Source organism: Rhineura floridana, chromosome 13 (genome assembly GCF_030035675.1).
Source record: "Rhineura floridana isolate rRhiFlo1 chromosome 13, rRhiFlo1.hap2, whole genome shotgun sequence".
Classification (NCBI taxonomy): Eukaryota; Metazoa; Chordata; class Lepidosauria; order Squamata; family Rhineuridae; genus Rhineura; species Rhineura floridana.
Window position 1 is genome coordinate 25,276,231 of NC_084492.1, and position 144,179 is coordinate 25,420,409.

The window sequence follows — 144,179 nt, forward strand, 5'->3', positions numbered from 1 at the left end:
GAGAAATGTATGATGGCTAGGCACTTCCTCCACGGTTGGAGGCAGTGTGCTTCTGAATGCCTGTTGCTGGAAACCGCAGGAGGGGAGAGTGCTCTTGCGCTCAGGTCCTGCTTGCAGACTTCCCATTGGGGCATATGCTTGGCCACTGTGAGTCCAGGATGCTGGACTCGATGGGCCTCTGTCCCAATACAGCAGCAAGATCCTTCTTACGTTCTTAGTTCTCCACCACAGGCAACATTCAGCTCCCACTCCTCTTTCCACTCCCCTCCTCCTCTTCCTCCTCCTTCAGCAGATTCATTTTTAAAAACATCAAATAGCAGAGTAAATATTTAAGTAAAAACTAGTGTAAACTCTTGGCAGGTATGCCACGCTAAGTAGCACTCATTTACTTTTAAGTAATGAAAAGTCAATATGCTGGCAGCTCATCTTTGTCTTCATGCAGAGTGCAGCGCCTCAGGCTGGTCGACATGTTCATTTGGAGCTTGGTTTTCCGACAAAAGCATTCATCCTGGTTTGCCAGTCACAGAGATAAGATCGTCGTCTTGCATTCCAAGGAACATGGGAAGCTGCCTTGCATTGCGTCAGACTCAGTACTGCTCCATCGAGCTCAGCGTTGTTAACTCGGAGGGGCAACAGATCCCCAGGGCTTCAGAAAGTAAATTTGCCCAGCCCTTTTTGGAGCCACTGGGGACGCTCTGACTGAATTGCTCCAGAAGAACCAGCCCAAGTCCTATGCTCATGGTCACTTACTCGGTGGTGGTTGGTGCCCATTGGGACTGGTGGGGTGGGAAGCAGGGAGGCCAACAGTAGGTAGAGCCAGAGATAAATGACTGGTGGAGCCAACTCATTCTAGTCTGGCTGCCATCCTCCTCCCTGCAGAGGTCTGCAAAGGCAACACTGCGATTAAGGAGGAGGAGGGAGCCAGCAGGCTAGACTGGTTGCAAATAAGAAGGCAGGCGGCAGGTCGGGGCTGGCTGAGAGCAGAGTGAGGTTGGTGGGGCGGTGCCTCATGTGCCCTCATGGATCAGCCTCCACTACACTTAGGCTAGCTTTTGCCAAACTGGCACCCTCCAGGTGTTTTGGACTACTAACAAGTAGCCCAAGGTTTGTCCCTGGCTGTCAACATCCTCCTCCATAGCCTCAGTGCTGCCCTTGTAGAACTGAGCAGGGACAAGGATGGGGGCAATCAGACAACTAGAATTAGTTGGCCCCACCTACCATTGGCTCTGGCTCCACCTGCTGTTGGCCTCTTTGCCTTCTGCCCCAACAGCCCCAGTGCATACCAGCCACCACCGAGCAGTGATCCATGAGGGCCAATGAGGTGCTGCCCTACCAGGGCAAATAGGGGGCTGCCCCACCAGTGTCAGTCTGCCTTCTCACTTACATTCAGTCCAGGGGGTGGCCCTGCCTGTCCCTCCTCCTTAGTCTCAGCGTTGCCCTTATAAAACTCAGCAGAGAGGAGGCTGGAGGCAAAACTAGCATCAGTTGGCTCTGCCTATTATGGGTTTTGGCCCCACCTCCTATTGGCCTCCTGCCTTCCGCCCTGCCAGTCTCAGTGAGCACCAGTCACCACTATTAGGTACTTGGTTCCCAAGCCATTATGAACCAATTAGGCATTTATTTATAATGTTTGCATGGTTTGGTTTGCAACGTTTAGGGGCCTTGGGGCAATTCTCGGGAGTGGAAGAGATGGGTTTCCTGGGACATTGCCAGACATGGGTTTGCACGCATTCATACGTGTGACTCGTTTTCTCATCTGATCGACCTTCGATGGCTAGCTGGGAATGTATGAACTGACTCCAAAGGGTGTGTGTGTTGGGGTGTACAATGAATATGATAGTATCTGTGATGCCAGGAATTGGAGATTGGCCATGACTCCAATAATAATAATAATAATAATAATAATATTTAATTTGTTTGTCGCCTATCTGGCAATTAGTCACTCTAGGCGACGTACATTAAAAGAGATAAAATACAATAATAACAGATGTAATCACATTAATAACAATAGATAAAATACTGGACAGTCATCAATACATATAAAAGCAATTATAATAACAACATACGATAAATGACAGAATCATGGTGATTTACCCAATGACCTCAAAGGCTTGCTGGAATAGCCACGTGTTCAGGGCCTTGCGGAATACATCTAGGGAAGGGGCATGTCGAAGATCATATGGGAGGGAGTTCCAGAGAGTGGGGGCCACCACAGAAAAGGCCTTCTCCCTAGTACCCACCAACCTAACTGTTTTGGTTGGAGGGATTGAGAGAAGGCCTTGAGTGGCTGATCTAGTTGGGCGGCATAATTGGTGGCGGTGGAGGCGCTCTTTCAGGTAAGCTGGGCCGAAACTGTACAGGGTTTTAAAGGTTAAAACCAACACCTTGAATCGGGCCCGGAAAACAACCGGCAGCCAGTGTAGGTCAAACAACACTGGCGTGATGTGATCCCGTCGGCGGCTGTTGGTAAGTAAGCGCGCCGCCGCATTCTGTATAAGCTGTAATTTCCGGGTCGTTTTCAAGGGTAACCCCACGTAGAGCGTATTACAGTAGTCCAATCGAGAGGTGACCAGGGCATGCACTACGAGCGGGAGCTGTTGAACAGGGAGGTAGGGTTGCAGCCTACGTATAAGGTGTAATTGATACCAAGCTGCCCGGCTCACAGCCGAAATCTGAGCCTCCATGGACAGCTTGGAATCAAGAACAACCCCGAGGCTGCGGACCTGGTCCTGTAGGGGCAACTTCACCCCACCAAACACCAGGTCAACATCTCCTAACCCTCCCTTGTCTCCCACAAGTAGTACCTCGGTCTTATCAGGGTTCAACTTCAACCTGTTCCTGCCCATCCATCCACTCACGGATTCCAGGCACTTGGACATGGTCTCCACAGCCCTCTCTGGTGAAGATTTAAATGAGAGATAGAGCTGAGTGTCATCCGCATATTGGTGACACTGCAGCCCAAATCTCCTGATGATCTCTCCCAGCGGCTTTACATAGATGTTAAATAGCATGGGAGAGAGGATAGAACCCTGTGGCACACCACAATTGAGAGGCCAAGGGTCTGAAACCTCATCACCCAATGCTACCTGTTGGTGCCTATCAGAGAGAAAGGACTGGAACCACCGTAAAACCGTGCCTCCCAATCCCAAACTCTCCAGGCGATCTAAAAGGATACCGTGGTCGACGGTATCAAAAGCCGCTGAGAGATCCAGGAGGACAAGGAAGGTGAATTCTCCCCTATCCAGTGCCCTCCTCATATCATCTACCAGAGCGACCAAGGCTGTTTCAGTTCCATGTCCAGTCCTGAAACCCGATTGGTATGGATCTAGATAATCCGTTTCATCCAAGTGTGTCTGCAACTGATTTGCCACCACTCTCTCAATGACCTTGCCCAAGAATGGTAAGTTTGAAATTGGGCGGAAGTTGACAGAATGGTATAGTAAAATATGGGATTATGTCAGAATTATCATATTATGTCAGAGATAGAGAGCAAAATTTTGGTCAAGTCCTTTTTATGTTAAAATGGAGTAAATTTGTGGATCACTGTCGAGTAAATGATTTATCCCCAAGTGTTGAATATGGATCCTCGGTGTTTTGAATAAATCTGATTTTGATTCTAGGATGTTTTGTTTCTTTGTGTTTATATTATATTTGTGTTTCTGGAATTAACAACATAACAATAAAAATGTCAAAAAAAATGTGATGCCCATTCACATGTGCAAGTTATTACTTATGCTCCAATCCAGCGAGAGGTTTATAAGCTCACAGAAGCAACTTTCGGCACGGCTACTTGGATGGGAAATTGCCTGTGTACGTGGGAACTACATGTATCTGCTATGACTGTTGGGGCTGCATGCATTTAACCTCCTTTTAAAATGCTGAAATACCACCAATCCATCCGCTATTTGGAAGACAAAACAAGAGGTTGGATGCAGACATCCTCTTTCCCTGCCAAGTTGCTGATTGGATGAATTAGCTTTTTAAAAATGGGCTACATACATACATGCAGCCTCAGCTGATCCATGTGTGTATTGCTGGATTGGAGCCTTAATATTGCATCCAGTAAGTGATAATCGGGCAACACAAACCAGTTCTGGGACCGAATGCAATGGAACAGATGGCTGCAAAGACTCCTATGGGTTCTACCCACTCCCCCATGATATGCCAGGGTAGACTGCAGAGGACTGGGGTCATTCCCTGCTCAGCCGTGAAGCTCATTGGGTGCCTTTGAGGACAGCCACTCTTTCTCTCAGCCCAACCTACCTCACAAGGTTATTGTGAAGATTAAGCAGCGGTGATGTAAGTAAGTTTAATGTTGTAACCATAGGTCATAACACAACAAATCAAAACATAAACAAGAACATTAATACATCCAGTAAGATCGGGGGAAATGCGGAAATTCAGGGTCCCTTCATAATAGCCACAGCCACGGCCCTTTTTAAGATTATGCAACCTTCTAAAATGATAAAATAATCTGGCCAGACTTGAATATTTTTCTGCTTCTCTATCACTGTCACCATTTGACTGTCCTTTTTCACTGTCAGAGACATGGCTTGAATTATTGAATTCAGTGTCCACTCATTTCTCTGCTGTTGCTCCCAAACTTCTTGATGATGTAGATGGGATGCTATCTTAAGGATTTACAGTTTCTTCATCTGCAGTTACAGAATTCTCACCCTCCACAGCTTGGATTTTTTAATTAGGAACTAATAGGAACTCCTTTCACTTTGATTGGCTCCAATCAGCAGAAACAACAAAGAATCGAGTTAGAAGACCCCTCTCAGTAGCTAACACACTCTTTTCTTTCATGCTGATTGGTTCAGAGGATGCTGGAGTCATAGGGACCTTGCTGGGACCTGTGTCCCCAAAAAGTAAGGGGTCTAAGATCCCCTGAGACCCTGGACAACTACACCCTTGAGTACAGCATGTAAAAGCATCAAAACATCATACATCCAAAAATTAATAAATAAAACTAAAACTGTGAATTCAAAATGTCAGATAGTTACAGCACTAAGAAAATTATTAGTGGTGGTGTACACCATCCTGAGTTCTTTGAAGGAAGGGTGGGATAAAAAAAATCTAATTTTAAAAATGGCAGGCGCCTCTCAGTACACTCTTAACATGGGTTTCTCATTTCTCTAATCCCTTGATCACATGTTTAGGGTGGATTTCTTTCTAGAAATAGGGTTTCTAAGTTGGCCTGAGTCAACCTTCACCAGCATGCTGGCTGGGGCTGATGAGAGAACAGGGTGCCTTCCCCAGTATCAACTATCTTGGGCCCTACAGTCAGCAGATGGGGCCTTCTTGATGCCGCTGCCACAGGGTGCTGCCAAGTTGGCATTGACCTGTGACAGGGCCTTTCCAGCAGTGGTTCCCCATTTGTGGAATACACTCCCAGGTAAGGCACAGCTGTCTCCCTCATCATTGACTTTCAGGAGGAATGTAAAAACATTCCTGTTCATTCAGGAAACCCTGAAATCACTAGCTGAATGTTTTATACTGTTTTTAGGATGTGTTTTAAAATGGTCCTTTAGTGTTGATGTGCTTGCAAACCTGGGCTCCTACAAGAGGAATGGCAGGATATAAACTGAACATAAATAACAACAACAACAACAACAACATGCACTGTATGGCATAGGACTGAATGGGTTGCCTTTTCCCACAGAACCTTTCTTTCTTGATTGCATTTATATCCCATCTTTTCTCCAAGGACCTCAAAGTGGCGTACATGGTTCTCCTCCTCCTCATTTAGTCCCCACAACAAGCCTGTGGGGTAGGTTAGGCTGAGAGCCAGTGACTGGCCCAAGATTACCCACTGAGCTTCATGGCTGAGTGGGGATTCAAACCCTGGTTTTCCAGGTCCTAGTCCAACTATAACCTAGCTTTTTTCAACCTTTGAGTCCCTAGATGTTGGTGGACTACAACTCCCATCAGCCCAGCCAGCATGGCCAATGGTCAGGAATTATGGGAACTGTCATCCAGCAACATCTAGGAACACAAAGGTTGAGAAAGGCTGCTGTAGCCATTACACCACACTGGCTCACACTAGGTGTGGTAAGGAATATACAGGAATACCCCGCATTAACGTAGGCAATGGGTCCAGAGCGAGTACGTAAACCAAAAATGTACTTAAAGTGAAGCACTACCTTTTTTCACTTATCGATGCATGTAATGCACTGCAATCATCATATACGGGCATAACTGATGTAAATCACTGATGGCAGCGAAAACAGTACGTACTATACACGAGTTTGTAGTTGGAAACTGATCAGGCGGTGGCGTCATGCCGTTAAGTGTCCGTTCTTGCGAAGCGAGCGGACGTAAACGGGAATGGCGCTACTGTAAATGTGTCCGTACTCGCGAGTGACCGTAAAGTGAAGGTCCGTATAATGAAGGTCCGTATAGTGGGGTATTCCTGTAATCTCAGTGGGAATGCTGCCACAATTCAAGTCACCCACCTGGCAAAAAAAAATAAAGCTGTTGTTAATGCTGAAGGAGTGGGGGTGGGGAAGAGCGAACATTTGCCCCCCTTTTCCCGTCCCCTCCCCCCCTTTTTTTGCATTATGCACAGTGGAAAAGTTGGGGATGGCTTTGATGGTATTTAATTAAATATTTGGCAGTGTCTAATTAATTAAATATTTAAACATTAAATACTAAATAGAATGTGATATCTGCTGCGTGAGGACATTATATCTCAATAGCCATTAGTCATTTAATAGAAGTCAAATTGGTGCTCGAAGGCTCCCCTCAGCTAAGTGAAGTCTAAAGTGTAGGCACTTTGCAGCTTCATTAATAAGTAACCAAAGCTGGATTCAGACTCCGTCGCGGTACAGCTAGTTCCTATTAATGGAAAATGTTAATGCTTCTCTGGCTGAGGCAAGTCTCTCCGATCCAGATGGAAGAGAGGATGTACGCGGGATGAATTGATGCGCCCTGTCACATTGAAAGTTCTGTGGCAAAACTTTTATCCCCTGCAGGGATGAGCAGTCACAAAAACGGAGTCCTGAATTGTATGCGACAAGAAATTATTCTTATTTATTACATTGGTCAGTTGCTTTTTAGAAAAGGAAGTCTCAAAGCGACTTAAGAGAAAATGCAACAAATAAAAGCAATTGAAAGCCAGGAAAATGTAAAACAATGAACCATAGAAAATGCATAAAATGCTCATCTGAAACCATATGAACTGAACCAGTTGAGCTCAACCAGTGGCGTCTGGCAGCTCCATGTCAGTAAGGCAGTGGAATCCACTCTGGGTTTTAGTCCGAACTTTGAAGTAGCTGTCCAAGGTGCTGAAACCCGGAGTAGATTCCACAGCCCCACTGGCATGGAGCTACCAGCCACCACTGAGCTGAACTGCTGCTATGATTGAGATACTTTTGAACTTCCTGAATTGTTTGGCAATGTTGTGCTTCATCTCCCTATGTCCTGAAATGGTAATGAGCTGTTGGCCAGGCTGGTTCAGAGGTTATTTATTTGCTAGGAACTATTATCTTTACTGCTGAATTGCTTACTGTTGCATTCTCATTTGCTGTGAGTTGCCTTGGGCACAGTCCTCTGAAAAGGCAGCATACAAATAGACTGATTGGTTGCTTCTGGCTGTACCTCTTTCTAATTGGCATCCCCAGCAGTGAACAGCCTGATGTGCCTTTGCATTTTAGACTGACCAAATGAGCCAATCATGCAGACAAGAGAAGGATGCCACTGGGGCAGTAAGAACATAAGGAGAGCCTGCTGGTGCTGGATCAGGCCAAGGGGCTCCTTAGTCCAGCATCCTGTTCTCACAGTGGCCAGCCTGATGCCTATAGGAAGCCCACAAACAGGACCTGAAACCAAGAGCACTCTGCCCTCCTGCAGTTTCTAGCAACTGAGGGCCCATCCATACAACTGTGTAATCTGCAATGATATTGCTTTGTGTCCTCATTCATTCAGCATCGTCTATATGACGTTGCAAGCTACTACGGATTTTCGCATTCACAAATCTGCATTAAAAATACCACCAAAAAACCGACATGCTTTCCTGTATGGATAATCAATCGCATTAACCTCCTTGTGCTCGGACACAATTCAGCGGACTTTCCTGCAATAGGGGGTCTACGGGTGTTCCTCCATCATATGCCAAGCCCCCTGTCTCCTTCCCACGCAATAGCACATCCACAAACCTGTGCATGCATGGGGATTATAAAAAAAAGATATACGTTTCTGCACTCCTTCGAAAAAGCATGCGAAAGGCAAACAACCTTTATGGAAACGGGTGGACTTAGGGGAGTGGCCAATGCTAAAGCAATTTAGACCAAAAAAAGCCCACATGGATGGATGCTTGATAATCGGGTTTTCACAATAATCCGACCACAAACAGGACATGTATGGATCTCAAGGCCACCAATCGATTATGGAAAACATGGATTTTGCGTTTAGGTATGGATGGGCCCTGATATTCAGAAGCATACTCCCTCTATTGGAAGTCTGCAGAGTTACACAGTAGTTGCAACATATCAGTCTGTTAAGGCCACAGGTAAAGATGATAAATAAAAGTTAAGGCGCATTCATTACTAAGATTCATATCCATCTCTCTGAGTGGCAGCTCAGAGAGGCACACCCTCACAACATGGAGGGAGAACAAAGGAGAGTGTGTGGCCTGGGAAGAAGCAGAAAGAGATGTTCAAACAAACAAGGTTACAAGATGGTCAGTGAGGGGAACACAAACATTACTCTTTCTGTCTAGCACCCCCCACTGGTGCAGGTAACTAACGACAAGCGGTGTTGTCTCATTCCAACAGCCTGCAGCCTTGGAGGGAGAACATATCCATCATGGCTAGTAGCCACTGATAGCCTTATCCTCCATCAGTTTGTCTAATTCTCTTTTAAAGCCATCACTGCCTCCTGTGGAAGTGAATTCCATAGGTTAACTATAGTTAACTCACTGCTTCATGAAGTAGAACGAGGGCAACAAGGGCAATTTAACAGGGTGCTGTTTTTACTGATTTGCATTTTGTGTATGGAGGATTTAATCGCTATGTTTTAAATGGTTTCATTTTTATAGTTAATTACATTTGAATTTTAACCTGCATGTTTTATATATGTTTTTAACTGTATTTGTTTTAATGTTGGTAAGCTGCCTTGAGCCCCAGTTCTGGGGAAAGGCAGGATATAAAAGGATTATTCTGCCTGCCTGCCTGCCTACTTACAACCAGTCCAAGAGGTGCCACTGCCTCCTTAGTCTCAATCCATGTGTGCACCATACAAATCAAGCACATGGCTTCCCCCAAAGAATCCTGAGAACTGTAGTTTAACCTTCACAGAGCTGCCAATCCCAGCATCCTTAATAAACACCAGCTCCCAGCATTCTTTGGAGGCTAGTGGAGGAAATTGTGGCCCTCCAGATATTGCTGAGCTACAATGCCCATCCACCCCAGGAAACTTGGCCAATGGCCAGAGATGACAGGAGTTGCAGTTCAACAACATCTGGTGGGCCAAAGGTTCCCCACACCTGCTCTGTGGAAAGTCATGGGCTTTCAATGCATGGTGTGTACGCAGCCTCAGTAGAACTCAGCAGGGATGAGGATGGGGACAAAACTAGAACAGGTTGGCTCTGCTCATCATTGGCTTTGGCTCCACCTAACCAATCTCAATGGTCACCGGCCACCACCGCTCTTGGGTCTCTGCTCTGGACTTACCTCCTTTCCCTGGGATCCCCTGAAGATGGGCAACCCTTTGGGAGACATCAGAGTAGAGGGCAAATATGGTGAGAGGGAATGCAGGGCTATCTGTTTAGCCCTGCCTCCAAAATCACGTTGTTCCTTTGACTCCTACTGTTGCCCTACCGTGCTGAGCCTACCTTCTGCTGTGGAGAGCCATCTCAACACATGGAGCTAGAGTGACCTTCAGCCACTTACACTCACTCTCAGCCTAACCTGCGAGGATAAAACAGGAGGAGCAAACTGTATAATCTACCTCGAACTGCTTAACGCTGGGGCAGAAATGTAACAAACAAGAAATTGGGAGGAGGAATGAAAAGTTGTGCAGGTAGCTAGAGAGTCTTTAATCTTCCGTTGCCTCTTTCATCATCTTCCACTGGTTCTTCCAGTTGACCGAAACCAAAGGGACCACTTTCTTTGCTGACAGGTATTTTAAAGGGAGATTGATTAACCCTGACAGATTGGTAGTGGTAGAGGGGAAGTTTATTGGTTGAATTAAAGCATCACTTTACTGGGGTATTTTAAGCTGGCAGACCCAAGCATATGGTATTTCAAGAACAGCGACTTCAGTGCATATGCATTCCTTCACAGAGAAAGCATCAGAAGGAGAAGAGTGTAAGCATTTTACTAAGCCTGCATAATCGTGCATATGTGTGTATGCGTGGGGGAAATAAGCGGAAATGAACTTCACACATAAAGGGATGGGGGGGAGGGAGAGAAGAGGGGAAAAATGACACAGATTTATTTTCATCTCTCAGGCAGTCTGCCTCATAGTAACCGTGAAAGCTGGGGAGATGTAAACTTGAGAAAACAAGAAATATTTTAGTGAAATCTTCTCAAATGTATGGAAAAAGAAGCTAAAGTTTGTGGCAGCTTTGGATTAAGTAGGAGCAGGGGCAGCTGGTGGCTCCCATGTCAGTGGGATCTACTCCGCATTTTAGACCGAACTTTCAAGGAGCTGTCCAAGTTGCTGATACCTGGGTCCCCTGTATGAGAGGGGAACCTGTGGTTTTCCATATGTTGTTGGGCTCCAGTGCCCATCAACCCCAGCCAGCACAGGCAATGGTCAGGGATGATGGGAACTGTAGTCTAATGACATCTGGAGGGCCACAGGGCCGCATCCCTGGTCCAATGGGTAAGAAGTTGGATTTTAGAAAGAGAAAGACCAGAGCTAAAGTATCACCTCTACACAAAGACCCTTTGTGTGGCCTTCATGATTCTCCTATCATCCTCAATCCCTCATCTACAAAGCAAAAACAATTATTACCTAACAGAGACATTCCAAGAGTTAATACATTGGAGAGTAAAATGCTAGAAGGGCTACCTGAAGATGTAATAATGGAATGGCCAGTCAAGAAAAGTGGCCAATCAGTTGCATGACAGGGAACCTGTGTCCATCTGGAAGTTTTTGTACTCCAACTCACATCATCCCTGACCATTGGCTATGGTGGCTGGGGCTGATGGGAGTTGGAGTCCTAACATCACCTGGAGGACCACAGGTTCCCCACCTGTGACTTAGATGAAAGAATGGGAAATGAGAGTGCTGTATGAAATATTTCAGTAAAGGTAACAAGAAACCAAAAGCCAGTTCAACTCATCAAGGATGAAGGATATTTAGACCATATTTGATTGTGGGTAAAAACTGATGTCCCTCTCCCAAACAGAGAGCCGTTTCTCTCTTTGGTTATGACATTGAAATTAGACAAGGGCCTAGCATTCTTGCTTTCTAGGTGGCTGTTAATAATGCACATTGATTTTGTGTAATTTGATGGCTGTGTATACACCATATATTTAAGGCACATCTAAAGCACTTTATTTCCCCCGAAAAAATCCTGGGAACTGTAGCTGGTTCAGGATGCTGGGAATTGACTCATTCTTGATACATTCCAGTCTGGGTTCAGCCCTGGTTATGGGACTGAATTGGCCTTGGTTTCCCTGATGGATGACCTTTAGTGGGAGAAGGACAGGGGGAGTGTGACCCTGTTATTTTTACATGATCTCTTGGCGGCTTCTGATACCATTGACCAAGGTATCCTTCTGGGCCAACTTGGTGAGATGGGTATTGGAGGCACTGTTTTACAGTGGTTCCAATCCTATCTTCACGGCTGTTTTAAGAGAATAGCACTGGGTGATTGTCTTTTGGCCTTCTGGCAGTTGTGCTGTGGGGTGCCGCAGGGTGCCATCTTCTTTCCCATGCTGCTTAACATCTATATGAAGCCCTTGGGAATGGTAATCAGATTTGGGGCAAGGTGTCAGCAGTATGCTGGCGATACCCAGCTCTATTTCACCTGGACTGGTGATGGTCTGGCTGAGGGCCAATAAACTGAGTCTGAATCCTAGCAAGATGGACACGCTGTGGGTTAGTGGCTCCTGAGTTCGCACAATCGGTCAGTTGCCTGCTTTGGATGGGGTCATACACCCTCTGAAAGAGCAGGTCCATAGTCTGGGGGTGCTCCTGGATTCATTTTTGTCGCTAGAGGCCCAGGTGACTTCAGTGGCTAGGAGTGCCTTTTACCAGCTTCAGCTAGACAGCTGTGGCCATTTCTAGACTGGGATAACCTAACTACTGCTGTCCACGCACTGGTAATCTCCAGGCTGGATTACTGTAATGTGCTCTATGTGGGGCTGCCCTTGAGGTTGGTCCTGAAGCTGGCGCTGGTGCAAAATGCGGCTTTAAGACTGCTCACTGGAGCAGGGTATCGCCAACATGTCACCCCTCTGCTGAAAGAATTGCACTGGCTACCTATTAGCAACCGGGCTAAGTTCAAGGTTCTAGTTTTGGTGTACAAAGCACTATGCAGCTTGGGACCAGTCTTACCCCTTATATACCCAGCAGATCAATACTCTCTGCAGGTGAGGGCCTCCTGCAGATACCATCTTATCAGGAATCCCCTTCCCTTAAATATTAGACAGGCACCATCTCTGTTACCTTTTTGGGGCCTACTGCAAGCCTTTTAAGTAGAGACCTTATCCCAGTCTGCTTCTTTGTTGGAATTGCTTTTTAAGATGTTTTTAAAGCTTTTAATAAGATGTTTTTAAAGATGCTTTGTTTTAATATGTTTTTAAGAATGTTTTTGTTTTAATTTATTTTGAAGTCTGTTTTTATGATGGTTTAAAGTGTTTTTAATGCTTTTGTTTGCCACCCAGGGCTCCTACTGAAAGGAAGGGTGGTGTATAAATTAAATAAATAAATTGTAGCTCTGTGAGGGGTGTTGGGATAAATCAGGGTAAGGCCTCAGTTAAGTCTGTATCTAATATCACAATTATACAATAGAACCAAAGTTGCAAAGCATCACGGGCCCAACTGGCAAGTTTCGTTTCTTCACTGTGGGAACGTACGTGAGATGGTGCCTGCCAGGCTGCAACAATGTTCCGGACGAGATAATCATTCAGCTGTCCTTGACTGTTTTATTTTCCTGTACTCTGTGTATTCTCAAACTCCTTTCTTACCATGCTGTTTTCCTTTGTAATAAATGATTACAGTCTCCCCCAATGTGTCAATATCCCCTTAGAAGTGTGTAATAGAATATTCCTTGAAGATAGTTCTCAGGGCCATATGTATCGCTTTGTATATGTGTCTTTCGTTTATGGTGCCCCAAAGTGTTACTTCACCCCAACATACCATTCCTTATCTCAGGATGAGATGGACATGGGTTCTGATTTTCAAAGAGAAACTTCCTGACTTTGATATGTAGCAAGTGATATGTAGCTTAGGCCTGTTACTTTTCTCTTGTTTTAGTTACATTTTGTTTATTGATAGTACGTTTCAGAATACTATATATTGTCATGCTGAACAATAAAGAGCTGCTCTCATCCTTGCCAGGCTGTTGTGCCCGTGTGAGTGTGAAAGCCCTTTTTGATCAAGAAGTTGTCTGTGTCTTACTTGATATCTGGGTGGCTCTTAGTCAATGAATAATTAAGATTCTATCTCAGCTCGCACTCCTGCCCAGGTGCTTTGAGGTGAGCAGTGGGCATTCTTCGCCACTTCAAATTTCTCAACAAATTGGGGGCTCATCCGGGATCAAGTGCGCTCCCTGGGCTCTGTGGGAAACTCTGTATACACACGGTCAGGCGCCAGGAGAGATTTCTCTCCCATCCGTGTCAGAGTCAACCGCCGATCTTACAGGGTAAGGCATAGCTGAGAATTACTTATCCCACCAGATATCATGGGTCATACGCACAGTAAAATGTGTGACAATGCTGATGCTGTAACCCCTTTGAGTCTTATGTGCAGGTTCTGGGACGAAGGATGTTTGCCAATCAAGACAGGTATGAAAAAGAAAGCCATGGTAAAGTTGTGCGTCAAGGAATGGACATGGATGACTGCGGTCGGGGCCCCCGAACATCAGTGGCCTCAGGATAGATCCTTTGATGCTGTTTGCTTATCCAGGGTAAGAAAACAGATAGATACGGACCACCCCAGTCACTCTGATTTCTGGCTCCTGTGGCAAGCAGGAGCGCAGAAATGGACTGGCATAAAGGTAATGATTGGAAGGTCTGTCTCTGGAAACAACCCCCCCGGCTATTTTGCCGACGACCCACCTAGACGGCAGGTAATTTGCCGATCCGTTATTCTGTCTGCCCCACCGCCATCTCCTCAGGGTGGCGGATCCCCGCAGGGACAGATGGACGACCCGGATCCACGGGTCCACGTTCAGTACGCCCGGAGGAGCAGATGGGGCAAGTGTGATGCTCCCCCTGGTAGTCCATGACCAGCCTTACCTAGACGCCCATGGGCTACTGCACCATGTTGCCCTGGTGGAACACAAGGCATGGCTGGAATGGGATCTCAAGGAATGGAGCCTACTGGAAGGTACGTTTGAAGAAAAGCCCAGGAAAATCCAGAGCCTCTTGCACAGGCTGTTCGTGAGCCACAACCCCACTTACAGCGACGTCAACTACCTCCTGGACCGAGTACTAACAGGTGAGGAGCGCAGCAGACTTTGGGCTCTCAAAACGGCTTGGGCAGTTGAGGACCTGACCAATCGGAGGTCATGGGACAGACGCACCGACGAAGCCGCAACTTGGACAGGTAATGACTGGACAGCAGAGAGAAGGACCCAGCTTAGGGATGACAGGGAGCGGCTCCTTTCCCACCTGAAGCAAATGTCTCAGAAACCCCCTAATCAGACCAAATTTATGGCTATTAAACAAGAAACCACTGATCCCCCGTGCAAATTTTGGACAAGATTGTTGGAGGGGGCCAGAAGCCATACCAATTTGAATCCAGAAAAGCCAGAGGATCAGCCGTCCCTGGTCGCGTCTTTCGTACACCAGGCGCTGCCCTATATTAGAGACTATTTCCAACATTTCAGACCAGGGTGGGGAGTGGAGCCGATCACTGCAATTCTGGAGGTGGTGGATGTGGTTTGGGAAAACGAGAAGGAGAAGGGGAAGAAAAAGGAAAAGAAAGAACAGTATCAACTGCTGGCCACGGCAATACGCGGTGGTCTAGGGATTTGTTTTCCCAGAGGAGGAAGGGGTCGGAACCAGCAGGGACAAGGCAGAGCACAGACAAGGCAGACATGGGGAGGAGGAGACCGGGGAAGGGGGTGCTTCCGATGCAGAGACCTGGCGCATTACAAATGGGACTGCCCACTGGCAGCAGGAGACTTTACCCAAGATGGGTATGATAATTCTTTTAGTTTTTCAGACACCAGTGCACTGCCTCCCCCGCCACCACCAAGCGCGCCAACTCAGCAACAACAACCGCGGCAACAGACACCGGCCGCATGGAACCAGCTGGGAGCAACACCATGCCGTCCCCCTCAACAATGACTATCTAACGAACAGCCGCCCGGCGCTGGAGGGGATTGGGGAATGCTTGCCTTGTTGTCTCTGGCCGGCACCTTTCTTTCCCTGTCTTCTCCGACGACCGAGCCGCTCCTGACAATGTGGGTCAAGGGCGTTGAGTTCTCCTTTCTCGTAGACACCGGGGCGACCTATTCCCTCTTGAATAAGGCACCACGCGCTTGGCTCACAAAGGATTCCAAGCTAGCAATGGAGATGGGTGGGGTTCCACAAGCACTGTATGTAACCAAGCTATTGTGGGTCAAGTGTAAAGGGAAAATGTTTGATCATGTGTTTCTGTTTTCCAGTGCCTGTCCCATCTCCCTGATGGGACGTGATATGCTTTGTCAACTTGTGGCTACTTTAACCTGCACTCCTGGCGGGTGGTGGGATTGCTCCTCAGTGTATTTGGGATAAGGGAATCAACGGCCCCCTTAGGAGATCTAACTTTGCCCGAGGACTTGAGCGATCTGCCCGTCATTGTGGGGGACCAAAGACACTGACGTGGGACTGTTGAAATCAGTGCACCCTGTCCGATTACAGGTAAAGCCATCGCTTCCCCCGCCTTGCATCCAGCAGTATCCCTTGTCTTTAGAAGCGAGGGAAGGCATATGGCCCATCATAGAAGGATTCATACAAGAAGGGATCATACGTCCGCAGCGCATGCCCTGCAACACCCCAATCCTGCCCATAAAGAAGCCCCCCAAGAAACCAGGAGACCCAGTCAAGTGGAGATTTTGCCAGGACTTGCGCGCTGTGAACAAGTATGTAGTCCCTCTCCACACAGTAGTGCCAGACCCAGCCACCACTGTGAGCCAAATACCATGGGACGCCCAGTGGTTCACCGTAATTGATTTAAAGAACGCTTTTTTTTAGCATCCCTTTGCACCCAGACTAGCAGTTCTTGTTCAGGTTCACCTGGGACCACCGCAGTTTCGTCTGGACCCGAATTCCACAGGGCTACCGCGATTCTCCAGGAATATTCAGCCAGTGCCTAAAGGGTGACCTGGAGGACTTCAGCCCATCAGAAGAATCCAGTGTGGTGCTGTATGTGGATGATGTTCTATTAACCAATGCAGCGGCTGACAGATTGCGGAAGGACGGTAAGGAGTTTTTACTCTACCTACTCTCCCGGGGACACAAAGTAGACCCCAAGAAGATACAGTGGGCCAAACAGGAAGTATCTAGGTTTTCTCCTCACCCCAGAGGGCAGACATATGGACCCCGGCAGAGTGGCGGCAATCCAACAACGCCCGTTGCCCTGCACCAAGAAGCAGTTACGAGGGTTCCTTGGTATAATCGGCTTCTGTAGGCAGTGGCTACCGTCATGCGGGGAACTCTGCAAGCCCCTACATGCCCTCACCGCAAAGAAAGCCACAGATCCCCTCACATGGGACCCCGATTCTATTACGGCATTTGAGCGGTTAAAAGAGAGCATAGCCATCTCCATCTCTCTGAAACCGCCCAATTACTCCAAACCTTTCCAACTATTCGTGCATGAGCGAGAGGGAGTGGCCAGCAGAGTCCTAACACAGAAATGGGGTCCCAACCACTTCCCAGTTGCCTTCTATTCACAGCAAGTAGACAGTGTGGCGAAGGGTACCCCGTCCTGCACATGCACGCTCATGGCTGCAGCACTGCTGGTTCGGAAGAGCAAGAGCCTCACTTTAGGACACGATACCGTCATCTGGACTTCACATGCTCTGTCCGCATTACTCAGGAGAGGAACCACACAGGTTTTCTCAGCACAACGCCAGCAGCAGCTAGAGGCAGAGCTCCTCGAAGACCCTAAACTGACGTTCGAAAGATGCGGGCCCCTTAATTCTGCTACCCTGCTTCCCGATTTGCCTGCACCTCCAGATGACCATGATTGCGTGGCTGTCATCAACACCACCCTGCAAGTAAGACAAAACCTGTCTGACGAGCCTTTGCTTAACCCAGATCTTGTCTTTTTCACGGACGGGAGCTCATTTTACAAGGATGGGATCTGATATACGAGATACGCCATCACCAACCAGTGGGAACCGGTGGAAGCGGCCTCCCTGCCAGGACGATGGGGAGCGCAAGCCGCCGAGCTGTACGTGCTGACAAGGGCCTGTCAGTTAGCAGCGGGTAAGACCGTTTCCATTCACACCGACAGCAGGTATGCGTTTGGAGTAATTCATTGTCATATCCACCTCTGGAAATACAGGGGATTTCTGACCGCGGGAGGGAAGCCCATACAACACTTACCCCTAGTGCAGAAGCTCCTGGATGCAGTGCAGCTGCCGACCGAAGTGGCGGTCGTACATTGCAGGGCACACACGAAGGAGCAAGATCCAGTGACTTTGGGCAATGCCCTAGCTGACCGAGTTGCTAAGGAAGCAGCCCTGCTGCCGCTCGCCCTCCCCACGCTAGCCCTCGTTACTGATGAATTCTGCCCAGCAGACAGCACCTACGTGTCCAACCAAAGAGGTGCAGAAATGGGAAACGCTGGAAGCCAACCACCACAATGGCTTATGGATCATGCCCGACGGGAGAGCATGTCTTCCTCGCTCCTCTTACTCAGTAGCAGCGGCTTGGCATCATCAAAAGGGGGGACATTACGGGACTCATGCCTTAGTAGACACAGTCACCAGATATTGGTACGCTCCTGGAATCCAAGCGATATTGCGCAGCAGTTGTGAAGGCATGACACCTCTGCCAAGCGAACAGGCCCGCCTGGCCCAATAGGGCACCGAAAGGGGGGCGCCCGACAGCCGCTGCCCCTTTCCAACACCTACAGATGGATTTTGTAGACCTACCAAAGGCCATGGGTAAGAAGCATCTCCTTGTCATCGTTTGCACCCTCACTTCATGGGTGGAGGTCTACCCCACAACCAATGCTACTGCCCTCACCGTTGCGAGGCTCCTCCTAAAGGAAGTTATTCCCAGGTTCGGAGTGCCTGAAACAATCGACTCAGACCGAGGAACACACTTCACAGGGCAAGTACTGACCCACGTGGAAGAGGGATTAGGCATTTCTCCCCTCCTACACACCCCTTACCACCTGCAGTCCTCAGGTAAGACCGAGAGACAGAATCAAGAAATTAAGACGTATTTGTCTAAATATACACTGGAAACAGGGTTAAAGTGGCCGCAGGTGCTTCCTCTTGTATTGTTTCACATGCGTACTTGGCCCACCAGGGCTCTGGGGTTATCACCGTATGAATTGGTGTTCGGGCATCTGCCCTCCAAGGGTGGGGCCTTGCTGAATCCAGATGTTTCCCTTCTGGGGGGGACCACATGACAACCTCTCAGTTTCTTTCCTTACATAGCAGGTTGCAGGAGCTGTGGCGCACAGCCCGGTACTCACAGACCGTCCCGCTGGAGGAGCAGGTCTATCCATTCCAGCCCGGAGACTTCATATGGGCCAAGAAGTTTACCCGGTCAACTCTGCTCCAGCCAAGATACACGGGTCCACACCAAGTTTTGCTAACTACCCAGTCGGCAGTATTCCTGGAGGGCCGAAAGTCGTGGATCCACCATTCACATGTCAAGCCAGCCGTGACGGATTTCAGCCCTCTGGTCGAGTCGGACTCCAGTCCCGGAAAGGAGACGGAACTGCTCACATCAGAAACCCCGATAGTGCCGAAGCTGCGTTTACGACGAGATCCAGTGACTGATTTGTGGGCACCCAACACCGTTCCTTTCCGCGACGCAGAGCCATGATCGACAGCAGCCACCTCCTAGCTCCGAAAACAGTAATTTTGATTCTCCTCATGTATACAGGACTGTTTTCAGTCACACCCCTCTGTTGCCCAGATGGAATAAAAATTTGTACCGCAGCTGATTACAATATGCCCCCAGCAGGGACACGAATGGGACTTCCTGACCCAAAGGTCCCAGGAGAATGCCCTGACCCATACATGTATCGCATCTTTCAGACGCACAATCAATCCTTTGTTGTTGATATTGCCGGATGGAAAACCAGGTGCCAGAAAGCAGCAGTGGTGTTCCAGCACAGGTACTTGGGCCCTGAAGTTACGCAATGTGTGCGGGCGGAAGTGGCATGGGCGATACACATAGCTCTGGGTTGTGTTCGGCCAAGGGGACTAGCCAGATACTCTCCTTGCCCTACAAACATGGATGCCTTCTCAGTGGTTCAAGAATATTCCATGTTTACCTATAGGGAGAAAGGAACTCCCAAGCCAAAGTATTGCATTGGGCTGGAACATACCACGTTACAACACCTTGAGGGAGGTAAGAGAGAGGGGCCTCACGGCCAGACACCAGTCTCCCCCGGAGGAACTCACTCTTGCTCACCAGCCCTCGCCACCCCCTCTGATCTATCAAGGAGATTGCTGGAAGGCCAACGTCTTTCTCTCCCTTTTAGCGGCTACGGCACCAAAAAATGGCACATGCTACGTGTGTGCACCCCCCCCCCACGGAGCGGCAGGAGTTCCCCAATAGGCAATGTGTCAATATCCCCTTAGAAGTGTGTAATAGAATATTCCTTGAAGATAGTTCTCAAGGCCATATGTATCTCTTTGTATATGTGTCTTTCGTTTATGGTGCCCCAAAGTGTTACTTCACCCCAACATACCATTCCTTATCTCAGGATGAGATGGACATGGGTTCTGATTTTCAAAGAGAAACTTCCTGACTTTGGTATGTAGCAAGTGATATGTAGCTTAGGCTTGTTACTTTTCTCGTTTTAGTTACATTTTGTTTATTGATAGTACGTTTCAGAATACTATATATTGTCATGCTGAACAATAAAGAGCTGCTCTCATCCTTGCCAGGCTGTTGTGCCCGTGTGAGTGTGAAAGCCCTTTTTGATCAAGAAGTTGTCTGTGTCTTACTTGATATCTGGGTGGCTCTTAGTCAACGAATAATTAAGATTCTATCTCAGCTCGCACTCCTGCCCAGGTGCTTTGAGGTGAGCAGTGGGCATTCTTCGCCACTTCAAATTTCTCAACAGGGGCAAACTACGGTGCCCAGGAATCTTTGGGGGGAGTAATGTGCTTTAAATGTATGGCATGCACACAGCCCCAGACTTGCTTCTCAGCTGCTGTGTATGTATGTATTTCTACTATATATATTTTTGTGCTATTTTTATTGTACACTTCTAGAGAAACATTAGTTGGAAAATGGTTTAATAATTCTTAAGCAAGTAAAACCATGAAGGAAGCAAGGATACTTTCCTTACTCTTAATGTTCTCTGCCAGCACTACTACTCAGGAATCACTTTACTATGTTAAAATTTAGCTTATATCAGAAATGTACTCCGCGTTATGTAAAGACATTGAATGGGCTATACAGGAGCTGATCTGTGTTGAATTTGCATGTGGCTATTTTGATTTGAGGTTAAGGATGGCTTACTTGGGGATTAGATTAGCTCAGAAACAGTGTTAATGTTAACTAATCCATAATGACCAATCTAGTTTAATTAACCCTGCCATGATCCCTGCACAAAGATGGCTTCGTCAAGGGATGCCTGTGGCACATGACCTACCAAACCAAGAAACAGAGAATAATTCACACAACAAATCAGAAAAACAACAAAAACATTGCTCACATATGATGTAAAACAGATTCACATATCTCTGTGCTGCCATATCATAAAACATCAAGGTGGTATACACCACTAAAACACAGAACATCATTTTTAAAAAACCCGATCATCATCAGGTGACTGGCTAATCAAAAATCAAACAGCTGCAAAGGCCTGTTGGCAGAGAAAAATCTTCAAGGGATGCCTAAAAAGCAAAGGAGCCTGCCAAACCTCTGCTGGAGGAGCATTAAGAACACAGGACTGGCGACTTCCGGGAAGGGTGACTTAGCCTGTGCCTGCTTTTGAGACGGGCTCCTGCCTCAAAAGAAGCTTATTCAGATATATCAGTCAGATTTTTTTTTTTTTTTTGACTGATTAAACTTCTCCCGGGTAGGGAGAAACGAAGAGATTAACCTCAAAGCCTATTTTTGTTGGGACGACCAGATCTCATTAATTTATGGGACGAGGTCCAGCCGACGAAGGTGGGACGGATTTTCAACAACAAGCTCTATCTGATAAAGCGAACGTTCATCTTACCTTCTAAGAGAGAACGCACTAACAGGCAAGCACCCTTCTTTCTATATTTTTCTTTTACTTGACTTAAATTGTTGCTGTTTAAAAGAGATTTGCCAGATTGATCGGTTTTTGACATCTCACTGGGGAGCCATAACTTCTCTCTGCTACTCACTAATTAATAGCTTATCTCTGTTTTTGTTGCAAAAAGCTGTCCTGGATTTGCATTCTAAAGATATACACAGAAGAGGGATTTCTATTCCAGATTTTTATTTTGAAGAATATTATATTGTCTGAGACTACTCTCTTTTTGGTCTATTTTATTTTGTCGAATCTGTTTTCTAACGACGCCATTAATTGTTTCGATCCTGGGAACTGCATTTTGTTTACTTAAGCATGGAGAGATAAGGCTGTCTGCTCTGTTTATACTGTGATGTCACCAAGTTTGGAGTATTAACCCAATTGTTGCTGAAATAAGAAGTGGTTTTCCTATATTTTTCTTTTAAAATGGCAATTAAGAAAGTGGCTGAGAATCTGGAAATAACTATGTTTCAGAAAATAATGGATGAGATTGAGATAACGAAACAAAACCTGCGACAGGGTTGTAAGGAGCTGAAAATTGAATTGAGTAAAATGACGCAGGAGATTAAAGATATAGGGGTCCCTGTGAGAGAGGTGACCCTGGAAGGGGTCCCTGTGAGAGAGGAGACCCCGGAGATTGGAACAAACGTGGAACAGGAAAAAGATTTGGAGTCTATGGACTTTAGAAATAAAATCTATTGTTTGGAGACACAGGAGATTAAAGATATAGGGGTCCTTGTGAGAGAGGAGACCCTGGAGACTGGAACAGGGGTCCCTGTGAGAGAGGAGACCCTGGAGACTGGAACAGGGGTCCCTGTGAGAGAGGAGACCCCGGAGATTGGAACAAACGTGGAACAGGAAAAAGATTTGGAGTCTATGGACTTTAGAAATAAAATCTATTGTTTGGAACTCAATCTTATCTCTGAAGAAATTAATGAAGATTCTAGAGATAAAGTTATCAATGGCATGGATAATCTTCTGGACTGGAATGATGTGATGGAGCCCAATATAGAGAAAATCTATGGAATTAACTGCAGCCATGTGACAATGGAAAAACTTTCAAGAGATGACCCAGTGTATTTTGAAAAAAAGAACAGAGATATGATTTTACAGCAGTATTTCAGCAACCTATTTAGAATGGATGGCAAGAAAATATTTGGGATAGAGGTAATTCCCATCAGACTCTTACTATATGACTATGGCTTTGACAGCAAGATTATTATGGAATACTGATAATGGAAGATTGGATACTGAAATTACTGGACTTAACAAGACTACTGAAGATGGAAGATGGAAAATGGAACTAATAGGGATAATAGAACAATGGCTACTGAAATTACTGAACCTAACAGATTCTGATGTGATGGATTAATTGAAATGTTTATTTTGACTATGGTTATGACAATAAGATTATCATAATTAGTAATGAGATGGATTAATCGATATGCTTATCTGGAAAAAAAAATTGATAGATATATTTCTTAAAGAATTGAAACCTCTCTTTGACTTTTTGTGGAAAGAATAAAGTAATGTTTATGAGATTTGATGATTAAGTAAGATAACTACTGGAGGAAAGTGATTTTATAATATGACTTAAGAGACAGGATTGTTATATATTATAGACTTATAACTGATTTGATCTTTGACAAATGGGAAGTCAATATTTTACTCTTTATTTTTTATTTTTATTTTTTATTTTTTTTTTGTTTAACTATTTTTGATTTTGTTTTTTGTCTTTGAATGTTTTATGATTTCGCCTTGTATGTTCTATGAAAATCTGAATAAAAATTATTGAAAAAAAAAAAAAAAGAACACAGGACTGGCAACACTAAATCCCCGACTTTTAAAGGAGGGCAGCTGGACCTCTAACACAGTTGGGCCTCTAATAGCTCTCCTCTAGATGACTGCAATGATTGAGCTGGGATACAAGGGGTCAGGTGGTCCTTAAGGTACCCTGGACCCAAGTTGTCCAGGGCTTTGCATATTAACACAAGAACTGGTCTCCTTCTGTCTGCAACTCAGCATTACCAAAAGGCCATTATTTAAGAGATGGCCAGGTCTGTATACGTCCCCATCCCATATTTACATGCAATATTGCAGCAGTTATGCAGCTGATCTCTGACTTCTCCTTTTCGCCTCAACACGAGACCCAACATTGTTTCCATGCTGAGCTGTTGACTAGAAGAGAGTTGGAGCAATAGTCAGCATTAAGAAGTCAGTCCACAAACATACAGTGCTATTTGCTCTGCAGGAAATGTTTATTTATCACATTTGTGACTTCTCCAAGGAGCTCAGGTATGCATTGGGTTAACTCTCCTCACGGACTCATTTTGCAGATAAAAAGCGATGAGAGACAGCAACCAAGCTAGGGTTAACTTAGTGCACTTTGTAGCTGAGCAGGGATTTGAACCCAGATCTAATGAGTCTAAGTACGCTGGCAGCTAGTAACCACTGAACTTAGTGGGGCAGCCAAGGGAAGGGTCACCGGAGGCAGGATTAGTTTGGTTTTGTTTTCTCCTCATCCTCCTCTCTTGCTTAAGACTCTTAAGCAATGCCATAGTACAATTACTTAGCATCTAACTGTGAGACTCTCTAGCCATGTATTATATTATTATTGTTGTTATTATTTCTACCCCACCTTTTGGCCAAAAGCCCTCAAGACGGCTTACAAAAACATAGGCACAAGCATAAAGCACAAGTATGTATATCTATGCCAGTTTAAGAGGAAGTGAAAACAGCTGCATTGCTTTTGCCCAGGTCCTCTTTTCAGTGGTACATAAAAAGGGGGGGGGGATTCAAACTCGGAGCAGGTACATAATATTGTGACTACACATCAATACAAGGACACCATGCTGTTTCCAAGATCAAGAGGACGATAAGATTGTAAAGCTATGTTTTACAATAAGCCTTTGTAAGGGATGGACCTAAAAGTATGATTATTCAAGACCTTGGCAGATCAGTCAATCAGCATCCTGGGTCAAATTCTGATCATCAGAAATGCGATACTGCAGGTGCTGCCTAAATGTATCCATTCTCCTTCTCACTGTCCTGCCCCATTCATATAGAAAAATACCAGGAAACTAGGCTATTTGTTTATTTAGAAGTCACACCCTGACCTTCCAGTGCATCTGCATTGCTCAGGGTGGCTTACAGCAATTAAAAGCAAAACAATCCCATAAATGTTATGGCATATAAAACAACAGTATAAGAATGTAAACAGGCATGGCAGATAAAACCTTTCTACAATTATTAGCCTTATCCTCCACAGATTTATCCATCAATGGCTACTAGCCACAATGGCTATGTTCTACCTCCATTGTTGGAGGCAGTATACCTCCAAATACCAGTTGCTGGGAATCACAAATTGAGAAAGTGCTTTTGCTCTCAGATCCTGCTTGCATGCTTCCCACGGGCATCTGGTTGGCCACTGTGAGAGCAGCATGCTGAACTAGATACGCCTTTGGTCTGACCCAGCTGGGGTCTTCTTATGCTATTGTTTCCACAAGTCATAGTTAACCCTAGTTTCGACACAGCAAACTGTAGTAAATTAAAAAAACAAAAACAGAACCAAAAGCTTCCAAGCTTCTCCTCCTGGCCATGCCAAAGAGGTGGGGCAGCACATGAGTCCACAGGGAGATTAGGCTCATTCTTGTAATGCTAAGCTGTGCTTCAGTGTTACATCCAAGTCAGCCCACTCAAAGATGCCATCCAGTTCTCTAAATTCCAAGTATACAAGGCTTACATCTTTACATAACCACACACAGGTGGGGCTTGTGTATTTTTCTAATAATGCCCCATCTAGAACATTACCCCTTCCCTCCCAGCACGAATTATGGCAAAGTTTCATTTGCATCAGGGCTGTGGAGTTGGTACACCAAACCTTCGACTCTGACTCCTCTGTTTTTCTTCTGTCCGACTCTGACTCCACCCAGAATTGCTTCTGACTCCACAGCCCTGGAAAGGGCTGTAAACGTCTTTTTAAATTGGAAGCTCTCATAGGAGCATATTTATCGCTGCCTGAATATGCGCTGATCTTGGCATCACAGCATTTGTCTTCATCTGGGTCCTGTGTCATGCACTGACACACAAAATGTTTTCCATCTTGAGTTATGGTGAAATGCTCAAATACAGCTGAATTCATGGGAATATTCTTTGACATTTTGAATTTATATTTTAAAAAATTTCTCAATCAAAGCTGGAGTTGGAGTCGGTACATTTCTACCGACTCCAACTCCACCCAAAATTGCTCCCGACTCTGACTTCGACTCCACAGCCCTGATTTGCATGGTGCATTCTCATCTGAGATTTGGCCACTTCTACATGCCAACCTTATATTTTCTTGTTGTATCTGGAAATCAACGATAAGCAACATACAAAAGTTTACATGTTTTATTTTTTTAACCAAATGTCTACAGTTATTTACTGGTTCAGTGATGTCACATAGAGGCTTAAAATACCTTCACTTTCTATTTAACCCATGCCAGAAAATGTCCGCAGTACCTAAACTTGTTTAACTAGGTTATGGATCATTCTGTAAACATTGCAGAGAGCAGCTGTAGCTATCTCTCAGTTTTTGAAGACATAAAACTGCTTGGCTGCCACCAGCATAGCAGCCAGCATGTAATTCCCAGCCAAGGCTATACATAGTTCGTCTTCTCCCGCACACTTTAAGAGATTTCAGCTGCTGCAGTTCAGAAAGGAACAGAGCCTATGCCTACAACCCTCACAGTATGGGATTCAGAAATGTAGGGACAGGGGTGTATCACTGCGTGGACAAAAGGGCCAGAGCAAAACACATATCAAAGAGTTTATCCTTAAAAAATGTGACTTGTATCAACACAAAGAAAATAGTTTTAAAGCAGGGGTGGGGAACTTTTTTCAGCTTGAGGGATGCATTCCCTTCTAGGCTACCTACTGAGGGCCACATTCCAGTGCTAGGCAGGGCCAGGCACAAAGGTGACTGGAGCAACGAATGTTAATTTACTCACACATTGTTCTCTATCCTCCATCCAGGAAAGGAAGAAGCATTAGCAGAGTTCAAAGATGCATTCTAAACAGGTAAACACACTTCAGGGGTCAAAGCAGGGCTGGTGAAGAGAGTGGCTGGGGAAGGGTGTGTAGCCTGGGGTGAGTCTCAGGGGCCAGACAGATGCCTGGAGGACTGCATTCAGTCCCCAGGCCCAAGGTTCCCCATTCCTGGTTGAAAGACCCATGATGTGATTGGACTAATAAAGTCTGGCCCTGTAAGCTACCTGGATGGGAGACCACTTAGGAAACATACAATTGTGATCTCTGCAGACAATAGCTGGAACATACATGCAATGAAGAAGCTGATGGGGCAAATGCGTTTGCGGACAGTGTTATACAGGCACCATCGCAACAGAGTTGGGATCAGATGCAACTCCTGCATAATACATGCAGAGTTGATGGCAGACATGCATTGGCTGCCATGTAATACACAAAGCTACTGTTTCAGCAATCAGTTTATACATCTTCCCTGCAGGTAAGACACATATCCAGAAAAGGCGCCGAGAAATATATCCTTTCCACAACAATTGCCAGGGCCGATTTAGGTTACACAAAAGGCAGAAAAATATTGCAGGTCTTTAAGAGCACACGCATGCACACACACACACAAGGATTCCCTACAGTAGTGAATGGTGCTGCAATGCCAAGGACTAAAATTGAACCAATATATGCTATTAATCACATGTGTTTTAGGATGACTTGTAATCATTTAAATGGGACTTTCCAGGCCAAGGAGCTGGCGAACTGGACCCTCCATGTGAACAGGCTTAAAATTAAGCAACAAAACCAGAGCTATGGTGTTTCCCAAACGTCTTCAGGGAAACAACAGGCCATTGGCAATTAAGGCAGCAGCATCTGAACTATAGTCTAATAGGATTTTATGTGAATTTGAAGATAACACAACCCCTGTCTTTTGCATAGCTCCTGCTAATTGGTAATAAAACAATCAAGTTGTCAGCTTTCCACTTACAAATTTGACATTTATGCTCATTCTATTACTGTCCAATTTACAGTCACCTTCTGAAAGTCTGATATTTGTAAGACACAAATGGCATAGACATTCCAGTTTTAAAGAACTATCTAAATTGGGAAAACATGCAGTTTTTGCATTATAACCTTACAAGGCATCTTGAGAACATTGATTGCCAAGTTCTAATGTTGGAGATAAAAAACGTATTCCTCACTGGAGGAGGTGGAGAGAGTCTGGAGCCCTACCCTTTATGGATGGGGAGAGTCCACCCTCCCCATTACAGCTCTGATCCAAATAATTCACCTCCCCCAGAGCTGCCATTAGCTGTGAATGGGAGAAACATACAACCTTGAATTCTGTAAAGCAGCATGTAATACTGATAGCACCAAGTGTTTTCCTTTTTAAATGTTTTACTTCCGAAACAGTTAGCTACCATTCTGTCCTCCACCTTCAAGACCGATTACATATGAACACAACACTGCATAAGATGCAGCTGATAATAGTTTATTTAAAAATTAAAACACATAAGAGCATTTATACAAAGGGTTTTTCTTTAAAAGGATCAAGTTGTAAACTAGGAAGTCTAAGAAGCTTGCCTTCTACAGCTAGCTCCAACTAGAGCATGTTTAGAGCCCCAGAAGTGCAGAAGGCAGAGCCCCTTCTCTTCCCACCACCTCTCCAAGTCAGCATATCAAGTATCACCCTCCTTAGCAGCAATCCAAGCAAATGCTTGTTGTTTTGGGTGGCTGGTGTACTCGATCAGTTAATTTTTTAAAAAGTGTCCAATAAAAATAATGCAAGTTTCTTCCATCATAATAAAAGTGAAGACTTTCCTTTCTAGAATGCGTAGGACGGTTAGGTCAGTCAGTCATTGGCAGCATCTCACAGTGAAGAATCAAGAATTGAAAAGGCACTTCAGCCAAGAGGTCTTCAGGTTGAGCAGCTTGCAAAGTTACAGCTGTTTGGATGTGAAGGACAATTTCTTACTGCTCTGAGGTGGGGTGAGGACACCTGTGGGTAAAGGAGAACTCCTGTTCTTCTCAGCCAGTGCGGCTTGTTTTACTTGAACTTTGTCCTAGAAGAGAAGAACGTGAATGATCTACTGCCTATTCATGTGTCTAGCACGTTTGCATCATGTTTAGGTTTTAGGAGCAACTCCATTACACACACAGAATCCCAAAAAATACACGAGAGGGACCCCAATCCTTCCCTGATTGACCATATTTTAAAATGACAAGTGCCAGATATATGTACAGGCATCCCAGCACAGAACAGTGAGATCAGTCCTGAGAAGTCAATATGTAGGTGAACTGACTTAAGGATTAAAATGCTACTCCCCCATTGCTACAGCTCACACATTATTATCACAAAGCACCAGCAGTTGCAGCACTGGAAATGTGATTTAAGTCTATGCCAGCTGTAGAAGTGGCAAACCCAACAAACTGCTTTACAATCTTTTCCCCTTACCTTGAAAGGCAAGGCAAATCACTAGTTCTAACTTAAAGGATAACAGGACAAGTTTGCATAGCTTTCTGTAGCTATACTGGATTTGAACGGTTTTTTCATATGAAATTGCTTTTGTAGTTAACATTATTATTAATTGCTTCAAGACAATTCATAGGAAGCAATCCATGAATTGAAGGTTCCCCCATAAAAACTCTGGGAATTGTAGCTTGTTAAAGGTCCTGAGATACCCATATTGCCCACAGAGCTACAATTCCCAGAGTGGTTAATCAATCCCTTTCTCAGGGACCTCTGGGAATTGTAGGCCTGGGAGGGGAATCAGAGTCTCCTTAACATCTCTCAGCACCCTTAATAAACTAGTTCCCAGGATTCTTGGTGGGAAGCAATGACTGCTTAAAGTGGAATAATACTGCTTTAAGTAAATAGTGCAGATGGGGCCCAAGTGATGCCTTTCTAGGCCCCAATTTATCCTAGTCCAACTATATTTGCCTGGGCTTTGGCCAGAGGCTGGGAAGTCACCGGCCATACCACATTACAGGAATACCCCGCATTAACGTACGCAATGGGTCCAGAGCGAGTACATAAACTGAAAATGTACTTAAAGTGAAGCACTACCTTTTTTCACTTGCACCGCCACTGTGCCACCTCTCCTTCACACGGAGCCTCAAAGCCCTGCACTAAAGCCTCTGCTGCTGCACTGCCGCGCCTCTCAGCTAATTGCGATCGCGCCTCCCAGTTGATTCGCAGTCACGTCTCTTTCCACCCCCCACTGAAAGAACAGGCCACAACCAAAGGTTAAGTGTCCGTTCTTGTGACGCGAGCGTACATAAACAGGGGAATGGTGCTACTGCAAGTATGTCCGTACTCGCGAGTGTCCTTAAAGTGAAGGTCCGTATAGCGGGGTATTCCTGTACTGTCCTCTTTGCATTTCAGATGTATGCTTTAAGGAATTTCTAACATTTGCTCTCTTACATCCAACTTTTTGTTCTCAAGCTATCACTCCATGAGAACACTTACCAGCAAATCAAAGGTGTTTATGTGCGTTTGTATATTGTGCAAATCTTCGGAAGGGATGCCTCTGAAGTGTTTGAGTGGCGAGCTCCCCACCTCCCTGATAGCCACAGCAAAGGGAACCATCCATTTCACACACTCCCGTATATCACACAACTCATAACCTAGAAAATTAAGAAGAAACCTGCCTTTGTAAGTCATGCCTTTAACTTGACCTTAACTGTTAAAGTTGATTTGCTTTTATTAAATGCAGCTTACCTGAAACCTTCTGCATCAACTCACAAGAGGAAAAGTGATATAAAGCAGAAGCAGCTAAAACGCCGTAGGTATATTCCAAAGAGCCAGCATCCAGCACGCAGAGATCCAAAAGCTACAGAAGGAAGACAGAAAACTTAAAAAAAAAATCCTAAACAGGTGACGGGAAACATTTGAGGGTAGAAGATGTCCTTACCTCAGCTATTTGCACAAATATATCTTGGGGATATTGTGGTAATAGCACCTGATAGATCTCATTTAGATAAGCAACCTGCATGTATATGTTTAGCCAGGACACAACTGTGAGAGGACTCAGATTCCAATTGAGTGCCTAGAAGAGAACATGCGCATCAGGAGACAGAGCAGGTTTCTTTAGCACTCAGATTAAACACACTGCGCTTGCCTGCTCTTCTCTTCAAACACAAATGTCATATGGTTTAGGATTGACAACATAGTTGGCATCTATTGTAACAAACAACTTTTATACAAAACCATATTGGAGCCCATTACAGTCTCAGTGGCACGGACATGGAGACTAAACAAATAACCTACAGGGTACCTAAAGGCCCTGTTTACACATCTGTAAGAGTCTATGCCAAAGTGTAGTGGGGAGCAGATCAGGTCTGGATTTCACATATTGATGAAAGTATGTACAGGAGACTCATGTGCATTCATTCCAATGCTGTGATGCCAAACCAATGCTTCTAGCATGCATGTAACATTTGCTTTAAAAAACACAATGTGGATTTGCATCAGAGTGTAGAGGCATGTCTGGAGTTTTTCACACAGCACATAGTTAAACTATGAAATTCACTCCTCCAAGTGGTAGAGGGGAACCAACTTGGATGGCTTTAAAAGAGGATTACATAAATTCATGGAGAATAAGGCTATCAGTGGCTGCTAGCCATGATGGCTGTGCTCTACCTCCAGAGGATATACCTGTTCAGAGGCAGTACACCCCTGAATGCCAGTTGCAGGAATCAGAAGTGAAGAAAGTGCTGTTGCGCTCAGGTCCTGCTTCTGGGCTTCCCATAGGCATCTACTTGGCCACTGTGAGAACAGGACTGCAGACTAGGGAGCTATTGGCCTGGTCCAGCGGGCTCTCCTTATGTGGCAAATGCAATCCTGCTGCCACACTGCACACTCATATACCATTTATGAACATATAAATTTGAGAGCTAATGAGATGTAGTGGATAGTTTTTCACTAGGAAGACCAGGGTGAAAATCCCCACCCAACTATGAACTGTACTAGGTGACTTTATGCCAGTCACTCTCTACCTAACCTCACACAGGGTTGTTGTGATGATTATTAAGAGGACTTGGAGGGGGGGAAAGGAATCTCATGTACTGCCCTGAGGTTGCATTTATACCTACTCACTCCTAAGTACTAACATGTCATTACTGCAATTTAAAGAATTACAATACAGACAGACTTGGCATCATTTTAACCCTGGACTTAGGAAATGTACTACAGGCGGGCCCCACTTATACAGCAGGTTCCATTGAGGACCCCCGCCATAAAGCAGAAATCGCCGTAAAGCAGAACCCCATTGAGTATAATGGGGCGCATCGCGCGAAAATGCCGCAAAATCAGCTTTAAAACGGGGAATGAAAGCTGCTGCATTAGCGGAACGCCGGGAACCGAAGCGCCGGTAAGCGGGGCCCTACTGTACTGGCTGTCAAGATGCAGTGTCTTTCATGCTGACCTAAACCATTTGAGCCTTCTCAAAATGGACAGGAGATTTCTATCTACGTAGCTATAAGAGAATTACTGATAACAGAAGATAAAATATTGAAAGAGATATGGCACTGGCTAACGTGCATGCTTTTGGCAACAAAAAGTGGTGTCTTTACATCATGGCTACTAGATAAAAGTGGCTTGGGGAATATTTTGCCTAAGGCCTTGAAGATGGAAACTTTTAAAAGCAGCCCATACAGTCAGTTCCTTTTGGTCTTTACAAAGAACACACACATTGAGTCGCATCTACCTTCATAACGATGAGTTCCATACTAAGAATTTCTTCTTCAGTACAAGCCCCGTCTGTAACATATGCAAACTGATGCAGCTTTGGAGGATAGATTTCCTGAAACATGGAAGACGAGACATCAATACATTGTCAACTGCTGTGTTTAAAATCAGCTGTGGTAAATGGCAAAGCCAGATGGCTCCAGACACTGACAGCTATCAATACCTACATTTTGAGTAGCAGCACTATTTTTATCTACAGGGAGATTTCTTGAGCTAAGATCAATTAGGCCAAGCAGTAAATGCAAATATCACGTGGTAGCAACTTCACACAATAGTTATTGTCAGTAACACATTATTTGTCATGGATCATAGCCTTTTATGTCAAAATGCCCAAGAAGGCAGGTGACAGAGCCTTTCACTTAAAAATCTGTGTGAAAACAAAACCTTGCTCTTTTTCTGCAGTTTCCAGCCCCCTATCTATTCATTTCTAGGTTATTAGCAGCTGCAGCGGGGAAGGCAAGAGAAAGGAGGATATTATAGCAACCAGGCCTGGTACACAAGAGTAGATATTCTTATCAAATTTACAAATATGTATTATGCAAAAAAAGTGCTTATACTTATCATACATCTTTCAGAATGTCAACAGCACTGAGGTGTGTGTGTGTGTCTGTTTGGCTCATCTTATAATAGTGTGCTCTCTGGGATAAAGCAAGGAGAATAGCAACTTTTATGTTATTTTATTGGGCTTTAATGATGAAAACCCCCACAATTTTAGTTGCTAATGCTAAATATAAATACTGCCTTGGGTGCTTTCAGGTAGAGAGGCAACCTGCAGGTACCATAAAGCATAATTAATTCTTGGAAAAGTAACAATGTTTCAGCTATTTGAATGTGGCATATTCACTGTAGAATTTAGACAAGAGGTTAGGACTGCACTGGCGTGAGGCAGAACATATTTTTGATAACACAGATTGTTACTAAAAGGAACATAGGAACCCATGCCTTCAAAAATGTGTTGCACTCTTAAAGCAGCCTTTTCCAACTAGGTGCCACCTAGATATTTTGGGCTTCAACTCCTATCAGCCCTAGCCAGCGTGGTCAAGGATGATGGGAGTTGTGCTCCAACAACATATGGAGGCTACTAATGATTCATCCAAGCTTAAAAGTCTATTTTAGATATGAAGAATATCGTAGGAGCAATTAGGGAAGTCAATTTGTGCAATGCTAACATGAAAAATTCTGCAAGAGCAGTATGACAGACTGAATTCAACTAAGTCCTACTCAGAGTAAACCCAGTGAAATTAATGAACCTAAGTTAGCTATATGTATTAACTTCAATGGGTCTACTCTAAGTAGCATTGAAGACCACCCAGAGTAACAGAAAGGATTTTCTTATGATTCTATACTGTATCCCATCATGTTTAAAAAAACATGGCCCACATAACAATATCCACAAACAATTTTTCAGCTTTGCTTTCACTTTAAGAGTGCAATCTTATGCATATTTACTGGAAAGTAAGTCCCACCATATTAAGTGGAGATTGCACCACAGTAAATTTTTAGGATTGCAAGGCAAGATTCTTTTTACCTCAAGCTTTGCAGCTATGAATAAAGATGAAATCCCAATAAGTTGCAGAAGTGTCTTTACGATGTTCTGTTGAGTTGCCATGAACCGATCAAAGAAATCTTGCGCCAAATAATATGTCTCTCTATGAAGCTTGTAGACCTCACAAACCTGTAAGAGATAGAAGGATGTTACTCTGCTTCTGAGGTCCATTGCTCCATGACACAATGATTAGAATCTGACAGGAATGCATACAGAATAGATTTTATAATTTAAGTTTGCACCACAGCTCGTAAAGACCAGAAGCCACACTTTCAGTCTTGTGGGCACAAGCCTGAGGAACTTCCTCCCAACTGAGATTAGACAGGCACCTTCCTTGTTGAACTTCAGGCACACAACTAAGACTTTCTTGTTCCAGCAGGTATTTTAAGGTACTGTTTGGTTTTATGGTAATTTGACTGTTTATGTATGGCTTGTTTTTATGTACACTGCTTAGAAATGCAAACGATTAGGCAGTATATAAATAAATAAAACACAGCTATGTTTTGCTTCCCTAAAAATGTTTATTCCTTGACAAGCAGGGCTCATCAAAGACATTTGGGTGCCTCAGGAAAAAGGCAAGATGCCTCCCCGCACAACGGACAAAAGCCAACCTGACTGGAAGTTGAATCCTACATCCTGCACTACGCTTGAGGGCAGCCAGCTAGCTTAGGGGCAGAGGGCAGGCTGCATAACACATGTAGTTCTGTCTACTCCCCGCCTTTCATCATCTGCCCCCTTACTCTTCTTAGGATCAGCTGCAAATTCAGATTAAAATCTTTACTTGCTTGCTCATCACCATGAAGTTTTCCTAGGATCCATAGTACCTCTGCCTTTGTTTTAGAAGCAGTAGTCTGACCTAAACAATACCTTATCTGTTCAATCCCTATGACATGAGAACAGAAGGAAAGATCCTATGGTATCAACATAAAGCTAAAAAGCCCCCTCTCACCCAAAAAAGCTGGCAAGTGCAAAAAGGACTGGAATGAAGAAAAACATCCCCTTCTAGAGGAAATAAGTGTACAGCAATGTTTATCATAATAAAAGGATGGAACATAGACTGCAAATATTTTTCATCATTCCCCCCTCTAATATTAACAGCCCTCTTCACAGAAAAACAGTTGAAGTGAACAAAAAAAACCCAAACTAAGTCAATGTATGTTTCTCAAGCAGCTCAAAAACATACACTTTCCTATAGTGTTACTGCCCAGTGCAGAAAGAATGTTATTTCCTCTAGAGAACAACTCTATGGCTTCTAGAATACGACAATCACAAAATGATTTGTTAAGTCGACTCCATTTTGCCTTGCCAGAGCCAGTGTGATGTAGTGGTTAAGGTGTTGGACTACGACCTGGGAGACCAGGGTTCAAATCCCCTCACAGCCATGAAGCTCACTGGGTGACTTTGGGCCAGTCACTGCCTCTCAGCCTCAGAGGGAGGCAATGGTAAAACCCCTCCGACTATCGCTTACTATGAATACCCTATTGATAGGGTTGCCACAAGTTGGGATAGACTTGAAGGCAGCCCATCATCGTCGTCATGGCTATCATATAAGCAAAAGCTAAAAGTGCCAGGAACTGGAGCCTGACTGTTGGGACCAGTTTCCTCTATTGAAATGGAGATGAGTATCCTAGCACTCTAACAGCCAGGAAAATAGAGCTCCCAAGCATAATAAGCCAATGTCTACCACACCGAATCCAATCATGTTAAAATCCTGCCACTCGCTGACAGATAATACTGAGCCCTGTGCACTGTTGCGATTACCCAGCTGTTACTTGCTTAGCCATCAAGCATCTACATCGTCCTTTTCAAAGGTTAGCCCCTTTTGTTTTCCATGAGACTTTATTTTTTTTATATAAGAAGGATCTTAGTATTTTTATTTTCTAAAAAGAAGGATGCCTGCAAATTCCTGTGTATGCTATGCTTTTGATAACAGTTTTCCTGGCAGCCACTTTACAAAATTCCTCCTGAAGCCCCTGTCTGGGTGCTCATCTGTGTACCCTCTCCCACTTCCCACCTTGCTAGGAGCTCCTGATGCCCCCTTGCCTGCATTTAGCCTATCCTGAATCAGCTCTACCAAATGGACAGCACTCTATCCTATGATGGGAATAGAGCTAGGAGTGGCTGACTGCTACGGACCGAATTCCCGATTCATCCTTTGTTCCTAAGGAAAGAACTCAAGACAGGCAATTTGATAACAACCCTGCACAAATGCATTATTTGTTCCAAATGTTAGCAAAAGAAGACAATCTCACCTCCATTAGCCAGTCTAGGAGAATCACCCGCATTTTAGGTTGCAAGAGTGGGTGCCTTTGCATATATAGTTTATCCCTCGCATATGCATGTTCTTTCTTTATCATGTTTTTCCATACTTCATCCCTATTTGCCCAGCTTCAGGAGGAGGAGGAAGAAAGAGACAATGTCAAAAACTAAGTTTAACTGACAAAAATAAAACAGGAAACCAGGAAATTAGGGGGAAACATACCCCAAAACAGGCAGTGGTGACTCTCTAGATGAAGCAAGGCTTTGGTGCATGAAAGGAGTGAACTTTGGGCTCCCCAGCTCATCGTCTTTGTCTGGTGTGGGGATCAGCATATGGGGATGTGTGCACACAGCATAGTTTGAAAATGGCTATTGAAGACAAAAGGAGGAAGAGCCATTAAATTTCACAGTTATAAAGTTTATTGAACAGTTGATTAATCCTCCACACAACAAATTTCAGAAAGAGTAAAAAGGATTATTTTCTTATAACTTAACTGTTTTTAGCCACTGCGCTCAAGGATATGGCAGATTACCTTTCATATGTTTCTCTCTGAAAAGCCATTGCTGCTTCAAAAGAGACAAATGGTCACAGCAACTCAGCAAGTGGCCTTTTTAAAGAATACTTATGACACTGCATTTGCTATGCCAAACAAAAAGATATTCTGCATGAAAGTCAGGCTTTCAGTTTCAGAATCCCATCTGTTTATTTTCCACCTGATGGCAATATCCTTGATAGTGGAAATCAAGGAACAGAGGGATTAGGACTTCAGGTGGGAAGGAAACAGATGGAAGTCCAGAACAGTTATCCTGTTTTCTCAGAGTTCCTTTGGTAATGAATACACAAAAGAAAGAATGCAGGCTGCTTTAAAAAAAAATAGGGCTGTTACCTTGCAATACACACAGAAGACAGCCTTAAAATGTATGCATTTGGCTGTCTCATAATTACAGTAGATTTAATCTACACAGAAAACTATGGATGCTAAATGCAAATTGGCACCTAAACTATTACTTGCATTTTATGATTGTATGCTTTGCAAAATTATACTAATGTGAAGCTAGCACATCAAGGGGGATGTGGACTACATTAGCTTAGCCACTATGTGAAAGGAAAGAAGTACAAGGCACTAACTTAAGTATATGGGAACTTCAAACTGATAATTGTAGATTATTTTGTAGACTGGATATAACACGAAGCATAAGCAGTGCACCAGGATGCTTAAGCCAAAGGGGGGAAAAGTTATTTCTAAGCTTCAGAGTTCGTTTACACACATGCACACAGCCCTTAAAGCTTTTTCTAAACAGTGGCCTCTTCCAGAACACCTTTAAAAACTGCAGCTCTCTGCTTAATCATAATGAAAATTGTATGTGCAAGGATTTACATGGGAAACAGCTCAAAATCGTGTATGTCTGTTAAACTACACCACTAAAAGTTACCATTAGGGTGTGGGATGAGTAAATGGTGATTCAACATGAAACCAAAACATTTTCCAGACCATCTTTTTCTGCACTCTGTGTACATGAGTTTGTTTTCTAGCAAAAACTTGGAAGATGTCAGATTAGGCAGAATGGTACTTTAAAAAATCCAGCAATAAGACCTATCTGTATTTTGATTTGTGCCAAGATTTTCTCCAGACAGTTTTGCTCCCTTCCTCCTCTTCTTCTCTGTATGTTTATGTCCCTAAATGATCTACTTTGAAGTTACAGTGGACTTGTGCTGGCAGGAAGCCACAACCTCTTTAGCTGGCCAGAAGGCTACTTGGAACAAGGCAAGATGCCAAAAGCTTAGGAAGTCATTTAGCACCTTAGAATCTGAATTAGCATCCCAAACCTCCTCCGCTATGTCAGTAAACCATAAGCTTTCCATCGATACCTTGTGGGTGCAGATGAGCGGTCTCAAAACCTTGGCAGAAAGGCAGGATAATGCCTGCAGCTTGTAAGGTGTGATAGTTTCACTTGTAGATATATTAGGAGTGAGATTTCCTTACAGGGTTGGCCTACTTTCATCTGCAATATCAGGCATTGTCCATTTTCTTGAGCCAGATCTAAATTATTCTTTGTCCTAGCTGGGCTAGGCAACATAATCCATCCTTTCCTACTCTGACAGTACTAGGCCTTACAACACAGACAGTGCCGAAGAAGAAGAAGGGTTAGCCCTGCAGCATTCACAGCCCACAAGGTGCTGCTCTTTGGTCTTTCCAGCTTTGGAAAGCTGGAAGAAAGCAAGAAGAGTTTCTTGATCAAAGTACAGCCTTCCCACCATTCTGTACTCAAATGGAGGTGCAACATGAAAAGCAAAGCATCACTTCTACTACAGGCACCATCACCAGGTAAGTGCATGGGATAAAACCAGACAGCTGGCACCAAGCAGAAAATTACTTTCAATGCATTATAATAGTAACCAACCCTTCTAAAATGCTTCCTCCATAACCTCAGATTCTCAGCAAAAATAGAAGTTCAAACAAAGTTCTCACTCCAAAGGAATAAGCAAGGTTAAGATGAGTTGGGTGAATCTCATGTTAGATGCTGCTGGGGGACACAATCAGAGGGCAACATCTGGATCACAAGCCTTGGAATTCCCCCCTCAGGTTTCAGCCACATCGGACAACATTGGCATTTATACAACAAGCTTCTGTGTTTCATGGTTGTGGAGAAAATTTTTAAACACCAGCTGTGGGTGTTACCATCTTTCTGACTGAAGCAAGTACATTTTATATGTTTAATTCAATTATATAACCACTTATGCTTTTCACTTATGGTCCCTAGTGCAGGACAAGTTACCCATCCTGAATTAATTCTCACGGTAAACTCACTCATTGTGTGCATATTTATCATTTGAATAGATCAGGCTCACCTTTTAGGCTAACTTTTAGATCAGCTAGGCAGAGAAGGAGACACATATTTTTACAAACAGGCAGATAACATGGTGAATGCAACAAAATTACTAATCTTTATCTAGCTCAGTTTATCTACAGAGTCTCACAAAAACTGCCGATTTCAAGTAATCTGTTACAATTTATTATAAGGTTTGTATTTATTGATTGATTTATTCTATTTATATCCTGCCCTTCCTACCAGTAGGAGCCCAGGGTGGCAAACAAAAGCACTCAAAACACTGTAAAACATCATAAAAACAGACTTTACAATATATTAAAACAAAACATCCTTAAAAACATTAAAACAAAACATCTTTAAAAAATTTTTTAAAAAAAGGTTTAAAAACCTATTGAAAAGCAATTCCAACACAGACATAGACTGGGATAAGGTTTCTAACTAAAAGGCCTGTTGAAAGAGGAAGGTCTTCAGTAGGCACTAAAAAGATGACAGAAATGATGCCTGTCTAATATTTAAGGAGAGGGAATTCCAAGGGATTGATGCCATTACACTAAAGGTCTGTTTCCTATGTTGTACGGAACAGACCTCAAGATAAGATGGTCTCTGCAGAAGACCCTGACCTGCAGAGCACAGTGATCGACTGGGTGTATAAGGAATACGATAGTGTTTCCGGTATCCTGGTCCCAAACTGTATAAGACTTTGTACACCAAAACTATAACCTTGAATTTAGTCCAGTAGCTAATAGCAGTGCAATTCTTTAAGCAGTGTGGGTGACATGTTGGCGATACCCTGCCTCAGTGAGCAGTCTCACTGCCACATTTTGCACCAGCTGCAGCTTCCGGACCAACCTCAAGGGCAGCCCCACATAGAGAGCATTACAGTAATCCAGCCTAGAGGTTACCAGTGCATGACCAGCAGTGGTCAGGCTATCCTGGCCCAGAAATGGCTGCAGCTGTCTTACCAGCTGAAGCTGGTAAAAGGCACTCCTAGCCACTGATGTCACCTGGGCCTCTAGCGACAAAGATGGATCCAGGAGCACCCCCAGACTACAGACCTGCTCTTTCAGAGGGAGTACGACCCCATCCAAAGCAGGCAACTGACCAATTATCTAAACTCGGGAACCACCAACCCACAGATTCTCCATCTTGCTAGGATCTAGACTCAGTTTATTGGCCCTCATCCAGCCCACCACCAACTCCAGGCACCAGTCCAGGGCTTCCACAGCCTCTCCCGATTCAGATGTTACAGAGAAATAGAGCTGGGTGTTGTCAGTGTACTGCTGACACCTTGCCCCAAATTTCATTATGACCGCTCCCAAGGGCTTCATATAGATGTTAAACAGCATGGGGAACAAGATGGTTCCCTGCAACACTCCACAGCACAATTGTCAGAGGGCCAAAAGACAATCCTCAAAGCTATTCTCTGAAAACGACCATGGAGATAGGATTATAACCACTGTAAAACAGTGCATCCAGTACCCATCTAATCAAGTAAGTCCAGAAGGATACCATGGTCAATGGTATCAAAAGCGGCCGAGACATCAAGTAAGAATAACAGAGTCGCTCTCCTCCATCCTTCTCCCAATAAAGGTCATTCATCAAGTTGACCAAGGCCGATTCAGTACCATAACCAGGCCTGAACCCAGACTGCAACAGGTGAAGATAATCTGTTTTATCCAAGAGTACCTGCAATTGCTGCATCACAGCCCTCTCAATCACCTTCCCTAAGAAGGTGGTATTTGTGACCAGGTGGTAGCTGTCACAAACCAATGGATCCAGGGTGGGCTTTTTCAGGAGCAGTCAGATCACCGCCTCTTTTAGGGAAGCTGGAACCACTCCCTCTCACAATGAAGCATTGACCACATCCTGGATCCACTTGGTCAAGCCCTCTCAGCAAACTTTAATGAGCCAAGAAGGGCAAGGATCAAGAGGATACATCGTCACAAGCACCTTGTCTACATTATCAGGCCGCATCACTGAAACCAATCCCAAGAAGTTGCAGCATACGTTGCACTGGACACCTGACTGGGGACTACAGTAGATGTGGATGGGACATCAAGATTGCCATGGAGGTAAGCAACTTTTCCTCGAAGTACCTTGCAAACAATTCACAATGGGCCTCCGAAGGGTCTAAAACTCCATTTCCTAGAGTTGATGTCAACAGACCCGACAATAAAGAAAAGCTCCACTGGACAGCTACTTGAGGATGCGATGAAATGGGCCTTCTTTGCCACCCTCACCACCACACAGTAGGCACGGTTATGTTTTCCTTTTGCCCAAGCAGCCTAAAGCATGTCTTTTGCCACTTCTGCTCTAGTTGTCGTCCAGCCTGTTTCATTGCTCTTAGCTCACTGGTGTACCAAAGTGCCATCTGGGCTCCACAGTGCCGGAGGGCACTTGGGGCAACCATGTGAAGAGCCCGATGCACCTCACTGTTCCACAGTGTGACAAGGACTGCAACAGGGTCACCTGCTCTATCTACTGGGAACTCCCCATGGGCATTCAGGAATCCTGTAGATTCCATTAGTCTCCAGTGGCGGACCATCTTTATCCATCCACCATCCCTGCAGGGGAGGATCGGAGCCTTAAGTCTAAACTTCACCAGCAAGGTATATGTCAAATAAATAAACAGAGCTAGTTTGAGAAATGGCATACATTTTTAGATATGACACAATTGTCTCAAGAATTAGACAGACACTTGCTGAAAATTCTGCTTCTGCAAGGTGGGTGATATAACCACCCTTTCTTATCTAACTATGTAATATTTTACTAACCCATCATGTAGCATCATGTCGGGGAAGGGCGCAGTGGCAGGGCAGCAAGCGTGTGAGGGAAGCAAGGGTGGCTGGCGGGGGGGGGCAGGCAAGCATGGGGGTGTGGAGCAGGCAAGTGACTGGGGGGGAGGGTGAGCAGCTGGGTGGCAAGCGGTAGCAGGAGCCTGGGCAGGATGCAGGTGAACATCCTAGGTGGGGAAGCAGCCTAGGTGTGTTGGCTGGAGACACTATTTGTTGAGGGGAAATTAGCAGTGGGGGCAGTGATTCGGGCAACAACACAGCCCAGTAACAGGCAAGGAGTGTTAGCGGGCCCATAGTATCTGGTGCCTGTCCAACGCCTGGAGGCACTGGGGGGAATTGCAAGGGGGCATGGCGAGAGGAGTTCAGTGCCTGGGGGGTGCATTTGCAAGTGTGTGTGTTTTGGAGTTCCTGTATATGTGTGTGTGTGTTTACAACTGTCTGGGGTGTGTGCATGGGGGGGGTCCCTCTGTGTGTGTGCATGCATGTGTGTGTGCATGCATGTGTGTGTGTGCGTTTGGGGTCAGAGGTTGGCAAGCAAAGCAAGCAGGGGGCAGAGTCCTCCTAGTTATCATATCAAAAGGTAGCAACTTTGCAATTAAAAGCTCTGACCTTATGTTAGGCTGAAGCAAGCAATGAACTCTGTGCACACTGTAAGTGGAATGGATAATGCTTCTTTGCTCATCGAATAGAGAGTAAAATATTGTAAGATATTCCGTTCAAGAATACATGTATTTCAGTTTATAATTCTGTGGTGATTTTTGGATGCTTCTCTAATAGCTGGCCATGTACTGCTGAAACAAGTTCCATTCTCATTAGTGGCTGAATCCAATTCATACCAGAAAGTAACATATTGGAACTCACACCATAGTCTGCGGAGCTGCTACTGAGCTACCAAACATTGGTTTCATAAGCCTAGAAGATAACCAGCACAATGCATTACTGCAGAAAAGCACTTTATCTATAGAACAACAGATGCTGTGGCATCAGCTTTATCACTGAGCAAAAGGTGCAGGGCTAATGCATTTCATGCAAACGTAGGCTTTTGTGCAACTTGTGCTTTGGAAATCTCGGTAACCATGTAGCTAGTTGAGCTTTTATCTACACACTGCTGAAAGGAAAAGGGGTAGGTGAAACAGTTATGTAAATTATTCCTATAATTGCCACACTACCTGAACTATTCTGCGAGGGTAGACAGACAATTGCAGTTGCACTTAACACAAGATAACATCATGTTGTATGACATATCAAAGGCCTATTGCACACATTATGGGGTGGCATATTTGGATTTGCTATCATGAATGTACTCATGTGGGAGCCAAGCTCTACCACTGAATAGCAGCCTGAAGAGTAGACATGTTTTTAAACATGCTTCCTCACTCACACTTTATGTTTTATGTGAGTACCCAAAATTTTATTTATACACTTTAAAATATAGTATTTAAGGGGCTTTAAGAAACAAGTTGGTCGTTTATTTCCATTGAAATTTCACCAGGTTGGCCAAGGTTTGAAATTCACCAGGTTGACAACTTTGCAAAACAGGCCAGGTGGAGGAAAAGACCAGATATTATGGTGAAAACTAGTTAGCCCCCTCTGATCAAATCTGAGTAATTCATTCTGTATCTCGCCTATGATGACAGAAGGAAAAGAAATTCCTTCCTCATCCAGAAAGTGAACACTGAACAGGTAGTTGTGGAAAGAGGAATCTATAGCAAACAAAGCCCATCTGCTTATGGTAGCATTAGTCTCCAGACCTCTAGCAGCCTTAATTGGTAAGATGTACCACATTAGTCCACCACAGCCTGTGGACTAAAAAACAATGAAGCACCATTTTCTGATCATTATTTCCAGTTTTAACTACGACCCTGAAAACTGTCAAATTAGACAAAGGAAGCTGATACATTCTTTTCAGCTTGAGCCAAATTTTATCTCTGTACAAAGATTGTGCAGGTTCATTTCAACAATCAAAACTGGGTTCTGCATAGTCCTATACAGAACTATGCATAGCAAAGATATGGAAATGAAAAAGAGAACTTTTATTTTAAAAAATTCAAAGCCCAATATTTTTGGTTTCTCTTTCAAGGGACCTTAGTATTTTCACTGACAGATCTCAAAGCCCTGGGTTTCTAAGTGATGTTGTTAAAGTTTAAAATTTGACTTGAACTTCCTAGTCAAGATTGTGGCTTCACTGAGATCATCTAGGAAAGTCATAGTTAAGGGGAACTATGCTTTTGAATCATGGACATCCAGATCACATCTCAAGACACTTGACCACTGCATTATACTATCATATCCTCCAACATTTCACAGCTTTCAGATAGGGGCATGCTTGTATTGTATCCAACCTATTCTCATTCCAAGGTCAGTTTGCACTGCTCAAGGCTCTGCTATGTTGTATTTACTCTGAAATGGTCTGTTCTCCTCCAACTGAAAAGCCAAGACAGTGTTTGGTTTTTTTGTTAAAGATATTCTGGGAAAAACATAATCATCTAACAATAGGTTATTATAGATCAACCTATACTTCAGCATGTGCACTATATGAAGTGCCATCTATGCAGTGCATGATGCCTTAGGGTTCACGTGCATGCACTTATATGAAAGTGTGCTAGACACAAGCAGCATCTTCCACCTCCTTTCACTGATAAATGTAAAATCTAGAGGCTCTGGGCAGAAAGCTGAACTCTGAAAAGTGTGAGCTTCAAGAACGCGCACTAACATCACTGTCCCTATTTTATACTACCAGAGATACCTTGTTAAAATGATGTAGAGGGGACAAACAGCAACAAATAACTATCTGTCCCTGGGAAACAGGGGCATTTGGAATAGATGGTATCCTCCAAGACCAAATTGGTTTAAGGCAGGGATGGGGAACCTGTGGCCTTCCAGAAGTTGTTGGACTCCAGCTTCCACCAGCCTCAGCTATCATGGCCAATGGTCAGGTCTGATGAGAGTTCTAGGCCAGCAATAGCTGAAGGGCCACAGGTTCTCTATCCCTGGTTTAATGCTTTAAGACCCAATATAACTATATAGATTAAAATAAATCAGTATCATTGTGTACCAATGCACTGACCAAATGATTACCTGACTTTCATTCTGTTTCTTCCTGGTCATTTCTATATTGGAAATTTCTTCATCTGGATCCTGTAAAAACTACATGGGAAAGAATGAAGTGAAGGTTACAAATCTGCAGTGAAGGCACACAAAACAGTGGCTCTGGGATTATACATCTCCCTCCATTGGTTTTAAGCTTTCAACGCTACAAACGGCTACTAATCACAATACCTATGGTCTCTCAGTAGTTGGAGGCAGTGAGCCTCTGAATACCAGTTGCTGGGAACTGCAAGAGAAGAGAGTGTTGTTGCACATAGGTGCTGGTTGCATGCTTTCCGTACGCATCTGGATACCAGTGTGAGAACAGAATGCCTGACCCAACAGAACTTTTCTTATGCTCTTATGTTCTTAAGGCAGTTTATAAACCTTTGTTATGAAAATAAAGAAGTTAAAACACAACTTCTACAACAGGCCAACCATTACTACTATGGGTTTCATCCATTCTGGGAAGGGAGAATCCATTAAAATCTACTAGCTTGCACTTTTATACATAGTTATGTTTAATCTTGATTAAAGTTGATGGGCTAAAGCTAAATGCAAATGGAACAGCTTAAGGAGTTTGTACTTTGTAGTTCCCATTGTGCTTACTGCAACTTTTTTAGTCGTGTGGGTGTGTGATAACTCGTTTGTTCACTGAATATTGGAGTGTTTACATCAAGAGATTTCTTTAGGTGCAACTGACAAGAGTTGGTCAATAGATCAATCAAGTGATGGTCAAGAATGTTTAAAGCATTAGGAACAAAAATAAGATACTTTTATCAACAGGTTTGATACTTTTGCTAGATACAAAAACAAGTTAGTTATGCACTATTATGAAACAATGAAGTTAACATTTTAAAAGCTATTAAGTTTCTAGACGAGAGTTCAATTTTTCTCAAAGCAGATAGCCAGCACATAGAGAGCATACTCCTTGGTTTCTGTAGCAAGATGAGAGTCATAGATGATCCTAGAGTCCAGATGATGGTTTGTGTACCTGACTGGAGATGCCTGCAGTTATAAGCAGGCGGACAGTAAGTGAAACTTTGTTCTGGGGAAGGTCCATAGCTCAGAGGAAGAGTATATGCTTGGCATTCAGGTTCAATCCTGTTATCTCCGGGTATTGCTGAGAACGTGCCCTAACCCTGGAAAACCAATGAGCTAAATGGACCAACAGTCTAACACAGCCCTGGTTCACACAACAGATACGCAAAACTAGATAAAGGAAACCAACTTTGGTTACAGCTCATAGTTAGGAAGGCAGAGGTGTAACCACGAGCTCCTGATTAGGAAAACATGCTAAGTCAAACCTTGGCCTGGCTCAGTGCAATGCTGGAGGTGGCACAGAGCTCCTCTCTGGGAGCATACACATTCACACAGGCTCAGTAAGCAATACTTTGGCTTATGGTGTTGAGCAACCCAGCCTACAGCATAACATGGCTTCCTTTGCTCCTAAACTTGCACATGACTTGCCACCTACAAAGTGGCATTCTTTGTTTTATAAAATATTGAATCAAAGTGAAATAAGACAATGAATTGACCAGCATGCGAACCCTATCTGTTGTTGTTGTTATATGCCTTCAAGTCAATTACAACTTATGGCAACCCTATGGATCTTTTTTGGATATATTCATCGGGTTTTCGTGGTAAGAGGTGTTCAGAGGTGGTTTACCATTGCCTTCCCCTCTAAGCCTATGGCACCCAGTATTCCCAGGCGGTCTCCCATCCAAGTGCTAACCAGGCCTGACCCTGCTTAGCTTCCGAGATCAGACGAGTTCAGGGTAGTATGACCATAGGCAACCCTATCTTTAGGAGTAGTTAATTTCATGGAATAGGCTTGGGGTGGGTGCAAATCACAAGGCTGCTTTTTCAAATGGAGATACTCTTCCATTACATGACTTCATTAAGGCAATGCCCTCTGATGACTGGAGAGGACCTCTTTCCTTCCCTAGAACTGCATGCACTTACAGTTGCAACATCAGCTTTCCTCTTGCGGGTTTGAATAGTAAAGTCAGCAAGCGCCTCATCGTCAGTGGGTGTCTTCTTGTCCTTGTGATCACTGCAATGAGTTGAAGATTCAGTCCTATATCATGTCAAATTCCTGTTTGCACTTAAGAAACATTTATAAAATGTATGTGTGGAAAACAAACCCTTTCACCCAATTGTTTATGCATTTCTGAACATATGGCATTAAGAGAGTTTTTCTTCTATTTGCTAAAGAGAGTTCCAGGTCTACAAAGCTCCCTTTGAAACAGGCCATGCAAAGGGTTGGAGTATGAAGGAACATACAACTCACCTGGCCTTGGGCATGGTGGCCTGGAGAGATCAACACACGGCTGACTTGGACCTTGAAAAAACAAGAACAGCAGCAATGAATCAAATGCTTCCAGTTCAAACAAATGTCTCAGTTGTTAGGGTGGCTTGGTCTAAAAAAAAAAAAAACATTCATAGGAAGAAAGGGTGATAATATACAAATGATAAAGGCTTAGAAAGGCAGGAGAGAAAAGTCTTGATACACATCTAGAACACAAAAAGGGAATAAAAATACTTCCATAAAGGCTGCAGGCCCAAATAAGCCTTCTGCTGTAACAGCAAGGCGATGAAAGAAGAATGTGTGAGTGTACATTAGGAGGTGGGAAATATAATTAAGAAATGGCATGCAGATTTTGAGACTTCATTTTTTTACACCTTAAAAGAGTTACTCAGGAAAGAGGATGTCACCCTGCACCCCCCATGAACTGTACCCATCCGTGCTATTCCATGTGGAAGCAATGAAGAGAAACCTTGACCAAGCCATCTCCCAATAACCTCTCCCCAAAACCCATGGTAATATAAACCCAGTCACCACCTATACACAATGCACCACGCTAACTGCACCCTATTTATAATAGGATTCCTCCCCCCCAAAAAAAACCCCAGAGAAAAAAAAAAGGGGGGGAAGAGAAGACTACCTCTCTTTTTTGCAAATTACATCCTCCACTTGAAATACCTATGAGGGGAGGAGGAGTAAATCACCCCCCCCAGTGCCCCTGGAAAAATCCCTGGGAAACCCCTTTTAATCCAGATTCCCAAAGGGGGGGAAAGTCTTATTCCTCCTCGTTGCTACCGCTGCTGCTTTGAGGACCTTACCCGAGGCGGAGGGCGACCACCGTTTGCGTGCGTGTGTGTGTGACTGTCTGTGAGCCCCTGTGGCGTTGGCGGGCGGGACGCAGGAAGGCGGGCTCGTCGTCGTCGTCCTCCTCCTCCTAGCTGGGCCTGGGTTGGGCGCTTCCTGACAGAGCAGAGGCTCCCGTGTCGGGCTAGCGCGGCCTTTTCGCGCACAGGGCGGGCCCAGGCCCCGAAAGGGGGCATTTAAGCCTTGCCAGGGCAACGGCGCCGCTCTCGGCGCGTGAAAGCCCTCAGGCGGACCCCCGCTTGCCCCCAGGCCGGACCCAGGGCAGGCGTGGGCCCCGGGGACCCCCATCCAGGTGAGCTCGGGGACTCGGCCCAGGCTGGCTCGGGGGGGGGGAGTGGAGCAGCATGAGGGCGTGGCTTCGCGGGGGCGTGGCTTGCGAGGCGACGACGGCGACGCTGCTGAGCGGGAAGAAGTGGCCGTTTTCTCTCCTTTCGGGAGGGGAAAGTGAGGGGAGAGGAGGCGGAGGAAAGTCTCTTCAGGAACCCAAAAGGGGGGGAGAGAGTGTCGTTAGGTGATTGATATTGAATGGGAAAGGCGAAAAGGAGAGTTTTATAAGATTGCTACTTTTCTCCCCGTTCTCCTTGACCCCATTATTTTATCCCTCAGACTCGCAGTGCTTCTGGGCATGTGCAGAGTATTAGGGCTGACATTGAACAGGAAGAGGATATTGAGGGGGAAGTGGGAGGAAGGGGCGAAGAAGCGTCTCTTCAGGAACCTGAAAAAGGGGGAGAGAGAAGGATATGGTAACGGTGGGAAAGAGAGAGTCATGAGGTGACTGATATTGAATGGGAAAGGGCACTTATATAGGATTTCCACTTTTTAGTTCTCCTCACCCCCCGATTCCTTTTCCTTCCTCAGGCTCGCAATGTCTCTGGGCATGTGCAGAGTAGGGCTGATATTGAGAACTGAGAGAGCATATTGAAGGGGAAAGTGGGGAAGGGGTGAAGAAGATTCTCTTCAGTAAACCAGAGGTGTGTTAGGGCGGAGAAAGATATGGTGGGGGAGAGTCATCAGGTGACTGATACTGAAGGGGCACTTTTATAGGATTGCCACTTTTTTTGGTTCCCCTACCCATATCTTTCTTTCCTGAGGCTTTCAGTGCCTCTGACCATGTACAGAGTGTGACTGCTATTGAATGGGAATTGGGAGAGGAATCATTTTTTGTTGTTGTTTTTAACAAAAAAACACTTTCCATCTCCAGGTACTGAGTGCCTCCTAAGCATGCGCAGAGTGCAAGTGAAGTTGAATGGGAATGGAGAAATTGCCACTTTTTTGTTTTAACAAAAAATATTCAAGCCCTGCAGACTCTCAGTGCTTCTGCCGAGTGACACTGATGATACTGAATGGGAGATGGCAGAGTCTCTTGTAGGACCACAGCTTTTTTGGCTTCACAAAACAAATTCAAGCCCATCTCCCTCAGGTTTTCATTGAATGGGGACTGCAAGTGTCCTGCAGGATTACTGCTTCTTGTTACATAAAAAAATTAAATAACTGGCCCTTTACACATACTTACTGGCGCACACATCCTTGAACAGAATGTTTGCTACTTACAGAAAGATTACAAAACAAAAAATAGCACTTTACTTAGGATTTTCTTCCTCTGTCCATGGTCAAACGCATGCTGTGTCCACACACATGCATGTGCGCGAAGGGAAATACCTTCTATATAGTCACCAATGTACTTTGTTTATTTCAGAATTGTCTCTCAGGCGAAGCCCTCCAAAAAATACCTCACATTAAAAAAAAAGGGAGGTTGTTTAAAAATATTTGTACAATCTGAAAAATAACAGCCCAGGAAAGTGCTTCTCAGAATGTGCTCGTACAAAAAGCACCTTTAAAAATGATGTATATGAGAAAGGTGTTTATATTTATTTAGTTAAAATAATGCCTTTCAATATTATTTTATTCCTACATTCATCATACAGAACCCAGGGTGGCTGACAACATTCATAAAATGCAGCATATAAACAAAATCCCATTTTATAATAATACATAATAACAATGGCATATAACAATCAGCAGCATTCAAGACACAAACAAAAAGTGTTTCACACAAATTAGTTAATGGACCATTCCTGTTATGCTCCAAAGGCCTCCAAAAATAGATGGCAGTCTATATAAATAATGTGGGGGACAATTGGATCTGTACTAGGAAGGACATTCAAAGATGGGGTGCCACCATTGATAAGGCCCTGCTTCATATAGTACCCTCTATTGAATCATATTAGGGGTGCCACAAGCAGATCCTCCCCTGCAGATGTCAAAATGTGGGTTGACCGGTACTGGGGAAGGTGATACTTCAAGTATTTGGGTCCTAAGCTGTTCAGGGCTTTGTATGCCAGTACTAACACCTTAAATTGGGCTGGGTAGCATAGTGCATTGCCCTCAGGATTGGTGCAGTTGACCCCACCTCATTGCCACAGACAGACAAATGGGGAGTGGCATTTTGCAGTGTGGTGTAGTGGTTAAGGTGTTGGACTATGACCTGGGAGACCAGGGTTCGAATCCCCACATAGCCAGGAAGCTCACTGGGTGACCTTGGGCCAGTCAGTGCCTCTCAGCCTCATGAAAACCTTATTCATAGGGTCGCCATAAGTTGGAATCGACTTGAAGGCAGTACATTTACATTTTTCTGGACCAGCTTCAAGGGAAGTGCCACATGTGGCACATTGTAGTAGCCCAGCCAGGAAGTTATTGGAGCATGGGATACTGTAGCTAGGCTATCCTTGACCAAGAATGGCCAACCGCATCTGGGCATAGGGGCTCCTCCAGTGATTGACTGGAATGTACAAGTATCCCAGACTATGCAGTTGTTTTATTGAGAGTGCTTCCCTATCCAGTACAGTCTGTCTACCCAATTCCCAATTATCAGGCCTGAAAACCACTTAGTTACAGAGCTTCTGTCTTATCAGGCTTTGCCTTCCAATATATGTTACTGAGCACATGTAGAGTGTCCTTTCCATCTTTGAAAGGTACCATCTTTTATAGATGCATTTATATAAAAAGTATAGAAATAATACTTGTTCTAGCTAATGAAGTTGCATTGTGGTGCTACATACCAGTTGCTGGGGAAGAACAGCCAGAGAGATCTGTGGGCTCATGCTGTGCTTGGGGCCACTATAGGAAACAGGATGTGGGACAAAATAGGCCTTTGGTCTGATCCAATGGGGCTGCCCTTATATTATGGTAAATTCTACTCAGGCCAGTTAAATTATGGTTGGTGGCAGCTCTTGTCTTTTTGGCTGATGGGCATGAGATTTTCATTCAGGTGGGTGGTGAATATATAGCTGGGACTTAATTTATGGTAAACCTCAGTCTGGGACTCTCCTTTAGTTGATAAGAATAGGCCATGTACTATGTAAAGCAATTAAAAATGTACCTGAGCATGTGCAGAGTACCTTCTGCTGCAAGCATTGATTGAAACACAAAATGTATCTGAGATTAAGGGCTACAGTTTTTCAGAGGATACAAGGGAACCTGGGCATATTTTTTAAAAAAGAAATCTATTGCTGCAGTTTACTTTTTCCTATTAAGTTTAAATATATATAAATTGAATGTTTGCTGCTGAACTTAGAACAAGAAACTGACCAAATTACAGAAAAAGTAGCAGTATAGGAATTCAGTATAAAATGAGAGTTAAGAGGGTTTTGAAGGTCTCTCGAAAGAAAGCAAAGAAACAAACCTAGACCATTCTCATTTGCAAGATGCTTGTTTTGGGGCTTATTACCTCATTAAAGAAGTTGATTTGTCATAAGCTTATGAAAATATTTCCGTCCTAGATCATGAAGTTTTTGCAGCTTTTTGGGCGATTGAGATCAGTCATCATTGGGATGGTCCATGTGAAAGCACTGCCAGGTGAATGCCTCATTTTTAAAGTATTTAAAGAAATAGGAGAGGGAAGAATACTAACAAGTGCTAGTATTATGGTGAGGATGTTCTGTGCTTCAAAAAAGCCAGGAACAATCAGTTGCCCTGGAATATTTAAAAAGGATGCAAGGTTAATTGATGCCTCTAATAACCCAATTATCCAGATGAAATACTTACATGGATTCTATACTGCCTAACATGTTGCTCTCAGAAAATCATAAATATTAAAGAGATTTTACAAAGCGCTAATTGTATTGACATTGTTCTTTTTAACCTGTATTTTAGTGGATGAACCTATGCAGGATTTGGTTCCAAAATTCTGTCCTGTTACAATGTCCAGCCAATAGTATGGCCATGAGAAGAAGATCAGAAGCTTTTCCTTCCAGTTTTTTAATTAACCACAGTTTAGTATTGTGACTGAACTGTAAACTGCGCTTCATCCTAACTGTGATTTGTTGAAATAAGCCAGCTTCCTAACCCAGCATTTGAAGTTGCCTTGTTTCAGTGACCCATAGTTAAGATTAACCACAATTTGTCTTGGTTTAGATGTAATACAAGCTGCAATTAATCAGAAGTGGAAGCTAAAACTTCTCATCTAGGTGTAGGAGGGGAGCAGGCCAGCCTAAGACTCACTGTTGCTCATTTCTGTTATAATAAACCATAGTTTAGCATTGCATCTGAATTAATCCTATATCATGCTTTATTAGCTAGCGTAAGTACAGTTAGTCCATAAGAAGTACTGTCATTTATATATGTGCCTTATTCACTTTTTCAGTTATGGTGACTAAATTGTATTAATATGTAAGGAGGCAGTGTGTAGGCGTTCCAGAAGGGGTGATAACCAACATGTGACATTTGTTTTTGTCTTTGGTTGGCCATATAACAAGGGAGGTTAACTTGAACACTTTATAGAATGTCCATAACCCTGGTGACACCAAAGGCTACAGTGTGTATGTGTATGTGTGTTTATATGCATATATGTATCTGTCTATACCACAATAGCATCTTTGTCTTTGCAGGAACACCAGGGAGTATATTGCCCTTGTCTCAGATCACTGAAGAAGCCTGTCAGGAAGCTGAAATCTATAGGGCTGCAGGAGTTGTAAGAGCTCTCTCTCTGTCTTTCTCTCTGTCTCTCTCTCACACACACACATTTTTAAAACTTGACAGCTGTTAATATTTTAAATGGTTGAACTTTGTGCATAATACTGGATTTGTGATGGTGCATTAGAAATAGAAACATAAATCCATGTTGTGTAAATAACTAGGGGTGTTGCCGTGCACGCTTCATGTGCCAACCCCACCCACAGGTGCATGCACGCATGCACACACACAGAGGCACTCCTTTCTCAGACCCCCCCCGGCATCCCTACCCCACAGCAGCACTAATCCCCCCAGGCTCTGCTTTCTCCAGACCTCCCTCCAGGCGCCCCTGCCAACCCTCCTCTTAATACCCAATGCCTGCAGGCATTAGCTGGCAAGTGCCCACTCATGCTCTGGACCTACTTACCTCTCTTGTTTGTGTGCCGCTGCATGCCCCCACTACTGCCCTGCACCACCGCCCCTTTGAGAAACAGCAGTGCCAGGCAGCATGCCTAGGCCACCACCACTGCAGGCCCTGCCACTGTACAGTGCACCTAGGCCCCCACCACTGCCCCTCCAAGAAACTGCACCACCGTGTAACATATCTAAGCCACTGCTGCACCTAGGTGGGTTACCTGCCTCCCACACACCTGGGCACCAACACCAATGCCACCATCTAGGCTGCCTTCCTCCCCCTCCGCCTTCCTTCCCCCCCCCAGCCTTAAGACCAGCGTGGCTTGGTCAGCTTCCCTCCCCCTCCTCCGCCTTCCTTTCTTCTTTCCTTCTCCCACCCCTTGCCTTAAGGTGAACACAGCTCGGTCAGGCTGCAGTTCGCAACGCCATCTGTTTGTGGCCAAATGAACTACATTGTGATGGTTAGGGGCTTACATTTTTATGTATATAAAGTTCATCTCAAATAGCAATCAGTCAACTTGTTGAGGACTTTATAAAACAATAACAAATATAATGTTTTTTAAAAAGTACTGAAGGGGATGTTGACATGGCCTGGAGTACTGGGTGGCTCATTTGCCTACCTGTCTTCTGATGCAAAGCATGTTGTTGCAGGAATAACAGTGTGTGTGCAAAGTCATATGGGGTCATTGCATGAATTCTGCAATGATTTTCATCTAGAATTGTCACCTCATTGTGAAACATTTTAGATCACTCTCTAAAAATCATGAAGTGGCTTATCAATCATATGATGTAATAAGGGTTCTTTTTACTTAGGTTTCAATTTCTTTTGACCCCGGATTTATTTATTATCATTTATTATATATACTTATAACCCATTCTTCATTTAATATTTCAATCCCAGAGTGAAGAACAATGAAATAAAGTAACAATAAATATTTACTGAAAAAAGATAATAGACCAAATATACATTAGCAATCTATTTTCAAGTGATAACTGGCTGCCAGAGTTGTACACAGGACTAAAAACATGTTTCTTATTTCTAAATTCTTGGCTCAGGTTTCTAGAAGTCCAAGAAAACAGATTACTGAGATAGCCTTAGCACTGCTTTTATATTATTATCATTATTATCATCATCATCATTAAATTTGTATGCTGCTTTTCCACGTAAATGTGCCCAAAGCAGCTTACAACACAAGAGCAGCAACAGAAGAATACATATCATTGCAACAATCTAGTACTAATTCGTTTCAAAATATAATATAAAATGTAATCCCAATAAACAATTTATTTCAATAGCACTATTTTAAATTCATTACATACAAGTCATTAAAACACAATATCAAATGATAATTATTAGCTGAAAATGCGTAAGTCGTATATCTATCAAGTATGGAACTCTAGACAACCATGTAAGAAGAAATCTCATAGTGGTGGCCCTGTAAAGGTCTGACCTATGGCAATCATGCAGCCCATCTGAATGCAAACCAGATTTTCACATGTGTACTTTTACAAAGTGTATTATGCATCATGCTGTCCAGGAAGCAAAACTTTCTAGCAAAGGTTGAAGTGTTCCTTCATGAGAGTTTCCACTCCTAAAACATAGACAAACACAATGTGATGATTGGAAGATATATGAACACCTGCTGTAGCTTTCTTCCTCACATTTCAACAATGTACCCAGTTCAGAGGATTTTTTTTCATTCATTAACCCATCTCAGTAGAGCATGCCAAATCCAGCATATGTGATTGTAGCTCCCTGTATCAAAGGTATCCGTGCCATTCATGGAATAGCTTAATCATAGCCCACATTGCACAAACAAGTGATCCAGGCTATATCTTATGGGGAGAGGTAGTTCTGCTTCTGTCCCCCACAGATAACTAGCATGTAGGGGTATTCCTTTTTCTCATGATATCAGTACAGTTGAGTGCTTTTTTTTTTTTTAAGAGTTCACAAAAGTGTGAAGCAGGCATGACAGAAGGGCCCATTTCTCATGCCTTGCAGATGTTAATGCTCCAGGTTCATCTAGTTAAAGAATCTTGGGTGCTAAGGGAGGGAGTTACCTCTGCCTGAGAGTTGTAGTCCAATACCATTTGGAGGGCATCACATTAGGTGTCTGTCTGTGAGAAAATGAAAAAGTACATGCTAGCAAGTTAAATGCTTATGAATTTTTCTCAAAAGGATTGAGCTAGCCCACTGATAAGAACTTCTCCTTTTGGGAAGAAGGACAAGATAGAAATTTAATAAATAATAACACTAACTTACCTCAAAGAAGCACTGTGTGTGCTCTTAGCATTATGAGGGGGTTTTCTCAACATCTGCTCTCAGTCAAGAGCCAACAAACTGACCTAAATGGGCCAATGGTCTGACTCTCTCCAAAGCACTTCATGTGTTTATTAAGCACATACAATTTACTTTTACTTGCTGCAATTGCAAGTACTCTTGGATGAAACAGATTATCTCAACCCATTCCAGTCTGGGTTTTGTCCTGGTTATGGGAATTAATCAGCCTTGGTCACCCTGATGGATGACCTTTATCGGGAGAAGGACAGAGGGAGTGCGACACTGTTATTCTTACTTGATCTCTCAGTGGCTTTTGATACCATTGACCATGGTATCCTTCTGGGCCGACTTGGTGAGATGGGTATTGGAGGCACTGTTTTACAGTGGTTTCGATCCTATCTTCAAGGTTGTTTTCAGAGAATAGCATTGGGTGATTGTCTTTCAGCCCCCTGGCAATTGTGCTGTGGGGTGCCGCAGGGTGCCATCTTGCCCCCATGCTGCTTAACATCTATATGAAGCCCTTGGGAGTGGTCATCAGGAGATCTGGGGCGAGGTGTCAGCAATACGCTGATGATACCCAGCTCTATTTCTCTGTAACATCGGGAGAGGCCATGCAAGCCCTGGACCGCTGCCTTGATTCGGTGGTGGGCTGGATGAAGGCCAGTAAACTGAGTCTGAATCCTAGCAAGACAGAGACGCTGTTGGTTGGTGGTTGCCGAGTTATTGATTGATTGATTGATATATCCCGTCCTTCCTCCCGGCAGGAGCTCAGGGTGGAGTTCAGATAATTGGTCAGTTGCCTGCTTTGGATGGGGTCGTACTCCCTCTGAAAGAGCAGGTTCATAGTCTGGGAGTGCTCCTGGATCTATCTTTGTCGCTAGAGGCCCAGGTAACTGGCCGTTTCTGGACCGGGATAGCCTGACCACTGTTGTCCATGCACTGGTAACCTCCAGGCTGGATTACTGTAATATGTTCTATCTGGGGCTGCCCTTTAGGTTGGTCTGGAAGCTGCAGCTGGTGCAAAATGCCGCAGCGAGACTGCTCACTGGGGCAGGGTATTGCCAACATGTCAACCCTCTGCTGAAAGAATTGCACTGGCTGCCCATTTGCCACCAAGCCAAGTTCTAGTTTTGGTGTACAAAGCCCTACACAGCTTGGGACCAGGATACCTGAAAGATCATCTTATCCCTTATATACCCAGTCAATCATTGCGCTCTGCAGGTGAGGACCTCCTGCAGATACCATCTTATGAGGATGTCCATTCTGTACAATATAGGAAACGGACCTTTAGTGTGGTGGCACCTACCCTGCGGAATTCCCTACCCTTAAATATTAGACAGGCGCCATATTTATTATCTTTTTAGCACCTGTTAAGACCTTCCTCTTTCAAACAAGCCTTTTAATTCGAGACCTTATCCCAGTCTGCGTCTGTTGGAATTGCTTTTTAATATGTTTTTAAACCTTTTTTAAAAAACAATGTTTTAAAGCTTTTTTTAAAGATGTCTTGAAAGGTTTTTTAAAAAAAAGTTTTTAAAGATGTTGTGTTTTAATGCATTTTAAAGTCTGTTTTTATGATGTTTTAAAGTGTTTTTAGTGCTTTTATTTGCCACCCTTGCTCCTGCTGGAGTAAGGGTGGGATATAAATCAAATAATAAATAAATAAATAAAATACAATGTTTGTTCAAGATATCTTTCTGTTATCATGCTGGTGGTCACTCCTTGGATGTTGACGTTAAGATTTTGTGGAGCAGTGGAGCCTAACTTATTAAAAAGCAGTACAGCACTTGTTGGTACTGTTGCCCCACCACAACTTCCCTGTGAGAGATCTATCGACAAAAAGTAGACTTTTGCTGTGTGTATTTAGAAGGCAAGACCTGAAAGGTCACTTAGAGCCAGAGGCAACAACAGTCAGGTACCAGTGACTTGAATTTCCATTGGTCCTCAGGTGTTGCAGTAATTTCCATAGGTCACTAGATTTTTAACGGGGTGTATGTCCTTTTAAAAGGTCAGGGTATTCTTTACACATTCCATTGCACCCTGTATCCCTGCACTGTCTCACACATCCTCTTCAACCTGCCTGCAGTGAACATATAAATTGTTGGTAGCCTTCAAGCAGAGCTTAAATGGACTATAGTTTCTGCTTCTGGTGTTATTTCTTAGCTGCTTTTTTATTGGCGCGGATTGTTTTTGACATTAGGCATTCTGTATAGCTTCATAAAGTCACACCACTTTACAAGCAAGTAAAGTTAAGCAAGCGGGTCTAAATTTAATCTGAAAGACGGAAATGGATAAAAGGGCAAAACGTGGAAGAAAGTTCACTGGGTGTATGAAGATAGGAATTGGTGAAGATATGTGGGAAAATAGGGGATAAGGTCAAAGATGAAAATGTAATAGGTTTACACGTGGCCTTGAAGTACAGATGAAGAAAGAGTTATGTTTAGGTATTTAGTTCTGAAAATACATGTGGTTACTTATTTGTTTGTATCCTACTCTTCTCTGTAAGGAGCTTAGAGTAGCTTATATAGAAAGCATTTTTGAATATTGTGTACAGTTCTGGTTGCTACACCTAAAAACTAATATTGTAGAGCTAGAAAAGGTTCAGGAAAATGTGATCAAAATGATCATGAGGCCAAACAACTCCCTTCTGAAGACAAGTAACATCATTTGGGGCTTTTTAGTTTAGAACAAAATGCAAGTAAGGGTGACATGACAGAGGTGTATAAAATTATGCATAGTATGGAAGAAGTTGACAGAGAAAATTTTCTTTCTTTCCCATAATACTAGAAGCTGAGGTCTTCTAGTGAAGTTGGATGTTGGAAGATTCCAGAGTGAACAGACAAAGGGAATTACTCATTCACGCAGTGCATAGTTAAACAATGGAATTTGCTCCCACAAGATGTAGTCATCATGGCTAATGACTTGGTTGACTTTAAAAGAGATGTAGACAAATTAATGGAAGTCAAGGCTATTGTGGAGAGCTGGAAGCAGCTGATGCTGTCCTGGCCCAGCCAGAAGTAAATATAGCAAGGCTGGAAGTGATGTCACATAGCTGTGGCTGCCCACTGAAGAAGCTCTTGCCTCCCCTTGTGGGCCATAAAGCAGGAGGATGGCAGCAGACAGAGGAAGAACATACCTGAGTAGGAGATTTAGTGTTACGGTACTTTTTCTGTAGCATATCTGACAACAGAGGATCAAACAGCAATGCAGAAGGTCAGAAAAATCAGGATTCTTTGTTGGTTGTACTCAGTTGGCAAGCCAGGAAAGTGAACCCTTACTGTAAGAGAAGAGGAAGGAAGGTATGGGGTGTTCCACTGGGAAAGGCATACAAAGGGGAGCCAGGTGTACATAACAGAGGAATACTCAGTGATGAGCTTCCTTTGGCTTGGGAATAAAGGACTTTCGAGCCTACTCTGAGTTAAGAGGTAGGACTGGGGCACTAAATATATTCTTAGGATTCAGCCCCCATCTTTCTCCCAGAGACTTTGGGCAGCTATCAGTGGCTGCTAGATGTTGGAAGTGGGGCAAGAGCAACACAGCGCAACACTAGATATGATGGATGTATACTATGTCTGGTGTCTGAGGTAGTATGACTCTGAATACCAGTTACTGGGAATCACAAATGGGGAGAGTGCTGTTGCACTGAGGTCTTGCTTGAGGGCCTCCCATAGAACTGGTTGGATGCTAGTCTAGATGGGCCTTTGGTCTGATCCAATAAGGCTTTTATTCAGATATGCTTTCCCATCCAGGATTCGTTTAACATAGGTAGTTGAAGCATATTGCATGAAGTTGGAATGTGTTTTTTTTACATAACTTAACATCTTATATTTTTGATCTGCTGTGTTCATGTTTAATAAATGTCATTTCATATCCTGCCTGATGAAGAGTTCTGGATAACTCAAAAGCTTGCTTGCCAGTTTATGACATTTTAGTTGGTCCTAATGAAAATTTTACCCTGCTATGAATTTTGGATTTCACCTAATTCTGTCACTACAGAATCCTTTCAGATGATTCATACACCATTTAACGCTGGTGTGTTACCGCTGATTTGAAGGGATCTGTACTAATGTGATTGGCTTATCACTTGCCGCCTCTTTTTTTTTGTAGCTATAACTTTCCTAGCCCCTTTAATTTTTTTGCTGAAACTGTGAAATAGAATAGAAAGGCTTATAAGTACATCTTTCTGTTGCAAAGTGGTATGTAGACATGACTGATGAAAGCAGATCCTTAGGGTTTTGTGTGCATTCTTTAAATAGAAGGTGGCTTGTTTGATGCATTAGTGATTTTTTTAAAAGAACATAATAAATATGGAAGATTTATAACGTTGGAGCATATTAATGAAAACAAGTGAATGCTCAGACATGATGCCATCTGTGCTGAAAAATTGTAGCTGCTATATGCTTGTATTGCCAAACACAATCAAAATTGCCATGACAAGATTATATGCAGTGACAGATTTAGAGGAATTTAGAACCTTCTCAATGTTGCCATGTTCTGCTTTCATTTTTAAAAGGAGAGAAAATATACTAACATTATCGCTTCTGTCAGATCACTGAACATCTTGCCTCATACATGGCCTTTCATAAAACACCAATGTTACTGGAGAGGCTGCCCCCCCCCCCGATTGTTATGATGCTTGCCCCCTAAGCTTTTTCAGTGTCTTCTAAATTTTTCATGCAGATATTATGAATGGTATAGAGAGAAGGAATCTTTTCCCTTCTCGCACAATACTAGAATTCTGGGTCACCACCAATGACACTAACAGGCAGGAGTTCAGGACTGACAAAAAAAAAACTTATTACATCATACGACACATAATCAACTCAATGGAACTAATGGTCATAAGACAATGCAATGATGGCTAGTATCCTAGATGGTGAGGAATTTGGTTTAGCTTAAAAAAAGATAACTAATTTTTATCTAGTGTTTACCTATGTCAAGTCCTGCATCAAAATACTACATTGTGGAGTACTTCTTTTTGGGGTTCCAGCTAGACAGTCAGCCATGGGGTCAGTTTTCCATGGCCACTGAGCATGCCCAGTCTTCCTTGGACTGTTTTGCGGAGAGGACTGTCCCCTTGGCTGCTTTTCCTAAAGAATCTCCCCCCCCCAAACCTCTTGCTGCCACCTCCATATGCATGGGTAACACACAAGAAGGAGGTAGCAGATGGCTTTGGAATGCATTTGCTATTGATATATACCAGGCTTGGGGAACCTCTTCCACCCCAAGGGCTGCATTCCCTTCTGAGAGCTTCATGCCAATGATGGTAGAGGCCAGAAGTGGAGCAAGGGATCCAGCTCTTAGCTTTGTACATTTATATCTCAGCCATGCAAAAATGAGAGGTTTCTACACATACACCGTTCTTTCCAGGCAGTCAAGAGGCACAGTCACAGTTCAGGAACACATTCCATCCAGGCAACATTTAAAGAGGGCATAGAGCAAGGCCATTGATGGGTGTAGCCTGAGAACAGTCCCATGCACTGAAAAAGAAGGCTGCATTCACCCCCTGGATGTGAGGTCCTGTCCCCCCACCCTGGGTATATAGGATAGTTAAATTAAACCTCCATACACAGAAGTATCTTGCTAGGCTTTGTGATTAGACTGACAAGATGGACCTTGGTCTGAGGCAGCAAATCATCCTAGTCACATGGGCCAGCAAGATACCTTCTGGCACCTGATAAGAAGGACATGTTGGCAATGAATGGCCTGCCATTGTACTCTGTCCCCAGCATAAGGTATTTTAAGTAATACACCTTGTGTATGAACATTCTGTTGCTGTACAGTTTTAAAAACCTATTCTATTGCTAGCACTTAGACCAGATCCAGTAGCATGAAACCCTATCCTTGCATAATGGAAAGGGAATAGCCATGCTGCTATTCTCACTTTTTTCTTTTTTTAAAATTGGATTGAATGAATGTTCCAGTGCTGATTTTACATGGTTGAAGAATGCATAGAAAACAAGGATTTTTTTAAAAGAAAAAAACAAGTGAAGCTTTCTAAAACAGCAAGACAGTGGTGGAGGATGGCAGTGACTCTGGTTCCTTGTTGCTTTTGGCGCTTTATATATTTTAAAGCTATTACTTAATGAGCCCTGCAGTAGCACACAGGGGTAGAACGTGGTTACCAAGGACATACATTAAAAAATACTTTTTCTCATGCAAGTACAAGTATTTGATAGAATTGTGTCCTATGTACTCAGTGAAGATGGTTCTTCTCATCATTTTGATTTTATTTAATTTTGGTCAAAACCAACCCACACACCATTTAACTGCAAAGTTATACATGTCTACTAAAAAGCAAGTTCCATTGAATTCCATGGATTTACTCCCAGGTAAATGACCTTAGGATTATAGCCTAAGTCACAGTTTTTGGTTTACAGAAAAAAATTAAACCATCTCTGTCACAGGTAGCCTTAGTGGCACAGTGCCTTCTACCAACTTCAGTTGGTGGCCCAGCTACGCCCCTATCTGGACAGGGATAACCTGGCTTCAGTTGTCCATGCTCTGGTAACCTCCAAGTTAGATTACTGCAATGCGCTCTACATGGGGCTGCCTTTGAAGATGGTTCGGAAACTGCAGCTTGTGCAAAATGCAGTGGCCAGATTGGTAACAGGGACAAGACGGTTCGAACATATAAAACCGATTCTGGCCCGCTTGCATCGGCTGCCTGTATGTTTCTGAGCTCGATTCAAGGTGCTGGTTTTAACCTATTAAACTTTATACGGCTTAGGACCACAATACCTGATGGAACGCCTCTCCTGATGAACCCACCCATACACTACGCTCAACATCAAAGGCCCTCCTCTGGGTGCCTACTCTGAGGGAAGCTGGGAGTCTGGCAACAAGGGAGAGGGCTTTCTCAGTGATGGCCCCCAAATTATGGAATGATCTTCTTGACGAGGTGCACCTGGTGCCAACACAGTTATCTTTTCAGCATCAGGTCAAGACTTTCCTCTTCTCCCAGGCATTTTAGCATGTGTTTTTAAATAGCTTTTTAAAAATGTGTTTTTAAATTTGTATATTTGTTTTTAATGTTTTTAATTGTTGTAAACCGCCCAGAGAGCTTCGACTATAGGGAGGTATATAAATGCAATAAATAAATAAATATTTCATTAAAGAACCATTTCTTTTTGTATGGATTTATAGTAATTGATTTGGCACAATGGTGGTTCTGTCTCCTGTGCTGCTAGTTCATGTGGACTGGCAGTAATCCTTGACTGCATTTCTGATTGGCACTCTAATTCAGAGTTCTGATAATCTCATGGCTTTTTGTGTAGGGAAATTTAAAAAAAAATGCTAGGAGATCAGGGTTCAAATCCCTGCTCACTCATGAAGCTCAATGGGTGACCTTGGGTCTGTCACAGCACAATAATGAAAATAAACAGCAGAAATATAGTCACTTGAGGGAAGTAAGAATAAAATTATTTGCACAAAGTTAAACATAAGCCATCTTCAAATTCCACAAGGAAGGGTTCCAAGGGCTTTTTGCTATTATGTCATTAAATTGTGCTATGCAATGTGCTGTGTTATGGGGCTTAAACTTCCAAATAATGTTTTCTTTCTGCTTCTTTAGTTGACGGCCTGATCGTATAGAGATGTTGTGTTGTAACATAGGACATCCATGCAAATTTAGCAAAACACATTTGTAGAAAGTGCTATATTTTTGCTATAAAAATATAAAGACAAAGTCTTGAGATAGGAATTGGTGCATCAGCTAGCTCAGTTCCAGAATATATGGTATTTATTCTGTAAGCTAAAATATCCTGCATTTGAAATGAATACTGTCTTATTAGATGGCATCCAAAATGATATTTTGTTTAAAAAACAATAACAATGTAGGAGCCAGAACTGAGTTGAACAATCCTGCCTGGTCCATGGTAGGGTAGGGTAGAGTGGTAGTATGTGCTAAAATACACAATTAAATATCTGAGAAAAGGAAATAGGCTTGTTTTAATTAGGCCTGTGTTCTTTAGCTGCTGCCACCACCACCCCATGAAGAAGCTACTACAATAAAATATAAAATCATATTGATTTTCTAATGGGTCTATAAATAGTATACACAACTGGCTGTACTCAGAGGAGTCACGTTAGAGGCTTTCATTTTAATTTTTTTTAATAAGAGGCATTCTTACGTTTTCACCTAAGTGCTGTCAGAAGACTTTTAAGACATTTAAAAATAATAATGGTTTGTTGTCTAGAATTTTAGCTGTAAAAGGTGGAGCTGTGTGCTCTGAATCATAAAGGATGCCGTGCTGGTTTATAGAATTCAATAAAAGGGAAAATAGTCTCCATTTAGCATTTCTGAATCCAAATATGAGTGATGTTTTCTTCCTGTGTTAGCTAATGCTATGTGGAAGTGGAGCAACAGTTTGATCCAGTGGACAGTAGTGAATTCCATTTAGGATGAAGTATGTGTTCATCCATTTAGGATGAAGTATGTGTTCATGAATTGCATGAACAAGAAAAAAAGGGGCAGCGCCAAAAATGAAAAAGGGGAGGCAAAGCCACAAAGCAATGCCTCATCATCATTTAAATATAACGAGGGGTGTAGTCATCCAGGGTCTCTGGAGGTCTTGCTTTTTTGGGAGCCAGGTCCCATAGGGTCCCTATGTCTCCAGCATCCTACGAGCCAATCAGCATGAAAGGGGAGTATGTTAGCCATTGAGAAGAGACTTCTAACTTGCTTCCTTGTCTTTTCTTGCTGATTGGAGCTAATCAGAGTGAAAGGAGTTCCTATTTGTTCCTACTTCAAAAAGCCAAACTGTGGAGAGTGAGAATTCTGTAACTGTAGAAGAGACAGTGAATCCTGATGATAGCATCCCATCTACATCATCAAGCAATTTGGTAGCAGCAAGTGTTAAATGTGTAGACTGAATTCAGTAACTCAAGCAATATCTCTAACTGACAAAGGACAGGCAAATGGTGACAGTGACAGAAAACCAGAAAGCAGCATTCAAGCCTGGCCAGATTGTTCTACAATCTTAGAAGACTGTATAATCGATGAGGGAGGTGTGGCTGTGAGGGGCATTGCTGTGACTATTATGAAGGGACCCTGCACTTCTGAATTTGCCACTACACTACTGAACGTAATATAGTCCAAGTGAAGAGCTGCAACGACAGTGCAAGAGTTCTTTTGACTAGAATATCATTGACTAGAATAATCATTTTCACTAGAAGTCAAAATGTGTTGGATATGCCAAATACCAGGAATAAAATCTTGTATTCTTACGCCGTTCAGTTTGTGAGTGTTGTCTCTTTATGGAGCCAAAACAGCAACAGCCCTGCACAAGAAGAATGTATTAGCAGAATTGGGGTACCCTGAGGGTTGCAGGAAGGTATAAAATAGTGCTAAAGGGAACCCTCCCTACAAAACAACAGCTCATTGAGCACTGAGCTTGCCTACTACCCACAGGATGCTGACTGATTGTTGACAGAAAAAATCCCATGAAAACTGTGTGGGACAAAAAATGGAATGGAGTGGCAGAAGAGGATGAAGAGAGACATAGGTGCCCACTAGAGTTGCCAGGTTCAAGCCTGAGACTGATCCTGTATCTTTAGGAGAAGAGAAAGTCAGCCAAGTGCAGGGGTTCTTGCAACACTAATAGGAAAAACCACAAGATGGAATTCTGCCTTCCCCCTGCACAACTTTTAAAGATACAGAAGACCTCTTGGTTTCCAGGCCCAGCCTCCAAGAGGTCTTCTGTATCTTTAAAAGTTGTGCAGGGGGAAGGGAGATTTCCATCTTGTGGTTTTTTCCCATTACAGTGTTGCAAGAACACCTGCACTTGGCTGACTTTCTCTTCTCTTAAAAGATACAGGATCAGTCTCAGGCCCTGAACCTGGCAACCCTAGGGCCCACCTATTCATGTGGTGTGCTTAGCCTTTTGCCTGAGAAGAGAGAGCTTTCAAAGCTCCCTGACCCCCAGCACATTTTCACATAACGTTTTCTGTGGGGGCCCCACTTGTCCCTTTCTACTGTGAGCATCTCCTAGTTTTGGTTATCTTGAGCAAGTTACATTCACTCTGCCACATTCACTCTCCTGAGTATAGTATCCTGCCTTGCATGACTGTTGTGAGGATAATTGAGTTAATTATTGTAAATCACTCTGCATGACAAAAAGGACTTGAATAAGTAACTGCTATTAATAGACTACAGTACTATAGATAGAAAGGAGCTAGTTAGATTTTTAATCTGCTGAACCTCTAAGAAACTCAGGGTGGATTGCATGGTGTTTCCATCCCTACCTTCACCTAATCCTGTGAGTTAGGTTTTGCTGAGAGAATGATATGTTTCTTTTTTTTAATCTCAAGAATTGGAAAAGCAGTTCAAAAACAAGAACCACCAGCTGTTCTGAATAAGCATCTTCTCTACTGACTTAATTCATTTTGGTTATCAGATCCCTCAATTATTACAAGTGAGCTAATGCCCTCTATTTTCTTGGAATAATTCAGGCTTGACTTGGTGGCACATACTTGAAAATGAAACATTTAATATATATTTTTCATTCAAAAGGCGTATAATTGAGCTCAAAGTTAATTCTTTATGATTGCTTTACAAAAATCACAGTTGGTCAGCACTTTGCAAGCAGGTGTTTGTATTGGCAGAGTCACTCTCACTAATAATCTTTTCTGTGGAAGGAAAACTGGTATTGAGGTGTTTGTTTTTTAATCCTCTAATATTACATCCTCACCTTAAGCTTGTTTGCTGGTATTTCTTCTTCAAACATACAGGGCTTAAATACCTATGCTTTATTTGCTGTTGAAACCTATCCCAGTTAACATGAGTTTCCCTAATTCTGATCAGAAATGGATGTAGTGACCAGCCAGCTTTGGATAACCGTATCTTAGCCTGAGATATTAATGAACTGTTTTGTCTCTGAGCTGCCCTTGCCCTCTTAACATGCTGCAATAAGCCAGAAAGTTTTCAGTAAACTAATAGCTTTCTGTTCAGGTTCAGAACAAGCTGGTAACCATAGTTTTCCAGTTCGGATGTAGTGGGAAAAATATATTTAACTGAAGACTTCTGGAATTAATTGTGAGGTGCCGAGAAGAAAGAAGGGATGGGACTTCATGTACTGGCAAAATTAATTAATATCTTTGCTTATTAAAATTAGAAACAATTGTCTGAATGCATCCAGTGAGTATGGATGTCTGAGGTGTGCGTGGCAAGACTGAATTTACAGTTAGTTTAAGTAACAGTGGATTGCATATTCGTTTTAAATTGTTGTAGCTGGAGAACACAGAATCATCACTTCTTCCTCCCCCCTCCCCCTATATGCCTCTTCCATATCCTCCTGTGAGTTGTCTTGCAAAGAAACCCAGTGGTTTTTTCTTATTTATTTATTTATTTATTACTTGATTTATATCCCGCCCTTCCTCCCAGAAGGAGCCCAGGGTGGCAAACAAAAGCACTAAAAACACTTTAAAACATCATAAAAACAGACTTTAAAATACATTAAAACAAGAACTTTAAAAACATTTTTTAAAAGCTTTGAAGACATCTTTTTAAAAAAGGTTAAAAACATATTGTTTAAAAAAGTTTTAAAAACATAGTAAAAAGCAATTCCAACACAGAAGCAAACTGGGGTAAGGTCTCAACTTAAAAGGCTTGTTGAAAGAGGAAGGTCCTCAATAGGCACTGAAAAGATAACAGAGATGGCTTCTGTCTAATATTTAAGGGTAGGGAGTTCTTGCAAGCTATAAATGTGGGCAAATTAAGCAATCCAGTGTATCCCAGTGGACTTTTTCTTTTCTAGTAGTTAAAAGAGAGAAGTCTTAGGATCCTGTATAAGGCTCCAGGTTCAGTGCTAGGTAGACAGATGCTGTGATGTGGTGTTACAATGCAAATTTCCTAAGCATTATCTACAAATCTGTTCACTATATGCAAAACCCTCTGCTTATTTTTGAACAGCTCTTCTGATTTTAATAGGCTTCCTCTATATTCTGACAGGATGGCTTGATTGTAGAAAATATGCATGATCGGCCATACACAGTTGGTGTTGGTCCAGAAGTTACTGCGGCCATGGCAGTCATTTGTGCAACTGTGAAACAAACATGCCCTCTTCTCCCAGTGGGTGTTCAGATCCTTTGTGCTGCAAATCAACAGGCTGTAGCAGTTGCTCTTGCCGCAGGTAAGTGAAGCGACTAGGGATTGCTTTTGGTTTTGACGCTCTAAGACCTCAGAGTAAATACTGTAAAGACACTGACAAGATCTGAACCTCCTCCAACACGCCAAACTTTTCTGCTAAATCACTTTGAATTTTATATTCCCATGTAATGTGTATTTTTTTCACAGTTAGCCTTCAGAGGGAAGAAAGTTCACACTGTCATACCTGCAGAGTGAAGGGAAAGGCAGGCTTCAAGCTGATGGTAGAAGACAGTGATTCATTTGAGAAAGAGTATCTAAGGCTGCAATTCTAATCCCTCTTGCCTGGAAGTAAGACCCATTGAATTCAACGGTATTTACTTCTGAGTATACAGAGTAAGGATTGAGCTCTAACATATTTTGAGTAGAGGCTTACTTGGTGTGTCTTACAGTAATACAGGTAATTTTACCCTTTTCCATTGAGGAAGACCAGTTGTTGGAACATACTGTATATTCTTCATAAAATAAATTGCATTCTAGCACCAGCTTGAGGCCAACCTTTTGGTGGTGTGTGTTCCCCCATCTTGGCTTAGCTGCCAACTCTTAAAAATCCAAGAGATGAACGTTTGTGCTCTGTGCTCTCAGTTATGAGTGTCCGGCTCACAAGCCCAAAGCAGGCATCATGTTCTCGATCTCACAATCCTCCTTCCTTCTCAAACATGAATTGCCCTCTCTATGCCCTCTTCAGAATGAACCATGGTGCAATGTTACTCCTGCACTAGTGTTAATGCTAAGCGTGGTTAGCTTTGACCAAGGTATGCAAACTGGCTTCCTAACCATGGTTAGCGTTAACACCAGAGCAAATGTAATCTGGCAGCACGGTTAGCTCTGAAAAAGGAGAAATAGTTAGGGAATAGTAGGGAATAATTTTGCTTACTTGATTTTAACAATGGATCTTTTTTCCATACTGTGAAGCAAAGCACATTATAAGTTCTTATTCTGTTTTGGAATGAACTCCTTTCCCATAACCATATTAACAGTTGCTTTACACCTTTTCATGTTAAATATCCATTGATGGCTTTCTTCCATGTAGTTCCATAAAATGGTAGGGATTAATTTAAATCATTACCATTTCTCATCTAATTCCAGTTATACCTCAGGATATCACAGTAATCTGCCTTAATGAACTATTACACCTCTGTTGAATTAATGAAATTCACTTAAGAATAAATTAAATTAACCTGAACTTAACGAGAATCACCATAGGCCAACGGATAGTGTCCATCCTACATTTAGATCCTAATTTTAGCTCATCTTAAGGTGTTGGACTATGACCTGGGAGACCAGGGTTCAAATCCCCACATAGCCATGAAGCTCATTGGGTGACCTTGGGCCAGTCACTGCCTCTCAGCCTCAGAGAAAGGCAATGGTAAACCTCTGAATACTGCTTACCATAAAAACCCTATTCTTAGGGTCGCCATAAGTTGGAATTGACTTGAAGGCAGTCCATTTCCATTTTCCATGCAGTTACTAGGTGTCCTTATATCTTACTTTTGGTCCCTTTCTAAAAAATGGGAATGATAGTGGCCTACTCCATTCACAGGCCTGTTGTGAGGATAATGGAAACATGCAGTTAAGCACTTTACAAATGTTGTACATCTGATATTAAGTGTTGTGTACTAATAAGAACTCTTTGTGGCCCTGTAAAACATACTTTATTAGTATGTGTCAGACAAAAGCAAAGTACTGTATATTTAAACAAAAAGTCAACTTTGTTTATGGCATGAGCATTAATAATATAAATTGCACTAACACAGCCGTGGTTTTTGTCTGCTGGAATGCTGGTTTAAAAGTTTTAGCACTTCATTTATGCTGTGTCTGATTCAAGAATGATAGGAGATTAATACTAAAACCATGCATTACTTTCATGCAATCCTTTTAATGTATCTTGATGCAAACTGTGACTGATGAATCATCTTTTACATCTAACATCTGTTTCCTAGATTGGCACTACTTTTACTTATTTCATTTTACTTTACAAAATTGATAATGCCATTTTTTCCTCTTTCACTGTTGCAGATGAATGCTTTGCTTTACTTAAACTACTAGGATCTTCAGTCATTAAGCAGAAATGATTAGACAGCAGATATATCTTCATATTAAGGTGCACTGTAATTTTAACTATATTTTCCTCATTTCTGTTTAACATTTTTCCTATGATTTTAGAAAATGCTACTTGAATGATTTTGCCCTTTTTCTGCCTTGGGATAACACTCTGATCTTCATTTATTTTGATTTGAATTGATCTCTGAATTTCTTTTCAACCTCAGTACAGTTTCCTATAATTTAGAATTATATATGGATTTTCACATATATGGATAGCTTTTCACATCATCCTTGGGTCCTGATTCTGTGCATATTTAGTTAGAAGTCAATATAATTGAACCGAAGGGCAAATGTGCACATTTGAGTAAATGTGCATAGGTCCAGGCAGCTGTAAGACTCCTTATGAGGTGTCTGGAGCACAGTCTAGTCATGTTTTGTTGGATGAGTTTCAGTCGTTTCAGTTCGAGGACGTGGACAAGGTGCTTGGACAGGTACATGCTACCACTTCGGTACTTGATCCTTGCCCCTCTTGGCTTATAAAAACCAGCAAGGATGGAACAGGTGGCTGGGCCAAGGAAGTGATAAATGCCTCTTTACGAGAGGGAGTGGTCCCTGGCTGTCTGAAAGAAGCGGCGGTGAGACCACTCCTGAAAAAACCTTCCTTGGACCCAGAGGACCTTAACAACTATAGACCAGTAGCAAATGTTCCATTCTTGGGCAAGGTCTTGGAACGAGTGGTTGCTGACCAGCTCCAGGCGCTATTGGATGAAGCCGATTATCTAGATCCATTTCAGTCGGGTTTCAGACCTGGTTTTGGCACTGAGACGGCCTTGGTCGCCCTGTGTGATGACCTATGTCGGGAGAGAGACAGAGGGAGTGTAACTCTGTTGATTCTCCTTGATCTCTCAGCGGCTTTTGATACCATCGACCATGGTATCCTTCTGGAGAGACTTGCGGAGTTGGGTGTTGGAGGCACTGCTTGGCAGTGGTTCCGCTCCTACTTGGCGGGCCGTCTCCAGAAGATAATACTTGGGGAACATTGCTCGACCCCGTGGGTTCTCCAATATGGGGTCCCGCAGGGTTCGGTCTTGTCTCCCATGCTTTTTAATATCTATATGAAGCTGTTGGGTGCGGTCATCTGGAGTTTTGGAGTGCGTTGTCATCAGTACGCTCATGACACGCAGCTCTACTTCTCCTTTTCATCTTCTTCAGGTGAGGCGGTCGAGGTGCTGAACCGTTGTCTGGACGCGACAATGGACTGGATGAGAACTAACAAACTGAGACTCAATCCTGATAAGACTGAGATGCTGCTGGTGGATGGTTTCTCTGGTCAGACGGTGGATACATACCCTGTCCTGGATGGGGTTACACTCCCCCTAAAGGATCAGGTTTGTAGTTTGGGAGTCGTTTTAGACTCTTCCCTATCACTTGAGGCCCATGTAGCCTCGGTGGCACGGAATGCATTCTACCAACTTCGGTTGGTAGCCCAGCTACGTCCCTATCTGAGTAAGGCGGACCTTACATCAGTGGTTCATGCTCTGGTAACCTCACGTTTGGACTACTGCAACGCACTCTACGTAGGGCTACCTCTGAAGACGGTTCGGAAGCTACAGCTAGTGCAAAATACAGCGGCCAGACTGCTAACAAGAACTAAGCGGTCTGAGCATATAACACCTGTTCTGGCTCGCTTGCACTGGCTTCCAATATGCTACCGGGCCAGATTCAAAGTGTTGGTACTAACCTATAAAGCCTTATACGGCGCGGGACCATGATACCTGCAGGAACGCCTCTCCCGTTATGAACCGGCTCGTACACTACGGTCTACTACGAAGGCCCTCCTCCGGGTCCCGACCCATAGAGAGGCCCGGAGGGTAGTTACAAGATCTAGGGCCTTCTCAGTGGTGGCCCCCGAATTGTGGAATAGTCCCCCCGAGGAGGTACGCCTGGCGCCGACATTATTATCTTTTCGGCGCCAGGTTAAAACCTTTCTCTTCTCTGAGGCATTTTAATTTAAGTTATTTATGTAAATGTTGTAATTTTTATTTTAGATGGTGTACTTTTATATTTGTTATATTGATCTTGTAATTTTATTATTGTATATGCTTCTATGTTTGCCACCCAGAGAGCTGTTTGCTAGTCGGGCGGGATATAAGCTGAATAAAATAAATACATGTCAAAGCTAACAGACAAAATTATCCCTTCAATTCACACAGCTAGTTACAGAGTCAATTTATCAGTCACTAGGCCCAATGCAAATGTAATGCTGTTCCCTGAAAACCATAGTTTGCAAATGAGGGCAGCTTTGGGACCATGCACTTGCCTTCAGGCAGAAATTCCTCCCTTATTCCTTGTCATTTTTAATCATTATTTAGCATTATATGTACATCAATGTTAACCATGCTTATTGCTAAACAAGGCACCCATATTAACCAGGGTTTCAAGCAGGATTTGCAAGCATCAGTTTAGCAAACTGGGTAGTGCTAACCAAGGCTTACATCGGTTCAGGTGTAACATGAAACCATGGTTAAAGGTGACAAGGAAAGAAAGGGGAATTTTCACTGAACGAGAGGAGGGAATGCATTCTGAGAGATGGCTTCTTCTTTGCAGGAGCCCAACACTGTGTTTGCACCAGGCCTTGGCAGCGGATGAAGTTGTGTCAGATGTACACAAATCAAAGTCAGTTATGCTGATTTAGACGATTTACCCAAATAGTGGAATAATACAGGAAAAGGTATACATCTACCATTGAGCTATGGCCCTTCCTGCCAACCTACAGGAGACATACCACTGTGGTGTCTCCTTTGGGTTGGTGGAAAGGGCTGTAGTGTAATAGCAGAGCATCTGCTTTGCATGTAGAAGTGCCAGATTCAATTCCCAGCATCTCCAGTTAAGGTTTGGAAAGACCTCTGTCTGAAATCCTGGAGAGCCGCTGCTAGTCAGTGTAAACAGTACTGAGCTAGATAACCAATAGTCTGACTTGGTATAAGGCGGCTTCATATGATCCTTCCTATGTCTTTAGGCTGAAAGGCAATGTATAAACACTTTGGAAAAATACATGTGGGGGGGTATGAGTGTGTGACTCTCTCTCTCTCCCTCTCATACACACACATTTATGGAGGCCTGATTTAATGTTTCCAGTGAATTCAAAAACAAGACCGTCCTTAGATTGGGGTAATTTGAGTTAGACCCTCTCACAATAAGTGTTCACAAATAAAGATTTCCAGAAATAACCATTCTGGCCTGCTCTTCATTAACGTTACTCATGAATAGTTAAAAAACCTTGCGGTTTAAGAATGTAGCTATAGCCACAGCTTTTTCTATCAAATTTCAAAAAGCAGGGAAATTGGGCAGCTATAGCGAATGCACCAGGGGAGCAGGAGACTTAACCTCCTCTCTGAGATATTGTACTGGCCTACACATTTGTCAAAATGCAAACACAATTTGGGTTGGTCTTTCACAGTCCAATCCACTTCCTGTGTAGCTTGGAAGAATTTGGAAATATATGCCTCTGCGTATATGGTAAGTGTTGGCAACACCTGCAATCAGCCCAAGTAACAGAAACAAGACGTGCTGTGCTTTGCTGTGCTGGTCTCATTTTAGTAGGAAGGAAACAACAATATAAAGACAGTTGATGTAGTTCAGATATTCACTTGTAAATATGTTTGATTTACTTTGCAATTTAGTAAAATTTCCTATGGTAAATGCTTTTCTTTTGCTTCTGTTTCTGTGAATATGTGAAGTACAGCAACACTTTATTTAATTTGCATGAAAAACGTCCATAAACAATTGTGGAATAATGGCACTGACAATTGTGCAGAATAGTGTCCAGTGGGCATGAGGAGTATCTCAGGCTGCAGGTAACACTGGGAGGTAAATTAAATAAAAATATGCAAATTTTAAGTGTGCTCTGTTTTTAATGGACCATGCCCATCCTTTGTTAACTGGAGTGGTTTAAGCATAGCAGGCTGAACACATGCGTCTTTGCCAGGCCAGGTTCTTTTTTCCCAACAGCTAGATTCATTGTTTAAGTTGCAACATATTGTAATCAGTCCGATTTTATATCAGAGCTGCAGCTTTGGGTGCACCTGTTATTGCACCCAAAATAGAAATAGAATATAACCTCCAACATGAGTATGCTGGCTGTGGCTGATGGGAGTTGTAATTTAAAACAGGTGGAGGGCACTCTGTTGGGGAAGGCTGCCCTAGTTTCTGGCTGTAAACAGAGAGAAATAGAAGGTAAAGATCACATGGGAAGAAGAAGTGGGCCTCTATGCACAGCTAAAGAACAGAAAGTGAGAAGGAAGAGTCTGGCTAGGAGAGGACACCTACCTCAGTGGGGTTCCTTTGCAAGTTTTCTGAGAATGGTGTGTGTGATCAATGGCAAAAAAGTTAAAACACTGCAAGTGCAGCAAAGTAGCCAGGAAGGGCAGCAGAGGCCTCTTCAAGCACCAAGTGCAAAACAGTATTCACACACACACGCACAAACACACAAACGAGTCTTCTCTTACCTCCACAGTACTTCGTCTCCAATCCGCTGCTGCCTCCTTCACCTTCTTCATCCAAGGGTTGACAGGTCAGAAGCATCTCAAACCCTGAAATTTTTGGGGTGGGCCCGAGTGATGTCGTGGGGTGAACCCTAGTGTGACTTCCTCCTCCCCCCCCATGGGATGCAGCTGGATGCGAAGCCGGGGGTGCAACAACAGGCCCAAATTTCCCTTCTCCGGAGTCTTCCTGGACTCCAGTGATTGCTGGTTGGATGATGGCAGCTGTGGAATACCAGGCAGTCTGCCTGAAGACAGTTTGTTGGCCACGAAGGATCTAAAAAATCCAGAGTAATGACACATGTTGACAAGAGGAGGGAGCAGAGGCAATAGATAAGTGATGAACTGTGTTGCATTTCTTGAGTTACTTGAGAAGAGGGATTGATTATTAAACCACTCTGGGAATTGTTGCTGTGTGAGAGTAACAGGGGTCTCCTAACAACTTTCAGCAGCTTAACAAACCACACTTTCCAGGATTCTTTGGAGGAAGCCATGGCTATTGAAAGTGGAATAAATGTATGTGCGAATGTAGCCTATGAGTTGTAGTGTTATGAGAGAGGGAGAAAAACTATTCACTGACTACTTTTTCCAAGCCATGCATCATTTTATACATATTTTATGTATATGCATATACATACTTGATGCATAATGTCACCTCTTACTCACTTTTTATCTAATTAAAACCTAATTGAAAACATACCCTCACACACATATGCCCTGTTCACACGTTATAGTCAATGAGCGTACAGTCTGTATACTTGGGTACACAAAGCACCAGAATGGTGATGGTGGGGTAGTTTCATTTAACACGGTACAATGTGAAAAATCCATGCTGGCTATAGTATACAGCCACTCTTGTGGATGTATAACACCAGTAGCTTTAAACCTTTCCAACCCCAGAACCTAGCCTCTATGAGCACTGGAAACTTGGCTTGCTTTTAATTCTTTAGCATGTATGCCAATTTCTCTTTCTCTCTCTTATACTCCTGTCTTTCATTCTCATCCCTGTCTCTGTTTTTTTATTACCTTTTTTATACTTTACTATAAAAAAAGAAAAAGGTAATGCCTCTGGTATTAATCCAGCTAGCGTGTGTGGGTGTGTACCAGGTGTACCAGGCCATGTACCAGGTGTGAGGAACTTTTGAGCCTCCGGATATTGCTAAACTACAACTCTCATCACCCCCAGCAAGCATAGCCAATGGCCAGGTATAATGCATTTGGAGCACCCAAGGTTCCCTATACCTGGCTTTCATTGTCTGAATGTTTAATCAGGTGTACTTTTTAGTTATGCTCTTTTATTCATAGCTCTGAAAATGATATCTACAAAACATAAAACGTCTGAAAAAAGAAATGTTTATAAACCTGACTTATGAGAGAATAACTCATCACCGCATGAAGATAATTTTTTATAAATAGATCTTTACTGGTCTGTGATTTTATTTTTGTTCCTATATGCAAAACTGCCACTTTAAGTTAAATGTTAAATACTTTAAGTATTTAATAGATATCCTGCTATCTAAGTGGCAAGCACAGCCCATTTTCATTGCTCTGCTTAAAGCTCAGTGTAAAACTATTATGGAAATAAAATCTCTGCACAAAATCCAGCTTTCTTGTAGGGATATAAGTTCAATGTAGTGCCACTTGAATTTCTTAGGTGTTTACATAACATCAACCTTAATTGATGTTGTTCATTTGTAAGAACCTAAGTTACCTCAGACCATTCCTGCAGATTAATCTGCTTTGGTTTTGTGCAAAACAGATTCCAAATGCATTTCCATCATGGTTGCATCTGGTCTTCAATTGCTCTCACATTGCACACACATTGTAATTCTCGACTGTTGGATTCTTTGGGCTGTTAATCGCTGCCCTAGGCATGGAAGTACATTGTTCCCCCCTGCCTCTGCCCCTGCCCCAGTTCCTTCTTTTAAAAAAACAGTTTCTGTGCAAAAACTGTTTTGAAGGGCTCTAGGGGAGAAAAATAAGGGCATAAAGGATTCAGTGAAGAAATAAGAATAGGAATAACAATTGATACTTCACACCCGAGAAAAATAACATCAAAGAGCCAGCAAGCACTTTGAGGAACCACTGCTTGCTTACGTGCTTGGTTATTTATTTATTTATACATACATACATACATACATACATACAATCATTTAAAGGCTGTCTTTTTGGACATGGGTTACTCAAGGCAGCTTAATTTTAAAAAAAATAGCGGTATTAATTATTAAAAGCATACACCAAATAAAACAATATAAAATTCCTGCAAACATAGAAGAGCTATCCATCTTCACACAGCTCTCCAACAACAAAGACCTTATTTAGGAGAAGGTGGCCCAGTTTTCTTATTTTATTTTAACGGGCCCACATTTGCAGCATGGGTGAAATGCACCCCTGTAGCGAGGGACTTCTACATTCTATGGGACAAAAAAGGCCCTGATTCTTATCCCAGCTGAATTGACCTTGCAAAGTTAATATCACAACTTTGTTGCACAGTTAAGCATTATTTTCTGTTTCTTGATTTGAGGGATTATATAATAGCAGAACATCTTGCTTTTTTAATGCTAAAAAATAATTTATGTCATTGTCTTGTCAAAAACTGCATACCATCTTGATTATTCCTTGTTTCTGAGTGGGAATGGCGGAGTTCTCCCATGTCTGAAATGGTTTGCCAAGCTTTGTTCACAACTGCTTCATTATTAACAGGTGTACCATGTGTTCTTCGGCAGTGCATAATTTCCTGTGCATAGATCCTGATTTAATTAACTACATCTGTTTGAGGCTTCACAGAATGATGCATATTACTGAGTCTCAGGAACATTTATGGAGGTGATAAAGATACAAATATAGATGCTTTCTACACTGTCGCTATCATTTTGCTATCTTTTTGATAATGTTCGGGAATACACAATCCACACCCACCAAGTCTGGATTAGTTTCCCCCCCCCTCAAAAAACCCCTTGTTGTTTCTTTAGTATCTGATTTCTTGATGTAATAATTAACATTCATTACATGGAAGTTAAATTCTATTCTTTTGTGTTCTCCCTGCATCTGGTCAGTCTTCCTACTGCAGTGCTGCACAGATGGCTGGATAGTTCACTTGGTTAGAACCCCGTACAAAGAACACCAAAACATGGATTTGATCCCCATATGAGCTGGAAGTTTTACTTCAGGAAGGGGCTATAGTTTAATGATAGAGGATATACTTTGTGTGTGTGTACAGAAAGTCCTAAATTTCATCCAGGAAATGTCCAGTTAAAGGTACCAAGTCTGGGGATGTTCTTTGTCTGAAACCTTGAAGGGGCTCTACCAGTCAAATTAGATGATACTGGACAGGTGAACCAATGGTCTGACTCTTGCATAAAGTTAATTCCTTATATCAGATTGCAGGGCAAAATCTGTTATATTAAGGGAGAACCTATCATCATAGCAATTGATGCTGGAGTGGTCTTTTCCAGAGGCAGAAAGAGAGCTGTGGAACTAGCACATATAATATCCTTAAAACAATCCTACGAAGAGCGTATTGGAAAAATGGTTGGATTAATTTAGTTGGATCTAGTTCCTTGGAGGCAGAATTGACTAGATGGCCTCTTAAAGCAAGGGCAGGGAACCTTTTTCAGTCCAAGGGCTACATTTCCTTTTAGGCGACCTGGGGGCACATGCCAGTGTGGATGGGGCCAAAGGCAAAAGCTGATGGAGCAACAAATGTACTTTTTACCTTTGTGCAGTAGGCTAGTTTCTACACACCCTCACACACCCATCTATCCTTCATCCAGACAAGCAAGAGGCATTCTCAGAATTTAAGGACAAATCCCAGCCAGCCAGAAACACTTTGGATGAAAAACAAGAACCAGTGAGGGGTGTGTCCTGGGGAGAATTTCAAGGGCCAAATGCAGAGGCCTGGAGAGACACATTTGGGCTCCAGAACTAATGTTCCCGACCCCTGTCTTAAGGGAACAGCTGTCTATTCCAGAAGACCAAGATGCACAACTCTTTGACTCACAGAACTTTGGGTAGGGTTCTTGCTTTTTTCAAGGGTTTGTGCTTGATGACTTCTGAATCAAAGATTTGTAATGGGGGATCAAATTAGGCTATTAATGCCTATTCCAAGAGACAGTGGCTTGCCAGTGGTCACCTAGCAAACATCACAGCTGGGCAGTAATTTAATTTTGGATCTCCTGTATACACGCTCAACATGCTAATGTACCACTCACCTTTCATAATGTATCCCATTTGTGTTGGGATAAATGTGGTAACTAACTGTGATTGACTGTTTCTTTCTAGTCCTCATTCAGCTTTATCCCGGTATTATTGCCATTTGCAGGTCTTGACTTTATTCGAGCTGAAGGCTTCGTTTTTGCTCACGTGGCGGATGAGGGAATTCTAAATGGCTGTGCTGGCAGTTTACTAAGATACCGGAAGCAAATTGGAGCAGAACACATTCAGGTTTTTGCTGACATTAAAAAGAAACACAGGTAATTAGCAATCATACTAAAAATGTGTTTGAAACTTATATTTGCCAAACAAATGGTCTGTCAATGAGTCAGCTTCTGCTTGCATTGAATTTTTATGGCTATCACAACTGACAAACATCCCATGCTTTCCAGCTGAGTCTTCTAGCAACAGATCAAGGGCTCTGTCATTGAAGCTGTAAATATTCTCACTCCCAACTTAGCCTTTTAAAGTAATGAGAACTTGGGAAATTTTGCAATAGAGGAATGCACAACACTCAGGTCCTGCTGTCGGCTTCCCATAGGCATCTGGCCTCTGCAAGAAAAGGATGCTGGATTAAATGGGCCATTAGCCTGATACAGTAGGCTGTTCTTATGCCCTCAGTGCATTCTGGGATATAATCAGGGAATGTGTGAACAAAAAAGTCCTTGTGGTCAAATCACCACATATTTACAACTGGACAAGTTGAATATCTGGACACCTGCAACAAGTACATTGATGGAGGATTGGGGTTCACTTGATTAGTGCTTTGCTAACTTCCTTGATTTATTACATTCTGATGGGGCTGAAAAGCTGGCCTGCAGTTCTTTTGAAAAGGGAATGGTAGGAAAAGATGTTTTAACTACTACAGGTATGACTGCCAAAAGTAAACAGGTTGTGTTTCTGCTGTTGCCAGTGCTCATGCTCTGACAGCTGATGTCAGTGTAGTAGAGACGGCTAGGGCTGCTGAATTCTTTCTGGCTGATGGTGTCATATTGACTGGAACTGCAACTGGCTTGGAGGCGGATCCCAAAGAACTGGAAGGTAAGAACTGTGAGGCATATAAGCTCACTATTACTAGAGAGAAGGCATTCACTTGCTAGATTATGAACTCTGATAAACCCTTGACTCAAAATTCTATAGAGGTACTGTTTGTTTACATACATTGTATTGTTATTATTTATTAATGAGTGAAAAAGAAAATGGTTGCAAATTTCTGTATATAAAACATGACATGCAACATCAGTTACAGTTTCAGCTAGAGGGGCTGTATACTATAACAAGCATGGATTTTTCACATTTCACCATGCTAAATTGAAAATACCCCCCATGCCATTCTGCTGCTTCCCATAAGCTAACTTCAAAACAGCATCTTATAAAATGTATAGTTCTGAACTCAAAAACGCTTGCTTAACAACCCTCTAATTTTTAATGGTGATACACAAAACACTTGAGAGAATCCAGAAAGTGTGGAACTATTTTACTTTTTTCTGTCAGTTGTCTTATATTTTGTTGAAATTAATTAAAAATCAGCCATGTTCACAGAGTACCTGTAATACTATTACTGTACTTTGCCCCATACTCTGATCTTCATCTTCTGCAGTTTAAAAGTTTAAAAAATTGCATGGCTGATTTTTAATTAATTTCAGAAAATTAACATTGGAGTCTATGATAGCGCAGGCATGCTCAGTAAGAACCAACTGTCAGTGTCCTAAAAGCCAGACTAACAGCTATTTATCAGGGGGAGAATTACATTTTTTGTATGTTTGTTGCTGCTGTTCTTTGCTTCTTTCCTGTGTTACTACTGCTTCTACAGAGAATCTAATGTAGAAAATTATATTTCTCTCATTATTCATCCTAGATATCTGTGCCAAATTTATTTCCATTGATTTCAAAGCCTTTTTATTGGCCAATGTCATATGATGGTGAAGACAGCCTTTTGTGTTTCAAACTGGAGGTTATATTCTTTTTTGGGTGCATTTAACAGTTAAATCTGAAATTGCAGCTTTGATGTAAAATTAGACTGATTGCAATATATCGCTACTTAAGCAATGAATCTAGCTGTTGGAAAAAACAAACTTGGTCTGCCCAAGATGCATTTGTTCAGCCTGCTATGCTTAAACCACTCCACTTAAGGATGGATGGATATGGTCAATTAAAAACATAGAGCACACCTAGAAATTGGCTAGAATATATTTCGCCTCCCACTGTTTTATCTTGTGCAGACTGAGACACTCCTCAAGTCCATTGCAGACTGTTCTGCAGAATAGACAGTGCCATTATTCCACAATTGGTTTTGGAGGTTTTTAGTGTAAATTATGCAAAGTGTTGTTGTACTTCAGATATTCACAGAAACAGAAGCAAAAGAAAAAAATTAACATGGGAAAAGTCACTAAAATTGCAAAGTAAATCAAACATATTTAAAGTGACTATCTGAACTATATCAACTGTCTTAATATTGTTGCTTCTTCCCTGCTAAAACAAGATCAGCACAGCACATGTCTTATTTCTGTTATTTGTGCTGATTGCAGGTGTTGCCACCCTCACCATATGCTCAGAGGCACATGTTACCAAATTCTTCCAAGCTACACAGGAAGTGGATTGGACTGTGAAAGACCAACCCAAATTGTGTTTGCATTTTTACAAATGTGTAGGCCAGTACAATATCTCAGAGAGGAGGTCAGGTCCCCTGCTCCCCTGATGCGTTCACTATAGCTGCCCAATTTCCCTGCTTTTAAAAGTTTGATAGAAATATCTGTTGGTTGTACGTACATTCTTAAACTGCAAGGTTGTTTTTTTTTGCCTATTAGTGAATATTGTATAATTCAGTTTTGCCTCATTTTATTCCATATAAAGGATATGTTACCAGTAGTATACTTTCTATAACCAGCTGTGGCAAATGTTTCAATTCTTGTCAGGTATAAGTAGCTGTCGTAGAAAGCAGATAACTATGGAAATGAATGTATATATTTCTCATTTCTCTTAATTAAAAAAAAGAAGAAGATGGAAAGGCTTCATTTCTGATAGCTGTAGCTCATGAATGATGACATTCTTCATAACCTTTTTTAAAAGGTTATTTCTAATGAAGGTAAATTAAGAACATAACTCTTAACATGAGAAGAAATAGGAGATTTAGCTTGGGAACTGACATTCTAGCAGGAAGAACAACATCTGCAGGAGTGAAGTGCAAATAATAGAGACTGGACACCAGTGGGAGTTTGGTTTTGCAACTTCCAAATTGATTTTGCATTAGTTCCAAATGCATTTTGCATTAGTTCCAAATGCATTAGGATTGTCCTAGGACAAAGTAGTTGGGGCAATAAATGCCTGATGAGTTTTGATGCAAGATGCTATCCCTGGGGCCCTTTCTTGGGATAGACATTAATAGCCTGATTTGATCCCTGCTTACAGTTCATTGATTCATGAGTCATCAAGCACGACCCCTTGAAGAAGTAAAAATCATACCTAACATTCTCTTTGTCAAACAGCTGGACATCTTGGTCTTCTGCAATGGATGCCTGTTCCTTTAAGAGACCATCTAGTCAGCTCTGCCACCAAGGACTAGATCCAACTAAACTCATTTAAGTATTGATCTAGTATGCTCTTCAAGACCTCCACTGACTTAAAAAAAATATTAAAAATACCCTACCACACTTTAGGCAATGTATCCTAGTGCTTTGACAGTTAATAAGTTCTTCCTTATGTGTAGCTGAACACTTGTCACTGTAATAAGTTATATTCTAAATAGTTTGAAGTTTCTGTCTCTCCAGGGTAAAAAAGAAAATGGCCTGATGCCCCCAAAACCAAAATGAGCCTCGAGGAAGACTCCCAGTGGCTACAGAAATGTAGTTTTACAGAGTAATCCTAAATATAGAAGGGTGGTGTAAATTGCACTGACATAATTTACATTGGTTTAAGTTATCCTTATTCCAAATTCTGTTCAGGAGGAATTTGATTTACACCACCCTTTTTGCCAGGGTTGGTAGGTCACGTGACCCAAACTGAAAGGGGTTTGCTGTAAGTCTCTCCTTGCCCTGTCCCCCCCCCACCATGCCCCTGCTACGTGCTCCCTCTCCTCCCTCTCTCTCTCTCTCTCTCTCTCTCTCTCTCTCTCTCACACACACACACACACACACACACACACAGAGGAATGCCCTTTTTGGAGACTTACACTGGCATAAGTTCCACTGGCTTCAGTTACATTGGCCGACCCCAGATGAGCTGGGATGAGGGGCTTATACCTCTCTTTGGCTCAAGTCAGGGTCAGGGACTTATGCTGGTGTAGTCTTGGCTGAGAAGGTAAAGATCCACCCAATCCAAGCTCTCTTATCCTGGTGGATCTTTGGTTTGGATTATGCCATTGGCCAACTTCCTGTCTGCTTTCTTCCATCTTTCCCTTATTTTTTGCCTTTTATCATCCAAGTTATTAGCAAAGTGTTGCAAATGCTATGAAATCTCCAGTGCAGCAATCAAGATACATAACCTGTATTATGCCTAACTGACATGGCTTCTTCTGACTATGTTTTGTTGTTGATTTCCTTGCCATCGAATTTGGGTGTTTCAAGCACAAAGTGTAATCAACCTTGACAGTTTTCATTTTTCTTAGGAAATACTGAGAAGTGGGATAATAGAAAGATGAAGAAAACAATCCACCAAATGTTGCTGTTGCACACCTGTATGGGGTGGGGCTGGGGAATCTATGCTGTAATTGTTCCTGAGTGTTGTCTCAGTAATATGTGTGATCTCAAAGGTAACCAGCAGAGCTGCGTCCTAGTGCTATATTTCTTAATCGTGAAAATGAAGCAAAAGTGTGTGTGTGTGTGTGTGTGTGTGTGTGTGTGTGTGTGTGTGAGAGAGAGAGAGAGAGAGAGAGAGAGAGAGAGAGAGAGAGATCTATGACAGCAAGTGGAGACTGTCTGTGCCATTGGAACCCTGCTGCTGCTTAAGCGTACATACAATTGGATTCCTTTCATCATATAACAAAATAAACCCATTGCCAGCTTAAGCCAATTTGTGTTTTGATCTGATCACTTGTCTCCTTGAAAGCTGAACTGAAAAGCATTGTTATGTTTTTTTGTCCCCCTTTTTTTTTTTGCGTTGGTCACAAAAAAGTGGGAGTTGAGAAGCTGTATGCCCTTGTTGTGTTTGCTGGCTCTCTTTCAAATTAATGGAGCAATTAAAAAATACAATGTGCTACACTGCAATTTAAAGACAGTATTGTGTATGGTGTAGTGGTTATTGAATATGTCTTGTTCTAAAGAGGAATGCTAATGCTTAAGAAGTTAGCCTAGGAATAGGAAAATACAGGAGTTATTTTTTGGAGTAGGAATGGGTAGTGGAACAAACCAGCAAGAGGCAGAGTGCAGAGGGGCTCATAGCTTTGTTAAGGAGAGGCTATAGCATTGGTGGGAAATCTCTGCCCTGCCTGCAGGCCTAATTAAGGTCACCAGGCCCTGGAGGTTGGTCCACCAGGCTGTTTTGAGTGAACCACAACCATCTTTCTTGTGCCTGACATCAAAAGCCCACCCTGGACCCATTGGTCTGTGAAAATTATCGCCCAGTTGCAAATACCCCCTTAGAATTTGTCTAACCCGCCTGGTTGGCTGCTTCGGTTTGGCAATCCTGAATGGCCATACGCAGGTTGATGGCAGCGCAGAGTTCACCTTCGTCTCGGGCCGAGGTAATAGCGTGGTCGACTATGACCTAATTCCCCCTTCCTTGATGTATTTGATCTCCAATTTTATGGTGGGAAATAGACAAGACAGCAACCACCTTCCCTTAAAATTCTCGCTTTCGCTTCCTGAGAAAGACCTTCTGATAGCCAAATGCAACCCCGAGGATAAAATTCCATCCCTTAAACATTGGAGAACGAAATGGTCAGTAGGAATGTTATGCAAGACCTCCCTTTATCTTGACTCCCCTTCGAGGTTGAGTCTTAAAAAGCGCATAACAGACGCTTTTGACTCTTGCTCTGCTCTGTCTGCTTACTCTTTACTGACTACTGCTCTGAGCACAATATTAAAATCTAAACCCCTGGCCTCAAAGCCACAATGTGCGCTAGGCCTTTCCAGGTGGTTTGACAAAGCCTGCCTAGATGCTAAGCTAAACCTCAGAAAGATATACCTTCAGTATAGGAGAGAAATTTTAATTAGTTTCCCCCAGAATATTATACCATCAAAAAACAATACAAACACCTGATATTTATTAAAAAGAGACAGGCAACTTTTGAGCACTGGAAGGCCTTAATAAACGCTTCCCATATCAAAAGCTCCAAAATTTTCTGGTCCCTTGTTACTGATGCCCTAATTTCTTCCAATCCTACTCCATGTAACCTCCCTGCTAACATTTGGGAACAGTATTTTGCTGACCTGTTTGAGGGCCAAAAAAACCAGTCGACCTATCTACCTTGTGCGGACCGCGCCGCTTTACCCCCCTGGCCTCCAGTTGCTCAGAGCGAGATTAAGGCTCTGATCAATGCCCTGAAACCTGGCAAGGCCCCCAGCCAAGACGCCATCCCCCCAGAACTATTGAAATCTCATCAAACCTGGTGGGCCCCCCTGCTGGCTAGTCTATTTACCTTGATTAACAATTCGGGCCACATCCCAGCGACCTGCCTCGAGGCCATTGTCATCCCTATTTATAAGAAAGGAGCCAGAGACGATCCATCGAACTATAGGCCCATCAGCCTCCTCTCGGTCGGTCGTGGGCAAGCTCTATGCCAGTTATTTAAATTTAAAGCTGACCTGCTGGCTTGAGGAAGAGAATGTTATAGGCTGGGAACTGGCACGTTTTAGGAAAGGGAGATCTACCCTTGATCACTGTGTCCTATTAAATCATATGGCAGAAAAATACATGGGTTCTCGGGGTAATGGCTTGTTTGTCGCCTTTGTTGATCTCAAATAGGCTTTTGACGCCATCCCACGAGACAAACTTTGGGCTAAACTTCACCATACTAACATCGACAGCAGACTCCTCTTTCTTATTTATAGTCTCCATTAAACTACAACTATTCGTGTCTGCTGCGGTGCTGATGGGACTTTAACAAATCCCATTCCGGTCTCCAACGGGGTCAAACAGGGCTATATTTTAACCTTTAACCTTTTCCTAAATGATCTCAGCACTTGTTGCCATTCGCCTGGTTTTCATCTCCCTAAGGTGGCCAACCAAAACTGCCCCCTGCTGCTCTACGCAGATGATGCCGCCCTTCTCTCATTGTCCCGAATAGGCCTAAAAAGGCTATTGCAAACTCATTATCTATAAACTTTGATAAGACTAAAATCTTAGTTTTCTCTCGGCGCCTCCCGGTATCCGAGTGGACAATTAATGGTCGGAAAATTGCCCCGGTCAGACAGTATAGGTATTTGGGGGTTATGTTCCATTCCTCCCTTTCTTGGTCCTCTCATATATGCTCTGTGATCCAAACTGCCTGGAATACTTCTAAAGCCATTTCCTGTTTTTTCTTCACTAGGGGCGGGCAGTATATACCAGCTGCCTCCCAAGTTTTTAAGTCAAAAATATTTCCCCAACTTTTATTCGGTGCCCCCCTCTGGGCTCCGAGTTTTAACTCCAAAATTGAATCTATCTTATCAACCTTCTTAAGACAAATTTTCGGAGTCCCCCGGTGTGTCCCAACTGCTGGCCTCAGGCTAGAGGTTGGTCTGTCTTCACTTGAATCCCACGTTTGGGCCTTAACATTCAGATATTGGGTTAAACTAGCATACATGAACCCTCCTTCTGGATTTTTGCACTTTCTCTGGATCGACGCTTTTTCCAGCTCATGGTCCAAAGCTCTCCTTGCCAAACTAGCCACGTTGGGCTTCTCAGTAGACTATCTATCCTCACTGGATCCTGAGACAGCCAGATGGACCATTGAGACCCGGAATTAAGGACAGATGTCGACAGAGTTCGCTGTCCAATGCTGCCAAAACTTGCTTCCCTATTTCCTCTGGACTAAACTTCTCCTGTCCTCACCCCGCCCCTTATCTGGAATATCTGACTACACCCAAACTGTCATGCTTTCTCCAGGGCCCGATTTAATTGTATTTCTTCCTCACTCCTAGCAGCCTGCTACCAGGGCACACCGATAGATCTACGTTTATGTCCCTGCAAGAAAGCAGATGTTGAGTCTTTGTCCCATGTCTTCCTTGTCTGCCCATACTATTGCGCTGAACGCATCAGATACTTAAATCCAATCCTAAAAAATCTTCCTGGCAGGGCCAAAACTGCACTATTGCAACATCTCCTGGCCGGCCTAGATAAACCAACGTTGCGAAGTTCATTTCCGCTGCCCAACTGATACGTATGAAGACCCTTCTCCCTCCTAGTTAACTAACTTTTTGTCTATTATTCCTAAGCTCCATTTGATATATACATATTTTATAACTATGGTTTTTATTATCTGTATAATCAATTGTATTGGGTCTATGACCGCACAATAAAACTTGATCGATTGATTGAAATACCCCCTTCTTAGGGAAGGTGATTGAGAGGGTTGTGGCACAGCAATTGGAAGTACTCTTGGATGAAGTGTTTTTAGTGCTTTTGTTTGCCACCCTGGGTTCCTACTGGGAGGAAGGGTGGGATATAACAACAACAACAACAACAATAATAATTTGGGTGAAAGGCGGCTAATAAATAATAATAATAATAAATCAGGTGTGGGCACATTCAAGCTGAGTCTGCAAAGGAAGAATCGGGAGCATGCATAGAGTACAATTCCTCCTTGGTGTCCAAACTTTGACATTTTTTTTTAAAAAAAAAGGTGAATTTTTTGTCATCCTGCACAGCGTTAGAAAAAGGTGCCAAATTAAAAAAAAAAGCCAGCTGCAAAGGAAGCATCTGGTGCATGCTTAGAGTGTGCTGTCAATTCTTTCCTTGCAGCCCTGGCTTGAACTTTCAATCACTTGATGTCATATGACGTCAGGTAATAGACAGGTGGGTGGCCCTGCCTGTCTGTCAAAAGTGGCCTATGGAGAGTTGGCCACTTGTGAATCTGGCCTTCCAACTGCATCCAGTTCTCCACTCTTGTGCTATAGTCTCAAGCTAGGAACTTAAGACCAATTCCAGAGGTCTTTGCTGCTGATAAAGCGAGGGCAAAAGCTCCAGCATCTCCTGGTATTTATATCTAGCTTAGACAACCCAAAGGTATTATATTGCTTGCTATCAAAGAAGCTGGGCCCAAAGTGAGGGCACTGTGAGTGTTGGATGGTGGGTGGATAATGTTCATCAAAAAGTTTCCCTTAGTGCTTTATCGTGTCCCTCTGTCTTACGTTCTGAGCTGAAAAATAATTCCCTTCTTCAGAAGACTGCTATTCTGTGGCTTAGTTTGGATATATATATCTTGGCTTCATAAACTGTGCCTGTATACCATGTCCTTGTGCTGACCGTTCCCCAGTTTGGACTTCAGGAAAGTGTGGTCAGTTGAGGATTTCCTGGGTTAGGCATAGCATGCTGAGGAGGGAACTATGGTTGCCAGTCTCAGAACATGCCAAAAGCTTACACTGCTGTTTGAAGTTAATTTAAGATTCTGGCTTGCTTTGATCCTGGTAACTATAGTTTTGAGGTCTGGAAATAATGGCAACTGTGATTAATTAATCTGGAACTCCAAGAGGAGATGGAGTGGCATGAGGATGTAGCATGTAGGCACAAGGCTCATGCATATCTCATCTTATTAAGATGTATGATACAGTATATGCATCTGAATTCTGTCTATATATTTTGAATCTTCAAGATATGTGAAGCTATAAATTGAAATAAATATGTTTTAACATACTTAAAATAAATGTTACACTAGTGGCTATGGATGGTATGTGGCTATGGCTGCTACTTGCCTGCATCTACAGGGCTTATTATGAGTTTTCCTATTTAATTTTCTCTAGACGTTGGACATGCTGTGAAGATTCCAGTACTGGTTGGATCTGGAGTGACTCTGGAAAATTTGAAGGATTACTTGGGTGCAAATGCCTTGATCATTGGTTCATATTTCAAGAAAGAAGGCTATTGGGCAAATAGCATTGATCCGGATCGTGTGAAAACGTTTATGGATTATACCAGTAAACTGAGAGAGTTAAATTGTTAGAACCTGCTGCAGTCATACACAATCCGTATGCCATTTGGGTTGTATCCTATAGCCTCACCTTTACCAAATGCCTTAACTTGGTATTTCTCAAATGTTTGATACTCAAGAAATATCACTATATAATCAACATTTACTAATCATCAATCACTATTAAAATGTAAAAAATAAAAATCGTATTAAACACAGAGGTTCCTCAAAGGGCAAAGGAGGTGCATTCTGTACATGACCAAGCCCTTTATTTCTGAGGCTCATAGTTCTTAATTACCTTTTTCACATTATACCTCGTAAACTTCTTTTCTGCCCCTGGGCCGTTTTCAGCCCCCTTTCAACCCCTGGGTCTTTATTACCCGCTGCATAGTCCCATTGGCCTCAGGCGGCCAGTATTGACTACTTTGGGAAATTCTGTGCTAAACTATGGTTTTACATAGCATATGAATGTGATCCGTGCTCCCTGAAGGGTGGTGGTGGTAGATGCTTCCAACTCTGGCTTATTGTTTCAAGGCACTCTTAAGTCTCTCTTGCAACACATTAGTGTGCTGTGGAACATGCTTTTGGAATTTCTGCCTTAGCTGATGATCAAAAGTCTAGAAAATGTAAATGATACTTAACAGTGTTTGCAGCGATAGGGGAGGTAAGATATACACAGAACTCAGTCAGGAAATCTGGTGAACATATGCATTTTGCTGTATGCCAAGTTACTTTACTATCATTAAGAACAATTGCATAGGACATTTACAGTCTGATTCTAAGCATCCTTATTCAGATATAAGTCCCCACTCAATTCCACTGGGGACCTTTTTTTAGGAACATAGGCAGCTGCCTTATATCAAGTCAGACCATTGGTCCATCTTGCTCAGTAATGTCTACACTGACTGGCAGCAGCTCTCCAGAATTTCAGATTGGGTTCTCTCCCAGCCCTACCTAGAGATGGTGGGGATTGAACCTAGGACCTTTTGCTATACACTGAGCTATGGCTTTTTCATCCAGCAGAAGCTGTTGACACTCTGGGATCATTCAGATACTCAGTATGACAAATATAGAGGAATTCTAGCCCAGTGTCAACAGCATAGCTGTTGTATTGTTTGCTGCAATTGTTTTATTGTAAGATATTTTTACCCAGTTCCTTCAAAACAACAACCCAGAGCAGCTTAAAGTGACAAAATCACAACTATATCAAAACTACAATTACAGAGAATAGACAAATAAAACAAAAACAGCAGTATAAAATTAGCAGGATAGCCAGCTCTAGCACTTAGTGAGGAATATACAGGGGAGGATGGTCAAAGTTTTAGAAAGCATAATATACAGAATGCTTACAAGGTGACAGTGTTGAGTATTTTTTAAAATGCCAGTTCTCATGTTCTAAGACGGGTGAGGACTTGTGGCCCTCCAGAACTTGTTCGTCCAAATCCGATCATCCCTTAACATTGACTAGGTTGATGAGAGAGTCTAACAACCATTTTTCTAAGACTAGGAAGCCGTTTTCACTGTTCTCAGTCTGAAGTCCCCCTCCTCCACACACCCCACAAAGCAGTCCAGAAGTTTTCGTGTCATGCTACATTTTTTTCTAATGAAATCATCACTAGCTTGGAAACAACATTTTTAGATTTCCCTGCCATTACAACCCAAGATGTCAACTAAATAAAGCAACTTAATACTTATCAAGTGTTATAAACACAATTCTAGGAAGGCATTTAGAAATTGCATTACAGACTCTAATAATGACTGTTCAGGAATGGTGAAAGTTGTGGGGTTTTTTACAGATACTGACTTGCTAGAAGTCATTCATTCATTACTGGGAAGGTGAAACTTTAATGTGTTACTGCAGTGTTGCAAGTTAACAAGGAAAAAATGAGATTACTGGATTCCCTCCTTTATACTCATTTAACTCAAAGTGTAATCATTGCTAGTGCCACTGGAGTTGGGTCTAGATAAAATGGCTTGTGTAGAAGCCAGCATCTTAATTATGTTTGTATGCATTGATTACTACCAACTGTGTCTGGGTTCCAGCATTGTGTACATATTGCCGTTGGAACTTCTGAAGTATACCTCAGTTAACTATCACTTGATGACTCTCCGCTAAATGTGTGAGTGCTTGAAATGTCTCACAGCATTCCCTCTCCCCTTTCATGATATCTTTCACATGTGCAACTCATTACTTTGTACAGCAGCCATTGTGTAATAAATGCATGCATGTATAAGCTCACTCGCTCTGGGTGTTTTGAGGAGGGGGCCATTCTGGTATGTTCCTTGGGGATCTACCTGTTCTAGGATTAGAGATGGTGGTTCAAAATGAGGGATATGTAACAACCTGATCCAGATCTATTTATGTAATAGTTTTGTCTGTTTTGTATATTTATTTATTACATTTATATACTGCCTTTCTTCCATGGAGCTCAACACAGCATATATGTATTTCCTAGCAGCCTTCACTGAGGCACAACTCTGCTTGGTGGCTGCTGCAACTTGTGCCTAGATTCCTAGGGAGAGGGCATGTCTAAGAAGCCAGTTTAATACTGTGGTTTAGATAGATCTGTAGAAAAGCAGAAAGTATTTGCACGCTGCAACAATATGTCAATGAGCTGCAAAGCAGGAAGAATGTAATACACCTGGAAAAAACATCCATTTCCTAAATGTGCACAATATTTAGAACATGCATCAAATGTTCATGGCTTCCCTGTTCAATTACAGCAGCTCCATGTACCAGGTCCAAGCACTTTAGAAGCTGCAGAAAGGCCCATAATTTGGCCTTAAGTTATGAGGCACACACAAAAAAGTAACTGTGGGATTTAGTGGGCTAGCATCAAAGTAAATCTGATTTTAAAATCCACAGGGGAAGATTGATTGCCTCCCCTTTATCATGTTCATTGCTGCAAGTATTTGTGTAGTAGCGTTAAGCATCTGCTTGTCTGTTGCGAGCAGATGCTATAAGTAGGATTTGACCTTTCTGTTTTGGAAAATTGCTTGAATGTTTAATGTTAAAATATTAAGTTATCAGAGAGGCTCATCTCTTTGGGAGAAAAGAATGCTCAATTTTACACTATGCGAGTTCTTAAAGTAACCATAAGAAGCATGAATAACTTCAAAGGAGAACAAAGCAAGCCATGTTAATGTGGAGAAACTCTGGAAGTAAATAACAGCTGTTCAAGGAGACATCTCTTAAATATGTATTAATTAATTTGAAGTGCATCACTTAAATATGCAAAGAGATTATCTTGTGTTAATTTACATTAAAACACTACAGCACTTGCCAGGTTCGTTATAGTATCCTAAGCTATCACTCCAACCTACGCAACACCATTTTGTTGGGTGTTGATTGCTTTCGATTTGCCCTTTTAAAAATGTCAGATAGCTGCCTCTTTTCTGGTAGGATCTGTTCTTATGCACGTATTTCAGTCTTGCGTAGTTATTGCAATTTCTGTCAAATGCAACAAGGGCCTAGGGTGTTAGGAGAAACACCAGGTAAAGGAGGTTTCAGATGGTAAGGTTTAAATCTCCACCGAGAAGGGTCGTGGCTATGGGTTTTGCTGTCTGTGGGGCCTTGAATGAGCGGGTGCACCTGTTGCTAAACATTTTGGGAAATCTCTAAACCTGATTGTGTGGTATCCAGGGTCTGAAATCTATTTGGGTTTTTTGTTGTTTTGTTTTGTTTAGTCAGGGTGAGGCTTCTGTGGCCAGACTACATTTCATTACCCTTTCTTGGAAAGATTGGTAGTAGGACACTGTCCCTTACAAGTGAAATATACGACAAAAAAAGCTATTACAGCAGATTTTTACAGATCTCCTTCTGTGTTGCAATGCAGACCTTACAGCTCAGTCCTGTACATGTTAAGTTCCATTGAGCTTAATGGGGTTTGTGCCCAAGTAAGTATGTACAGGATTGCAGCCTTAGGCATATTTGCATCTGAAGCAGCTGCTGCTAATAGTAATAATAATTCTAGTCTCAACTGTTGATGGTCCAAATTTAGAAATTTTCTGAACTATGTGCTTGTTGAGCCCAGGCCCTCTCATGAGGAGCGGGGAGGGGGAAGGCATGAGCTTCAGGTGCCACAGCAGTTAGAAAGCATGGACGTTCCAGTTGTTGTTGAAGCTAGTCCCGACCTTGAGGAGGAGAGCGAGCTTGCCGCCCCGTCAGTTCCCACGGATAGCCCTGCCCTCCGAGGAGACAGCCCTCAGCCTCCAAGCACACCCCCAGGACCATTAAGGGATGCTCCTGAGAAAGCAGTAACTCCTCCTTCAACAAGCAGGGTCCCAGAGACGCCCGATGCTTTCCCGCCCACTGCTCCCCAACCTGCCGATAAGGCACCTGTTCTGTCTGATGAGGCTTTGGATGTTCGCCCCCCCTTCACTGCGCACACGATGTCTGGAGAAGCAGATGGGGCAGAGGGCGTGTGCGCGCAGGAGTGAGAGGTTACACTTGAAGACCTTCCCTATTTAAGTCTGCCATGTTCAGAATTGGGCACGTTGCAGAGCATGTCTAGAGTGTAGTTAGGAAATTGTAGTGAGTTAGCATAGGGTTTCCTATGAGGCACGCTGCCTTTGATGTATCAATTACTTTAATAAAACAAGAATTGATTGCACCCTCGTCTCAGCCTTGTGAATCCCACTCTAAACAGGACAGTGCTCCATGTATTGGAACTTCCTTATACTCCTAAAATAATTGCATTATTCTGTTTTAACCCTTTTGTCTTGAAATTACTTGTCTGTTGAGCTGCACAGGATCTATAACAACACAGCTAGTGGGAGCTGAATCTGGGGGACTTAGGTAAGGGATTGTGGAGGTGATACTTCATCCTTTGCATGAAGAAGAGGCTGGATCCTTGTCTTCAAAATGATCCCTGCTCCCCTAGGCTAAAACAATAGCATTGAGATGTGGGATTCTTCATATTTACTGTTTGGTTATCTTGGCCCTTTCAAGCATATTGTTCTCAATTTTTTAACCTCATCACCACATTAATCATGAGCACTAGAAACTTAAGGGGGGGAAATGTCAGGATTGCAGGCTTCTGAGGAACAATAAAATGTCAGATAGAAGGGGGTGCCTCCATTTGTCTTTTAAGTTGCATATCGCTCCTTAGGATTTCCAACTGCAAAATTCAGTGGTGTGCCAGTATAAGATGGTTATTTTTTTTAATTGGAAGCAACAGATACTTTTTCTAGTAAGACCTAACTTCACAGATCTTTAATCTGTAAAATGTTAACGTCATTGGAAATTGGGACGACTGAAAAGAGAAACTGCAGAATGTGTAGCACTTAGCATTTTCAACAGTTTATCGAGGTTTGAGAGTATAGATTTCCTTTGGGGAAAATTAGTTCTTAAGTTTACAAAGTGCCTTGGCTGTAAATACCCATAAAAATGACAATTTGGTGGGTCATATTTATTTTTAAGCAGGTCAAAGGACATTAGTATGTTAGATTATATAAATCTGTCAGATACAGTACAGAAATTCTCATGCCTCCATATCTCAAGGGGCTTTGCTTTTAGATCTGTAAAAATACAAAAATATTGCCAAACAAAGACCTGGGGGCTGTGACTTGGAGTGGAGCAGAGGAAGTAGAGACATATTGGGCTATGCTTACCCAAATGGATTGTTACAATTATTTATTTTTGCTTGTCTGAGGGATCTATTGAATCATGCATGAGCTTTGTTTTATTATTATTGTTATTGATGTTTGTTATTAAATCAACTTTTTTGAAAATCACCAAAGACAAATAGAAAGTGTGTAGATCTCTAAACAATTTTTCCTCCTCCATTGAGCACTGATTCACATATGACTTTGTCATAATAAAGTCATCATCAGGCAGGGGTGTAGTCATCCAGGGTCTTGGGGGGTCCTAGACCCTTTTTTTTTTAGGAGCAGGGTCCCAGCAAGGTCCCTATGTCTTCAGCATCCTATGAGACAATCAGCATGAGAGAGGAGTGTGTTAGCCACTGAGAAGAGTTTTCTAACATGCTTCCTTGTACTTTCCTGCTGATTGGAGCCAATCAGAGTGAAATGAGGTGAGTCAGCTATTGAGAAGACTCTTCTCAGCAGCTAACACCCCCCTTTCATTCTTATTGGCTCCTCAGGATATCTGTTGTGGGAGAAGGTGTTAACAAGGATCTCATTCTCTACCCAGCAGCAAAATAGGGGAGGGGCATGGCTGTGACTAACATGAAGGGACCCTGCACTTCTGAATTTGCTACTATATTACTATCATCAGGTGATCTTTGGCACACACAATTTTGTCCAGTTAATATTTTGAATACATGAGCCTCCCTGTTGGTAGCTGATACTTACACTGAAAACTAGAATTTTCAACCAGGTACAGTCCTGGTTCACATGTCAATGTAAGCCTGAGTTTAGCTTACTGTGAGTGTGCAGGTGGCAAAGTGCTTACAATTTCCCTTTGCTTGGCTTAACCACATCAAAAATCAATATAAGGATTGGGCCCAATAAACTGTACATCAGGAAGGTTGGTATTGAATATACTTTGAGACGTTGGTCTCATGAGCTAACTGAAATGTTTAGAAAATGCATGCAGAATGTACAGTCCTTTGAAAACTACCACTTCAGGATTGCTTGTTTTAATACTTACCAGCACTATAGCTTCCTTCACATATGAACTTTCTTGTCAGGAGAAAGTCTAGGCAAACCTCTTTCACTGGCAGGCTACTTGTCCAGGTAGAAGGCCCATTCAAATATGAAACTTTTTTTTTTTTAAGTGAAACTTCTGTGAAACTTTCCTCTTCCTCCCCTCTCCCCCTACCCTCATTCCCTTGGCAACATCAAACCTTTGTGTGAGTTGACTTTTGTACAGACTGGGATGTTTATGTCTGCTATGAAGACAGATGGAGTAGAAGAGGCCAATGGCTCTAGATGGGTGTGCAGTGCACACAACCCCTTCTCCTTGGAAAAATATTTAGAAGCAGATTCAAAGAAATGGGGGGGGGGGAGAGAGGAAGGAGACGGAACTACATTTACATGACTTTCCCAATCCCAACAGTATAGAAAATCCATTTGTTAGATGACCCAGTAAATTATGATTGACTATCTTCTATTGGCACAATGGCGTTCCCCCCTTTTTCACCTTCCCAGCCTTTAATTTAACTTGCAATGCTAACAGAAAAACTACAGCCCTTCACACCACACGGGTACACACACAAAATAATATCCATTTGCCTTGCCATCTATCTGCTTTGATCTAAAATACAGAATGTGATGGATGCCCTAGGTAAATCAAACAGTTTCTGTCTGCCAAAAGGGTTTTGCAGAAGCTTATTTCATGCCATTACCATTTTTCTGTTTCTAGCAGTAAATCAAAAAAGTATCAACCCATTCATCTACTTTAAAAAGTAACGCCTTGCCTTTGTGTAATTACCCAGGCCTAGTGGAGATCTCCACACACAGTAAATCTGTTCATTTAAAAGGTTTCATTTTTAAGTACATTGGTGACATAATTGGAAGAGAGCAAATTTATTTATTTAATAGGTTTATTCTGTTAACTGGCCTGATAACAGTAAAGACTTCTGCTGTTTCATATGGCGGGGCTCTTGCTAATGCCTCTGATTTATTTCTGCAAAGGATATTTATGTAGGAAGGTCTAACTCCATCTAAGACTGGTGGAAATTGGTATGTGGTTATGATTTATTCTCATTACTAGCCTATACTTAACTGGTGTTCAGGGGACCTTTATTGTCTCCACAGCAAATCCCTACGAAATTAAGTAGTTTAACAAGCGCAGCAAGGAAAACTGACGAAAATATAAGCATGAGGCTGTGCTCACATAGGGCAAACTTTAAGCATTGCCCTTTAATCAAAAGTAGGTCAAGATTGAGAACCAGTTGTTGTTGCTGTACCGCTACTGGATTTGATGGAGGACAGCATTATTATTACTATTAGGATTTCTATCCTACCTACTAGCAAACTCATATCCAGCATTGCTTGGGAATTCTAAGCAACCAAAATATGTGCAGTTTTGAAATCGGTGGTTGAAATCAGTGTAGTCTCAAAAGCTTCCTTCCACTATCTTGATTCAAAATGGCATCCAATTGTATCCAAACATGGGCAAGAACGTGCTCCTTGATCTCAGGAACCATCATGCAAACTTTGGTTAAAATCAGTGCAGTTTTGAAAGATTCAGTCTGCCAGCTTGATTCAAAATAGTGTCCAGTTATATCCAAACATAGATGAAAACATGCTTCTTGATCTCAGGAACCATCATGCGACATTTGGTGACAATATCATAAGCGGTGTCCAAATGTATAGCAAAAACAACAAACAACTTTCCAAAATACATAGTAGATAACAGCACTCAAGTTGGCTTACAACAGTTTAAAAAATTAAAAAGTTCATCAAAAGTTCTTCCTCCCTGTGAGTGTTTCCAGTTGGGCAATGGGGCAGGAAGTACCTCCCAGGGCCCCGGCTTTAGGCATGAGACTCCAGCTGCTAATTCCTTCTGCAGGGTACCTTCTTCCTTAGCATTGCCATGACATCTATCTTCAACTGGTATCAGTAGGCTGATAACTGCAAACCTAACACAGAACAAGAGCAGGAGGAAGCCTTTCTGACGGAACCGCTTTGGTCTGTTCTCTCATTTTCTAATAGCAACTGCTACCTTTGTTTGTTTGTATTAATAACAAGGTGCTGTATGTGAGATCAGGAGAAGGAAATGTCTTTATTTTCTACACCTGCCCTCACAGCCCTTATTAGCCCTCAGTAGCTCACACTGAACATCTACCTGCAGCATCAAGCCCCAGCTGGACAGCAGAAGTGGTGGCTGACTTGGTGTGAGTTCCCTTGGACTGAAACAACTTAAAAGGCAGGCTGCAGCAGTGTGACAGGCTGCCCCAGGGCCAACTGTTTGGGAGTTTGCTGATTGGTGGCAGAGAGCAGAGGGAAAATTATAGCCACTGTGTGGGATGAGAGAGTAGGGACATCAGATTTCAATCCAGGCCGAATTTTCCTCAGAGTGAATTGTACATCTGTGGTTTAGTCCACAGATCTATGAACCTTTCTGCAGGCTGGTTCATCTGTTGTGCTTAGGAGGTGAACCAAGGATTTGCTCTCTCCCTTTTCTTGTTTGAACAGAGTAAGGTTGCTTGTAGCAGCTTCAAAGTGTGGCTCCTTTGGAAGGGGTATAGCTCAGTGGTAGAACATTTGCTTTCCAAGGAGATGTTGTCCGGTTCAACCCCCAACATCTCCAGGTAGGGCTGAGAGAGACTCCTGTCTGAAATCCCGGAAAGCTGCTGCCAGGCAGTGTAGACAATACTGAGTTAGATGGACTAATGGCCTGACTCGATGTAAGGCAGCTTCCTATGTTCCACCTCCACTCTGTACAGTTAAAATGCTTTTTTAAATGATGCTAGGAAACAACTGCATGTTGCTTCCTCTGGTGTTCTATGCACAAAAGGCCATTGCACATACAAGAAAATGGCTGTCCCATCAGCACAACATCAGTACAGCCATTTTGATCTCCAGGTAGGGCTGGGAAAGACCTCTGGCTAAAACCTAGGAGAGCTGTTGCCAGTCAGTGTAGACTAGGAATGGGATCTATTGGCCGGTTCCAGTTCAAAAGCATTCCATCGACCGAACATGCTGGAATCAATTCAAGCTTGTTATTTGTGTGCAAGCTGCTGCTTTACCGGTTTCCACCCAGAAAAAATTCTCATATTAATATCTATTTTGAAAGGAAGTGTTGATAAAGGAAATATCAATAGAGATAGAAATATTTTAGACACAGGTGTTTTTTTTTTTTAATCACATCTCTTTCCAAAAATAGCTGCAGAAAATCACTACATAAACATCTTTTTCACAATGATAGCAAATAAGCGAATTAATGGAAAATTAGGTATCAATTACATCTTATACAAAGACTGCGACCTTACCTTCCTGTTCATCTGCTCCCACCGGTGGTACATGCCTTGGTCTCCTCTCGCTTGGATTACTGTAATGCGCTCTACGTGGGGTTACCCTTGAAAACGGTCCAGAAACTGCAACTAATACAGAATGCGGCGGCACGTTTAATTAAGAACAGCCATCGCTATGATCACATCACCCCAGTGTTGGTAGATCTACACTGGCTGCCAGTTGCTTACCGGGCCCAATTCAAGGTGTTGGTGATGACCTTTAAATCCCTATACGGTCTCGGCCCAGCTTATCTGAAGGAGCACCTCCAGTATCACCAATTATGCCGCCAAACAAGATCAGCCACACAGGGCCTTCTCTCAGTTCCATCAGCTAAATCAGCTCGGGTGGTGAGGACTAGAGAGAGGGCATTTTCGGTGGCAGCCCCCACTCTCTGGAACTCCCTCCCATTCGATCTTCGTCATGCCCCTTCCCTGAATGTTTTCCGCTGGGCCTTGAAGACCTGGCTCTTCAGGCAGGCCTATGGGATTTCTGTGGCGAGTTAGTTTTGCTGCTGCTGTTAATTATAGTTCTTGGTTTTAACCTATTAATTATTGTGTTTAATTATTGTTATATTGTATTTTATTAATGGATTGTACGTCGCCTAGAGTGGCCATTTTTTGGCCAGATAGGCGACTCAGAAATAATATTATTATTATTATTAGGTACCAAATCTGAATTGCATGGAATTCTAGAACATTCCTAGCACAGACCAGGGGTGGGAAACCTGTGGCCTTTCAGTTATTGTTGGACTCTAGCTCCTTTCAGCCTGGGCGAAAATGACTAATGGTCAAGGATAAAGGGGACTGGAATCCAGGAACATTTGGAGGGCCACAGGCTCCCCACTCCTGAACTAAATTTAATCAGGTGGCAGCCCTACTTGGAAACAATTTGATAAGACCTGGAAAGAAAGAAAAATATGCGTGCCACAGGCCATAACAGCTTCACAATGACTTCCAAAGTGTCTGAAACATATTTCGCACATCTTAGAGGGCAGGAAAAATCATATTCAGAGGTAATTTGCTCATTTCTGCTTCACATATTAGAACTTGTTGCATTTAAAAACTGGTTCTGGAATAGATCATACAGGTCAGAGGTTCCCAAAACTGTAATCCATGGACCATCAATGGTCCGTGAGGTTCGGTCCGCAGCATGTCTGTGTCAAATACTCCTATTGATTTTTAATTCTCTTTTTATTGCTTCTTTAACTTCTTCTATTTTATTGGATTACCATTCGAATTCTATGGAATGTATGCTGTAATACAATAAAATACAATATAAGAAATAAAAGAAGCAATAAAAGTGCAATTACAAATCATACAGCAAAAAAATCCTTAAGTGGTCTGCCAATATTGTCAGCAATTTTCAAGCAGTCCATGGGGGAAAAGGTTTGGGAACCACTGATACAGACTAAGGAGAAGAACTGAAGCTGCTTGCTAGAGCAAGTGTTTTAAATTCAAAATGCCCCGGGTTCAGTCTCTCATATATCCACATAAGGCATACAGAGACTCCATTTGAAACGTTGGAGAACAGCTGTTAGTCTGTGTAGATCTGGGATGAGGAATCTGCAGTCCTCCAGATTATATCAAACTCAAATTCCCATCAGCCCCAGCCAGCACACCCAATGGTCAGGGATGATAGGAAATGTAGTCCAGCAATATCTGGATGGTTAGCTAAACTGGTGTAAACAATACTGAGCTAGATAGACTCATGATCTGATCTGGTTTAAGGTAGCTTTCTCCATTCCTATGCCTGTAGAATTAATCCTGGGCTCAAATTAAGCCTTGCTTTTTCATTTGTCTAATGGAGCAAAGAAAAAACCTCCTGAACTACTTAAATGGTACAAATACAAAGCCTAATATAGGCGTGGCCTGAAATCAACTATAATTATGTGGCACACCTCCCCCATCCCCCAATCAAAGAAGATGTTAGGGAACTATAACCAGCAATGCAACAATTAAAATAAATGTCTTTCACAGAGAGGGTTCTGCACAATATTTTTCTAAAATGAAAGGTTTTTTTTAAAGAATATCTTTGTCATCCTCAGATAAACCATCCCCCCTCCCCCAAATCCTATTTGTAACTCTCAAGGGTGTCAGTTCTAAAGCAGACAGGCCCAGCTGGCGGAAACTTGCAAGTGAAAGGCTGAATTTTTTAGCAGCTCCAAGGTTATTTTTAGAAAACATCTTTAGCTTTCCAATAAATTAAGATCGAAAGGCAGTGTCTTAATAAAACAGAAAAGGGTGAACAATACCAGAGCAATCAAGCAGTAAGCTAAAAATATTCTGCTGCAGGGGGCATTGGGGAGCCCTCGTCACTTTCGGATGCTGCTTTTCCGTGATCCCTTGACATGTTTATTCTTGGTTTTAGCATTACCGTCCACAAGCTTCCAAGCTTTCTCCCACAAACTTTACGTCTGGAAACTTGTTCTTTACAAGAAAAGAGCAACGGAGAGAAGATGGGTGTGTTCAAGTATCTGTATATTAGAGGTTTCACCCAGTTAAATAAATATTAATCAGCTTTGATCAATTAAATGGGCATAAACAATAGTTTAAATAGAAAAAACCCACTTTGCTTTTAAAGACTGCATGTATGTGTTGCAGCACACATTGCCTTAGAAGAAGCATTCTCCAATCTCACAAGGAGACAATACTAAGATGGTGCCTACTAACTTCAATTTTTCTGTGTATATATTTTTTTTAATAAATCATCTGCCAGTTTGATAGGCGTCACCTTTTTAAATGCTTACTAGCCTAGCCTATTTATTGATTTAATGCACAGGTGAGTAACCTATGGCCCAGAGATCACATGTAGTCCCAACCTCATTTAATGCACCCTCCCAATACTTCCTGAACCTGTCCCATTCCTCCATCAAATTTCTTCCTTCTTCCTTCCTGTTTCTTCCTTATTTTCCCCAGCTTTGAAACATATTTTTCCCTCCTGTAGTCTCATAACAATTGAACGGGGTAGTATTTCATTTGATAAAAATAATTTGTTTTGTTTGTTTAATGTGCTTATATGGCTTAGGGAAAAGAAATTTCTATAAAGGTGTCTGAAAACAAATTCCTGTCTGTCTAGCTATCTCTGTAGATAGATAGTAGATATGTGCGTGTGTGTCACACTAAAGTCAGAAAGGAATTACTTTCATTTGCTTTCCAGAACAGTATCTGTATTGGTCCGTTATACAAAATAATATGTGTGTGTGTTATGTGCCTTCAAGCTGATTTCAACTTATGGTGACCCTATGAATCAGCGACCTCCAATAGCATTTGTTGTAAACCACCCTGTTCAGATCTTGTAAATTCAGGTCTGTGGCTTCCTTTATGAAATCAGTCCATCTCTTGTTTGGCCTTCCTCTTTTTTCTACTCCCTTCTGTTTTTCTCAGCATTATTGTTTTTTCTAGTGAATCATGTCTTCTCATTATGCGTCCAAAGTATGATAACCTCAGTTTCATCATTTTAGCTTCTAGTGATAGTTCTAGTTTTGTTTGTTCTAACACACAATTATTTGTCTTTTTCACAGTCCATGGTATGCGCAAAGCTCTCCTCCAACCCCACATTTCAAATGAGTTGATTTTTCTCTTATCCGCTTTTTTCACTGCCCAACTTTCACATCCATACATAGAGATTGGGAATACCATGGTCTGAATGATCCTGACTTTAGTGTTCAGTGATACATCTTTGCATCTGAGGACCTTTTCTAGTTCTCTCACAGCTGCCCTCCCCAGTCCTAGCCTTCTTCTGATTTCTTGACTATTGTCTCCATTTTGGTTAATGACTGTGCCAAGGTATTGATAATCCTTGACAAGTTCAATGTCCTCACTGTCAACTGTAAAGTTACATAAATCTTCTATTGTCATTACTTTAGTCTTCTTGACGTTCAGCTGTAGTCCTGCTTTTGTGCTTTCCTCTTTAACTTTCATCAGCATTCCTTTCAAATCATTACTGGTTTCTGCTGGTAGTATGGTATTGTCTGCGTATCTTAAATTATTGATATTTCTCTCTCCAATTTTCACACCTCCTTCATCTTGGTCCAATCTTGCTTTCCGTATGATATGTTCTGCATATAGATTAAACAAACAGGGTGATAAAATACACCCCTGTTTCACATCCTTTCCAATGAGGAACCAATCAGTTTCTCCATGTTCTGTCCTTACATTAGCCTCTTGTCCAGAGTATAGGATGCGCATCAGAACAATCAGATGCTGTGACACCCTCATTTCTTTTAAAGCTTTGCTGTAAACTTACTGTTGAGTAGACCAGTATAGTACTGGGAATTCTAACCTGAGATAGTCATGGGTGAAAACTGAAGCAAGATAGTCTTTATTCTGGAATAGTTATTCTAGAAATTGATTTAATGTATTTAATTTATATACCACCCTTCAATAAATATTTCCAAGGCAGTTCAGATTTTTTTTTAAAAAAGGTATAAATCAATAAATACATATAAAACAGCATACAATTATCTTGCCAGGTCAAAAGGCCTGGAGAAATAAAAATGTCTTTACTTAGTGCTGAAAAGAAATTAATGTATGCATATAAGGAGCCTGGAAGAATTCTGTGAATTGGGTAGTGTAGTATGGTGTTTTTGTGTTGTAAACTGCCTTGTTTATTTTCAGTGAATGTTTGGTTTATAAATATTTCAATAAATAAATATAAGTAAATAAACCTGGATGGAGGGCCTTTGAAGAAGTTGCCATTGCACAGACAGGCTGATGTGGGAGTAGACAGTTCTTCAACTCCCCTAGCCATCTATAGGTGACCATGTGCATTTTAATAACCTACGTTTATACTTCTAACCTGCTCAGTACTGGAGTGCTATACTGGAGCAGCCAATGTTGAATTGAACTCCCAATTTCTTTCATCATAGGCTCTACTCTTAACGCATTTACTCAGGTCAAGGGTGCTATTTAGGCAGGGTGAAGAGGGACAATCCCCCCCGTGTTTCAGTCTGCATATGATGTATCCCCCTGGATGACTATGGGATGCCTCTCCCTGTATCAGCCTGTCCATGACCTTAGATCTGGGGGAGAAGCTCATCACCACCAGGGGAAGTACATCAAGTGGCGACATGAGACAGGGTCTTCTATGTGATGGCACCCCAACTTTGGAATACCCTCTTCTAAAAGATGTGCCTGGCATCAATTTTACTGACATTCCAGTGGCAGGCTACAACCCATCTGTTTACTTGAGCATGGTTAAAAGTTTAGTCACTGGTTGTAATTGGATCTATTTCTGACTCTCTGTTCTTGCTGTTGATTGTTCTGTTGGATTTATTAAATGTGTGTTTATTTTATTGTGGTGTCGATTATTGTAATACTGTTGTTTCCTACCGTGGGATTTATAAGAAGGGCAGGATTTAAAATAGAAAAATAAATAGTACAATGGTAGAACACTTTATTACCTGAACACAATTTCAGAACAGTTTTAACCTATAAATACTGATTTCGTTACATCCTTCGTAGCTAAAAATGGAACTATTACTGACGTACCTTTATAGGACTTTTGTAAGGATTACTACAAAAATGACTGAAGCTCTTTACAAACACTGTCCTTTTACATTGTAAGTATAATTGAGACAATCTGTTGGAGACACTCTATGTAAAGTGCTTTGAACATTTAAATATGCTATATATTGCTTTTTAATCCTGTTTATATTTTCCAGATAACATACATTTCTTCAGATGTAGATATTTGTTCAACTGAATTTGATTTCACCTAATTTAAAATGTGGAGTAGCATGGCTTGGCAAAGATGGCTCATTAAGAACTCCATCCCTCTGTGAGATTTCATGAGCTACAGCACACCCTAGTGATATCAAGAAATTAATAAAATAGAACCAGGTGTTTCAGGTGTCTTGCACAAACTGATACGTTAAAGAGTTGTTATCAGCTGGCAAAATTCCTTTGAGTATCTGGAGGAAATATATTTGATTTCTATTTTAAAAAAATAGGCACAGTAAGAGCTGTAAAACTGCAGCAACATAGTTGCATCTAATCAGAAACTGCAAGGAGAGCGGGATCCAAAATGTCAGTTTATGGGCCATGAGGGTGTCCACTCCTTTACAAACATGAACAGGATTGCAAAACAGACTTCAGAGTTCACATAATAGTTTTTTTTTATTGTTGTTTATTAAAATATTTATAAACTACCTATTATGGGGACATCTCAAAGTGGGTGTTCACCAATATCGTATAAAATATAATACAATCAAAATCATTAAAATACCGTCAGGCAGACAGTAAAAATATCCTTAAGAATCCAATAATGGCTGGCCTTAGTAGCTAGCAAAAGCCATGGTAAACAGGAATGTTTTCAGCATGTGCCAGAATTGCATCACTGTTGCCGGGGGAAGGCCATAACTCAGTGTTAGAGTATGGAGAAGGTCCCAGGTTCAATCCCCGGCATCTCCAGGTAGGGCTAAGAGAGACCCCTGCCTGAAACTCTAACCACTGAGCTTACAGTCATCCATCTCCCTAAATCAGGCCTACAAAATATGTGACTCACCAAAACAAAATCCAGCCCAGATACACATTGTGACTCACATATTTTGTAGGCCTGATTTAGGGAGATGGATGATTAAGAGATGAGCCCTTTTCAAGCCATGGTGATGAAAAACTCAACATATTTCTTGTAGTTTTAGTAAGTGTTAATCAGCATAATTACTGATTTTATTTTAATTTTCCCCCTATGTAAAGCAAAGCACTAATAATTCTCTTAGAGATCTCCAATACTCTCCTGCCTCTTCCCTTCAGAACTACAAGTCCCGGTTCTTCCCGGAAGGAGTGCTGGCTGGTGGTTGTCTCTGAGGGAGCTCTGTCTCAGAGGAAGCTTTTTTCAGTTAAAAGTCAGTCAAGAGGAATCTTTGACTGGCGTAAATGTTCTCTAAGATAAAGGGGAACCGAAGATTATCCACAAAACTTCGTTGAGCTGTAGATGGCTGGATTTGATCAGGAATCCCCTGAGATAAGAAGGCTTATCTAACAGCGGAAGGCGGAGTCTGGATTTCCAACAAGCTGTGCTGAAAATAAGCGAGACGTGTTTTTTTTCTCTTTCAAAAAACGTTTTTAACGAGCTAGCCTCCTTCTGTCTAAATCTTATCATTTGACTTAAATTACTACCGTAAAAGAGACTTGTTTACGAATCAGCAACTCAGAAACTTGGGTGAGTCACACTTTTTTTCTTTTACTATAAAGTTAAGGAAGAAGGGAGCAATTCAAAGAACTTGTTTTATTTTTTTATGACAAAAAGCTGGCTTAAATTTGGAATTACAAAGATTAAAATGGATAAGAAGCAACCTATTAGATAAGATGATTTGATTATTTGAAGGAAATATATCTGAGACTATTTTTTATTCCTTTTTATTTTGGATTATTTTTTTTTTGAACAAATCTGCTGTTCGTGTATGTTACTTACTGCTGGATGCTGAGAACTGGATTTGTTTTACATTCCTGAATGTGCTGGAGATAAGAACCGTGCTGGTTAAATCATATTAACAGGCCTGGAATATTAACTCTTTTGTTGCTGGGGGAAAAAAGAAACAGTTTGCCTCTAAGTTTGGGAACATTGGCTAATAATAGAAAAGGTTTTTTTCTCAAGAATGATAACCAGGAAAGCAGCCAAAGTATTAGAGCGAAGAAGTTCAACTGATACACAGGAAGGGATAGACATGTTCCAGAAAATTATGGAAGGGTTTAATGATTTTAAACAAGAGATGAAACAAGAGATGAAACACGACAGACAACAATTTAAAGATGAATTTCGCAATATGAAAAAGGATTTTAAAGATTTACAAGATCATATCAAAACAGAAGTGGGTGAGATTAAAAATAACATTGGGCAACTAACACAGGATGTAAAAAATGTTAAAGATAAGGTGCAAACCTTAGAGAATAGAATAGATATTACAAATGTGGAATTGGAAAAAAATTTGGACTATATTGCTGCCATGGAACTTAGAGATAAAGAACTACAAGTCCCAAGAATCTCTGGGAAGAGAAAATTGTTATTAAACCATTATAAGCCTATAGCATAGATACACTCATTCATTCATCAAAATTCATATTCCGCTTGCTAGAACAAAAGACCTTTAAGCAGTTTACAATAAATAGTCTAAAACCATCATTAAAAATCTCAATAAAAACAATACTGAAAATAAGTTACACACACATATATGCTAGAAACTTAAATCAATAAAACTATCATGGCTTCCTCCAAAGTTGCAAGTTTTATTGGCTTAAGTTTGCGGTATATATAGATAGGCACAAATAATCTTCAGCCTGATTGGCTTGCAGTGATCCTGCCTAGAATTGTGTTGACCATGTTGGTAAAAATATTTAGAATTCATCCTTCATCATAATGATTTCAGGGCAGGTTACAACAATCAAATTCCATTTAAAACACAATTCCAGTATAATGACTGAGAGAGCACATAAAAATAATAAATCCATACAGCCAACCTGAACTGATAGCTAACACCCCAAAAATGCCTGAGTGGAGTGGCGGGGACTTTTCAGCTGACACCAATATGAAAAAGTCAGCATCAGTCAGGTTAAAGAGATAAACACTATATGATTAGTAGTGTCACTTAGAGCAGGGTTGGGAAACCTGTAGCCCTCTGGGACTACAACTCTCATCATCCCTGGCTGTTGGACATACATGGCTGGGGTTGATGGAAGTGAAGTCCAACATCTGGAAGGTACCAGGTTTCCCATCCCTCACAGAGGATGCCTGCTCAACAGGAAGATTCTCTTTATTCTCTGTGTTCTAATCTTGCTGTCATACATTCTTGCCTATGTGGCAGTGGTGTCTTCCCTACATCCCTGTCTCTAATGTTCCAGTCTTCAATTTCCTTCCATCTGGAATATTCTGTATTCCAGAAGCCGGGCAACTTCACCATGCCTGATTCATGTGACTGCTTTCTATAAACATTGCCATAAGATTAGAATCTCAATGGCTCAAACCATAGGTTTATCTAGTCTAGCATCCTGTTTCCTATGGTGGGCAACCAGATGCTACTTTGAAGCCTGAATACAGAGTATGAAGACATTAGCCTTCCCCAGCCCCTTTGCAAGAAGAATTGACAGGCATACTGACTCTGAACGTGGAACTTTCAAATAGCTACTCATATGCTTCTTCTCTGTGCATTTCCCCCTTTCAAAAGCCATCTAGTTGCCTTCACCACATCTTACAGCAGCAAATTCCATAAATCATGCATTGTGTGAAGAAGGATTTTCTTTTGACCGGTGGATGCTAGTGCCCATTAGTGCTGGTGGAACAGAAAGCAAGGAGTCCAACAGTAGGCAGAGCCAGATACCATGGCAGGCAAAGCCAGTCACACACAGAGTCAACTTATTTCGCTTTTGTACCCATCCTCCTCCCTGCTGAGTTTTATTTATTTATTATTACATTTATATCCCACCCTTTGTGGGAGGCAACATTGAGAATGAGGAGGAGGCAGACAGCCAGGGTCATCTCCTAGAATGACAGGTGGGGGCTTGGTGGAGCAGTGCCCCACTTACCTAACGGACCAGACACCACTGCTTTTGCACATCTGAATCGAATGCTAATCGATTTCATTGGGCGATTTCTGAGATCAAGTATTATGAGAGGAAGATAAATACTTCTAACCACTTTGTCCACACTCTGAACTAAAAAGTCCCAAACACTTTAGCCTTTTCTCCTTAAGAATGTTGTTCCAACCCCAAACATTTTGGTTGCCCTTTTCTGTGCTTCTTTGAAGATTGCTGTGTCTTTTTTGAGTACCCACAGCCTAGTGGGTAATGCAGCGGCCAGATTACTGGTTGGGGTTCCATTTAGAATTCATATAACCCCTGTTTTAAAACAGCTGCATTGGTTGCCGGTTCATTTCCAGGCCCAATTTAAGGTGTTCACATTAATGTTTAAAGTCCTAAATGACTTAAGCCCCAAATATCTAAAAGACGGCCTCCTTCCCCACAGACTCTCTTGGGTGTTAAGATAAGCAGAGAGGGCTCTCTTAATAGATCCACCATCCTCAGGGCATTCTCTGTGGCAGCCCCTTTCCACAGAGGTGCATCTGGAACCTTCATTATAGTTTTTGTTGTATGCTGGACGCACCTCTTTATCCTGACCTTTGACACTTATCTAGATATCTATCTAGATATAGATATATTGGGATCCACTCTATTCTTGTGATTTTAATTTGTTTTAAACTGTTTTTAATGTTGCATTTTAAATTGTGACCTGCCCTATGACTTTATGGTGAAGGGTGGGTGGGTGATGGTGGTAGCGGTAGCAGTAGCAGCAGCAGCAGCAGCAGCAGCAGCAACATTAGTAACAACAACATTGACGGAATCCCCGGATCTTGGCATATATAGTTAGCGGGTCTCTGATCTAGCAAAAGATTTGTGCCTGAAGCCTTGGGACAATACTAGGCTAGAAGGATCTACAGTCTCACTCAGTATAAGGGAACTTCAAGAGTTCACAAGGAAGCAAGCATCTCACTGCTCAGATAATGTAAATTCTTGCCATCAATTTACCCTGTAATGATCGCTTGTTAGGCCAAAATGAGGCCTACTTGTGAGATTCTTTGGTATTGCACTAGCAGAAGTGTATACAGGAGGGCTGAGAAACATGTGGGCCTCTAGATGTTGTTGGACTCCAATTCTCATCATCCCTAACTGTTGGAAATGCTGACTGCGGCTGATGGCCACCAACTTTGATGGCTTTAAAAGAGGATTAAACAAATTCATGGAAGATAAGGCTATCCATGGCTACTAGCCATGATGGCTATGCTCTGCCTCCATAGTCGGAGGCAATATGCTTCTGAATACCAGTTGCTGAAAACTGTAGGAGGGGAGAGTGCTTTTTGCCCTCAGGTCTTGCTTGCAGGCTTCCCACAGGCATCTGGTTGGCCACTGTGTGAAGAGGATGTTGGACCAGATGGGCCACTGGCCTGATCAAACAGGACTCTTCTTAAATTCTTATGATGGGAGTTGTAATCCATCTGGAGGGCCCAGCTTCCCCATCCATGCCTTAGTTGATTGGGTTTAGTTGATAAATCCATTTATTAAATCTGCATAAATGGAAGAAGAAAATCATACTTTGTTTTTAGATGATACATACATGTCTTACAGTAGGCATCAAATGAGAAGAGGCATTCCCCTTTCCTTCACACAAAAGCTAAGATCTAATGACCGATTAATGAAGGGACACCTTTTTAGTCTATTGTGCTTGCCCTACCATTAGGCAGGGTGAGGCAGGTGCCTCAGGCAGGAAATGCTAGGGATGGAGAGCAGCAGAAAGATGTTGGAGGACAGAGCGGTGTGTGCCATATTGCTTGTCCTGCACCTTCTAAGCCAGCCTACTGCCCTAAGAAACAGTGGAAGACACTGCCCCTACACTAGTGTTGGAAATAAGATTCAGTTGCCAGTGTGGTCAGGTTTTGTTCATGGAATAGGGCAGGGTGCCATCTCAGTCTTTCCCACAGGTAGCAAATATCTTAGGGCAGCTCAGTTGGTCTATGAAAATCTTTTTTGATTCAATTAAATGAAATCCACAGGTTCCCTATCCCTGGTACGATAGGGTTGCCACGTGTACACAGTACAAAACTCATTGGAAGGAGTCCTCTCGTAGAAGGGCTGTCCAATCCACATCTGGTTTAAAGCTCCCGAACCACAAGGGAGACCTGCAGGGGCGTTGACGTGGTTCATCGACAACAGCACCAGGACAGTTGGTACTCTAGTCAGCAGGTCTTCCCTACTATTGTGAGAGAGAGATTGTATTTATATTATAGTAATTGGATAGTATTCCAGTGCTAGTTTCAAAGTGAACCTGTTGAATTTTTTATTATTAAATTTATATCCCATTATTCTTCCCAAAGGAGCCCACAGATACAGGGCTGGATCCAACTAAGCAACTCAGAGTAAACCAAATGAAACTAATGGGTCCAAGTTAGTTATATTTATTAATTTCTGTGGGTCTACTTTGAGTAGGAATTGGCTATAACCCATTTCTTTCTATGTTTGAATCTCTACATTTATGCAAATCTGCCCTCTTTTTTGGTGATGTGTAAGTATACAATGGACCAAAAAGGAGAAAATACTTCCTTACTAGGCCTTATAGCATAAGATACTCTTAATAAGTTCTTCCTTCCCATAATATGTTGCTATATTTTGAACTGGGATAGCCAAAAGCTTTCCTAGCATAATAAAAAGGTATCTTTGTATTATTATTGATACCAGTTTATCTCAATAATAATGGACCAGCTTTGTGTGTTTATGCAAATCAAGCCAAGTTTGCCATCATGAACAGCATTTATTTAAATGCCATGCAATTCCCTACCACACACACACACACACACACAACCCTAACAGGGAAGGGAAACTTCCAGCCCAAATGAATAAAACTGAATTGTTCTTAAGACGGTTCCACATTCAATTCAAATCCACAGAACAATATTTCATTTATCCTTAATTATTTCCCCAATGGTAAGTGTCAGAGAGTCCTTTTGTTCTCCTGATTTTTGCATGCAGCGAGATGAGGTAGCAGGTTTTAATTTTTTTTAAAAAAAATTTCCCAGCATGCTGCCAGCTCTTAGACATGTGGGGTTTAGCCTCATTGTTTGAGGGATACAGCAACAAGTGAGAGAAACAGGAGTCCTGCCAAATTTCACAGCACACGAGAGCCCTCCAAGGTGCGCAAATATGGGGCTCCATTTTCACGCCAATCCCCTCCTGTACTTTGCTTTGCTACCAGAACGGTAACCCCATTGTCTTCCGCTGCATTATTTTGAAGCGGCTTTTCTCTCCCATTTGTGCCCTGTAATCCGTTCGGTTGCTGTCATCTCATGCTGAGGGTCTTCACTTGAAAGGAATCACTTAGCGCTCGCACAGATGACTCTCTTGAACCTGCTGGCAAAGAAGGAGGCTTTGACTAAAGTGCCAGGCCTGTGATCCTACTGACAGGGAGGGGGGAAATCTCTCTTTGGTGGAGTTTATAATTTGTTGCTTTCATGGTGCTCTGTTCTCAGTGCTTGTACTCAACGTTATCTTCTCTCCCCTGTGGAGTTTTCTACAAAGCATGATGGGAATGTTAGCTTGAGAAAGAGAAATTAATACTGCCTGTCGATGTTTGCCTAGCGCTCATACAAGCCTCATCACACAGCCAGAAGCAAAGGGAGACATCTACCGTTTGATAGCTAGTAGAGAAGGTTATTTACTTACTCATATCATTACAGCACCACAGCCTTTTAGCCAGCTTGTTGCGCAGTTTGTCCAGCACCAAAAACTACACTGGAAACTTTGCTGTAAGGTGGAGTTGGTCTAAAAAGTGTGAAAGTTTGCAGAGATGAAAAAATTTGGGAAGGTAAATTCTATGAGGAAAAAGCTGAAGGAACTGAGGGGGAATGACCATAGCAAAGGAATTAAGACTAGTTTTGTCCCTGAAGTGCTCCCCTTCTATGTGCAGGGAGTTTCACCTGGGGAAATGTGACATCCCACCTACAGTTGGAATGCTGTGTTCAGTGCTGGCTGGTACCCACTGAGGCTGCTAGGGTAGAAGGCAGGGAGGCAAACAGGAGGTGGAGCCACAGCCAGTGATAGGTAGAGACAGCTAATGCTAGTTTTGTCCCCATCCTCCCTGCTGAGTTCTACAAGGGCAACACCGAAGGCTCATCCAGACCATACTAAATACCCACATTTTCCTTATTGGAATTGTCCAAACCTGATTGCTTTGTAGGTGTGCCCTTTTTTGTTTACAAACTCCCCCTCCTTCCTTGTCATCTTGTGGTGTTGCTGATTGGCTCAAATCAGGAGGGCGAGGGCTGAAGGAGCCAAAGGGCACCCAACAGAAGCAGGAGGCGTGGAAGGAGGTGCAGTTAGAACCACGCACATAAGAAACTGCTATTCAAAGCAACCAGCCTCTTCTTCTGCAACTGTTTGCAATGGCAGTTTCTTTCCTTTTTGGTGTTAAGTTGGTATTGGAAACTGGATCAAGGGAGGGGAAAGTGTGGGAGGGCAGTGATTGGAGGCGAACATCATATGGATGAGAGTGAATTAATGGAGGCACTCCATTACAGATTACATGCATGTATGGATGAGCCCTGAGACTGGGGAGGAGGAAGGTGACAGGCAGTGCCACCTCCTGAACTAGTGTTATGTAGGAAAATAGGCAGATGAGGGGTTGGCTGAGGGCAGAAAGAGGTTGGTGAGACAGTGTCCAATTTGCCCTATGAAACAGCCTCCACTGGCTGTATCTCACGATTCTACTGCACAGGAATGGCCCAAGACAATTTGCTGCCTATTCCACATACAAAAGTGGGATCTGAATCTTACTTCAACACAGGAGATGGGACAGCAACTTCCACTGCACTGGAGGGCAGCTCAGGGAGTGCTGTGCTCGAGCCACATGGCTCATACAACTGTCTGCCTGTTGCTCTTCAGCATCTGCTGCCTGAGGTATCTGCCTAGTGGTAGGGCTAGGTCTGCTGCAGCACATGCAGATCTCACTCTATGGGCCCTTCCAGGTGGCCTCTTTATTAAATATCCATCCTGATTTGCTTGCACAACACTTACGCAGAGCTTAGTTTATATGCAGTCTTTCCTGAGCATTCATCCTGATTTGCTTGCAAGGAATTTATACATCTTATCATTAATCATTCATTCATTCATCCCACACTTTTCAATCCATTTCCCCACCACTTTCCAAACTGCAAAAAGTCTGATTCTTTTTTTAAAGAGGCTTTGTTGCTCCAGGGCAACAGCACCTCTTAATCCACTTTAAAGGCACAAAACTAATGTTCCAGTATGCACTTCAATCCGTCCCATGAAATATTGACAGTCTGGAGGCACACTATGGTTCTAGCATTCTATATTGTTCTTCAAGTAGCAAACTAATGATAAAAACATATGGTGTTCCAGTTGTCCAGTAATCATACCAGGGAACTGTTAAGAGTATTCGTAAATTAGCAGAGGTTAGCTTAGTGTACCTTGCTCAGCTGTCTGTACAACATGAGTGTGTAGTTTACTTGGAAGAAAGCTTTTGCCTTGCTTTGAATCACTGTGACTTCAGACTTAAGTTTTAAAATAAGAAAAGTCTACTTTATAAGTAGAAATACGTACTTGATAGGAAAGCCACTAGTTCTAGCTAACTTAAAATTGCAATCCAGTGCACACTTACTTGGGAGTAAATCCCACTGAACCCAATGGAATGTCCTTCTAAGTAGACATGTATTGGATTGTAGCCTAAGTTGGAGGCATGGTCATTGGCCAGATGCTAGAGGAGAGAGACAAAGGCAAGGTGTCTCCCTATCAGTGGTCAGAGAAGAAGAGGTAACAGGAAGGAGTGTTAGAAGTGAGATCAGCTCTCTAAGAGTTCACATGGAAGGAAGACAGATGAGTGCAGGTCAGTGACAGCCTAGCCATCCTGGAGGACTGTCTATCTTCTGTCTGGCATGCAAAGAGAACCAAATTGGAGTTGCTCTTGCCACGCTTCCAACCAGACTGGGGCAGCACCATTCATGGTTGGTACTATGAACAGAAGACCCCTGCTAGATCAGAGCATGCAGTCCAGCATTCTGCTCCTCACAGTTATCAGTCAAGTTCATCAACATTCAAGCTAGGGCTGGATCTTTCTACTTAAAATTGGCAACATCCAGTATTCATTTAAAGCTGATAATGGTATGAAGGCATCTGACGTGGTTTCATCTCTGTCAGGTTCAGAGCGAGAACCACCAGTCAGAGATGAGGGTGCAATCAGTTCTTGTTTTATTAAAGGAATGGATATATCAAAGGCTGTGCGCCTCATAGAAACCCCTATGCTAACTCACTACAATCCCAGCGCCCACTTCTGGGCGCTGTAGCCTCAAATAGGAGAGGTCTTGGGGCGTAACCTCTCACTCCGTCGCACACAGGTTCCTGATCAGCAGGTGGGAGAGCGGAGGTGAAGGAGGAGTGTCTGCTCTCTCAGGAGCATCCCCCAACAGTCCCGTGGGAGTGCTGGGGGGCTGAGTGCTGTCCCATTGAGGGGCAGGACCAGCCATGGGAACTGGCGGGGCGGGCAACTCACTCTCTTCCCCAAGGTCGGGGTTAGACTCAACAACAGCTGGATCATCCATGCTCCCTAACGGCTGAGGCTTCTGAAACTCATGCCTTCCCCTCCTTCCTCGGGAAGGAGGCAGGGTCCGTCACTCCTGGGCTCAACAATCTCCAAAGCTAAGAGGTAAAAAAACAAAGCTGACATGTTTCAAGTTCCAGGATTCAGGTAATAGCTGAGGGCAGCCTGGCCCTATGCATGTTTACTCAGAAGCAAGTCCTACTGAGTTCAGTGATGCTTGCTCTTTAGTCCAGTGGGGGCTGATGTTTGAAGAGCCCACCCAATCACACTGGAGGCTGGTCCTTTACAGCAAATAAGACACTGCCCCACCAATCTCAGCCTGCCCTCAGCCACCACCACCACCTGCCTGCCTTCTTACTTATAACCAGTCCAGTGGGTGGCACTGCCTGTGGCAGCTTCCTCTTCTTTAGTCTCAGTGTAGTCCTTGCAGAACTCAGCAGGCAAGAGAAGGATGGGAACAAAGCTAGAATCAGTTAGGGCTGCCTGCCATTGGCTCTGGCTTCACCTACTGTTGCTCTACCTGTCCTATGGGCATCAATCACTGCTGATTAAGTCCTAACTTTATAAGATGGGAGACCTAGGCCTTCAAATGCCCAGTCATGTGTAAGCTGAGGGGGGGGGACAAATCTAAATCACAAAAGAGGTTCACAGGTCTCTGTTCTTGCTTTTCTCGCCTGCCATCTTTCCCTCATAGCTCTTTCACTATCCTAGCAATGCTCCAATACCAAAAGTGAACCTGGCTCAGGAACAGTGAGCTGGAAGAGCTCCAAGAGGGGTAAGGACTGCAGTCCCTTGCCCGTGCCCCCATTTGGTGCTTTAAATCACATCCCCATTGTTACTGGGGCAGACAGATACAGGGTCTGTCACCATCGCATGTAGTTTGGTCTTAAGCGTGCATACAGAGTTTCTCTACCCAAACTGTAAGGGATGTAGTATAGGGCTACATCTTAGTAAAGCCACCAGATGGGGCTATTTGTGTAATAAAAGCAACATCAGAGGCATTCTCTCACCTTGTTTGCATCCTTTGCTGTTCCAATTAAGGTCAATCATTTGGATTTGTCAAATTCTTCCTCTTCTTTCCTTGGTTGCTTCTATGCCTTTTCCCATGCTGCTAAGATATACATCTTCTGTAATAAACTGAAATCAGTATTAAAACAGTGGTTCAACACAGTACTATACTGTACCCCCCAACTAAAGCCTGTTTGCACATGCAAAATTGGAATACATTCAGAAATAAGTCCCAGTCTGCATAAGTCCCATTTTCCCCAGCAACCAGCACTTTAATTACTAACTTCCTCCTAGCACCCCCCCCCATTTTAAAAGAGCCTTTTCTAACTCTTGTCCCTTTAACAAATTACTTCCTGTTCACTCTCAGCCCTAGTATTTCTACGTTTCTTCTTTTGCAATTAAAAAAAAAGAATGAGCAATTGCTTTGGTTAAAAAGAAGAAACAAGCCATAAAAGGCCTGTTAGCACAGAAAAGGGACTAATTAAAAGGGGGATTCAGAATTTACAGTGTACAGTTGGTTAGTGGTACCTGCAAACCCAGCCGTGTTCTTACCTGCCCCACACCTGATATCATATATGTAGGACAGGTGGGTGGGGATGGGCGAAAATGTAGGCCAAATGCAGATGCCTGGTTGGCATAATGAGGCCTGCGGACCACAGGTTCCTCACTCCTGATTTATACCCTGGCTGCAATAGAGTAGAAACTGCTAATTCTAAGTCCAGTAGGCAAGGGGCAGAATCTGGGAGTAAATGACTAAAACAGACAGTAGCTGTGAGAAGTCTGCATAATACTTTGCCAGTCTACACTAGACAGGCTGGTGATGCAATTGTGCTTTATATTTTAAAAAGTCGCCACAAATCAGGTTATAAAAAGGGGAGGACAGCACAGAAAACATGAGAATATTTGGAAGTAATGTCTGAATTCTCCATAAACACTTACTGAACAAATTACGTCCATTCCAGAGACAACAGTGATAACCCTTAACCCCCAAATGCTTCTAATCACATATGAATGGAAATGGAATGCCTTCAAGTTGATCCTGACTTATGGCGACCCTATGAATAGGGTTTTCATGGTAAGCAGTATTCAGAGGGGGTTTACCATTTCCTCCCTCTGAGGCTAGTCCTCCCCAGCTGGCTAGGGCCTGCTCAGCCCCTTCCTTGTCCACATCAGCCAGCTGAGGGCAACTGGGCTCCTTGGGACTATGCAGCTTGCCCACGGCTGCACAGGTGGCAGGGCATATAACCCGAGCCACTCACTGTGGGGTGATCTTTAGCTGGCCCTTGACACCCAGGAGACATGAGCGGGGATTTGAACTCACAGACTCTGGACGCCCAGCCAGACTCTCCTCCCCACTGTGCTATACCAGCTGTTAATCACATATAAAAGGTAAAGGTGTCACTGCACTTATAGAGCGAGTAGTTTCCGACTCTTAGGGTGACGTCTTGTGACGTTTACTAGGCAGGCTGTATATATGGGGTGGGATTGCCAGTTCCTTCTGCGGCCTTTCTTTACCCCCCAGCATATGCCGGGTACTCATTTTACCAACCACGGATGGATGGAAGGCTGAGTGGACCTCGACCCCTTTTACCAGAGATTCGACTTCCTCCTTCCGTTGGAATCGAACTGCCACCATGAGCAGAGCTTCGGCTACGTTACCGCCGCTTACCACTCTGCGCCATGGAGGCTCTTAATCACATATAGTATTCCTGAATACTTTTCCATTTCTTTCAAACAAAAGGGGAAATAAGGGAATGAGTGTAGCCTTATGATTATTAAAACTTTGCACACTCCAACCCACTGTCCTACACAGATAATAATTGCCTTACAGCAGCTGTGGGAAACATTTGGCTTTCCCTTTATTGCTGAATTACTACTCTCATCAGCTCCAGCAAGCATGGCCAATAACCTAGGATGATGGGAGTTGAAGTACACCAAATAAAGGGAGAGCCAAAAGTTCCCTATGCCTGGACCACACCTCCCACCATCCCAAAGCATTGGTTATGCTAGCTGGGGCTCATGGCATTTAAGTCCTGCAACACTGGAAGGGCCATAGGTTCTCCATCTTTGTACTATGTATACAAGGGAGCCAGTGTGGTATAGTGGTTGGAGTGTTGGATTAGGAGAGACCTGGGTTCAAATTCCTATTGGGCCATGAATCTCACTAGGTGAACTTGGTCACCAACTCATATCCTAACCAGGCTAGGGAAGCCTGGACTACAGCATCCTTGACAGGTCCAATTTCTGCTTAAATACCTCTTGCAAAGAGGAAGTTTTGGAGAGAAAAACACTTCCGGTGTTCATGGCAGAAGCAAGACTGTGGACTATAATAATAATAATAATAAAATTGTATTTTTCAGTCGCCTATCTGTCTGGGTTAGGGACACTCTAGGCGACGTACAACAGAAATAAAACAATACATATATATCTCAACACAACCAAATTTAAGCTAAAACCATCCTTCAGTTCATATAGCATGGAATTAATCTGTCCCAATCTTGTAGGCCTGCCTGAATAGCCAGGTCTTTAAGGCTCGGCGAAAGCTTGACAAGGAGGGAGCATGTCTGAGATCAAAAGGGAGGGAGTTCCAGAGGGTGGGGGCCACAACAGAAAATGCCCTCTCTCTTGTCCACACCAGCCTAGCTGTTCTCACCGGTGGGACCGAGAGAAGGTCCTGTGAGGCTGATCTCGTCAGGCGGCATACTTGGTGATTCTGGAGGCGTTCCTTCAGATATACTGGGCTGAAACCGTATAGGGTTTTAAAGGTCAACACCAACACCTTGAATTGGGCCCGGTAGCCAGTGGAGATCTAATAACACTGGGGTGATATGATCCCAGCGATGGCTCTGCTTAATCAAGCGTGCCGCCGCATTCTGTACCAGCTGTAATTTCCGGACCGTTTTCAAGGGTAACCCCACGTAGAGCGCATTGCAGTAGTCTAAGCGAGAGGAGACCAGGGCATGTATCACTCGGGGGAGCAGATGAACAGGAAGGTAGGGTCGCAGTCTCCGTATCAGATGTAATTGATACCAAGCTGCCCAGCTCACTGCTGTAATCTGAGCCTCCATGGACGGCTGGGAGTCAAGAATGACCCCAAGACTGCGGACCCGCAGTGCCAGGATGGGGAACCTGTGGCCCTTCAGATGCTGTTCAGCTCCAGCCAACATGGCCAATGGGAGGGATGATAGGAGTTATCCAACATCTGGAGGGCCACAGATGCCATTCCTGGCATCATCCACTGCAATAGCCAAGCAGTGTCTAACTGTACAATCCTAAGCATGTTTACTTCAAAGTAAACCCCACTGAGTTCAGTGTGTGGAACCTACTGCTTACTAAGTGTGTGACACACTTTTACCTGGGAGTAAGTCCTATTGAATTCATTAGGATATGTATAGGACTGTGCTGTTTTACATCATAGTAATATGCCTGTTACTTGGAAATAGGCGTCCAGTGGAACCTGCTGAAGGCATTTTGGATTGCAGCATAAAGCAGAGGTTCCCAAACTGTGATCTATGGAACACCAATGGCCATAAGCTTCATTCAGGTGGTCTGTGGCATGTCCGTATTAAATTTCACATTGATTTTATGCTTCTTTTACTTCTTATAGGATCCAAATTGGAATACCGTAAAATACAGTATAAGAAATAAAAGAAGCAATAAAAATGCAATCCAAAATCAAACAGTGTATAACACAACGCATTACAGTTGCCAAAACAGGCAGAAGAATAATTAAGTGGTCCAGCAAGTGGTCTATGGAGGGAAAAGTTTGAGAACCATGGGCTAAAGCTCTTCCACGCATCAGGTGCGGGGAACCTTTGGCCCTCCAAATGTTGCTGAACTACAACTCCCATCAGCCCCAGCAAACATGACCGATGGTTGTTCATTGTAGTTCAGCAACATCTGGAGGACCCAAGGTTCCCCACACCTGGTCTACACTGACTGACGCAGCTGTCCAGGCTGCTGGCTAATAGGTGCTTTGCACACAGCCCACAAGCTCAGGTTGAAGCTGCAGGGGGAAAAACACATTTGAAAAGTTGGACTTGGAACACAGCCAACAAAAGAAACCCCATTTTTTTGGAACTGGATGGATAGGGAGGTTCCAAGGACATGTTGGTTGCTTTCGGAGAAGTGTTGATGCATTAAGATTCTCCACAATGTTCCACAATATTTGTCAACAAAGAAATATTGCAAAAAGACCATAAAAGGCACAAGTCTGTCCTCAGCAGGAAATTGACCCTGTAAAAGGCTCCCCCTGAAGCTTCCCACTGCTCAGGGAAGCTGGGAGCATAAAAGAATACCAATATTTTGAATAAGCGACTTTGTAATTGAGGCACGCTTCCAGTCTACTGCATTTTTCTTCCTTTAAAGCTGTCTTTTCTTCTGCTTTCACAAGCAACTGCCTCCTTGAGTTTCATGCTGAACTCTCCCTTTTTGCTTATATAAAATATTTAGCATTTATATAGCGAGTCCTCAGAATGTTCCACATGCATGGTTTCATTGATCCTTACAACGGCCCTGCAAGATTTATCTCTATTACTGTCATTATATCACAAGGACGGGGGGGGGGGAGACTGAGGCTGGGAGAGAATGGTTTCAAAGAATCATACAGTTGTTGGAAGGGATCTTGGAGGTCATTCAGTCTAACCCCTGCTGCTTAATGCAGGTTCTGCTATGCAGGATGCAACTAGCAGCCTTCCCTAGCCTGCTCCAGGCCTCCAGATGTTGCTGAACTATAACTCCTGTCATCCCTGACCATTAGCCATGCTTGCTGGGGCTTGTGGGAGTTGTAGTTCAGCAACACCTGGAGGATCAAAGGTTCCCTATCCCTGGTATGGACAATACAAGCTCGGCGGACCAAGGCCTGATAAGGCAGCTTTCTATGCTTTGTGCTTTAGTGTAGATGCAAAAACTTCCACTTGTTGGACATTGTATGTAGGTACAGACCCCTTCAGACAAGTCAGTTCCACTGGATTCCCAGCACTCAAGGCAGAAGGGAGGCTATATGGTGATATGGTTACCAGGTTAGTTTCAAAGGAGGGGTCCGATTCACACAGTTTTTCAAGTGCAAACGTCACACCAAGGTTAATAATTCCACATGGTGGATATTGCTTGACTGCAGCCCCCATGTGAAGGGAGCTGGTATTTATCATGCCAGAGTGAACTGTGGAAGTTTCTCTGATGTGTCTTTGGTTCCAGCAGGAATGGGAAGCCTGTGGTCCTCCAGCTGTTCCTGGACTATAAATCCCATCATCCCTGACCACTGGCCACACTGGCTAGGGCTGATGGGAACTGGAGTCCAACAACATCCGGCGGACCACAGGCTTCCCATCTCCGGGTTCCAACAACGTTACAAAAAGGACAGGCCTGCACAACCTTTGCTCCATCAAGCCAAACAATCCACTAGTTAATTTGTGTATGATGGTCAGGTGGGACCTTTACAGCCCCAAAAAGACAGCAAGAACACGAACTTTATCCCACTCTTTGTGGGCAACCATACATGACTGGCATTTAGCTGCATTTAGCTTGGCAGGTCATACAAGTCAGGAACATAGGAAGCTGCCTTATACAGAGTATGACCGTTGGTCCCTCTAGCTCACTATTGTCTACACCACTGTTCTTCAGCCTTGGGTTCCCAGACGTCGGGTGGGTTCTTGGCCATTGGCTACGCTGGCTGGGGTTGATGGGAATTGTAGTCTGACAACATCTGGGGACCCAAGGTTGAAGAACGCTGGTCTACACTGAGTGTCAGCGATGCTCCACGGGTTCAAGCAGGAGTCTCCTCCAGCCGGGGATTCAGCATGGGACCTTCTGCATGCCAGGCAGATGCTCTGCTACTGAGCCGCTGCCCTTCTAAGTTTTGCGGAACTGCAAAAGAAGAGCTTCAGCAGCATCAGCCTCAATACATATCCCTTCCCATGTACCAAGTAATCATTTTGGGGCTGGGAAATGATTTTAAATAGCAGCCAGTAACTTTTTTTGTATAATCTCCTCTGGTGACAGAACACATGGTGTTCTGTCTGGAACCATGTAGGATGCAGGGGTGCCATGTCCCATTAGATCAGAACATGCTTGCTACATTTGCAACCCCCTGCAGCGATTGACGCGGTATAGCAATTATTCTGGTCCCTGGAACCAGAGTTCAAAAAGGAAGTGCTGGGATTTGTGGTGCAGTAAGGTACTTGTCCTCCTCTAGGATGCACACCTAAACATGGTGAGGGGGTTTGAGAGTGTTGAAGAAGCTGAGAGCAATGCCATCAGGGGTCTAGATCAAGAGGCTAGACTGCTAGCAGGGGCACCCAAGGCGGAATGGTCAAAGCTGAGACTCCAGACTAAGATGCATCCAAACTCAGAGGAAGGCAATGGTAAACCACCTCTGCATACCTCTTACCACGAAAACCCTATGAACAGAGTATCCAAAATGCAACACAAGATAGTGCTGGAAGATGGGACCCCCACGTCAGAAGGCACTCACCGAGCTACTGGGGAAGAACAAAGGGTGGTTCATGACAGATGCTCTTGGGGGTTGCTGATTCATAGGGTCGCCATAAGTCGTAGTTGACTTGAAGGCACATAACAACAACAAAAGGTACTTGTAGGCCAGGTGTGGGGAGCCTTTGTTCCTCCAGATGTTGCTGAGCCCCACCAGCCCAGAAAGCATGGCCAATGGCCAGCAATGATGGGAGTTGTAGTTCATCGACATCCAGAGGGTTAAAAGCTTCTTCACACCTGTTGTAGGCTCTGGACCTAATGGTCTTCTCACACACCATACCTCTTTAAAAAACAATGCGGCTGTAGCTCAGTGACAGAGTATCTGCTTTCAATAGTTCAAGCTGGCTGCACACCATACATTCTGGGTACCCTCACACATCTCCCCTTTTCAGCACGCTGAACAAGCTACAACTCCCTGAATTCTTTAAGGGACGTTATGTGCTCTAAGTGTATGGTGTGTACGCAGCCTCAGTGTTAGAGCATCTGTTGTGCGTACAAAAGTTTCAGTCCTCGGCATTTCCAGGTAGGGCTCGGAGACACCTCATTCTGAAACTCGAGAGCCACTGCCAGACAGTATAGACAGTACTGAGCTGGATGGACCAAAAGTGTGACTCAGAATAAGGGAGCTTCCTTTGGTCTTAAGTAGTGTTTTGCTTATCTCTAAATGTGGTAAGCTGACACCTTCCTCCCCCAAAAAACCCTCAGGGCTCTTACATATTTTAGGAGATGTACAACAGGAAAAATCCTAGCAGGCTAACCATGGTGCTGTCAGGATAGGGTTTTTATTTATTTTATTTAGGGCTTTTATTTTATTTATTATTTGACTGATATTCCGCCCTTCCAGCAGGAGCCCAGGGTGGCATTTTAGGCTGATGTCCGTTGTCTACCATCCCACTAGGCAAAGGGTCCCCAAAGGGCTTTCCACATTTTGAGGTGACATAATACATACACACATTACCACTGAAAAGAGGACAGGGTGTAAAGACCATTAAATCCACAAGTGTATGGAAGTGGGATGCTGGCTGAGCTAGGTGGCCATTTGGTCTGATCCAGCAAGCATTTCCTTCCGTTCTCACGGTGAAGCTTCTTTCATTTTTACTAGGCACACAAGAACCTTTATAGAAAAGAAACTGGCAACCCGAAGCATTTCCCGGAGGGGGGAGGCGGAGAGTCACGCTTTACGGTAAAAATTGTCAACTACTTATGGCAGAGCGCCTGCGCCTTTTAACACCACAGCAGCGAAAGTCGAGAGGTGAGGCCTCAGGATTTTACCTGCAGAATGTCTGCTTGTAAGGGCTCTGGCATGGGAAATACATGGAAGCCATTTTTTCCGAACTAGGATTGTGCCTCTGATCATCTAGTGCCTAAAATCTGAGCTTCAGGCGCTGTTGCAACCGTGCGCGCCTCTTCCAGCCCCGGAGTTTAGACGCCCACGGGGAGGGTTTTTTTTAAAAGAGACAGAGATCCGTCCCTCTCGGCTGCCGGCGCTGACGTGTCTCCCCTTCCTCTCCCCAGCCAGCCAGCCCATCGATCGCACGTGAGTCCTGCAGCGTCTACTTGTCGTGATCGGAGACGTCCTCTATCCTCCGTCCTGAGAGACCCGGCTGGGCCCCGCTGGGACTTGCGTGCGCAGCCCCGCCCCAAGGTAGGAAAACAGTCAGCTGCCGGATCTGCAGAGAATTGTACAGCCCCGGCGCGGAGATCGGGAGTTTAAGATTGGGGAAAGGGCCTTGTCTGTCTCCGAGGGTGAAAACCAGAGGCCGAAAAGAAGGTTGGTGGCAGCAGAGGAGGCGCTGACTTTTGGGGAGAGGGTAGCTGTATTCGTCTGTTACAGATTAAAACAGTCTGTTGGGAAAGGGAAACCTGTGGCTCTCTAGAATGTTTCTGGACTACGATTCCCATCATTCCAGCTAATGGCCAGGCCTGCCAGGACTAATGGGAATTGTGGTCCGGAAAACGCGTTCACGACTAACCGATGGTGACAGTGCAATCTGTGCAGGTTGTACTGACAAGGCTCATTGATTTAAAGGGTAGCGGGTTGCAGCCTTGTGGACTAGAAGCTTTCCTAGACTAGGGCGCGCGTTGCATGAAGTCTGCTTATCCTAAAAACACTATTAGACAACATTGCCTTACTGTGGATTCCACACACACACACAACGCATGACCAGTACTGCTTCCTGTATTTGTGTGTGTGCTTAGTTTGAGCTTTGCATAGGAAATGTCACAGACCTCTTGCACCGGTATAACCCTCTGACTCTGTTGTTGACAGCAGAAAGAACATAGTAAGAAAAATGTGGCTAATTGTATGTACACCACTGGAGGCTGTGAATTAAGATACAGGGAGGGACTTGTTAAAGCTTGGTAGCGTGTGGTCTGTTTTAATGCTAAGATAGAGCATGGTTCTTGAAGAGAAGCCAGAGGTGTGGGACTTGGACAGGCACCGTGACTTGGGCCCTTTTTGTGGCCTGGGCCCTTAAGAAGTGAGAGCAGTTTTTGTTAAGTGAAAAGCCAACTGGTGGACTCTTAATCATTGCAAAAATGGGAACAAGCCATAAAGGGCTGCAGGTGTTTCCTTGCCAATGGTCAAATAAGCTCTTCAAGGGCTGTGGTCCTGAATCATGTCCTGTGGTTTGTGGTGAGATCACTGTGGCTTATGGCTGTCTAAGAGTCTTGAGAAAGAACAATAGCCTATAAAGCAATCTTTCTGGGTAATGGTATCTATCAGGGCTGTGGAGTCGGTACGCCAAACCTTTGACTCTGACTCCTCTGTTTTTCTACTGTCCGACTCCGACTCCACCCAAAATTGCTTCCAACTCCACAGCCCTGGAAAGGGCTGTAAATGTCTGGAAAGGGCTGTAAATGTATTTTTAAATTGGAAGCTCTCATAGGAGCATTTTTATCGCTGCCTGAATATGCGCTGATCTTGGCATCACAGCATTTGTCTTCATCTTCAATCTCAGCCATGGCTTAGCATCATGTGTGAACCCTGCCCAGTGGCTTAATGATGGTTTGTTTACTGTTAACAAACTATTATCTGAAGCCATGGTTTGTTGTTGGCTTATGAACCTTGGTTTGTCTTAACTATGGTTCAGTATTGCATGTAAACCTAGCACCCTTGCTTAACCATGGTTTGTTTGACCACCCCTAGACTCTCACCAAACAAGAAAAGCACAAGGCAAGAGTAAGAGTTGTTTTTTAGCTTGAAAAACAAGCCAAATTTGGAGAAATAAGCCATGGTTTGTTTGTATGTGGGACAGCTCATGGGTAACTCGTGGTTTGTTAAACAAGTCATGGCTAAGCATTTTGGGCAAACCAATCCTCTTCTGACATACAGCATCTCTCTGAGGTCTCAGGCAGGGATATTGCCCAGTTTAGGTACCTGAGATTTTCTTTAATTGGTGGTGCTGTGGATTGAGCTTGGGATCTTCTACTGTACATACAAAATGTCCCGTGCCTCTGAGTTGTGAGCATAAGAAGACCCCTGCTGGATTCATACCAAAGGCTTAGCTAGGTCAGGATTCAGTTCTCGTAGTGGCCAGCCAGAGGCTGGGGGAGGTGCACAAGCAGGACAAAATCACAGCAGGCAATGAAGGCTGAAGTCCAGCAATATCAGGAGAGCCTTATCATATGTAGAAGGGAGCCAGTGTGTTGTAGTGGTTAGTGCATCCAGAGCTTGGAAGATTACTTTTAAAAAGTAATAAATTACAGTTACATGGCCCAGAAAAGTAGTAATTACCGTTACAATTACAATTGCTCTGAAAGTAACTGATTACTTTACTTTTCCTCCAGAGTAATCACTACAATGACATTTCAGTTACTTTAAAAAAAGGCTGCAAGGTGCTGGCCTTGGCTGCTGCACATCTAAGTAGCCTAAAACAACATTAAAAATAAACAAACACATACAGAGGTAGTAGAATAATTATTTTTATTCATAAGATAGCAATGGTGGTCTCTCCGCTGGTAAGGGTGGTGGGGAGGGAGGCTGAGGCCACTACTCAGATCTTTGCACGCCAAACCAAGTGCAGGCCCCCCCCCCACTCAGCCAGCCAGCATAATCTCTCTCACTTAACCACCTCCCGGGCCCTGCCCTGCCACCAACTAAGGGACACTCACTCAAGCAAACATTTTCCCCTGAGATGCAAAAAAGTTAAAATACTGCAAATGCAACACAGTAGCCAGAGAGGGTGGTGGAGGCCACTTTGTGTGCCAAGTACAAACACAGTATTCTCATTCTCTCTCTCTCTCTCTCTCTCTCTCTCTCTCTCTCTCTCTCTCTCTCTCTCTCTCTCTCTGTCTCTGTCTCTCTATCTCTCTCTGTCTCTCTCTGTGTGTGTGTCTGTCTCTGTCTCTGTCTCTCTGTCTGTCTCTCTCTCTGTCTCTCTCTCTCTGTGTGTGTCTCTCTCTCTCTCACACACACACACACACGTTGTCATCTTTCACCTCCACAGTTCTTTATCTCCATTCTGCTGCTGCCTCCTCCTTCTTTATCCATGTTCTTGACCTCCAGATCCTTTTTGCCTCCACTCCATTCTTCACCACCACTATCCATTTTTTTAAATAATTGTTTTCTCCACTCCACCCCATCTCACTCTCCGCTTCCTCCCTCGTCGCCTCCTACCCATCCACAGAGCATGAGGGAAGAATGACACTGCACAGAAGCCCAGTTTGAGGCACATGATTTTCATCCACAAATCAGAGGAGCAGAAGACTTCCCCTGCTCCCCCCCAGTAATGCCCAAAAGTAATTCTGGAAACGTTACAATTACTCCACAAAAGTAGTAAAATTACTCCTAGTTCTATTACAATCAAAATGTAAAGGAATTACCCACTCATTACTCAAAAAAGTAATGAATTACTACTTGTAACTAGTTACTTCCAAGCTCTGAATACATCGGATTTGGACTCAGGAGACCTTGGTTCAAATTGCCACTGGGCATGAAGCTCACTAGGTAACCTTGGCCACTCAACAACTCACATCCCAATCTACCTCACAGGATTGTTTTGAAACAGAGGGTGGGAAAGAACTACGTATGTTCCCTTCAGCTGCATGGAGGAAAGGTGGGACATAAATGAAATCAGTAAGTATAAGTAATCGGTGAGGCATGATTAGAAGGTGTGTTGTGTCTAGAAACTGACAGACAGGAAGCAGCTATATGTGGTGTGTGTGTGTCCGACCACATTCATACCATACATTTATTCCCCTTTAAACAGTGATGTCTTCCCCACAATAATCCTGGGAACTGTAGCTTGTTGAGGGTGCTGAGTTGTTAGGAAACCCCTATTCCTCTTACAGAGCTGCAATTCCCAGAGTTTCCTGGGAAGGAGGACAGACTGTTCAACCACTTTGAAGAATATAGCTCGGGGAAAGGAATAGGGGGTCTCGTAGCAACTCTCAGCACCCTTCACAAACTATACTTCCCATTATTTTTTGGAGGAAGCAATGACTATTTAAAGTGGAATAGATAAATGGTATAAATGTGGCCTGTGTGTGAGGCTGCTTCCACACTGCACTTTATTCCATTATTCTCATGATTTCTTACCTGGTAATTTGCGCAGGGGGGGTTAATTTTTTAATGTTCTCTGTTTATGTTTTTATATGGACTGTATTTGTGTTTTGTTGTACGTCGCCCAGAGTGGCAGATTAATCTCTGCCAGATAGGCGTCTAACAAATCTAATAAATAATAATTATTATAATTAATCTTTCACATGATGTACAAGCTAGTTCTGGGATTCTAGTGGAATATAGTGCAAGTTTAGCACAAAGTTTCATGATAAATGATACCAGAAATAATCCATTTGCAAGGTTGGGAACCCATAAAATCACAGGACTTTTTCACTAGCTGCAGCCACTTGTGACAGGCATCCCAGCATGCAGTGTGTTCCCGCTCTTTAGGCGTGCTTTTTTTTTTTTTTGCCTGACAAAAATTGTACCGATGTTCCGGCGTAGGTGCAGGTAGCAGCAGCATTTCCCACACACTCCCCTGTGTCTATACAACTAATGTCAGATGCCAGAGGGAGAGGGGTTGAATGGCGAGGGGTTGCATGGCGACAGGATGAGATCTTAGACCTCTACCCAGAGGGAAACTACGGTGTGCATGTGTATTAAGGGTGAGGAACAAAACCCAGACGTTCCTTACAGCCGTGTGAAAGACATTTGTGCGAAATGCCAGTATATGGGCTGAAAAAGCTACTGTTCCTTAATGCAACAGGCACTGCAGTACGAAAGGAATTTTAGAAATTGGGACAGAAGCTACACCATTTTAATACCTTAAACTTACGCAATAAGCTCCATGTCTGCAAGCAGCCTGAGAAAGAGCTATAGTCCATGAACTACTTGTCTTTAATGTTCTTAATTGCTTCGGCTATGAGGCGGCATATAAATGCAATCAATCAATCAATAAATGAATGCATTAAAGGTTATCTAAAGACAGGAAACCTCAGACCTTCAAATGTGGCCCACTAGGCCTCTCGATTTAGCCCTCAGGAGTCTCCCAGGCCACACATGTCACTGGGACTGCTCTGTGCCCTCCGCAAAGGAATCTGCTTATTTGGGATGTGTCCTCGAACTGTGACAAGGCCTCTTGCTTGCCTGGTTTGAGGTGTGGGTGCAAAAAAAAAAATCCCTCTGTTTCTTGCATGCTTGAATGTAGCCTGCTATACAAAGGCACGAGTCACCATTGGCCTGCGGCCCCCAGAAATTTGCCGGTGCGAGAATGCGTCCCTCAAGCAGAGAGAGGCTCCCCACTCCTGTATTAAAGTATTGCTTCTTTCAAAACTCTTGAAGGTGGGAGCTCCAGAAGATGCCCATCAGTGTGCATGACTTGATGCAGCTCCTGTGCCGTGTATCGGAAGAGCGGAAAATGAAGGCTGCCTTCAAGCATTCGGGGCGAGGGGCGCTTGTGGCGGGGACAACTGCTTTCATCGGAGGCTTGGTGGGGGGCCCACCCGGCATTGCCGTAGGTAAGTGAGCAGTTCCTTCTAGCAGAGGGTCTGTTAAAGCTATCTTACCTTTTTTTTTAGTTTTAGCTTAAGCTTCATTGACCTGATGCATGGCAACAAGGACATGGGGTTGGAGCCACTGTTAGTTCTACTCAAAGTAAACCCATTGGAATTAAAGGACCTGTTATAGCCATTAATTTCAATGGTTTACTCTGGGTAGAACTAACATCGGCTATAACCCATAGTTTGTCATCACAAATGTTGTAAATTTATGCCCATTCCTCAGTGTGCCTCTGGAGCAGGGATGTTCAGCCCCAGAGGCCAAATGGGACCCTCCAGGCTGCTCAGTCTGGCCCTCGGTACTCTCCCCAGGCCACACCCCCTCTCCCCAGGCCACACCCCCTCTCCCCAGGCCACACCTCCACACCCCTTCTCTGCAGCCTCCTTGAGTATTTTTGTCTGGCCTGAACTCTGATCATGCTTCTTCCTTGCCCAGATGGAAGATAGTGAGGGGTGTTTGTAGAAACTAGCTTAGTTTTACAGAAATAAAATTTACATTCATTTTTCCGTCCACTTTTGCCTTTGGCCCTGCCCACTGCTGGCATGTGGCTCCTGGAAGCCCTTGGCCTGAAAAAGGTTCCCCACCCTGCTTTAGGGAATTTCCAATTGCAAAAGTCTTATCGTCATGGTGTTCCACAAGCAATGTTCCTCGTCATGCCCTGATAGCATAAATGTGAGATGGGGTGGTACGTTCAAGAGGGTGCTTTTGCTTGGTCTTGGAAGATGCCTCTGGGTATGGGGAATGATCCCAAAATACACGTGGCAAGGTTTTGTCATGCATGCTTTAAGTTTGCCTCAGACTGGGAACACTGTATTGGCCATCTCGTGCACAGCAATGTACAAACAAGTGCTCTAAAGTGGAAATGCCTTGTGATGAAGTGAAATATGATGGTGGGGAACCCTACACACTTTTTTTTAATATAAATGATTTTTATTGTTTTTATAAACATTGAAAAACAAATCAGATTACAACTATATCAAATTTAAAAATTACATTGTCATTTCACTTTTTAACATAATGTCAATTCAGTCTTTTTCACAGGGAGCCCTGCGTATGTGTGCTGCAATTGAGGAAACTTAACATATGCCCATGAAGAGAAATTCAGCACTGCTTTCAATTATGTTTCTCGGTCATTGATTTGTTGGCATATATTTTGTTTGTTTGTTTGGATGGTCAAGTGTTCCTGTTGTACTTATAATAAGTACAATGTAATTGGCATGATTTCATAGCAGAGAATCTGCCCCTGGGTGTATAAATCCCAAACTGTAAAAGTTATGTGCTGCAAGGGATGAGCAAATATGTCAATTTCAGCTTGTCATTTTTCCAGTCTTTAAGTTCAGTTTTCCACATTTCCACATCAATTTACAATTTTAAAGAAACTCATGAAAATTCATTGGCATATTTGCATCAATTTCTCCTTATACACACATTTTTGTATGCAATTCTGACACACATTTTTGCAGTGTAATTTTCTCTAATATGCATTTTTGTACATTATTTTCACCAATATGTGCACTTATATGTACACTTTATATCCTAGAATTTATACCCATTGCTTAGTTGGCGAACTGCCTTGCAAAATTCAGAGAAGTGAGGAGTAAGGATGACTTTCTTTTTTTCTTTTTTTCAGAAATTACAAATTAGGAAAGTTTGCCTTTAAATGTGCACTGAGTCCAATGTCTCCTTCATCCCTACATGCTTCTGGAGAATTTACTTTTTATATTATTTAGTTAAAATGCATTTATCTTGACTTTCCTCAAAAAGACTCTAAGGTGGCTAGCAACAATACATTTACAGTGCAGTCCTGACCATGTCTATTCAGAAATGTCCTATTAAATTCAGTGGAGCATACCCCAAAAAAGAGGGTTTAGGGTTGCAGCCTTAAAATATACCATTTTAAAAACTACAAAAATGCAACCAGTTGAAACAGTAACTGGTATATGAAACAAAACATCCTAGAGCCAAGTTCCATGTACTCTGATCCTTATACACATCAGAAGGTGTGCACACTGGAATCTTTGCATCTGCAAATGTTTGCTGAATTGGAGTGTACAGCATTTGTGAGCGAGGTAACTTCAGATGCATCTCTGCATTGCTTTTCTAGGGGGCGCTGTTGGTGGCTTGGTTGGTGCCTGGATGACCTCTGGACAGTTTAAGCCGATCCCTCAGATCATTCTGGAATTACCTCCCGTGGAGCAGCAGCGGCTATATGACAATGCATATGCCATCATTAGGAATTTAGACTGGACTGATACAGCACAGCTCATAGCCCTGGTCATGGGAAATACTGGCATTCAAGAGCAGTTGCTAGGTGTGCTAACGAACTACATCACCAGTGAGCTTAGAGCTGAAATCAAGTATGAAAACTAGATTGCAATGTGGGATTTGAGTGGACTTTTTTTTTTTATAACATGAAGAATATTTTAGATCTGTTAGGATAATTGATTTTACAGTAGCAACTGGAGATTGTGGCAAAGTATAAATTTCACTCTCATCCTGCATTCCTCAATAGGAGGCCCATATCATCTCGGGATAGTGTCTTCAGCTGCTTGATGAGTCTCCACCTTGGGCTTCCACTTTCTGGATTATTATTACCTTTGCTCCAATGTCTGTCTTTGCTGCTGCAGCTCCTGCTGCCTCAGTTTCAGCCCCCATGTTTACTTACGATGGCGCATATATGCACACATAGAGAAATATGTTCACTGGATCCCACACACTCGTGGCTGCTAGGACCAGCAAGTGCATGTTATGGCCCTGTCCTATTGTAGCTGGTCAGTTGGTGGAACTAACCCCAGTGTAGGGAACTTCTGGCCATCCAGATGTTGCTAAACTACAACTCCCATCAGCCCTACCTAGCATGACCAACGGCCAGGGATGATGAGAGTTACAGTTCAGCAACATCTGGAGGGCCAAAGGCTCCCCACACCTGGGCTAATCCATCTGGTGTTCTCTGAGTAACACTCTATGGGGGTGACAACAGGACTCTATGGGCTTGCATGAATCTCTGTAGTATTAGGAGAAGGTAATTGAATTACACTGGGCAGGCAGCATTATTATACTAGCTTGCCCAGATCTCAAATATTAGGGATAGGTAATTGCAGTATGTTTGAAATATTTAGCTGTGTGGTCTTGGTATGTCAGAAGCGCACTCCAAAAGCCAAAATCTATACACACCCCTGGAAAAAGCAGTCCCACCTAAAAAAAAAAAGTCAACAAACTCAAAAAATAAGGAGGCAACTCCCCCCAAACAGGCAAAATACCTCTCCCACATCCCATCTCCCAAGCTTACCAAGCAGTAACAGGGTCCCTTTTCTTTCATATGCATCTTTTTCAAGCAGGCAGCTGGAATGCTAGGCACAGACCTCCAGCTTCCCTGCGCTCTTCCTTTCCTTTGCTAAGAGGGGGCCCAGGAACATTCTGGGGAAGGGAAGGGGCTGGAATTCTCCAGGTAGCCCTGCAAAGCCCAAGGTAAAAGATAAGGGAAATAAACTTTTAAAAAATTAATATTTAAGTGTACTAAATTGGGAGGGGCAGGTGCCAAAGGGGGTGTCTGGGGCGCACCGTGGCTCCTTGCAGGCACCAAGCTGGGAACTCTGGTATGAGACGCCTACAAGCAGGACATGAGTACAACAGCACTCTCTCCACCCGTGTTCCCAGGTAGTACACAGCTACCATGGCTTAGTAGCACATGATTTGTCTAATCCACTTTTAAAGCTGTGGTGGCCATCACTGCATCTCATGGAAGAGAAGTCTGTCGTTTCACTTTGCACTGTGGGAAGAACAACTTCCTCGTGCCTGGGCCTGAATCTTAGGAACATGGGAAACTGCCTTATACTGAATCAGACCATTGGTCCCTCTAGCTCAGTGTTGTCTACACCGGCTGGCAGTGGCTCTCTGGGTTTTCAGGCAGGGGTCTCGCCCACATGAGATGGCGATGCCAGGGATTGAGCCTGAGACCTTCTGCACGCAAAGCAGATGCTCTGCAACTGAACTAAGGCCCTTCTCCATTCTTCCAACATTCGGCTTCATTGGATGACCCCTGGTTCTAGCATTGGACGTGAGAGTAATATTTTTCTCTGCCCGCTTTCTCCATTGTGGAAGTCTTTGATATCGCATAGCTCCTGGTGTTGTCACCCAGAGATCGTAGCATTTGGACGCTTGGCGATTTTGCTGTTTTTTAAATTATCTCGTTTCCTTTTGCTGTGGGGGGGGGGAGGACAGTTAGAAGCCACCAGGTACTTTCTTAAAGGTGCAGAGCCAATAACATAGCAGATCTGTGTTTTGTGTGTCCCTGTGTTCTCTCCCCATGCCGAAATCAAATAAATTATCACACAATGTCAGCGGGAGCTTCTTTTTTTAAATTATACATGGTATGTGTTTGCATGATAGTGGATTTGTCTTCCCTTGGAGACAAAAGCACAGTGAGAAGTCAGCAGTGATATCGGTCTGTTGTGCGTGCCCTGCCTCTAAATTTGGATAGGAGCTGTAGAATGCAGACAGCCTAAGTGTCAGTCTCCACTTGCAGAGGAAGCTGCCTTATACCGAGTCAGACCATTGGTCCATCTAGCTCAGTGTTGTCTACACTGACTGGCAGAGGCTCTCCAGGGGTTCAGGCAGGGACTCTTTTGCAGCCCTCCCTAGCAATGCCAGGGATCGAACCTTCTGCATGCAAAGCAGAGGCTGTACCACTGAGCTACAGTCCTTCCCTTAGCAGGGATGGCTCATGCTCAGGGATGATGGGAGCTGTAGTACAGCTACCTCCGGAGGGCAAGAGGCTTCCGAACTCTGAGTTAAAGCATCTCTGTTAACAGGGCTGGGAAAGACCTGAGACAAACTTGGGCCAGATACACCAGTGGGTATAAAGCAGCTTCACGTGAATTAGAAGTTGGAGCCAAAAAGAGCAGAAAGACAGAGCCTCTTGTATTGCAGGGCTAGCCAATGTGGTGCCCTCCAGATATTACCAGACTACAGCTGCCATCATCCCTGACCATTGGCCATGCTGGCTGGGGCTGATGTGAGTTGGAGTCCAACATCATCTGAAGAACCACACTTTTTCCACCCCTGATGTTTTGTGCCCCATCCTGAAGAGGACAGAGAGCCCAGTAGCATCTTGAAGGCCAAGGGCGTGTTCAGCACTTCCATTCCCATTGACATCAGCACCCGAGTTCATTATGTGCTTAACACCTGCTGAAATATACGGAACTTCACTGTGCTTAATTTTGGCTACATGTTGCCCCACACTCTGTCGCTGCTTGGTAAGATACAGCCTGCTTCAATAGCTTCATCTTAGGAAATAAGTCAGGGATAGCCAAAGTGGTGGCCTCCAGATATTGTTGGACTCCAAGACCCATCAGCCCCAGACAGCACAGATAACGGTCAGAGATTGTGGAAGATGGGTTCTTGCAACATAAGCTTGCCTCTTCATAGGCAACATGTTAGCTTTTTAGGTGCCACAAGATGCCTTTGGCCACGTCCCACATGCTCTGATTGCTCATCACATAATGACTTGGAGCTGAATGGTCCTTGCTAGAAAAGTATTGTGTTTTGAAGGGATATCTTACAGAGCAAGTCTTTAACCATTACATTAGAGACACTGGGATATTGCTGAGATGATCTGTAGGAGCAGCTTTGGTCATCCCCCAAGTTGGCGGGGCTCATATTATCATCGACACAAAATCGAGCCTTCAGTGTCATCGGCCCAGTTCTCTGGATGCCCTGCCCACAGACATTGAGCAGACACCTTCTGTTTTTAATTTTAAGCGCCTGCTAGAAACCTTTCTGTTCCACCAGGCTATGCAGGCAATTAAGAACATGCTGTTTTCGCAACAGTTGACCTTTGTTTTTGTTGTATTTTTAATATTTTTAATTCTATGGAGGTGGTTGTTTAAAACATGTTGTAAACTGTGTTGATGTTTTTAATGAAATAGCGGTATACAAATATTTTTATAAATAAAGAAATATGCCTGTTGAACTGAGTCCATTGTTACCCATCCATCTCCTGTTTGCATGGTGGCTCTTCCACCCAGGGAGAGCCACCATTCTTACACTGAAGTAATGAAATGAATGTGCATGTGTGAAGCAGGCCCAATCCCTGGATAGGTGTGCTTTAAGTAAGGTTCCTGCATTGAGCAGGGGGTTGGACTCGATGGACCTATAGGCCCCTTCCAGTTCTACTATTCTCTGATTCTAGGTTTGGCCACTTAAATAACCCTGTTGTCTAGACCTCTAACTTAGGTCACATCCAGACTATACATTTAAAGAACTCTAATACTGCTTTAGCAGTCATGGAGAATCGTGGGAACAATAGTTTGTCAACAATTGTAAGCCGTCCAGAGAGCTTCGGCTATGGGGCAGTATATGAATACAATAAATAAATAAATAAATAAGGGTGCTGGGAACTAGGTGTGTGAGGTCAGCGCTCTTAAGAAACTACAGTTCCCAGGGTTCTTTGGGGAACATCATGACTGTTCAAGTGGTATAAGAGTGCTTTAAAATGCATGGTGTAGCTATGACCTTAGAGTCATAGAATCATAGGGTTGGAAGAGACATTGAGGTCATCCAGGTCAACCCCTTTACAGTGGCATGTGATTCCTATGTACCTTCAGTATTAATTGTTCATATAGCACCACTCATGTACCATGACACTTTACAGGGTAACAAATAACAAGACTGTTCCCTGCCCCAAACTGCTTACAGTCAAACATTCAACAAGTAGAGGGAATGTATCAAGATGGTGGGAAAGGGAATAGAAAGGAAAAAAATGTGCTCAGGCTCAATGTTACACAGTTTTGATTTTCAGAAAGAAAAATTTGGATCGAATAAGACACACAAAGGAATGGTGATTAGGAAGCTAGGCAAAGGGCTTCACATAGACCAAGTGGGTTTGAAGAGGAATTTGATAACACGAGAGGCGGAGAGGGGGCATCACAGAGGTTTTCTGGGAGAGAAATCCAGGATCAGTAAAGCAGGAATGGTGGAATTGTTTGGGGAGGGAGGAAACATTTGAACTGCGGGGTGTGGTGAAGCTAAAGGAACAAAGCTGACAGAGATATGAAGATATTAGGAAAGAGATAACAGGCATGGCTGCACAGGGCCTTGAAGGTAAGGCTGGCGAGCAGCCAGTAGAGGTCGATTTAAGGAGGCATGACTGAAACTTGATTGGGCTGGCTATGAGCAACAGTTTTTGTAAAACTGAAAGTGAAGGTTTTATGCAAAGCTGGTTAGTTTCATATTTTTCATTTGTCTCCTGACTTTGAAGAACAAACTGCCAAAGTGGTCCCTTTTGATATCATACCCTAACCAAAGAGGTCCCTCTAGGACAGAAGCTGTCGGGTAAGTGATACTGTAAACCTCTTAAACTATTCTTACTTGAAAGGTTTTGCTTCACCCCCTGTGAACGCATCCTCTTCTGTTTGGTGCTTTACCCTTTACACTAGTGGGGAGAAGGGCAGGCTGCGCCCCAAGCTTGGGAGGGGCCAGGCTTTACAACAGTTCCCCTCCCTTGTTGCCCAGTGGGATCCCAGATGCATTGCCTACATCACACTAGGGAAGTGCAGGCTGGTCCATAGGGGCTAGTGGGGCACACACACCCCAACCTCAGCCTGCCCTTAGCCAGTCCCCACCTGCCCGCCTCCTTACCTGCAACCAGTCCAGACGGTGGCCCTGGCTGTCAAGTCTCTTCCTCCTCCTGCTCCTCCTCTTTAATCTGCTTCGCCCTTGTGGAACTCACAGGGAGGAAGATGGAGACAAAACGAGATCTGGCTCTGCCTGTCATTGGCTATGGCTCTCCCTGCCTTCTGCCCCACCAGTCTTAAAGGTCACCAGCCGCCACTACGCTGGGGTCTAATGCCGGCCAACTCCCAAGGGCACTTTTCCCCAACCTGGGACAAGCATTCCAACAGCACAGGCTGTGGGAAGGAAGAGCAGAGCCTTTGCCCACCCCGGTTATCTGCTGTAATCAGATAAAATTGTGGCCTGTTTCTAACCCACACTGGTATTTGATCTGAGGTTATTCCTGCCACTGGAGGGAGCCGCTTCATGCGCCTCCCACACAAGTAGAGTTTTCTTTGTCAGCTGATTCTAAACATCTGCAATCTTAAACATGTTTACTCAGTAGTAGGGAGACTCACTGCCATGTAAATGTGCACTGCGGTCCTAGTTATCTGCTTTAACTCTTTATTGAGCTTTCTATTAAATAAAACAAGGTAGGAGTTGTTATTTTTGAGATATAAAAAGGGTGTGTGTGTATTTGGTTTAAGTGCGATACAGCATTTCACTTTTCAGATTATATGTCTTTTTGAGTGTTTATGATTATAACAAAGAAAAAAAACACCAGACAACTTTTCTATTACTAAATCATCAGTGTAAGCCCCAGTGAACTCAATTTGGCTTAATAAGCATGCAGCAATAAATTAAATGGGGGGTGCAGGAATACTTAAAATATGGGGAACATAAGACTAGGCTCAACTTTTTTTTTTCCAGCAGTGGAAAAAGATTATGAGTTGCAATGTTTTGTCTTGCATCCCAGGCAAAACAAGGAACAGATTTCTAGGTCTCTGGCTGTATATGAGAAAAGTACATCAAATAAGACCAACAATGTTTGTCCTAGCAATGTGGCTCAAAACTAGTGGAAGAGTTACGGGGCTTGCCGAGTAGGAGATATTGTGGGAAGCCAAGAAAGGAAGGGGCCATAACTCTGTGACAGAGCACATGCTTTGCATGCAGAAGGCCCCAGGTTCTTCTGTGGCAACTCCAGGAAGGGCTGGGAGAGACTCCTTGCCTGAAATCCTGGAGAGCTGCTGCCGGTCAGTGTAGACAATATTGAGCTAGGTAGAGCAAGAGTCTGACTCAGTATATGGCAGTGTCCTATGTTCTTGAGCCTTGTGTACAGACATCAGGAAGGGGAATTTTCTTTGTACTGCCATTTGTATGGGCAATACGATGATTGTATACCCCAAATGACATTCGTGATGGTGAAAAGCCAGTGTAGAGTACTGGTGACGTCTCACAGTCATGCACACTCTTGTTCTTGTGCTTTATAAGACTCTGCAGTTAAAGGAGCTAGATTCTTGGAACAAGAATGTGCACGACTGCCCCCAAATCATCAACCTTGGCCTAGTTAGTCACGGGTTGCCAAAATGTGGTCTGTGAGCTTCATCCAGGTGGTCTGCGACATGCCCGCATAGCATGTTCACATTTCTTTTAAGCTGCATTTTTACTGCTTCTTTTGTTTCTTATATTGCATTTTATTGTATTCCAGCTTGAATTCTGTGGAATGCAAATCATAACACAATAATAGAAATAAAAGAAGCCATAAAGTGCAATTCAGAATCATACAGCGTCTAGCACAGTGCATTACAACTGCTACAACAGGCAGAAAAATCTTTCAGTGGTCCGCCAAGATCCTCAGCAATTTTCAAGCGGGCCATGGAGGGAAAGGTTTGGGAACCACTGAAGACATATAAAAGTGTACAAAATAAACGAGTTCAGAAGGGCTGACTCCTATTTTTGCAGCGTCAGGTTACTCCTGGTGTATTGGCTTCTACTTTGGGGCTCTGACGTATCGAGGAATGGGAAGCCATGTTTTTCCTAAATGTAAGACACATGCAAATAATAGGTACAGATGTAATTTACAGGAGCCTTTCTGTCTTCATGGAGAGCCAGTGTGGTGTAGTGGTTAAGGTGTTGGACTACAACCTGGGAGACCAGGGTTCAAATCGCCACATAGCCATGAAGCGCACTGGGTGACCTTGGGCCAGTCACTGCCTCTCAGCCTCATGAAAACCCCATTCATAGGGTTGCCATAAGTCGGAATCGACTTGAAGGCAGTACATTTTTCTGTCTTCATAACTGAAAATGAGGTGTCTATTGTGTGGGCATTGTATATTACCTTTCAAACTCTTTCAAGGTATAAACTAGGCACGATGCCGATTGATGTGAATGATGTGATGCGTCTTCTGTGCCGAGTGTCTAAAGTGCAGGGAATGACGGCTGCCTTGAAGCATTCGGGGCAAGGAGCACTTATGGCGGGTTGTGGTGCTTTTCTCGGAGGCTTGGTGGGAGGGCCATTTGGCATTGCAGTAGGTAAGTACACGCTTCCTTATAAAATGGGAAACTCTGTTCCAAATGATTTTACTTATTTAACTAACAAATATGGAAACATAGGCTGCTTTCAGACATGGGGCTTGTGTTAGTTTAAAGCATTAAAATGGTAGCGCTTCTGTTCTGATTTCTAAAATTCCTTTCACACTGCAGTACCTGTTGTGTTAAGGAACAGTAGCTTTTGCAGCCGATATGCCAGCATTTCATGCAACTGTCTTTCACACGGCTGCAATGAATGACTTGCTTTCGTCCCTTACACATGCACACAGTGCAGGAGGTCTAAGGTCTCATCCCATCGCTATGCAACCCCTCTCCCTTTTGCATCTGACACACATATATATATTTAGTTGTAAGTATAGACACAGGGGTGTGTGGGAAATGCTGATGCTACCTGCACCTACGCCAGAATACTGGTACAAGTTTCGCTACGCAAAACAACAACAAAAATGTGCCCCTAAAGGGCGGGAATGCACTGCATGCTGGGATGCCTGTCACATGAGCAGCTACAGCTAGCAAAAAACTCCTGCTATTTTCCGCGTTCCCAAGCTTGCAAACGGGTTATTTCTGTTATTATTTATCACCAAATTTAGTGCTAAACTTGCACTATATTCTGCTAGAATTCCAGAACTGGCTTGTATGTTGTGTGAAAGATCGCAATATAATGTGCAAATTACCACGTAAGAAATCATCAGAATAATGGAATAAAGTGCAGTGTGAACGCACCCATACATGCCACAGTTGATGTTGTTGAAGGGAGGGGGAAGGGTCATGGCTCCATGGCAGAGCATCTGCCTTGCATGCAGAGAGTCCCTTGTTCAATCCCAAGCACCTCCAGTTAGGAGTGAGAGAGACTCCTGTCTGAAATCCAGGAGAGCTGCTGCCATTCAGTGTAGAACAGTGTTCTTCCACCTGGGGTGCCCAGGTGTTGTTGGACTACAGTTCCCATCAACCCCAGCCAGCTTAGCCAATGGCCAAGGTTGATGGGTGTTGTAGTCCGACAACATCTGGGGACCCCAGCTTGAAGCACAATGTGTCAACTACACTGAGCTAGATGGACCAGTGCTCTGACTCGGGATAAAGCAGCTTCCTATGTTCCTACCCTGGTAGGAGTTCAAACCCTTTAGGTGCATGGGTTTCCCTGAGCAATTACCCAGGATTAATAAGCATCAGAGGCTTGGTTCATGCACTCATCAGGGTATACCTAAACTATGGTTTGCTGGGAGTGCATGAATGTGCCTGCTCTGGGAGAGAGAATGACAGGGAGGGCTGTCGCTCACTGCCAGAGCACACGACTTTCCCTGCCAATTTTTTTTTAAAGGTCTCAGGTTCATAATAATAATAATAATAATAATAATAATAATAATAATAATAATAATAATAATAATAATAATAATAATAATAATAATAATAAAATTTTATTTATGAGTCGCCTATCTGGCTGAATTAACAGCCACTCCAGTTCTTGGCATCTCTAGGTAGGGCTCCCTCATTCTACTACAGCAGGTGTGGGGAACCTTTCGCCCTCCAGATGTGGCTGAACTACAACTTCCATCAGCCCCAGGAAGTCTAGCCAATGGCCAGGGATGGTGGAAGCTGTAGTTCAGCAACATCTAATGGAATGGCTGGTGTCAAGTGACACACATTCCTAGCCATGTAAGCTGCTTACAGCAGCCTTTCCCAACCGTTGGGTCTTCAGTTGATGCTGGACTACAGCTCCCATCATTCCCGACCATTGGCCATTCTGGCTGGGGCTGATGGGAGCTGTAGTTCAGCAACATCTGGAGAGCCAAAGGTTGGGAAAGGCAGGCTTTTTGCTTTGTTTTTAAAGTTGCAGCATATACATCTGGTTACATTTTTTTAAAAAAAATTTAAAGGCTCGGATTCAGTAGCAATAGGGAAAGAATCTGGCTTTGAGTATGTAGACTGGCAGTGTGGCCCTCCTGATGTTGCTAGACTGCAACTCTGATCATCCCTGACCAGTGGCCAGTCTGGCTAGACCAGATGGGAACTGCACTCCAACAACATCTAGAGGGCCACACTGCCGGTCTATATACTCAAAGCCAGATTCTTTCCCCATCACTACTGAATTCCTCATCCCTGGTGTAGACCCTCATGGACCTTTGGTATGAAACAAAATATCCCAAAGCAGAATTCTATGGGCTTTTATCTTTACCCACACCAGAAGACAAGGGTGTGTATATGTGCGTGTGCGCACACATCAGAAATCCTGAAACTGAAAAAGATGTTCTGGATTGAGGTGCAAAGTTTTGAGAGCAGGGTGGCTTAAAATAATTCTTCTGTCTGTGGCTTTTCTAGGGGGCGCAGTTGGTGGCTTGGTTGCCGCCAAGATGACCGCTGGACAATTTAAGCCTGTCCCTCAGATTATTCTGGAATTGACCCCAGTTGAGCAGCAACGGCTTTATGAAGATGCCCATGCCATTATTAGGAACCTGGACTGGACTGACGCGGCACAGCTCACAGCTCTAGTCATGGGAAATGCAGGCATTCAAGAGCAACTGCTCACGGTGGTGACGAATTACCTCACCACTCAGTTCAGAGCTGAAATCCAGTATGAAAAATAAGAAACCATAAGCACAGCATGGTGCGCACCTCCAGAAATGAGTCAAAGCTGTATGAAGATCTCTCCAACTGCACGGTGGAGGTGTGCTGCAAGTCCTAGGCGGTGTACACACCATACATTTAAAGCACATGACTTCTTCCAACAAACACAGGGAACTGTAGTTTGCTGAGGGTGCTGGGAATTCTAGCTCTGTGAGGAGTAATATCCTTTAAATGGATGGTATACCCTATGTTCGTTCTCTTTTCCTTCTTCAGAGTGGCAAGGAAGTGGAGTGCAAAGAACATATAAAAAGCAGATGTGCTATTTCTACCTCCACTTACTAGATGAAATCAAATAAATCTGCCCCTCCTGAGTTATGGTGTGATTGGGTTTTAAAAACTGTTTGCATGGCTGCTAAGGAGGGTCGGGGGAGACATTCTAGTTTGTATTTTAATGAGAAACTGCCTAATTCGTATCCTTAAACCAATTTTGTGATGCAGTTCTCCAGACAAGTAACGTGTAGAAAAATACATATAATTAGGGGAAAGTGTATATAAAATGCACATATTAGTGAAAATAACATACAGTAATGCATTATTTTAGGGAAAATTGCTTGCACAAATTTGTACATTAGGCCTCTTGTGCTCGATACATTTAAAGCTGTATTATACCACTTTAACAGTCACGGCTTCCCTTAAAGCATCCTGGAAACTGTTTTTTTAAGGGTGCTGAGAGTGCCTAGGAGACCCGGATTCCCCTCACAGAGCTACAATTCCCAGAGTTCCCTGGGAAGAGGGATTGAGTGATAAACCACTCAGAGAAGTGTAGCTCTGCGAGGGGAATGGGGGTCTCCTAACATCTCTCAGAACCCTTCACAAATGACAGTCCCCAGGATTCTTTGGAGGAGCCATGACTATTTAAAGTGGTATGATACTGCTTTAAATGTACAGTGCAGATGGAGCCTTAGTCAAAGCTGCAAAGAGAATATGTTTATTCGGAGCAACTCAAACTAAAATGCTGTCAGATTTTCATTTGGATTTAAAAAAAATGTGGAAAGTGGAGAATTGAATTTAAGACTGGAAAATTGCCCTGGGCTCCCAGGGATCCTTCTGGGAGGAAGAACAGGATAATAAATTTAATAAATAAAAATGAGAAATGGAAAGCAACCAAAACTGAAGACATTTGTCCCTGCTGCTGAGTGATTTGCCAGGCAAGTCATGTCTGACAGCCTCGAGTTGATGTAGATCTGTTGAGTCATAGCACAGGCCAGGCTCTAGATTTGGGGACAGACTGTAAGTCTAACATTGAGTCTCTCATCTCCAGTTAAAAAGGTCTGGGGAAAACCTCCCAACCAGAGTCTGTCTGTGAGCCAAACTAGACATCATTATAATTTGCATTCTTTTTAAAAACAATCTGTATGTTGAGTGCAAACAACAGCCCCTGACACATTTGCTCAACTGATTCCTGCATGCATGTCCTGTTTGTACAAAATGAACACATCTGAATCAACAAGTCAGAAGGCGGGCACAAAGACAAAAGGGACGGTGCATATGGACCAACGAGGTCCAATTCCAATGAAGACAATGCGGATTCCAAGGGAGAGCCAGCTCAAACATGGACAAACCTTTTGTCTTCAGAAGCAGTGCCATTTTAAACCATGTTGTTGCTATCTCAGCCCTGTAGCCACATTGCTAAACAAGCTGTTTATTTCTGACCCCTTTCCCATAATCCTGGCAGCAACATTTGTTGGGATTTGAAGGGGGGAGAGGGAGAAGGTAGAGGAGAGAGGTAGCCACCTGCCACCACAGCAGCCTGCCTGAAGGCTCCTAAGATGGTGACTCTCGTGTAACTCTCGTCAGCTGCATAATGTCAGTGCCAAGTGCCAAAAACACAGGTGTTGCCTTGGAAACCCACAAAATGCTGTGCCAGCAGTTCTAGCAAATAGCTGAGGAAGAGTGAGCATGTCGGGAGAGGCACATATTTGTACCAACAAACCATCTGTTCCAGCAATGGTTATTAACCTGCTAGTGCTTGGAGTGTGACAAAGTCAAGCTGAACTTTTAACAGGCAGATGGCGAGAGTTGTTGTTGCTGTTGCTGCTTGTTTGAGCAGAAATCCCTTCTTTCTGCTCCTCTCTCTTGGCTCTCTGGCTTATAAACCAGTGGCAAGAAAGCCTTTTGAAGGATAGTTATAGAACAAATGAAACAGGGAAGAATTTATTTCTTTAAACTCTTCCATTCTCAGGGTGCAGGATTTCCGCTGGGAAAGCACCACCCAGTGACCTATACTATAAAAGGAGCATTCAACTTTGAAGGCTCCCGCAGGCAGCCTGT

At 43.2% G+C, this 144,179-nt stretch overlaps 4 protein-coding genes, 1 long non-coding RNA gene and 1 pseudogene across 13 annotated transcripts; 3 read left to right on the forward strand and 3 right to left on the reverse strand.

The window, feature by feature from the left end:
- Positions 1–25,969: 25,969 nt before the first annotated feature.
- Positions 25,970–48,616, reverse strand: CCNE1 (cyclin E1). 2 transcript variants are annotated; one of them, XM_061593913.1, is made up of 12 exons: positions 47,999–48,616; positions 47,166–47,216; positions 46,838–46,928; positions 44,864–44,932; positions 36,382–36,527; positions 36,152–36,287; positions 33,882–34,028; positions 32,313–32,408; positions 30,519–30,653; positions 30,326–30,437; positions 30,074–30,231; positions 25,970–28,667 (listed from the first exon to the last, which is right to left on the reverse strand). In XM_061593913.1, exons 2-12 carry the CDS (start codon positions 47,177–47,179, stop codon positions 28,545–28,547), a joined length of 1,227 nt encoding a protein of 408 aa, XP_061449897.1. In that variant the 5' UTR covers positions 47,180–47,216; positions 47,999–48,616; the 3' UTR covers positions 25,970–28,544. The 2 variants fall into 2 exon arrangements, with proteins under 2 accessions (XP_061449897.1, XP_061449898.1); XM_061593914.1 differs by lacking the exon at positions 47,999–48,616 and adding an exon at positions 47,821–47,933.
- Positions 46,559–46,667, reverse strand: LOC133369441 (5S ribosomal RNA; annotated as a pseudogene).
- On the forward strand, positions 47,945–93,345 carry LOC133369058 (uncharacterized protein F13E9.13, mitochondrial-like). Of its 4 annotated transcripts, none has more exons than XM_061593916.1 (7): positions 47,945–48,336; positions 51,824–51,899; positions 52,931–53,013; positions 67,637–67,817; positions 78,740–78,890; positions 79,544–79,671; positions 88,506–93,345. In XM_061593916.1, exons 2-7 carry the CDS (start codon positions 51,827–51,829, stop codon positions 88,703–88,705), a joined length of 816 nt encoding a protein of 271 aa, XP_061449900.1. In that variant the 5' UTR covers positions 47,945–48,336; positions 51,824–51,826; the 3' UTR covers positions 88,706–93,345. The 4 variants fall into 4 exon arrangements, with proteins under 4 accessions (XP_061449900.1, XP_061449902.1, XP_061449901.1 ...); XM_061593918.1 differs by lacking the exon at positions 47,945–48,336 and adding an exon at positions 48,467–48,555; XM_061593917.1 differs by lacking the exon at positions 47,945–48,336 and adding an exon at positions 48,485–48,815.
- Positions 93,346–108,215: 14,870 nt separating this feature from the next.
- LOC133369171 (uncharacterized) lies at positions 108,216–124,046 on the reverse strand. The gene is made up of 3 exons (XR_009758835.1): positions 123,458–124,046; positions 115,699–115,825; positions 108,216–109,649 (listed from the first exon to the last, which is right to left on the reverse strand). It is a non-coding gene; the product is annotated as an uncharacterized LOC133369171 (long non-coding RNA).
- C13H19orf12 (chromosome 13 C19orf12 homolog) lies at positions 123,349–133,525 on the forward strand. 5 transcript variants are annotated; one of them, XM_061594147.1, is made up of 4 exons: positions 123,349–123,368; positions 123,701–123,956; positions 128,970–129,145; positions 131,290–133,525. In XM_061594147.1, exons 3-4 carry the CDS (start codon positions 128,986–128,988, stop codon positions 131,553–131,555), a joined length of 426 nt encoding a protein of 141 aa, XP_061450131.1. In that variant the 5' UTR covers positions 123,349–123,368; positions 123,701–123,956; positions 128,970–128,985; the 3' UTR covers positions 131,556–133,525. The 5 variants fall into 5 exon arrangements, with proteins under 5 accessions (XP_061450131.1, XP_061450130.1, XP_061450132.1 ...); XM_061594146.1 differs by lacking the exon at positions 123,349–123,368 and adding an exon at positions 123,390–123,437; XM_061594148.1 differs by lacking the exon at positions 123,349–123,368 and having other exon boundaries at positions 123,469–123,830.
- A 2,768-nt stretch (positions 133,526–136,293) lies between these two features.
- On the forward strand, positions 136,294–142,384 carry LOC133369070 (protein C19orf12 homolog). Its single transcript, XM_061593954.1, has 3 exons — positions 136,294–136,517; positions 139,093–139,268; positions 141,603–142,384. The coding sequence occupies exons 2-3, from the start codon at positions 139,109–139,111 to the stop codon at positions 141,866–141,868; spliced, it is 426 nt and encodes a 141-aa protein (XP_061449938.1). The 5' UTR covers positions 136,294–136,517; positions 139,093–139,108; the 3' UTR covers positions 141,869–142,384.
- Positions 142,385–144,179: the final 1,795 nt, after the last annotated feature.

Coding starts and splice junctions, on each gene's coding strand:
- CCNE1 (XM_061593913.1), bottom strand. Junction 44,933..46,837: donor GGAAAGCTGATGTTGCAACT/GTAAGTGCATGC, acceptor TTTCCCATGTAG/TTTTTACAGGATCCAGATGA. Junction 36,288..36,381: donor TCACCACTGCCTGTTTTGGG/GTATGTTTCCCC, acceptor CTCCTCCTGAAG/CTGGGCAAATAGGGATGAAG.
- LOC133369058 (XM_061593916.1), top strand. CDS start 51,827: ATGAAGTTTTTGCAGCTTTTTGGGCGATTGAGATCAGTCATCATTGGG. Junction 78,891..79,543: donor GACATTAAAAAGAAACACAG/GTAATTAGCAAT, acceptor TGCTGTTGCCAG/TGCTCATGCTCTGACAGCTG. Junction 79,672..88,505: donor GGATCCCAAAGAACTGGAAG/GTAAGAACTGTG, acceptor AATTTTCTCTAG/ACGTTGGACATGCTGTGAAG.
- C13H19orf12 (XM_061594147.1), top strand. CDS start 128,986: ATGCCCATCAGTGTGCATGACTTGATGCAGCTCCTGTGCCGTGTATCG. Junction 129,146..131,289: donor CCCACCCGGCATTGCCGTAG/GTAAGTGAGCAG, acceptor TTGCTTTTCTAG/GGGGCGCTGTTGGTGGCTTG.
- LOC133369070 (XM_061593954.1), top strand. CDS start 139,109: ATGCCGATTGATGTGAATGATGTGATGCGTCTTCTGTGCCGAGTGTCT. Junction 139,269..141,602: donor GCCATTTGGCATTGCAGTAG/GTAAGTACACGC, acceptor TGGCTTTTCTAG/GGGGCGCAGTTGGTGGCTTG.